This window comes from Panthera pardus, unplaced genomic scaffold (assembly GCF_024362965.1).
Source record: "Panthera pardus isolate Hobbes unplaced genomic scaffold, ASM2436296v1 HiC_scaffold_13, whole genome shotgun sequence".
Taxonomy (NCBI): domain Eukaryota; kingdom Metazoa; phylum Chordata; class Mammalia; order Carnivora; family Felidae; genus Panthera; species Panthera pardus.
Window position 1 is genome coordinate 149,295,683 of NW_026526688.1, and position 105,681 is coordinate 149,401,363.

At 35.4% G+C, this 105,681-nt stretch overlaps 1 protein-coding gene across 3 annotated transcripts; it reads left to right on the forward strand.

Moving 5' to 3' along the window:
- Positions 1 to 15,733: 15,733 nt before the first annotated feature.
- Positions 15,734 to 104,381, forward strand: LOC109278256 (transmembrane protease serine 11F). 3 transcript variants are annotated; one of them, XM_019468447.2, is made up of 11 exons: positions 15,734 to 15,890; positions 33,190 to 33,270; positions 64,291 to 64,442; positions 71,827 to 71,945; positions 85,462 to 85,529; positions 87,084 to 87,247; positions 89,451 to 89,489; positions 94,280 to 94,481; positions 96,395 to 96,654; positions 98,796 to 98,938; positions 102,804 to 104,381. In XM_019468447.2, exons 2-11 carry the CDS (start codon positions 33,260 to 33,262, stop codon positions 102,960 to 102,962), a joined length of 1,317 nt encoding a protein of 438 aa, XP_019323992.1. In that variant the 5' UTR covers positions 15,734 to 15,890; positions 33,190 to 33,259; the 3' UTR covers positions 102,963 to 104,381. The 3 variants fall into 3 exon arrangements, with proteins under 3 accessions (XP_019323992.1, XP_019323999.1, XP_053757479.1); XM_019468454.2 differs by lacking the exon at positions 102,804 to 104,381 and adding an exon at positions 99,241 to 100,203; XM_053901504.1 differs by lacking the exon at positions 15,734 to 15,890 and having other exon boundaries at positions 33,030 to 33,270.
- The last annotated feature ends 1,300 nt before the right edge of the window (positions 104,382 to 105,681 follow it).

Genomic DNA, 105,681 nt, shown 5'->3' on the forward strand with positions numbered 1-105,681 from the left:
CATGTGGTCCTCTTTCTCTGTCCATTCATTATTTAATGTCATTACTGATCTTGTATATTACACCATATTCACCAAATTTAAAGTCAAACAGTACATTAAGCATGGTGTAATTAACATACTGAATCAAATGGAACACTGGTAGTACAAGTTAGGGTATCTTGGGGCGCCTGGGTGGCTCAGTCGGTTAAGCGGCCGACCTCGGCTCAGGTCATGATCTCGCGGTCCATGAGTTCAAGCCCCGCGTCGGGCTCTGTGCTGACAGGTCAGAGCCTGGAGCCTGTTTCAGATTCTGTGTCTCCCTCTCTCTGACCCTCCCCCGTTCATGCTCTGTCTCTCTCTGTCTCAAAAATAAATAAACGTTAAAAAAAAAAATTAAAAAAAAAAGTTAGGGTATCTGTATACTTTTGTCCTTGTTCATTTGTGCTATCCATTGCTTATATTCACTTCCTTATGGGAGCTGCACCAGAAGAGTATAAATTTATATTTAAAAATTTAAAGATCTGTATAAATCTTGTGATTGTCCAGTGAAGGGCTATAGAGAGGGTAGTGTTTTTAACAGTACTTTCAATCAAGGTTTGAACAGTAACACACCTGAAGGAGTAAATTTAGTAAACTGTAGTAAAAAGCACTTTTCAAAGTTTGCATGGTTTCTTTACAGAGGTTTTCTGGATTTTTCAAAATAGGGTTTTCAGATTAGCCCTTGTAAAAGAGCAAAATTAAAAGAAAAAAACAACCCTGCCTCTCCAAAAGTAGCTTTTTCTACTTGGTTCTGCTGTATTTTCTTTGACTAAATATTGGCTATGAACTAGCATAGTGTTTCTCTGAGTCACCTTCTATGAAAAGCTGCCAAGCATTGGCAGCTTTTCACAAAGGAGCAGGTGGGGGCCAACCAAAACTTCTGGTACATCAAAAAATCCTTCTGAGAGGAGATTACTTTAGCTGAATTCTTAAAGCTAAAGCTTTTCAGGGTGTCAAAAATATTTTCTGCACTAAATGGGTATAGGGCATACCAAGCAAAGGGAAAAATATTCACAAAGAATCAGAAGTATACCTGAGCATACAGCCTGTTTGCAGGTCTGCAGGTAGTTAGGCCTTTAAAAAAATGCTTATTCATTTTTGAGAGAGAGAGAGAGAGAGTCCTTATGAGTGCATGCATGCACAAGCAGGGGAGGGGCAGAGAAAGAAGAGGGATAGAGGATCCAAAGAAGCCGCCTCTGCTGATAGCAGAAAACCCCATGCAGAGTTTGAAGTCAGGAACCATGAGATTATGACCTGAGCTAAAGTTGTGCACTTGACCGACTGAGCCACCCAGGCGCCCCTAATTAGGCCTTTCTTAAGCAGAAACGTTGAAGAAGTGGTGGACAATGAGGCAGAAAAGCTAGATTGTTGAAGAAGTTGTGGACAATGAGGCAGAAAAGTTAGATGAGGCCTTTGTCAAACTTACTGAGAAAGAAAATCCTGAGCAGAGAAAAATATAATACAATTAGATGTGTATTTAGCAGTTAATCACCAAATATTTTTGAATTTACACATGTCTAGAACAGTAAACATTGTTATGGAGTCTGGTCAAGAAATACAAAATATTGTCCTTACCTACCAACTTGTGAGTTATAAGCTAAAATATGTGAAATACTAGGGGATGAAGCAAGGCAGGACCAAGATGGGAAGTGTACTTATATCAAGATGCAATAGTTGTCCTGGAATGGTCTGGGAAGGCACACTAGAGTAGTGGTTTAAAGCATGGACATTGGAATCATTAGACCTGTACTGGAATTCTGTCCCTGCCGTCGTCCAGTATGAACTTAGGCAAGTGTCTTAAATCTCCCAAGCCCCCGTGTCTTTGTCTACAAAGTATAAATGATAACAGTACCAAGGCTTGCACGTAATGTAAAAAACATAAAGCATTTAACACAGTGCCTAGTGCATAGTAAACCACTCTCCCCCCACAAAGAATGGTGACCTATCGTTACAGAAGCGAGGCCTTGACAGGAGGGGAGAATTTGGACACGTACAGAGTGTGGGAAAAGGCTGGCATTTCAGGTGAGGGGGATATTGAACCTGAGCAAAGCAATGAACATGGCACATTTGAGGACGCTAGGAAAGAAATGAACATTAAAGGGAAGAGGAATAAGTCTGGGCATATGGGATTGATATGGAGGGTTCCCATATTTAGAGCCCTAAGTGAAGGAGTAAGATGTGTAGTTATCATATGGAGTCCTCAAATCTGTTGGTGCTCCAAATAGTGTTCTTAAACTAACTTTGTATTGCTTACCACTTTTAAATATGTATGGATGCTGTCGAAATTTATAAAGCACAAATTAGTTTAAAGGGGCCCCTGAATTAATAAATATTTAAAAATTTATCCAAGCATACCATTCTTCAGGTCTCAACTTAAATCTTATATCCTCAGACAAACTTTTCCTTATTTAAATACTTAAAGTAGTGCCCATGCCTTCTTTCCTTTATAGTCTTTATTCTGCTTTAATTTGCTTCATAGCACCAAAAGCTAAGCTTGGAATTATATTATGCATTTATTTGACTATAAGCTTCCATAAAGGAGCTCACTCTTTGACTGTAAGCTCCCATGGAGGCAAGAACTGTTGTATTCACTGCAATCACTCCAGCATCTAGAACAGTGTCTCTACACGGTGGGCCTTAGGTATATATTTTCTGAATAAATAAACCTACAAAGCAGTAGTTTCAAGTGCATACTACAAGGCAAATTAATTGATTATGTTATACGTAGTCAGTCATTTTCAGTGAATAATTCCAATTAAAATTGCTTCAGAAGACTCTTTGCTTCCTCTTTATAGTTATCATTGGCTCTTTGCCTGAAAGAGAATTTATTAATATAAGAGGTGACACAGAAGAATTGTCCCAATTATGAAACACATAAGAGGGAAATAAATCTTTGTTCTACAGGGATGCAGCTTAAACATGTGAAAGAACACTGCTTCTGAGATTAGGTATATGGCATAGCCATTTATTTCAGTGCTCAAATGATAAAGACATTAATCAGAGCCTCCTATAACCCAAGACAGGTTAAACCTCTAACATGTTATTTAAAATTAGGTAATGTGTGTTGTCACTTGGATGACAAAGCATCCAGGTGATAATAAATTTTGAACTCCTGCAACCTCAGTCATCATAAGACAATGAACCTGTGTCATAAGATTGCTTAAAGTATAATAGAAACAAGATCCGTGTTTATGTATTAAGCAAGCATGTCATCAGAGGATATACTGACCATTTGATGAGAAATTTGGTATGACCCAAAGTACTTATGTCAGGAGACATCTAATATTCTAACATAAATGTTACATTATTTGATCCCTTGTCATGTTTTTTGGGTTCCCTGACCTTTATTCTGACATATGCAGACACATATCGTTTAGATTGCCACTAATTATAGGGCAAAAGTTAATACCTTCACTAAAAGTATTTTATGTGTCTGAACTTCCCTCTCCTAAGAGTTTGATAGGGTTCACTTCATTTTCTTCCTATAACAGGAATGGAAATAGTGGTCGTGTGATGCTCCTTTCTTCTCTCAAGACTGGCTGTTATTCTTTAAACTGTATATTAGCAAATTTGCTCTGGATATTTGACCGTGAATGAATAGTATGTTTTAATAGAAATCACAATAGTAAGCAAACAAACAATTACATGTGCGATAACCTGTTTATCCATATACTCACCTATTGCTACATCAGAATTATTTCTGACATGTCTGTCCCTAAAAAATCCTAAACTCCACCTCTTGCAAATCAAGTAAGATATTTTCAGTGATAATGACTTGGATATTTGCATGTGTAACTCCCTTCCACCCACCATACCTGTGAGGCACAGAGTTAGAATCGGGAAATTTGTCCTGGTTCTCCTAGTGGCAACCTCCTTTACTTTTTTGGAGCCCAGTAAATATGATTCTCTTTTCTGAACAGAAAAGTTCTGAACAGAACTATAAGCAAGTCCAAAAGACTCTGTTTTTACAGTTTAAAGTTGTTGATGATCTTTTTAAATAAGATGCTTAATTTAACTCCAGGAAAAGAGGCTAATGGTAGGGGATGTTAGGATCACCATTCAGTGAGAAAACCATTATTCCAATCCCAGTTCTGTTAGTCATATTGTGGCTTGAGAAATTTACTCAACCTTCCTGATCTTAGTTTGCTTTCCAGAATAATGGGAATAATAGTGTACACTTCACAGCATTGTTGGGATTAAGGAAACAAAGTACTGAAAATACTCAGTGCAGCGACAGGAAATCAAGAAATCTTGGTTAAATCAGAAAACTGCTCCAGAACTATATTTTGTCACCTCCTTTTGTCCTTAAATATTTGTTTCATATGCAAATGTGCATGCCACTATATTTTATTAGTTACATAACTCAAATTAACTGGATCTTTGTTTTTTAAATTTTTGTTTTAATTTCAGTTAGTTAATGGACAGTATTATATTAGTTTCAGATGTATAGTATAGTGATTCAACAATTCCATACATTACCTGGTGCTCATTACAACAAGTGTACTTCTTAATCCCCATCACTCCCAACTCCTCTCTGGTAACCATCAGTTCTGTATAATTAAGAGTTTGTTTCTTGATTTGTCTCTATCATATTTCCCCCTATCTCATTTGTTTCTTAAATTCCACATATGAGTGATATCATATGGTATTTGTCTTTTCCTGACTTATTTCACTTAGTATTATATTCTCCAGCTTCATCCATGTCATTGCAAATAGCAAGACTTCATTCTTTTCTGTGGCTGAATAATATTCCATTGTATATATAACACATGTTTTTTTTTAATTTAAATTTTAGTTAACATACAGTGCAATATTGGTTCCAGGAGTAGAATTTAGTGATTCATCACCTACATACAACACCCAATGTTCATCACAATAACTGCCCTCCCTAATACCAATCACCTATCTAGCCCGTTTCCCACCCACCTCCCTCCATCAGTCCTCAGTTTGTTCTCTATAGTTAAGAGTCGCTTCTGGCTTATTTCCCTCTCTCCTCTTCCTCCCTCCCTTATGTTCATATGTTTTGTTTCTTAAATTCCACATTTGAGTGAAATCATACGGTATTTGTCTCTGATTGACTTATTTTGCTTAGCATAATACATTCTAGCTCCACCCACATTATTACAAATGGCAAGATTTCATTCTTTTTGATGACTGAGTAATATTCCATCATGTATGTACATAACACATCTTCTTTATCTGTTCATCAGTCAATGGACATTTGGGCTTTCTCCATAGTTTGGCTATTGTTGATAATGCTGCTATATACCTTGGGGTGCATGTACCCCTTCAGATCTGTATTTTTGTATCCCTTGGGTAAATACCTAATAGTACAATTACTGGATTATAAGGTAGTTCCAGTTTTAACTTTTCAAAGAACCTCCATACTGCTTCAGAGTGGCCTCCAGAGCGGCTGCACCAGTTTGCATTCCCACCAACAGTGCAAGAGTGTTCCCCTTTCTACACATCCTCCCCAATACCTGTTGTTTCTTATATTGTTCATTTTAGCCATTCTGACAAATGTGAGGTGGTAACTTTTTTTTTTTTTTAAACATTTTTTATTTATTTTTGAGAGACAGAGACAGTGTGAGCAGGGGAGGGGCAGAGAGAGAAACACACAGAATCAGAAGCAGGCTCCAGGCTCCAAGATGCCAGCACAGAGCCCGACGTGGGGCTTGAACCCACCAACTGTGAGGTCATGACCTGAGCTGAAGTCGGATACCCAACCAACTGAGCCACCCAGGCACCCCGAGGTGGTATCTTATCATGGTTTTGATTTGTATTTCCATGTTGATGAGTGATGATGAAAATCTTTTCATGTGTCTGTTAGCCATCTAGATGTCTTCTTTGGAAGTGTCTATTATATCTTCTGCCCATTTCTTAACTGGGTTGTTTGTTTTCTGGGTGTTGAGTTTGATAAGTTCTTTATAGATTTTGGATACTAACCCTTTATCAGATATTCCATTTAATACAGAAGCTTGGCTTGCAGTAGGTACAATGGATCTTCAATAAGGATCAATGGGCCATGCACATAATGTTTGCTTTGTGAGTGCCAGCAGAAGGTGGTAAGCAAGAATTAAAATAACTTTTTAAAAAATAATGTTTCATTGTGTGAGTTTTTTGACAATTGCTTCATCTGTTTTTCATTCTTATTAAAAACAACTCTTTAAAAATAATTTGTTAATCAATTATCAATAAGAAAATTGTTAGATATTCAACATGAAAATTTCAACTTCTAGCAATTTCATTCTCTTATCTGCTGAATATTAGTTAGATTTAGTATAGCTTATTTAACCACTCCTATATTGATGGACACTTTAGTTCTTTCTGGTTTCCTATAATTAAGAGAATCCTGCAAAGAACATACTTGTATTTGTTAGGTAACACAAAACTGTTATAACATGCCAGAGCAAGAATGCATAATGGGGATTCTCTGTGCCTTTTGGTTCTGGATATGTGTTTCCTTACCTAGACTGGGGAAGTTTTCAGCTATTATCTCTTCAAATAAATTTTCTCCTCACTTTTCTCTCTCTTCCTCTTCTGGTACTCCTATAATAGGAATGTTATTACATTTGATGGAGTCACTGAGTTCCCTAAGTCTATTTTAATTTTGCATAATTCTTTTTCTCTGTTTTGTTCAGCTTGATTACTTTCCATTGCTCTGTCTTCTAGGTCATTAATTCATTACTCTGCTTCTTCCAGCCGGCTGTCATTCCATCAAGCATGTTTCTCATTTTGTTTATTGATCCATTTTTCTCTGCTATATTATTACTTTTTGCTGTGTTAAGGGTCTCACTCATGTCTTCTCTTTTATTAAATCTAGTGAGTATCCTTATAATCATTACTTTAAATTCTCAATTAGGTATGTTACTTATGTCTGTTTCACTTAGATTTCTCTCCATGGGCTTTTCCTGCTCTTTCATTTGGGATACATTTCTCTGGTTTCTCATTTTGTCTAAGTTTCTATACTTGTTTCTGTGTGTTAGGAAAGTCAGTTACATCTCCTGTTCTTGAGGGCAATGGTCTTATGAAGAAGCCCTATATTTCCCTGCCATGTAGTGTCCCCTGTTCCCTAGGGCCTGGCACTTCTAGGAGAGTCTCTAATGTGTGCTGCATCTGCTCTGCTATTTTGTTCTGGCTACTTTATCCTTTAGGTCAGTTGACTGTGGAAGCTCTCTTTGCCCATTGTGGGCAGAGGCTGGTCCCTGGCCTGAATGTGGTGCACTTTAACTAGGTGAGCGCTGGTGTGCTTGTGAAATGAGATCTGTCACCACTGCTGCCAGAACCAAGGCTCTGCAAAACTCCTGAGTTGAGAGACAAAGTGTGTGCAGGGATTTGGCTGGGGGAGGGGGTCTGCTGTGCTGGGACTGAGGCAAGCAAGACTGGGAATGGACCTGTGAGAGTGTGAGAGCATGGGGTTTGATGAAAACAAGTTAGGTAGCAAGTGTGGGCACTGTGTTGGTTCCCCCACGTGTCCCTGTGTTTATGTTAAGGGGCAGGGGAGGGGAATGGCACCTGCCAGTTCCTTTGTTCTTAGAGGGGTCTCTCCATGAAAGCTGCCTCTCTGGGACACATTCTGAGATGAGCAAATAGCGTCCCCCCTGTGTGTGCCAGACACTATTCAGATCACTGTTTGGGGGCTAATGTCCATGGACTGTTTGCCTGCCTTTGCTCCAAGAGCAGCACAATGCTCTCCAGGATCTATCTCAGCCAAACTCACTGACCTTTAAAGGTTTAGGCTTTAAGCTCCACTTGTTGCCCGAAGTCACAAAATTCAGCCACTCTTGCTTTCCAAGCTGATTGCTATGGGGAATTATCTCTTCCATGGGCTCCCCTGCATGCTAGTCTGTCCCTTGTCCTTCCCTAGGACCTTGGCTCCCTCTCCACCATGGTGGCCTTGATCTTTTTCTCTCCCAAACAGTGTGTGCCTGTACTTCCTACCTTCATGATGTGACCTCTTCTCTACCTTTAGTTGTGGGGTTTGTGTGCCAGTCTTTAGTTGATTTCTGGAATACTTAGGATGATTTGATAGTTATCTAGTTGTGTTCATGGGACGAAGCAAGCTGAGGGTGCTCCTACTCCTCCATCATCTTCCCTCTCCTCTCCTCTTAAATAGGATTTTTAAATATATTTAGAAAAGGCACACTTAATATCTGTTTTAGTCAAATTATCAAGCATTTTAGAATCTGTTCTACATGTCATAGAATGTAAATTACTAAACATACACAGTAAAACATTAATCTAAGAAGAGGTAAGCAATACTAAAATAAGATTTTCAGACTTGCAGCTACAAGTTCTAGAAATCTGATACAGTTACATGATTCAATTATAAAATAGGTATTTATCTGTAGGTTTTAGCATAATGAGTTATTCAAGAATATTAATTGAGCCAACTGCTATTGAGAGTTAATTTGAAAAGACACAATTTCTATAAACCCAGCCAAATGGATGGGTAAAACCACCAAAACCTGCAGGTTAGTATAAATGCATTATTACCTCCCAATGCAAAGACCCCAGTCAAGTTTCAGTAGTTATCCCCACCACATGCGTTACAGCAAGGGACTCAGAATCACTTGTTGCATTTGGTTGTTTAGACTCCTTCAATCTGGAAGAGTACTTCAGTCTTTCTTTGACTTTGATGACATGGACATTTTTAAAAAGTATAGGACATCTATTTTGCAGGCTTTTTTCCATTGGAATTTTTGTGTTTTTTTGCAGAAACTTCATAGGAATGGTGCTGCAGTGTGCTTGTTATATCCTATTAAGTAGAACACAATTTTGATTTGCCCCATTCCTGGTCATATTAATTTTGATACTTAATTAAGCAGTTGTCTGCCAGTTTTCTCTACTGTAATATGGTTTTAATTAGGAATTTTTAAAATATTTATTCATTTTTTCAGAGAGCAAGAGTCAGAGCAGGAACAGGGGAGGGACAGAGAGAGAGGGAGACACAGAATCCGAAGCGGGCTCCAGGTTCTGAACTGTCAGCACAACACAGGGCTTGAGCTCACGAACCAGGAGATCATGACCTGAGCCAAAGGTGGATGCTTAACTCACTGAGCCATCCAGCCACCCCTTCACTGTAGTATTTTTTGTAACTAATAAGCAATTTGTGGAAGATATATTGACTCTATGCAAATATTTTGTTCTTCATCAGCCTTTCCCTTACTAAATTTAACATCCACTGATTTTTTGGCTTAATCAATCATTGTTATGATATTTGCTAAGAGGTAATGTTCCCAATTCCATCATTCTACTTACATTCGTTGATGGACATTCCATTGTAAAGAAAGACTATTTCTTTTCTCTGCTTCTTTATTCATTTAATTATGTATAAAAATATTGCTTTGTAACCTCCTATTTTATTCAGATTATAATGCTACTATTATTATTTATTTTGATACTAAAATTGTCTTGGATTTGGTCTGTATGAACCCCTTCATGCTGGCTTCCATGCCTTTTTGGCAAGTTCCTATAATTCTTTGAATACTTCCATACGTTCTGGCTTTGTGTGAGTCAGCCTTGAAATCAATCATTTCTCTAAATCCCTGTTTAATAAAGAATGGTATTTAGAAACCAAGACCTGACTGCTAGGTGTGATCATTACTATTGGGGTATTGCTTCTCCCAAGCCCTCTTGGTGGACAGAACTAAAGAATATATGCATATGTATATCCACATCTATATACAGTTATTGAACTATAACCATATATATGTATGTACATATTTGCATCTATATTTCTTTATCAATGTATTGAAAACTATGGATTCATACCAATATGCCCAATGTCAAAGAAAAATCACAAGGTTCACTCAACCTTTATCCCTTTTAATATTTGTAATTTCCTTCTATTGTGAGAAGCTTGGCTCTTACTATCCTCAAAAAATTTACTTATTCACTCAAGTTACCACTGAGTAACTTGACTCCTTGACAGGCTGCTGCTTCTGCCTTCTACTTCCCAATCCTGGGCCCCCACGTGAACACACTCTGTGAGGTCCCACCCTGAATTAGTCTGCTCCCACTGCCACCTCCTTTTTAAAAATTTCATTCATTCATTCATTCATTCATTCATTCATTCATTTATTTTTTTTAAATTTAAACCTAAGTTAGTTAACATATGGTATAATAATTATTTCAGGAATAGAATTTAGTGACTCATCACTTACATATAACACCCAGTGCTCATCCCAACAAGTGTCCTCCTTAATGCCCCTTGCCCCATAAGCCCATTCCCCCACCCAACACCCCTTCAGTAACCCTCAGTTTGTTCTCTGTATTTAAGAATCTCTTATGGTTTGTCTCCCTCTCTGTTTTTATATTATTTTTGCTTCCCTTCCCTTTTGTTTATTTGTTTTCTATCTTAAATTCCACATATGAGTGAAATCATATGAGATTTGTCTTTCTCTGACTGACTTACTTCGCTTAGCATAATACACTCTAGTTCCACCCATGTTGTTGCAAATGGCAAGATTTCATTCTTTTGATTGCCAAATAATATTACATTGTGTATATATAATATATAGACGTACCACATCTTCTTTATCCATTCATCTGTCAATGGACATTTGGGCTCTTTTCATACTTTCCCACTGCCACTTCTTTGGATGGATACGTGTCATTCCACTTAGGCTCTCTTTAAGCTGCCACATTTGAACACCTATTTCACTCACCCTTGTTTAATGGATTTTCAAGTGAATTATGAAAGAAGGGAGGAAACAATTAAGGAAAGAAGGAGGAATACAGGGAAGCAAGTAAGGAAGAGAGGAGCATAGGATTAATTGATTTTTGTATCAAGATCATGTTAACATTTAGAAAGACTTTAGGAAAAGTTTATGCTTCCCTCAGCAGTATATGAGACTGCCTTTTTTTCCATGGCCTGTGTTAAGGTCTAGTATTACAAAATTTTTTAAATGCTTATTTAATGGGTGCAAATGATACATCTCTATTTAGAGTTCCTTGATTCCTACTGAGATTGCATATTTTCTCCCATGTTTATTTGGTCATTTGTTTCCTTTTTTGGTATTATTTATTTGATAGGAAGTAACAGTTGCTTAGAGAAATTTTGCTGTAAAGCAAAATAGAGAAATGACAATGGCTTAACCTATCAAGGATTTTCTTTCTTTCTTAAAAATGGGTGTATTCACCTTTTGGTATACTAAAAGGAACAATCCAGTACAAAGTAGAAAAATTATTGATGCAGGAGAGAAAGGCTATCAGTTGCTAGAATGACATCTTAATAGACTAGTGGAGGTCAGCATTAGGGCCCAAGAGGAAGAGTCTCAGATAAGAACAATTGATGCATGCATCCATGGGTCAGAGAAAGAAAATGTGTGGATTCAGATGAAGGCAGGCCACTAGATGAGTGTGGGACTTGACTCCTATTTCTTCAAGAAATAAGTAATAAGACCATCAGTTGGGTGAGAATGAGGAGGAATTATTTGAAAAGAACAGAAGGTCTGAAATAATTGTCTAGGAGAGTGTAAGAATTGAATAGAGATGTATGGTAGGATTATTAAATAGCATTTGGGGGCTACTTGAGGTTAGCATCATGAATGTAAAGACAGAAGAGAGTTGAAAGCTTATTCAGGAAATTGTTTATAGAGAAGGACCATGTAATCTAAACTGGGTAAGCAGGGGTGCCTGGGTAGCTCAGTTGGTTAAACATCTGACACTAGATTTCTGCTCAGGTCATGACCTCATGGTTCATGAGTTTAAGCCCTGCATCAGGCTCTGCACTGGCAGTGTGGAGCCTGCTTGGGATTCTCTCTTTCTCTCTCTTTCAAAGTAAATAAATAAACTTAAAAAAATAAATTAAACTGCATAAGCAAAAGAAATCAGATTTGATTTGGGTGAAAGATCATGTAAAGGGGTTCTGTGGACTGAAGGTCCGAGTGGGGTCCAAGAATTGTTGGAGTCAGGTTACTAGAGGAAGTGAACTGGAGAGATAGGCAGTGAATGCATGACAATATCTTAATTTTTTCCTCCCCTTAAATAATTATGTATCTGAAAAATGGAGTTCTAGCTTATACGTTATTTTCTTATATTTTTAAAAGTATTGCTCTTTTTTCTTCTTTTTGCATCCTGTGTTTGTAAAAGAGTAAGCTGTATTTTTATATGTTTGATTTGATATTTTTCCTGGTTACTGATATTCTTAAATTTTACTGAAATATTTTATAGATGAGAACTTTTAAAAGCACTTTATCCTACTTTCAAATTGTTAGGTTCTCTATTCTTAAGATTTATGCTTTTAGTTCTTAGAAATTCTTGGCTATTATTTCTTATAATGTTGTCTCACTGTATAATATCCTTATGAGATCCTATGGAATATGTTTTCATCTTATTTTTACCTTTATAGGTATTTTAGGTAATCCTCTTTGCCATTTTTAAATAAGAAATTCTTGGGCTCAGCATTTTAACTACCATTAACCTTATTTGTTCTAGATGTTTATCAACAGCAATACTTAGAGGTGTTCTTTATAGACTTTTAGAACATGATGCAAATATTAAATGAGACTATTTAAAAATGTTATTATAAAATATTTTAAAAATACGTAATGAATTATATGTAGCTTATTAAAAGTTACCTGGTTATAGGCTGAATATACAAATAGGCAATAGGCAGATTATATATAAAAATGTAAAACTCTGACCCATTACCTTCAGCAATCAGCCCAGAAAACCAACTCACTATCTGTGACAATCAATCCAAGAGGCTCAACAAGAAATTGGTCCCAGATGACTAGAATTTGATTAGTAATTTAATTAATAGCTCACAACTTCCTTAATATTTTCCTCTGCTTCCAACTTAGGACCAATCACAGGAAGCTAAATATGCACCTTTATCCAATCAAGTAGGATGCCTTACTTTTATTTAACCCTTCTAAAGTTTTCCTCTGCTCTGCCTATCTTTCAGTCTGCCAGACACAAATGACAATGGCTAACTCCCTTCCTACAGAAACTCTGAATAAATACACTTTACCTGTTCTCATTTGGTTAGTCTTTGTTTATTACTGTGTGTGTGTGTGTGTGTGTGTGTGTGTGTGTGGAGAGAGAGAGAGAAGAGAGAGAGAGAGGGAATTTATAATGTATTATGTAGTATGGTTCCAACATTAATTTCTAGCACTTTATTATTAAAGAATTGGCCATTAGGTATAGCTAGTGAAGATATCTCAAAAATTAGATATTATGGGGGCACCTGGGTGGCTTAGTTGGTTAAGCATCTGACTTTCAGCTTTGGCTCAGGTCATGATCTCACAGTTTGGTGACTTTGACCACTGCATTGGTCTCTGTGCTGACAGTGCAGAGCCTGCTTGGGGTTCTTTCATTCTCTCCCTCTCTCTCTGCCCCTTCCCTTCTCACAGTGTCTCTTTATCTCTCAAAATAAATTAATTAATTTAAAAAATTAAAAATAAAAAATAGGTATGTATACTGTTTATGTACAAAGTCCTTATGCATGTGTACTTGATTAATTTTTTACTTCAATAATATTTACAACTATGTGCCAAGAACTGTCGTAAGCACTAAAAAGGCAACAATCCCTGTTTTCAGTCTACTAATAAATTGATGAATTAATATACGCATATAGGTACATATATATATGTATATATGATATATATGTATACAGAGACAGAGACAACAAGCTGTAAATGCTAAGACAAACAAGTAAGCAAAGGTTAAGGATGGAGAGTGAAGGATTCACTATTTTAGAGAACATGGTCAGAGAACTACCTTTGATGAGGTGACATTTCAGCAGAGATGTGAAAGAAATAAAGGATCAAGACTTGTAAGTATCTCTAGGAAGAGTTTCAAAGGAGAGAGAGAACATAAATTACAAACCCGAGGGCGCCTGGGTGGCTCAATGGTTAAGCGTTCGACTTCCGCTCAGGTCATGATCTCACCAGTTGGGAGTTGGAGCCCCGCATCGGGGCTCTGTGCTGACAGCTCAGAGCCTGGAGCCTGCTTTGGATTCTGTGTCTCTCTCTCTGCGCCTCCCCTGCTCATGCTCTCTCTCTCTCTCTCTCTCTCTCTCTCTCTCTGTCTCTCAATAATAAATAAATGCTAATAAAATTAAAAAAAAAAAAAAGAAATTACAAACCCGGAGGACAACATGGCTGGAACTGAGTGAAAATGAAATTAGAAAGAACAGAGAATTAGTAGGGCAAGATTATATATGGCTTTGTATGCTAAGATAAAACAGTAGTATTCTAACTGTGCTGAAAAGGCATTTGAGCAATATAATCTAATATTTCAATGAGATCACTCTAATTGTTGTATACAGGATAGATTAGATGGAGCCAATTATGGAAGCAGTGATGCCAGTTAGGAGGTCATACAGTATTTCAGATGACTGATGATGAAGTTATTGATTAGGGTGGTATTGGTGAAGATGGTGACAAGCAGTCAGATCTGAATATATAGTTTGAAGGTTGAAACTCCAGGATTTTCTAACGGATTGGATGTGGAGGGCAGTCTAGGATCACTTCAAGGTTTTGTCACAACCAACTGGGTGAGTAATGGTGCAATTTACTGAGATTGAGATTGAGTGGGAAGAAGCAGTCAGGAGGTTTAGGGAGAACTAACTGTTAAGGTTGGGACATGTTACGTATAAGATGCCTGCATGAAATACAAGTGAGTATGTTGAGCAGAGATTTAGATATGCAAGTTTGGGGTTCAGAGAATGTATCAGAACTGGAAATATAAGTTTGGGAATCATGAACAAACAGAGAGTATATTTGAAACAAAAAAGACCATAAAAGTCAGAGAGTAAATGTGCTAGAGAAGATATTTGAAGGCTGAGCCCTGAGAACGTGCAAGATTTACCGGTTGAACAGAATGGAGGATTTTGCAAGAAGTTTCTCAGTCATTGCCCTGTAATTAGCCGTTGGTGAGAAGTCATCTAAATCTTAGCTGATTCATGTTTCAAGTATTAGATACAATCTACTACTGCCACAGGTGCACTAAGAGCATGGCGTGTGGTAGTTTGAACACATTTTCATTATTAATTAGCAATAATTTAAAGCCAAAAGGTAGCTACAAATTATTTTCTTGGGTAATTGTTCAATAACTTTTCGAATTAGATGTTTCAATCAAACACTAAAAGTACTGTAATTTAATTTATGTAATAATAATGTCTGCCAAACCACTCAAATCTTTTGTGCCTAAAAGCATGCCTTATAGTAGTAGGAGCCAAATAAATATTAGTTTCATACTGTAATGTTTTGTTGGCAGATATTTAATAGTCACAAAACCATTTTATATACTAGCAAAGAACACTCTAAAAATTATTACCGTAGAGGATATTTCTTATTCATTTGCTTTGGCAGCAAAAAGGGAATATGAATAAGAAATGTATTCCTTGAAATAAAGATCCCATATCCAAGTTAGTTCATCAATATTTTCTCTTCTGACTTACTGTGAGGCTTAGGTCAAACTGCATAACTCTTATATAGAGTGAGCATAATTTTTTCTTGCTACATGTTGGAAGCTATAAGTCTTGATAGGATGGTGTGCTGTCCTCAGAAGTCTCTGGTACAGAGTCAGCGTTAATGATAGTGGTGATTATATAGATGTGTTAGAATGATATCTCAATTAACCAGCTGTTGTTTTTAGCATGGCCCTATGATTGGCTGAAGAAAGATGGCATGTGACTAGCTTCAAATTGGCAAGAACCCTTTTGAAATTGGGCCCATGTCTGACTCAGATTTAAAGGGTTAAGTCCTGGGAGAAGGAGGTTAACTCTGCATTGTCTTTAATATATTTCGGATGTCAGAGAAAAGATTCCAGATTGTATCCTAGGACCATTTCCAACAGCTGCCAGCCAAAGAAGTAGAAATTCTCTAATGATGAAACCAGTTCAGACTATAAACTACAAGGTATGGAAGCAATGGTTAAAAGGATTAAACACATATGTAAAAATCCATTTGCTTTCTTCCTTATGCCCTATTATAGTTTCCTATGACATGCTTTTTTTTTAATTTACTCCTTATGCTTATATTTTAAATCTATCTTGTTCAAATTTTATTCTCTCTACTTGAACCTTGAATGATTAGGCATTTCAATTTATTGTGTAAAAATGTACTTATAGTCGTTTAAAAAAGTATCTTGGGAGGTTTAAAATGGCATTTATTTTGCTTGAAAACTTTAATTCAGTACGTACTGAAGACTCCTGGGAATTCCTGAAACTCTCATGGACTGCTAATATCAAACTTAAAGTACTACTAGTAGTTTTGCTGTGTTGACATTTGTACTGATTGAAGCAAAAGCAATGGCATTGAAAACTGCTGGCACCTTAGTGTGAATCAAGACAATGGCACCAAACTGCCATCATATTTTTGCTTTCAAGAATTCCAGAAAAAAAGAATTCCATTTTCACTTAAGAATGTTATTGATGAAGCAATAAAAAGTATTAATTTTATTAAATCTTGACCATTGGGTACAGAGCTTTATTAATATGCTGGGTGACAACATGAAAACCATGCATAAACACTTCTGGTGCAATGCTGAAGTGCAGTTATCTTGAGGAGAGTTCTTGGATATTTGAAAAAAACTGAAAAAGCTACTATTTAACATATTGTACCATTTTTACTTTAAAGAGCGACTGATGACAAATTAGGGTTACTTAGACTTAGTTTTTTGGCAGGTGAAATTAATAAAGTAAGCCTGCCACTTCAAAGAAAACACTAATTTGTTGTTTGTGATAAAATTCAGACTCACAAGTGTTAATTAGAATTTTAAAAAACTTGTATAATCCTCTAAATTTTACAGCTTTCCAATATACTTACTTTTTATAATGAGGTTAGCGTTATATTAAGAAATATGGCTTTTTTGATATTACATAATGAAATGTGTCAACACTTGAGAGATGTGCATGATTATGTGAATTAAGTGAATCAGAACTTTATAAATAGCAAGCTATTACAAAATCATACACATTAAGAGATCCACTCAAGTGTGACAGAGACTGATGGATTTTAACATAACAAAGTATAAAAATTTCATTGATGTGGTCTCAGATTCTACACAACTAATCTCTAGTTTAGGCAACAACTAATCTCTAAGAAGCGACCATTTTTCAAGTTTTATCATAAAATCAGAATATCCACAATTATTCAAAAGGCTATCAAAATGTTCCTTCTTTCTAATTACATCTCTGTGTGAGATAGAATTTTCCTAAAATACTTCAATCAGAACAACACATGGCAATACAGTGAGCTTACAAGCAAATAAACATAAAAAATTCACATTTTTTTGAAAATATAGTTTTTTTAAAAATAAAAATGTCATTTAAATGGCTTATTATTTTTATTTTAAACAATGTTTCAAGTTTCTTAGTTTTAATATATAATACATTAAATATTGATAGATAGTCCACATAAACCATAGTGCTTAAGGTCCTCAGTAATTTTTAAGGGTATGGGGTGGTCCTGAGACCAAAATGTCTGAGTACCACTGATTTAATTTTTTGCAAGGGAGAAGCCAGCCATAACAGATTTATGTAATGGTAGGGTGCTAATTCATTAGCCTTGAAGCTAGATTTTAAAAATATATAAGCCTACAAAAAATGTTATCTCTTCTTTTTTCATTCAGTGACTCAGTCCATGACATATTTAACATAGTGATTATACATATGCAGATCAGAAGCTGTGCAGATCAGAAGCTTTAAAATGTATAATTCTAGTGCTCTGGGTGATATATATATGTATTTTGCTTGTTTAATTAATACTTATCTCCTGGCTCCCAGCATTTAACATAATCATTTCCACAGTCACACTGAGGATCTTTAACAAGATATATTTTTGATGATCAGAGCTTTGTGTGACCCTACAATAAATAGTCTTAGGTTTGTTATAGGTCATGTGATTAAAATCATGGAGATATAATTATTTTAGAATAGAAAAAGACATGGGATGAGGTAGTCCAAACTTTCTTTTGGCAGAAACAGAAACAGAGGCCCAGACAAGGATAAATAACATACAAGGTCAGCATGTGACTAATTCTGGAACTGGAATCTGGTTTCCCAGTTGAATATTCTTTTCACTGTACTGCTATTTATTCCCTACTTTCTGATATGTGAAATATTTGATCTTGAGTGCAAAATATTGAATTATGATGTTACCATAATTCCATAAATTGCTGATCTTTGAAACTTTCACCCACTTCTTCAGTCCACTAAAAGGGCCCAATTTTATTAAGTTAATGTTTTGAGGTATTAAATTAGAGGTGGAAAAATCCAATGATGAAAATCAAATTTGGAACTTTAGCTTAACTTTCCAGGTAGTATTATTCTAGTTGTTACCATACCTGCTTTGTAAAAAACATGTATTTTTTACTATAATTATTTGGGTAACATAACTAAACTGAAGCCTCTGAGAAACTATAGATAAAAAGCATTTGAAGAGCCACAAGCTGAAAACATTCTGAAGTTTATACCTATAGGAATATTTGAGCATTAAAATCTACTAATTTTCTGTTTTTTTCTCTCATTTTCATTATTTTTTTATTATTTTCTGCCCATTCTCTTCTTTCTCTTCTCTACTTCTCCCCTTCCTCATCGTCAAATCTAATATGAATTTTCACATTTAAAAAATATTCCATTTATTCAATAATTGGGTGTTATCAGTTTTCACATATAAAATCATCCATTGAGAGGTGCCTGGGTGACTCAGTCAGTTAAGCGTCTGAATTCAGCTCAGGTCACCATCTCATGGTTTGTGAATTCAAGCTTCGCATTGGGTTCTGACAACTCAGAGCCTGGAGCCTGTCTCAGATTCTATGTCTCCCTTTCTCTTTGCCCCTCTCCCGCTCAGGCTGTCTCTCTCTCTCTCAAAAATAAATAATAAACATTAAAAAAATTTAAAAAAATCATCCATTTAGCTTTTCTTTTGTAATATTTTTCTGTATATCTTTGTAGTATTTTTTTTTTCTCTTTAAAATGTGTATAGCTTTCTTTATGTGGGTATTGCACATTTCTTAAGGCTATTACTAGTTACATTTAATTAGTTTTGCTTTTGTGAAAAGATTTTATTATTTACAACTGGCTAATACTGATAAAGTTATTGTTTGCTATATTTACTTTTCAAATCAAGTCACTTTGAAAGCTTTTATTAGATTAGCTAATTAATCCTTAACTAACTTCAATATTCTATCTAGAAAATCACATTGTATGCAAATATTAATTTACCCAACAACTTTTTAATAGTTAAATGTCATTCTATAATTGTGGTCATATCATATTATCATGAGCATTACAGAAAACTGTTAAATAGCATTTAAATCCCTCATTTTAACAATGGGAAAAACCATGGCTCAGAAGAAATGATAACCTATATTTATACTAGCTAGAAAAAAGTATGCATATTAATCTGTAATCAATCCCTACAATCCCTACTGAAACAGATTTAAAATCATTTTCTCACATGGTGTAAAATAACTGAATGGTTATTTATGTAGAACTCAGAATAAATCATCCCCTTTAAAATCTTTATCTAAATATATTTCATAAATTTTAGCTGTTTAGAATACATTTTTGGAAATTTTATACTAATGATTAAATCCCTGTTTATCATAAACCAAAGAGTATATAAGGGAGAATAATTTGTAGTATTTGAAATGTATCATTAAATATAAACTTCTCATCTTGCTGTTAATTAGGCATCTAACCATAGTTTTCATGAAGAAATCCTGGCCAGCCAACATTTCATCATGACTGGTTTCATTAATGAATTATGGGCATAGAATAACTCCTCCGGTGAGAAGTACTTGAATTATGCATAGATAATTATAGAGATACCTAAGGAATTAGTACACTCACTGGAGATGAATAAAACAGGACACATGGTATAAAGAGGGATGGAGATTAATGAACTTCAGTGTTATGTGAATTTGGAATGGAACTAGAAACTGGCCAGAGTTCAATGAGAATAAGTATGTTTTGAGATGGGGAATAGGGTTGAGGAAGAGATTGAGAGAAGGTACTCAGGTCAGGGCCAGATTTGGAAATGGAAACTCCAAAGAACAAGGGTGTGTGTGGGGGGTGGATTTTGGGGTGACACCCACCTCTCAGCCTGGACCGATGGTGGGGCTCGAACTCACAAACCGTGAGATCATGACCTGAGCCGATGTTGGATGCTTAACTGACTAAGCAACCCAGAAGCCCCAGGAATTGCACTTTAAACTGCTACCCTAAACTGTCAGAGATTTCATTAAGGAGGTGGTAATTGGGTTGAGCTTTTACAAAGTGTCATACTTAAGTGACAGAAAATAACAGGGAGAACACTCCAATGGGAAGGAGTCTATAGTAATAGAAATTACAAAGTCAGAATGAATATTACACATTTTAAGAATGACAAAGCTTAATTAGGCTTAAAATTCATGATGCAATGTAGCATGGGAATTAAAGGTGGGATGAATTTGATTCTTGGAGGATTAGAATTTCATTGAGCATATTTTTGATGAGGTAGAAAACAAGGAAGCTATTAAAAGGTTTTTTAATAGTGACATGATGAAAGTCATGTTTATAAACAATTAGTTTTTAATGAGCATGAAGGTGAAATGGAATAAGAAAAGAGTAAAAGTCATAAAATTCAGCTGGAAAGCTATTATAATAGTCATGAGAAAGGAATATATGGACCAAAGAAATAATTTGAGGGAATAATTACCAAAATCATTGGCTTGATACAGAGAATTAAAGTGACCACTGAGTCAAAGATACATTTCAAATTTTGAGTGTAGCTGATTGAGACATTTGGTGGTGCCATTGACAATGACAGAGAAATTTGGAGGCACAAAGATTTGAGTTTGAGATAACTGACTAGACTGTAAAATTCTCTGAGAGCAGGGTGGTATCATATTTACCATTTTAGCCTTAGCAAGTTGATAGGCTCAATGCCTGGCACATAGTAGTTGCTAAAGAAAATATTTCTTAAAATATATGATTGAATATAGTTACGGTAAGACAATGAAACAAAACATCAATAGGCATCTATAGGACTACAACTTTAATGAGGGAGTAATTGGGGATACAGATTAAGGAATGGTCTGAATAGAGGAGAGTCCTATAGAGTCATGAGAATTAATTAATTCATGAAAGAAATTGTTTTGAAAAAAAATCTAGAGGACCTGGTATAGAAACCTCCTACTTGAGGTCTTAAGGGACTTCTTTCAATTTAGAAATTATGAAGAAAAATAAATGCTTATTTAGTGCATGTGTCACTAAACAGTCTTTTCGCATGTAACCCTACTGGGGGTGTGTTGATTAGTTTGACGTATTTTTTCATTCAGTCAAAGACACTGACATGTAACTAATACACAAGAATGTAAAAAATACATTAGTCTGTCTTACTCAGATCCAGTATCATTTGATGACAATGGGAATATCTCAGTCTGCTTAATTACAAATGAGAAACATGTAATGATTTTTAATTTTTTAAAATTTTATTTAAATCCAAGCTAGTTAACATATAGTGTAGTAATGGTTGCAGGAGTGGAATTTAGTGATTCATCACTTACATATCACACCCAGTGCTCATCCTAATGAGTGCACTCCTTAGGGCCTGTCACCTTTTTAGCCCATCCCCCCCACCCAACACCCTGTCAGCTACCCTCAGTTTGTTCTCCGTATTTAAGAGTCTCTTATGGTTTGTCTCCCTCTCTGTTTTTCACTTTATCTTTGCTTCCTTTCCCCTATGTTTATCTGTTTTGTTGCTTAAATTCCCCATGTGACTGAAATCATATGGTATTTGTCTTTCTTTGACTGACATTTCACTTAGCATGGAACATTCTAGTTCCATGCACATTGTTGCAAATGGCAAGATTTCATTCTCTTTGATCACTGAGTAACACTCCATTCTGTATATACACCACTTTTTTATCCATTCATCAGTTGATGGACATTTGGGCTCTTTCCATACTTTGGCTACTGTCGATAGTGCTGCTATAAACATTGGAGTACTTGTGCCCCTTTGAATCAGCATTTTTGTATTCTTTGGATAAATACCTAGTAGTGAAATTGTTGGACTGTAGGGTAGTTCTATTTTTAATTTTCTGAGGAACCTCCATTCTGTTTTGCAGAGTGGCTGCACCAGTTTGCATTCCCACCAGCAGTGCAAAAGGGTTCCTCTTTCTTCACATCCTTGCCAACATCTGTTGTTGCCTGAGTTGTTAATTTTAGTGATTCTGACAAGTGTGAGGTGATATCTCATTGTGGTTTTGATTCGTATTTCCCTGATGATGAGTGATGTTGAGCCTTTTTTCATGTGTCTGTTAGCCATCTGGATGTCTTCTTTGGAAAAGTGTCTATTCATGTCTTTTGTCCATTTCTTCTCTGGATTATTTGTTTTTTGGGTGTTGAGTTTGGTAAGTTCTTTATAGCTTTTGGATACAAACCGTTTATCTGATATGTCATCTGTAAATATCTTCTCCCATTCTGTTGGTTGACTTTTATTTTTGCTGATTGTTTCCTTCACTGTACAGAAGTTTTTATATTGATGAGGTCCCAATAGTTGATTTTTTCTTTCGTTTTCCTTGCTGCTGGAGACATGGCCAGTAAGAAGCTACTGCGGCTAAGGTCAAAGAGATTGTTGCCTGCTTTCTCCTCTATAATTTGATGACTTCCTGTCTTAATGCTTAGGTCTTTCATCCATTTTGAGTTTACTTTTGTGTATGATGTAAGAAAGTGGTCCAGGTTCATTTTTCTGCATGTCGCTGTCCAGTTTTCCCAACACCATTTGCTGAAGAGACTGTCTTTTTTCCATTGGATATTCTATCCTGCTTTGTCAAAGATTAGTTGGCCATACATTTGTAGGTCCATTTCTGGGTTCTCTATTCTGTTCTATTGATCTATGTGTCTGTTTTGGTGTCAGTACTATACTGTCTTGATTACAGCTTTGTAATACAGATTGAAGTCTGGGATTGTGATGCCTTCAGCTTTGGTTTTCTTTTTCAACATTACTTTGGCTATTAGGGGGTCATTTCTGATTCCATACAAATTTTAGAATAGTTTGTTCTAGCTCTCTGAAGATTGCTGGTGTTATTTTGATAGGGATTGCATTGAATATGTAGATTGATTTGGGTAGTATCAACTTTTTAACAATATTTGTTCTTCCAATCCATGAGCATGGAATCTTTTTCCATTTTTTTGTGTCTTCTTCAGTTTCTTCCTTAAGTTTTATATAGTTTTCAGTGCATAGATTTTTCACCTCTTTGGTTATGTTTATTCCTGGTATTTTATGGTTTTTGGTGCAATTGTAAATGGGATCAATTCTTCGATTTCTCTTTCTGCTGCTTCATTGTTGGTATACAGAAATGCAACAGATTTTTGTACATTAATTTTATATCCTGTGACTTTGCTAAATTCATGTATCAGTTCCAGCAGTTTTCTGGTGAAGTCTTTCAGATTTCCCATGTATAGTATCATGTTGTCTGTGAAGGGTGAAAGTTTGACTTCCTCCTTGCCTATTTGGATGATTTTTATTTCTTTTTGCTGTGTTATTGCTTAGGGTAGGACTTCCAACACTACATTGAACAACAGTGGTGGGAGTGGACATCCCAGTCATGCTCCTGACCTTAGTGTTTTCCTCACTGAGGATGATATTAGCTGTGGGTCTTTTGTATATGGCCTTTATGATCTTGAGATATGTTCCTACTATTCCTACTTTCTTGATGGTTTTTATAAAAAAGGATGCTATATTTTATCAAATGCTTTTTCTGCATCTATGGAGAAGTTCATGTGGTTCTTATGCTCTTTTATTCATGTGATGTGTCACATTGATTGATTTGTGGATATTGAACCATCCCTGTGCACACCTTGCACTTCTGGTCTGACACTGTGCCATCAGGCACCTCATCCTCGTGACTGGGCTTTTTCTCCTACTGGTTCTCCTCCCCGGCCCTGTTCTGCTTGGACACCAGCTGCGGCTCCTTCAGCTTGTGCATGATGAAGAGGTGCTTGGACAGCGACGGGTGCGATGTGTAGCCGGCACTGGTAGGAGGAGTCATCTGACTTGTGCTGAGGGTGAATACTTGTTCATGGTGAATAATTCTCTTTTTTTCTACCTTGTCTCTTTCTTTCTTTCTTTCTTTCTTTCTTTCTTTCTTTCTTTCTTTCTTTCTCTTTCTTTTTCCTTCCTTCCTTCCTTCCTTCCTTCCTTCCTTCCTTCCTTCCTTCCTTCCTTTAAGACAGGCAGGGAGGGGAAGAGAGGGAGGGAGGGAGAGAGATAGAGATAGAGATAGAGATAGAGATAGAGATAGAGAGAGAGAGAGAGAGAGAGAGAGAGAGAATCCCAAGCAGGCTCCTCACTGGCAGTGCACAGCCTGATGGGGGCTCAAACCCATGAACCGTGAGATCATGACCTGAGCTGAAATCAAGAATTGGAAGCTTAACTGAATGATTCACTCAGGTACCCATGAATAGATCTTTTAATGTATTGTTGGATTCAATTTGTTAGAATCTTTTTGAGAATTTTTGCATCCATGTTAAATAGGGAAATTGGTCTGTAGTTCTCCTTTATAGTGGGGTCTTTGGTTTTGGAATCAAGGTAATGCTGGCCTCATAGAGTGAGTTTGGAAGTTTTCCTTCCATTTCTATTTTTTGGAAGAGCTTCAAAAGAATAGGTGTTAATTCTTAAATGTTTGGTAGAATTCCCTGAAAAGCCATCTGGCACTGGACTCTTGTTTTCTGGGAGACTTTTGGTTACTGAATCACTTTCTTTTTTGGTTATGGGTCTGTTCAAATTTACTGTTTCTTCCTATTTCAGTTTTGGTAGTGATATGTTTCTAGGAATTTTTTCATTTCTTTCAATTGCCCAATTTGTTGGCATATAATTTCTCATAAAATTCTCTTATTATTGTTTGTATTTCTGTGGTATTGGTTGTGATCTCTCCTCTTTCATTCTTGATTTTACTTATTTGGGTCCTTTCCTGTTTTGTTTTGTTTTGTTTTGTTTTATCAGTCTGGCTAGGGGTTTATCAATTTTGTTAATTCTTTCAAAGAATTCAGAGAACCAGCTCCTGGTTTCGTTGATCTGGTGTTTTGTTTTTTTGTTTTTTATTTTTTGTTTTTTTTATAGTATTGATTTCTGCTCTAATCTTTATCATTCCCTTCTGCTGGTTTTGGGCTTTATTTGCTGTTCTTTTTCCAGCTCCTTTAGGTGTAAGTTGAGGTTGCATATTTGGGACCTTTCTTCCTTCTTTAGGAAGGCCTGGATTGTTATATACTTCCCTCTTATGACTGCCTTTGCTGCATCTCAGAGGTTTTGGCTACCATGTTTTCATTTTCATTGGCTTCCATGTACTTTCTAATTTCCTCTTTAATTTCTTGGTTAACCCATTCATTCTTTAGTAGGATGTTCTTTAATCTCCTAGTATTCATGGTCTTTCCAAATTTTTTCTTGTGATTGATCTCAAATTTCATAGCATTGTGATCTGAAATATGCATGGTATGTTATTGATCTTTTTGTACTTGATGAGAGCTGATTTGTGACCCAGTATGTGATCTATTCTGGAGAATGGTCCACTGTATTCTGCTGCTTTAGGATGAAATATTCTGAATACATCTGTTAAGTCCATCCAGTCCAGTGTGTCATTCAAAGCGATTGTTTTCTTGCTGATTTTCTGTTTAGATGATCTGTCCATTTGTGTAAGGGGGGTGGGTATTAAAGTCCCCTGCTATTATGGTATTACTACCAATGAGTTTCTTTGTTTGTGATTAGTTGATTTATATATTTGGGTGCTTTCGAGTTGGGGGCATAAATATTTAAATTGTTAGCTCCTCTTGGTGGTTAGACCCCTTAATTATGATATAGTGCCCTTCTTTATCTCTTAGTACATTCTTTGTTTTAAAGTCTAGTTTGTCTGATATAAGTATGTCTACTGAGGCTTTCTTTTGACATCCATTAGTATGATAGATGGTTTTCCATCCTCTTACTTTCAATCTGCAAGTGTCTTTAGGTCCAAAATGAGTCTGTTGTAGGCAGAATATATATATGGGTCTTTTTTTTAAAAAATCCATTCTGTTACCCTATGTCTTTTGATTGGAGCATTTAGTCCATTGACTTTAGAGTGGTTATGGAAAGATATGAATTTAGTATCATTGTGTTGCCTGTAGAGTTAGTTGGTGTTTCTCATGATGTTCTCTGGTTCTTTCTAGTCTTTGTTTCTTTTGGTCTTTTTTGTTTTGTTTTGCTTTTTCAACATTCAAAGAGTCCCCCTTAAAATTTCAGGGCTGGTTTAGTGGTCACAATCTCCTTTAGTTTTTGTTTGTCTGGGAAACTCTATCTCTCTAATGAATTTTTGGAAGTGTATACTGAGGGATGCCTGGGTGGCTCAGTCAATTAAGCATCCAACTCTTGATTCAGCTCAGGTCATGATTTCATGGTTCATGAGACTGAACCCCAAGAAAGACTCTGTGCTGACAGTGTGGAGCCTGTTTGGGATTCTCTCTCTTCCTCTCTCTCTGCCCCTCCCTTCCTCTCTCTCTCAAAATAAATAAATAAACTTAAAAAAATGGCATATACTGTAAAATGTTAGATCATATTCTGAGCTCATGTTTTATCATCTGAGAATGGTATACATCAAAACAATGGCAGTGGTTAACTCTGAGTGGTATGGGGAGATAAAAGAGACTAGAAGAGTAGGTATTAATCCAAAGAGACTTTAGTCATATCTTTGATATTTAAGAGGCTGGATATATTATTTAAAAGTATTAGAAACAAGAGCATGACTTCCTCCCATGCTTCTCTGAAAGAGTTAACCTTCCCAATAGGTCAAACTTCATACTTCTTTATTATTTATACTCAACCTTTCCCATTTTTTGAGGAATGTTTATAAAACCAGGTATATTTACTCATAAAAAGTTCACCTAATCAAATACATGAAATTTCAATACATCAAAATATGATAAAAGCCAAACAACAAATACCAGTGTCACTGTTAACTGAACCCTTAGCCTAGGATGCCATCTAATGACCTGACATCCAAGGCTGAGTAAAGATGCCAATCTCAATCAAGGAATTAAACACGAGTAATGTGTTGCTTCTTTCTTAATATTCTGTAGATTTAAAAATACATGTAAAATAAGTTCTAGCAGTTTCTTTCCATACCTCTTCTAATGACCTTGTGCCTCACCCACCTTATAGAGTGTGAGCCCTTCTCTTTGAAGACTAAACTATATCAGACTAGGCTATATATACTCTACATGTCAATAACTCAATAACACAATGGGTGTAACTGCTTAAAAACAACTATGAGAATGCCAGAGAAGGCAAGGAGAACTATGAGAATGCAAAAAAGAAGAAAAAAAGACAAGAAATAAACAACAACTGCCCCCTACCACTCATCTGTCTATGTAATCTTTCCAGGATAAGGAATAGAAAAAAAAACTTGATCAGGAAGCTAAGTGTCCTGATGACAGAACTGACTGCCACCTCAGAGTTATGTGTCTGAACAATGCAGATAACATCTCTAGATCTCATTTTATACATACTTGATGGATAAATGGATAGGTAGGTAGGTAAATGATAGATGACAGATGATATAGATAGATGATAGATAGATAGATAGATAGATAGATAGATAATTTCAGTGTTTGGACTAGGTCCAAGGCCCATAGATGTATTTCTTTTTTTCAATGTTTTTTAATGTTGGGAAATCAGCATGGAAGAAATGCAATCTCACCCGTAGCCACAAGCTATACTCTTCATAGTATTGCATGATGACATCAAACATATCATCCAGAAAGCTTTTCAACATGGTTTTGTTGTTGTTGTTGCTGTTTGTTTTGTTTTGTTTTGTTTTCCTGTTTTCATGAGTTTGGTCATTCCTTGTTCTTTGGCCATTCCAATGACCCAGTGCACTAATTATCTGATCATTTGATAACAGAGAAGCATACACACTCCCTGTTGGGACACATGGAAATCCTTCCTTGTATAGCTTTGGCATCATATTATTGTCCATTTGGCTATTTGACTTTAATGCTATACCTATGCTCAAAGAATTTTTAAAGAAAGACTCTTTTGGTGGAAAGATCTTTGGCTTTAAGAAGTTCATATTTTTTCAATTTTTCTGTTATAGACTACCCTTTCATCTAGCATTCAAACTTCTTATCAGGTTGGAGATCAAGGTCAAGTTTTTTTTTTCTTTCTAAAGATGACAGGTTTTAATCAGTAGTTACAGACTATTACCACGCCACCCCAGGAACATAGATTTTTAGACTTCCTATCATGTGAAAAACTTCGTATAGATGTTATTAAGCCATTTATGTACATAGAAGACCTATTCATTTTAGAAAGCCCGAGTTAAAAGTATCATGAAAGAAGATATGTGTGAACTATAGATATACTGAAAGTGTAACAAAAGAATTTCCAAAATTTGAGTTGAAGTTGATGTAGTGTTCTATCTCAACAGAACCTACTAATTTTTTCCCAAGAGTTAAACAGCTTGTACATAAACTATTTTCCAGTAATGTCACCCAAAGAATGAAAATAAATTACTTTTTGATTATTAGAAACAATCGCAGTGCTATTGATATTAGACAATTCCCCTTCCATATAAACACTTAAATATCTTCTATTCCCCAACATTTATCTAAATAATAAATGGATCACAAAGCACAAAAAGTGAACTCTATATAAAAGAACTCTATATAAAATGCAGAAATATATCTTATAATTACTTGTAAAATAATTTGAGTAGCAGTATTTTTAAATATACTGATAAATTATTTTAGATTTATAGATTTAGACAAATACAAATATTTAAATAAATACAGCAAGGAAATCATTTAATACTTTATATTTGAATGAAGATAGAATATTCTACAACTTTGAAGATGGTTATAATGAAGTAATTAAGCTATTTGTATTGAAATAAAATAATTTCTCTTATATGTAAAATATATATTTTGCCTACAAATAAACGTTTTCTAGGGGCATCTGGGTAGCTTAGTCTGTTGAATGTCCAACTCTTGATTTCAGCTCAGGTCAGGATCCCAGGGTTGTGGGATCAAGTCCCAGATAGGGATCTGCACTGAGCATGGAGCCTCCATGAGATTCTCTCTCTCTTACTCTTTCTCTCTCTCTCGCTGTCTCTCTCTCACTCTCTCTCTGCCCCTTTCCCCAACTCACGTGCTCTCTCTCTCCAAAATAGAGAAGAAAAAAACTATTGACTTGAACATTGGCTCAAAAAACTCCAAGACCTATTCTTTGAGATGAAAAAAAAAAAGCTCATATATTATCCTTTGATCTCAGTTCCATGATTTAATGAACACATGGAAGTGATACATGGAAATGAGTTGATCTTAGAGTGAGTGTCTCCAATTTTTGTCACCCCAGTTGTCTGGGCAAATGATATCTGTTAGTTTTTATATATATTAAAGAGAGGCCATTCAATTTGGTGTTATTTTCCTTAGGTCAGTGATACATTCATTCTAGTCCAAAGAACTCATTGTTTCCTTTGAGGGTGGCCTCTTCCATGTTATCACCCTTTGGCAGTGCTCGTACATTAACTCCCTTACGTTCTTTCTGCAGTGGTAAAATTGAATTAAAATTGTCTTAATAAGTGTAAGATAAAACTTAAGGCCACTTCTCAAACCTTAAGCTGTTAGCAAGTATGAGGCTAATTTATTTGTATGTGATAATGCTATTACATTCATAAATTTAATTTATTACAAAATCTGCAACTACAGGGAAATGTATAAAAACCTTTTATAGATTCTACTCTAAAAGTTCTCTTTTTTCTATTCCTTTCTTTTATTTTGGACACTGAAGAAACATGATCAGTTTGGGAGTATCTTAACTTTCCCCTTGATGTCATGATGTAACGTCATCTTATTGTTGACTTTCCCCATTGACATTTTGCAACATACACTCATTGTGTTTTGACCAATAATAAATCAATCAACAATGCAGTAATAGAAACCAGTATTGTGCCTGCACACATGTAGCAAGGTGTGCTGAGGGTGCTGAGAACCAATTAAATAAAACTCACATGTAGTAATTTCACTTCTACAGTGCAAACTGTTAATGCCTGCCAATCTTCAGAATTAGCTGATAGTTATTCAGCCTTATAAGGAACATTTATTTAAAAAAAATGCATATGTGGGGTGCATGGATGGTTCATTCCATTAAGCATCTGACTTTGGCTCAGGTCATGATCTCATGTGAGTTCAAGCCCTGTCTTGGGCTCTCTGCTGTCAGCACAGAGCCCACTTCAGATCCTCTGTCTGTCTGTCTGTCTCTCTCTGCACCTCCTGAACTTACGCTGTCTCTCAAAAATAAATTTAAAAAATCTGCATATGCTACATTAATTAGAATCCAATATATCAATATCTTTAATTATGCATTACAATTAAAACTAATTTAGTTAAAATTAAAAAAAATTGTGTAGACACAATATATATTGCTGAAAAGAGAACCATATAAACAGAAGAGTTTGGAAATAGCACTTTTGAAGTCTGTTGAAAACAATTAGCAATATAGGACTAATCTTAGAAAAAAATGAGAGTTGGAGAGAAGAGTGTACCTAATATTTTTGTGAGCTTTATTATGAACCAGGCATTACTTTAAGTCCTTTACATTTATTATTTCATTTAAACTATGTACAAGTATTATCCTCACTTCACAGAGGGAGAAACTGGGATGTAGAAAGTTTAAGACTTTTCCTAAAGTTTATACAGTTAGTTGATGACAGCAGCAGGAAATGAACCCAGCCATCTTACTTGGAAGCTTAGGGTACTGCAACCACACCATGGCAAAGACATTACCTCAGAGAGTAAATGGAGTTATTTTACATATTCACTGAAAGTAGAAGGAGGGGGAAAAAAATGAAAACAATTAAAGAAATAGAACATTTAAAATAAGAAGATAATTTGAGAGAATGGAATAGGAAGAAAGATTCCTGAGCGTAACAATTGAACCTCTAGTTTTGCATATATATGAATGTAAGAAATACATGCTTACCACATGTCTCAGTCCAGAAACCTCAAAGTGGATTCTTGTACTTACAAGGTTCTTGTATAGAAAAATTTCCTCCATTTAAGCCAGACTTTGTGTTCTCTGTATTATCTACTAACATAAAGAACTGAGGGGCGCCTGGGTGACTCAGTCGGTTGAACATCTGACTTCAGCTCAGGTCATGATCTCACAGTCTGTGAGTTCGAGCTCCACATCAGGCTCTGTGCTGACAGCTCGGAGCCTGGAGCCTGCTTTAGATTCTGTCTCTCTCTCTCTGCCCCTTGCCTGCTCATTCTCTGTCTCTTTCTGCCTCAAAAATAAATAAAAACATTAAGAAAAAAATTTTTAAAAAGAACTGAGAATATTTTAATATTATAATATTAATTTATGCAAATATATTAATTTATTAATGAGAAATATTTTAATGTAAACATTAAAACAATTTTAAAAGCATATGTGTATGATGTTAATTTCAAGTTAGACATTTTTTAAAAATGTTTATTTATTCTTGAGAGAGAGAGACAGACAGACAGAGCATAAGCAGGAGAGGGGCAGAGAGAGAAGAAGACACAGAATCTGGAGCAGGCTCCAGGCTCTGAGCTGTCAGCACAGAGCCCAAAACGGGGCTCAAACTCATGATCCATGAGACCATAACCCAAACCAAAGTCAGGCACTTAACTGACCAAGCCACTCAGATGCCCCACTAATTTCAAGTTAGCATGGTACTATAATACAGAAACAATAATGGGTCTTTATTGTATATTAAAATTAGTATAATTTTTCTAGTACTTTTTCTGGTTATAATTTTATGATTTTTTTCACTCTTGAAAAAAATCAAATCTCCAAAGAACAAAATTACTTTCTGCCAAGTTAAGTTATAATTTTCAATATAGGTAAAGTGATTCAGTAACTTTTCTACAATTATTTATTCAGAAATTTTTATTCCTTTTCAAAATTCTATTGTCACATGTCTTTTTTTGCTGATAATTGATTACACAAACTGACAATTTGGCCAGTTTTTCCATTCATAATATGTCTTGAGAAATATATTTCATATTCATGACTATGTGGAATATTATAATAAAAATGTTGGAATTAGATTGATATTGTTTGTAGCATTTTAGATAAAGGTATTCTGTATGAACAACAAAAATGCATGTTTAATTTTTTTTCCTTTAATATTTCCTGGCTCTAAGCCTTTAAAAGCAGCTCTTAAAATTTTCATATCCATTCTGAAACTTTACTGATCTTCATTAGAAGTTCATATATTGAGACCAGAATCTCTGTGAACGAATGCAATTATCTAAAGTGACAATAGGGGTGCCTGGGTGGCTCAGCTGGTTACATGTCTGACTCTTGATTTCAGTTCAGGTCATGATCTCATGGTTTGTGAGTTCAAGCCCCGCATCAGGCTCTGTGTTGATAGCGTGGAGCTGGCCTGGGATTCTCTCTCTCCCTCTCTCTCTGCCCTTCCCCTGCTTGTACTCTCTCTCTTTCAAAATAAATAATTAAAAATTAAAAAAATTAAAAAAATAAAGTGAGTATAAACACTGAGGAATTCATACCCAGTTAAGATGAACTAAGCTGTTCTTAATGATGAGAAAGAAGAAAAAAGTTTTGTTTTGTTGGGTTTTTTTTTTTTTTTTAATGTTCCTCTTTTGCCTTTTGGGGGATAATTAAATTCTTTCGATAAAATATATAATCTTTAGAGCTAAAATGCACAAAAAAGCTAACACAAGTATTGCCATTTTACTTATGATCAAAATAGTTCCAATGAGTTAAGTACCATGCCTATGGTCATACTACCACGGTGGTGGAGATAAGCACCCTGGCCCATAGCCCAGGTCCTCACCACAGCACCATAAAGTTTCTCTTAAAGGGAAGAGACACAACAATTCTCATGAAGAAGGAAAAAGTACCATTGAGGTGCTCTAATGTTTTGTTGTTGTTGTTTTTTAAACAAATTGGAACCACACCTCAATCCTGATCATACCTCCCCAACCGGAAAAGTATGGTCTTCTGAATCATCAGCAGTTGCACGTTGTGCCGTCCACTGCTTGGAGCTTCTCTATGCTATGAAGTATTAATAATTACTTCAGTGTGTTGAACTGGCTGGCACAAAATTGATCATGTTCTTATCAGGCTACATCAGGACAGCAGATCTCAGTCAGTAAACCTGTAGGACTCGTTGCCTTTCTTGTTGCCAGTGACTCTTATTATTTTCCAGCCTCCCAGCCTTGACCTGGCTGATAGAGATCAGATGGTGACTGAATAGAAGCTGCCCCAGTCCTGGGTCCATGATGTACGCGTAAGTACGCAGCTTTTCTCAGTCAGAGTTATCAACAGGGACAGAGGTTCACAACTCCTGAGATGGGCAGGACAAACGGCTAGTGGATAGTGCTTTAAAACTAAGAGGTTTTTTTAAAAAAATGTGTTACTATATTTTCTGTTAAAGTTTTATTTTGTTGCTATGTTTAAATATAAGTTTTTTTTAAAACAAAAGGAGCCAATATGATCCTTTCTTTCTAAATAACAGAAATAGAAATGATATGCAGTAATATATTAACTATATTATATTTAAACATTTAGAAAAACCTATGCTTCAAAAAATAATCTATAATACAGTTTAGTTAATTTCTTTGGTATGATCAGTAGCTTGGAATAAATTTTTGTCTTATGCTGCTTTGTGAAGTATATTCTGGGAAAATTTGAAATATAAGAGGAGAGTTTATTGGAATTTCAATTTTTAATTCTAAATAATAGAAAGTATGGTAGCAGTAAGATTTATATATATATATATATATATATATATATATATATATGTAGGATGAAAATTAAAATTCATATATAAATATTATTGAATTAACAAAATCTAGACTATGTGACATTTGTCATGATAGACATATATATATATATGTATGTATGTACGTATATATATATACACATTTAGGTAATTTCAGGCTATTGTTTAACAGACTCAGAAATAAATAACTAATATTTTATGTGAGTGATTTCATTCAAACACCTGCTTAGTCTAACCTTGCTTCTCAAAGAGACTCTTGACCCCTCTACAGACACCAATTTCCCACAAGGTTTGCATTGACTGATGTTTCAGACTTAATCATGATTCTTTGATAATTATAATTGTGCAGTCATTTGATTTTGTCTTCAATGAAACATAGTACTTTAAGCCTGTAGCCTCTGGTGCTCTTAGATAATGAGTGTCCTTGCCCTTCCTAAATTACTCTAAAATAAAAGCATTAGCCTGAGGAAGACTGTCTATTTCATGCATAAAGCTTCTCCCCACAGGCCTTTTAAGGACAGCCTGATACAGCATATTATCTGTACTTTTTATTAAATATGAGAGGTGTACTTATTAAATATGAGAAAGTATTATTTCTAATTCACCACGATAAGGACAAAGACAAAATGTGCAGTAGGAAAAATTAGTTTTGTATTTAATAAACATTCACAAATACATGTTATGCTCACAATTTCAGTTGTAAACAATTAACAAAGAACTTGAAGTTCTCCCATTCTCATTTTGCTCAGAATTGTGTAGTATGGCTTTTCTGTCAGCCTGGTTCCTCTCTTCCCAACTTCTGGTATCATCTCTGTTCACTCCTTTTCCCACTCTAAAAGTATCATTACGGACACATCAAATTTCTATATTGAAACCTCATCAACTCTGACCCAGAGTTTATAATTCTGAGGATTTTAAGTATCTTTTCTAATTGGATTCTATATCAGTATTATTTTTAACATGGATATTCTTTCAAAAATGTGGGCTGTGCCACAAAAGTAAGAAGGGTAGGTAGCAGGCTTATTGACTTCCTTAGTACAGGTATTTTGCCCATGGGCAAAGAGTCTGTCTCAAAGAATGAATGACTTAGATGCTATAGCTTCTTCACAGCAGCTCCGTCTTTCTCACTGTGGTGTAGTGGAAAGAGCACTAGCCTGACATTTAGATGTGTCCTAGATCCAGCTTTGGACTCATTGTCTGGACAAGTCACTTATCTCTCAAGACTTCATTCCCTTTATGTGTAAAATGTGAGGAGAGTTTACACTAACAGAAATGGGGGAGTAGTTGTCACTATTAATGGGACTAGAAATCATTTTTTGGTGGGTAAGCACAAAGCTATTTTATTTATTATTTGGCTTATTTTGATATTATTTATCTTGGGTTTTTTTCTTGGTTAAATTAAATAATTGTGAAGTAATATCTAATATTGGGGTTTTTGTTATATTTTTACCATATCATACCTAGTAAGTCTAGATATTGAATTGTGGAACTGTTGTTTTAGATACATGATTATGTATGTGTTCCATGCTATGATGCAGAACATTTCTTACTGTGGGTCATGGCAAAAAATATTTTAAAAAACTGCATTAGCCTTAAAGTCTTTTGAATTCCATGATTTCAAAAGTGTTAATAGCTAGTTAATATGGAGGACATTAACTTTCTTAAGGCACTAGAGAACCACTTAAATTATCCCAGAGTAGAGCTTTTCTTTTCACTAGTCCCTATATCTGGTGCCTCCCACAGGTGAGACAGAGATGAGATATGGCTACCTGCAATATAGATACTTTAGTGGCAGGATGCCACACCCTGAGGGCACAATCTGACAAGTGTGGAAAAAAAAGTATAAACAGAATGCTATAGGGATACCCCCTCTATCTCATAAAGGCCTCTCTGAACATACAATGATTGAGTTTAGTCTAAAAAAAACCTTCAGAATCAGCTGGAGGAGAAGGAAGTCAGGATTCTGGACTGGTCAAACACAGCTCTTGCAAAGGTCATGAGACTTGACATACACTGGTGAATGGATGTTGGAAATTACCAGATGAAATGAGCAATTGGTCAGACGATGAAGGACATTTTGTGCCAGATGAAAATCACTGAGCTGTATTATGAGAGTTGAGTAAAACTTTAGGCATAAGGAAGGAATGACAAAATTTGCTATTGAGAACCATTCAGGTAGACAGAGCAGTCTAGGGGGGCTCTACTGGTGCAGTTGCAGAACTGCACATAGACACATATACACATGCACATGGACGCATATATACATGTGCATGAAGGGAACGGCAGGGAGACTGCCATGTACAGGTTGTTTCTTCTGTCTAAAATGAATGTTCCTTCCCACAGTTGATGAGATTCCATATCTTCCTTGAAGATTCTAATCAAAATCGCTGTGAATTTTTTCTTACTTTACATTTTATGTGTTAATTATTCCTGAAGCACAGCCATCCTATTAAAAACTCGCATAAACATTGTATATGCTACTGTTGTCACTTCTCTGTATGGTCAAGTATTTTACAATTATGGCCCCCAGTCAAACAGACAGCTCTCTATATTCCCAGTGCCAAACACATTGCCTGGCCCATTGGAGACCCTCAACATTAGTCTGGTGACCTATGATAACGTATGCCTAAAGCCAAAGAACAGAGACTGAGAAAGGAGGAACGGTTGGAGTCAATGAAAATTTCAAGTTTACTTTTCATTACATATCTATTCAAGAAGGCCTAGGAGATATTTGAGGTATAGTAATTCAGAAGGCAAACAAAAAGCCAAACAGTGGAGAGAAGAAAACTTGTGGTGCTGATGGGGATTTATTATAAAAGAGATGAAAGCATCACATAATGCCTATAGACTAGATTTTAAAGTTTCATTTATTCATTAATTCAACAAATGCCTATTATTCTAGCTTATAGTGTACCAGTAGCACATTATATACACACATAATATAGACACATATATACATGTACTATATATGCATTGTGAGTAATCATCATGTTTGCATATATACACGTATTATATGCACATAAACGTACACATAGACACATACAGGAATCTGTATTGTGTTTGCAGTGTGTACAGTTGTTTGCAGTAGTCTTTAAAAAGGGTATTGTAGGTATTTACCCAAAGGATACAAAAATACAGATTTGAAAGGGTATATGTACCCCAGTGACTATGGAGAGAGGCCAACTGTCCATCAACTGATGAATGGATAAAGAAAATGTGGTGTGTATGTCTGTGTGTGTGTGTGTGCGTGTGTGTGTGTGTGTGTGTGTGTGTGTGTGTGTGTGTGTGTTGGAATATTACTCAGTCATCAAAAAGAATGAAATTTTGCCATTTACAATGATGTGGGTGGAACTAGAATGCATTATGCTAAGTGAAATGAGTCAATCAGAGAAAGATAAACACCATATGATTTAACTCAAATGTGGAATTTAAGAAACAAAACATATGAACATATGGGGGGAAATAGAGAAAAGAGGAAAACAAACCACAAGAGACTCTTAGTGATAGAGAACAAACAATGAGTTGATGGAGGGAGGAGGGTGGGGGATAGACTAGATGGGTGATGGGTACTAAGGGGGGAATCTGTTATGATGAGTACTGGGTGTTGTATGTAAGTGATGAATCACTGACTTCTATTCTTGAAATCAACATTGCACTGTATGTTAACTGAAACTTAAATTTAAAAACAGGATGAAAGAAAAATAAATAAAATTAACAAAAGGATGGAGTTAAAAAAAAGGATATTGTGTCTTTGGAGTACTGTGGGGTTAGATGTAGTAGGGTAATGGATGGATTTTTGGGAAAAATAGCAAGATGGTTTTCATGCTATTGAATCATATATTCATTATATGGTTTCATTATTTATGAAGCATTCAAACCCTTAGAATTTCAGGAATATTCACATCAAAATCCAAGTTGAGATGTCAATTCAAAAAGATATGAGAGAAGTTTTCATCTGCTGTCTTAGACTCTGTACATTATATTTTCTTCCAATAATGTATACAACTAAACTTTGACTTTTAACTGATTCTTTGTAGTTGCCAGTATTAAAATGTATTTGTCTTTGAATTATTTTACAAAGTTTTTAAGATTTTATAATTAATTGTTTATTACTGCTCACTATTTGAAAACAGGCTACTTTGAGGCATTCAGTAATTTACGTAACATTATCATTGGGTAAAAAGAGCAGCCCACAACTTTGGTATTTTATATAAAATGAAAATGAATTAATCTAAAATATAACTGTAGAACCTATACAGTAGTGTGATCTTTTAGTGGGAACCATATGAAGTTGCCCTTTTATAGGTTAAAAATGACTGAGCCAGGAATTTCACATGGTTCAAACTACTCAAATCTCTTCCAAGTCTTATTTTGTTTATAAATACACACATATAAACACACATATAGAATGACTGACACAACTTTAAAATTCCATGATTTTAAAAAACTATGAAGACAACATTTGAAAAATCCTCCATACTATCTAAAAAACCACAGACTTGGATACTAGAATGTAAAACAAACTTGAACACACATCCCAAAAGGTGAGATAAGGTAGAGCGAGCTGACAAAAATTAACTCCTGGAAAAAAAAAATCCAGTGCAAAACAGAGTGTAGGGTGTATCTATACACTATTGTAAGCAAACAGTGGGGGAGAATCCAGTTATTTATTTAATCTACAAGGTGTCAACAACTCTTACATGTCCCCCTTTTACACCTGTTGACAGATTTTTGCATATGCTCTGCACTGCTTCTTTTCATAATCAACCAGATAAACCGAAATAAGTAAAAGGACCTGAAATGAATGAGGCGTTTAGTACAACCTGGCAGTGTCAAGTCATAAGAGAAGCTATATAAAGCAAGAATCTACAGCTTTATCTTGATAAAAGTTTTTAAAGATAGATTAAAAATCAGGTCAGTTATGTTGCTCCCATCTTACACACTCAACTCCTGATTTTGGTCATACGTGCAGACATGAACAAGTTGTCTGTTAAAGATAGTGTTGGGCATATTAGCCCAGACACCGCCTCGAAACTACGTCAGTGTTTTCATTTTATCTCTCCTCTCTACTATGTCAATGAGGCATTTGCTGCCCAATTATGTTCCTAACTTCTCCTCCCTCTTATCATTCATCCTTCCATAATCATTTTTCTCCTTGACGGTTACTTGCCTCTGATTATACCTTTACTTTCAATCTCAAACTTCAGTTGCTTTGGTGGTACTGGCCACCATTTCTGCTACTGGCAAGAGAGAGGAAAGATCAATGTATTATTCCATTCCGTATATATTATGTCACTTTTAAGAACATATTAACTCATGGGATATTGTGATTGGGTACTTGGGTTATCATCAGATAAAATGGTTCAGACAAGTACCATCACCTGTTCACATTTTTGATAAGGTTAACTGAAGAAATATGTCCTCTTTAGAGGAAAACATAAACTTAGAATCCTCGCTTTTCATGATTCAGCTTTTTTGGAGCAACTACTTCTTGTTTAGGACCGCTCCTGTGTCCTTCACCCTTTGGTCCAACAAGAGCAGGAAAAATTTAGTCAGTATTTACTACTTCTTTAAAATTGGTAAAACCATTCATTTTCCTTTGTTGCTATTTATTTAACTGGCCAGCTGCCATCTTTCTCTTGCTGACAACAGCTTTTAAAAGAATATTAAACATTGCTTGTAACAACCCTGTGGCAACAGGGAAGGATATAGCTTATTAGCTGAGAAAGACTTCATTCACAAACTTCTGGATTTTGAATCAAATTTTTAGTAGTTTTGTGTACATCTATTTGTATTGTGTGATTTGTCCTGACTCTTTCAAGGCTCTCTATTAGTTGGAAATTTGCGTGGCTGAGGTAGAGTTGCAGTTTATTATCAAGGAACATAGCAAAGGCAACTGACTGTATTCTTACTACACAATTCTAATAAGCTAAGCTACGTACCCCTTTTATCAGTAAACTGGAATTCAGGTTCAAGGATCAACCTACATTCCCTCAGAAAAAAGTTTTTTAAGTGGATCAGGCACTCAGGGAGCACACTGCATATCTCTAAACTAATGAGGATAAAGGGTGCTAGATTCATGATTTCTTTCTGGAAATGATTTAATGCATTTTAAATAAAATGTAGTTTGATTCAAGACTGATGTATTAGTTGTTCTAGGTGCCTGAAATGGGATTTTCTGCTTCAATTATGTGTTACATATTCATTAGAGTAAATGAAATAAGCATTATTTAGAGTGGAATCTACCTACCAGAATTGCATTTTCTTTGATTCATAAATTAATGTTGTATTTATAATACTTAATTGTTTAATAGCATAGGAGAAGATATATAGAAGCTGAATTCCAAATTCTGCAATATTTATAATGAAATATGGCTATTATTATTCACATAGCTATGAAATAAGCTTTTTTTTTGACTCTAATTCCTTTTCAGAGTTTTATCTGTGGTCAGATGTAATACCATGATAAGTCAATTAATGGACTTTCATGGAAATATAGAAGTAAATTCCTGTTGATTCATTTATAAAAATAGAAGTAGAATCTATCAGAATATGAAATTCAATAATGGAGTCCTACAAAAATGGAATCCAAACAAAATTTAATATTTACACTGTTTAAACTTTATACATAGTTTGTAGGATCTCTCTAAAAGTTCAGAAGTTCAAATCTAATTATTTTATGTGATTCCATAGCTACATAGTGTTTCTTTAAACCACTGGGACTTAGATTATTTTACTATAGCAATTAGTTCATTATCAGTGGAGGCACCTGGGTGGCTCAGTTGGTTAGGCCTCCTCTGACTCTTGATTTCGGCTCAGATCATGATCTCATGGTTTGTGAGTTCAAGCCCTGCTTGAGATTCTCTGTCTCCCTCTCTCTCTGTCTCCCCCTCTCAAAATAAATAAATATTTTAAAAATTTATCAATGAGCCATTTAATGTATACTCAGACCTTCAAAAAATAAAAAATAGCTGTTTGAAAAAAATACAAATCTAATGAAATAGCATTTGGGTTGCATGGTATTTTAGTAAATTCATCAATGATAAGGCAATTGAGCATTTGAGGGGAAAATTCTAAGAATGAGAAGCTCTTAAACTCTGTATCCAGTCAAACACTCTTACCTACTCATTACCTCTTTCACACATGACACCTCAGAAATGTGACAGAAAGATTCTGGGACATGTTAATTTTGTTTATTTAATATGCAGATTATATTAATTGCAAATGAGAACACTGTTGATGTGCTTTATCTAGGACATTTATATCTTAATCATACATCCTCCCACTGAACTGGATTGCAAAATACCATTGAAATACAAACCTTCATATCAATCATACAGGAAGCTAAGCAAAGAACATTGGCTGCTTACTGAAAGTAACTGCATTTTAAAAGTACATATACATGCATATATGCATTTATTTATTTTGCCAAAAACTGCAAATCAATAGCACATTCTGTTTGGTATCTGTGATATATATATATATATATATATATATATATATATATATATATATATATATATATATATATATAAAACATTGCAAGTTCAAATTTATTGTAACTAACAGCATTCTGTAACTATTTAGTCTTTGAATGGTAGACAACATACTGAAGGCTTTTTAAGATTGGCATCCAAAAATGTTTCACATCAACAAATACACAAAATATTTGTCAGGAGAGTGTATGCTTAGCAGTTTATGAAATTATTCAGTCACTATGACCATTTTAATTCTGTCCTCTAAGATATTCTCCCAAATTCAGTCACAAGTAGCAGAATGTGATTTCAATGGAAGCATATTATGCTGTGTTAAGTGAAGATGAGTAAAATTATTTTCGTTGAAACAAATGGAATTGAGTTAAAAAGAAAATTTGTTGAGAGTTCATTGGGCTATTTCGCAAAACTTAAAAAGGAATTGACACAGGAGGTATGGCTCCAGTATGGATCCAGTCAGCTGGATGTGCTATATAGAAGGGGAGGTGAGGCTGATATGCACTTTCTTATAATTTTTTTCACTTCCTTGTAATTTAGGAATTTTCTTTTCAATTTCTCGTATGTCATATTTTAAAAGAGAATTCCAGGATCATACCTGAGGAAAAAAGTAAACACCTTGCCTATTACCTGACCTGAAGTTCAAAACCTTAATGGAAAACCTTGTTGTTCTTACTATTAGATAACATGTGTTATTATTTTTCTGAAGCTTCAGGGGATCCCTCAGACCAGGGATTCTTGATTTGATTCTGGGAAGTTATTATGGTTGTTCTCAATTGTTTTGTGTCAAATATTGATTTATGTCTTCCTTGTCTTCAGGAAATACTGGCAAGTTTGTGGATTGGGTTCCTTGTGACTTATTCATATTTGAAATTTTTCAAGTCAACCAGACTTCCTAAATAATTGCCATGCAGGAGCCTTTTGGAAATATGAAAGCAGAAGACAAACCTTGATTCTTTAGGAGTTTATAATCTTAGAGAAGTAAACTTTATACACATAAGCAAAAAATAAATCGGCATGTAACCGGTGGCTGAATAGAGCAGTACACTGTAAAATATAGGTAGAAAAAAACAGAAGAATGTTAATATACTAGGATGTTTACATTAATGATCACAGGTAGTATTTCTGTAATTCGTTTACCTTTTGCCTATAAGGTATCCATGTTAATACTGGTTTTCTAACATTTTTACATGACTAAATTTTACAAATATTCAGAGTACTATGATGAGCTCTGTATATTTTTATTTTTATTCATTAATGAACTTTTTATGATAAAAATATTGTCCAGATTTGTGGAACTAATTTTGTTCACTCATACACAAAAACATCTGTGGAATTATTTTGTTTATCTTTTGCAGTGACTTTAGGCTGTTCTCTTTCACACTCACTGTGTTTCATCCACACTGGTCTTATTTTAGTATTTGAATTTGCCAAACTTCAACTCACCCACATGCGTTGCTTCCTCTGCCTGTGCTGCTCTTCCTTCTAAGCTTCACTTAATTAGATAAAGCTTCAGGTTTTAGTTTAAATGTTCTTGGGGGGAATCTTCCCTGATCCCCTACACTAGATCAAATTTTTGTATTATACACATAGATGAGCACCTTGCATTTCTCTTAGCATTTTCATTATGGTAATTATATACATATTCTTATAATATTTTTTAAGTCTGCATTTCCCCCTGGGCTATAAACTCTATGAATATGTCTGCTTAACCATTCTACCCCAAACAGTAAAAATTTTCAAGAACTATTTTTTCAATGAATATATAAATATCAGAACTCCTTACCAAGGAAAATCCTGAAGACCCTATTTCAAAGCATTGCTAGAAATATTTATAATTAGTATACCAAGGATTCGTAATTGGGTGCTTCCAAATTGCATAAAATACAGACAAAGCAGTGGGTTAAAAAGAATTTTCTTTTTAAATATTTCTGTAGGCATGTAATACGAGAGCCCGTGTCTGAACTATCCAAAATACAGTTACAATAGAGCCTGAATCAAATCTTTAAGCTTGGGAAAAAACAAAACAAAAAACAAAAAAACATCCTTTCCATATTCTTGGAAGATACTGAGGCTGAAGAATTAACATTTAAATATGTGTATTAGTTTCGATGTTTTCAATTGCAATCAATTAAAAACCCAGCCTCTGGGGATATCTGGGTGTCTCAGTAGGTTAAGCATCCAACTTAGGCTCAGGTCACTGTTCGTGAGTTCAAGTCCTGCCTTGGGCTCTATGTTGACAGAGCAGAGCCTGCTTCAGATCCTCTGTTTCCTTCTCTCTCTCTGCCCCTCTCCGGCTTGTACTCTCTCTCTCTCTCTCAAAAAGTAAAAAAACATTAATAAAATAAAATAAAATAAAATAAAATAAAATAAAATAAAATAAAACAAAATAAATAGAAATCAGCCTCAAACTGGCTTACATAATAAGAAAAATTACTTAACATAACAGGATTTCTAAAAGCAGAGCTGGTCTTAGTCCCGTTTGATATAGCAGCTCAAATGTGTTAGGTAAGATCCAGATTCCTTCTGTCTCCCCTAGGCTGTTTTTAGTGACTCAGCTTTGCCCTCAGGTTGGCTTCTCTCAGAGTTGCAAGATGGCTATAGCAGTCCCATGTGTCAGATTGATACAGGATGTGCAGAGGAAAAGAAAAGAAATGATCTCTTAGTTTGACTTATTTATTTATTTTTAAAATTTTGTTAGCATTTATCTATTTTTGAGACAGAGAGAGACAGAGCACTAGTGGGGGAGGGACAGAGAGAGAGGGAGACACAGAATCCAAAGCAGGCTTCAGGCTCTGAGCTGTTAGCACAGAGCCTGACATGGGGCTCGAATTCAAAGACTGTGAGATCATGACCTGAGCCAAAGTCGGACGCCCAACTGACTGAGCCACTCAGGCACCCCTAGTTTGACTTATCTTAAAAGAAAGGAAGCCTTTGCTAGCAGTCCTCCAGCCAACTTCCCCTCCCATATACTTGGCCAGAACTGAATTGGCATGTCCACTCTTGAAGAACCATTGGTCAGGGGGGTGGAACCATCTAGTTTAGCTAACACTAATTACATGGGAGTGAAATAAATGTAGGGATGTTCTTTAAGAGAACTTTTGCCCAAGGATCAATGGTAATTAGTAGTTATTTTTATAGTTCAGTGAATTGAAGATTGAGAATTCTAAGAGGCAAAAACATGAACTAGAAAGGTTTTTCAGTGAGGATGCCCAACTTTCTACTCAAGATAACATTAAATAATCATTGGATATTACTTGTATTAGTACTCAGATTCCTTTTTTGGTGAGACATTTATCCTTTATTATGACAAATATTTGTTCAAAATTTCAAGAAGTCACCTTTCTTTACCAACATGTTAACAGAATAATACGAAGATTCTACTGTTCAGTCTGTGAACATTATGTGAATACTGTTTCTTTCCTCTTGAGAGTAATGTCAAAGGATCTTCAAGGACACCCTTTGATACTCAAGATAATTGAAAAATAAAAATTCCTAAGTACAAAATTCCATTCTCCATTTGGGAAAGTGATAGGTTTCCTCTACTCTCTAAAATAGACATTTCAAAGTAATAAACACTGAAAAGTTCTTAGGTCATAGTGTAAGATTTAAGTGAAGTGATTTTTTTTTATGATTTCTCTCTCTCCCCTTGTTATAGTTTAGCATGTGGATGTGGAATGGCCTAAGCCTTGCTGAACCTTTCACCCAGTGATAATCTTACTAAGAAGGGGGGTCCTAGTTGAAGAGAGTCTTAACAGGAACAAACAGCAAGCAAAATATTCCAAGAATACATGACACAGTAACACGGACCCCACCAAGATATTTGTTACAGAAAAAAATTAACTCTTATTCTTTTCTTACATTTAAATAAATAATTTTTGTGGAAGGTTTGTCTGGCCATGAAATTCACTCATAGGAGCCTATCCAGCCTAGTAATATGTTGCCAATCCAACCTCAGGAAGTGTAACATGTAATAATCTGCACTGCCTTTCTGTTATCAACACTAGAGATTAAATATACCGCAACATTTTTTAGTTGCCATTTATCATTTCAGTATTTATAAACATGTACAAATTCTCTTTTTCTCCACCATGTTTCCTATCAGCACAACCTCTTGGAATAAGTTTCATAAATTTATTATCTATTTTCAGACATCCCAGTTTCCATTTGGCTTAATTCTAGTTTAAAAGGATGCTCACTCTTTTTAACACTTTGGGATTTGTTAAACGAGTTTTTGATAATGACACTGCTCACTCTTACTCTTTCCAGATTAGAGTTTAATATTTCTACTCTAGGATCATATGGGAACTCTAGGAGCCCCTTGGTCATTTAATTTCCTTTCTTTGGGCCTGTTTCTGTGTCCATTAGCATTTTCCTTCAGTGCAGTCATTGTAATTATGATACATGGTGTTACAGAAGATTGATTGGCCTTTTATATTCATGAGATTTTCCTTCCTAACTTTACAGCAAATTTACTCTTTTAGTTTTGCAGTTCTATGAGTTTTGAGAAATGTATACAATCAAGACTATATCTATTGCCTTAAAAAGTTACCTGTGCTCATTGATAGTCAATCTTCTATTCCTGCTCCAGTCTGTGATGGTCACTGGGCTGGTTTTTGTTCCTATAATTTTACCTTTTTCAAATGTCATATAAATGGAATCAAATAGTACTTAGTCTTTTGTACCCAGCTTCTTTCTTAGTTGTGTGTGTGTGTGTGTGTGTGTGTGTGTGTGTGTGTGTGTGTGTCTATCATAAAATCATTGGGAGATTTATCTATGTTATTGCATATATAAGTGTGTTCATTTTTATTGCTGAGAAAGAATACATTGCATGGCTATATCACGATTTCTTTATCCATTTAGTAGCTGATGGATATTTGGAATGTTCGAAGTTTTTGGTGATTTATTTTTTTTCTACTGGTTTTCTATTTTGCTCTTTGCTATTCCTTTCTTTGACTTTTTCTTGGTTTACTTTGCTCTTCTTGTTTCTAGTGTCTTAAGGTAGAGGCTAAATTATTGTCTTATTTTCTAATAAAAGAACTTAAAGCTATAAAATTTTCTCTTAAGCACTGTGTTAAGAGTATCCCACAAATTTTTATATGGTAGATATTTTTTCTTTCGATGCAAAGTATTTCTAATTGTGAATTCTTTTTAATCTATAAGTCATTAGAAGGTGGTTATTTAATTTTTCAATACTTGGTGGATTTTCCAGACATCTTCCTGTTATCAATTTGTAGGTTAATTCTCCTGTTAAGATTTATTTTTAATTTGTTGAGGTGTAACCAGATTGTGGTTTTTCTTGGTAAATGTTCCATATGCAGTGGAAAAGAATATATATTGTGCTGTTGTTGGGTGGAGTGTTCTAGAAACGTCAACTAAGGCAAGGTGGTTGATAATGTTCCCAAGGTATTTTCCTTCCTTACTGATTTTCAGTCTACCTATTCTATAAATAGGATATACTACTAAGGAGAATATATAATATACTACTAAGGAATGTTGATGTTTCAAACTATAAGTGTGGATTTCTCCTCTGATTTTAATAGTATCTGCTTCAGGTATTTTGAAGCTCTGTTATTAGTTGCAATGATTGTTATATCATAATTATGTTGGTGAAATGACCTCTTTATTATTATTCATTGCCTTCTTTACTTCTTGATAAATTCCTTAAATTTGTAGTCTAATTTTGTCAAATGTTAATAGAGTCACTACAGCTTTCTTTTGATTGGTGTTTGTATAATAGAAAGTTTTTCTATCCTTTTACTTGTAGCTTATGGCTTTATATGTATAATAGGTTTTTTATAGACAGAATATAGTTGGATTTTGTTTCTATAACCAATCTGATAATCTCTGCCTTTTAATTTGGGTTTTTAAAATAATTTACATTTAATGTCGTTTTGATATAGTTGTATGTATGTATGCATGCATGCATGTATGTATTTTCAAGTTTTTATTTGAATTCTAGTTAGTTAACATATGGGGTAATACTAGTTTAGAAGTAGAATTTAGTGACTCATCATCTACACACAACATGCAATGTTCATCACAATGTATTCAAATCTAACCATTTTGCTAATTGTTCTACATTTGTTTCATCTGTGCTTTTTCCCCTTTTACTCTTTCCTGCCTTCTTTTGGATTAATCAATTATTTATTTTTTTCCCACTTTATCTCTACTATTGGATTTTATTTTAACCCTTTCTTAAAAGTTTTAAGTATCTTTCTATGATTTACATCTTTAAATTATTACAATTTACTTTCAAATAATATTATACCACTTCATATAGTATAAGACGTTAATGCTGCATTCTTCCAGTTTCTTTCTCCCATCCTTTGAGCTATTCCTGGAAAACATTTTACTTTTTGTATGTTATAAGTCCCATAATGTAAAAAATCCCACAATATGTGATTACTAATTTTGCTTTATACAATTATCTTTCGAAGCAATTAAAAATAATGAAGTTGTCTTATATCTACCACTCACTACTTCTTAAACACATGGGGCATTTTCCTAATTTAGACTCATTGCACAAGATGTTGCCTCTACCTAAGGTTATCTTTCCCTGCCATGTGTATGTATCATTTTTTTTTACTTATTATGGTCTTGCTTCATAGTGAGAGTTTCCTTGGCTACTCTATTAAATGTTTTACTCCTGCAACCTAGTTCACTGTTATGCTTAAACTGCTTTATTTTCCTCCTATAAGAATTAGTACCATTCAATATGCTATATATTTTTTACTCATGTTTCTGTCTGACTCTTCTAGAACATTCATTGTAAGCTTCATGAGGATAGGGTTATCTGTTTTGATGACTGACATATTCTTAGGCCTATAGCACACAGTAGGTGACTACTCAATAAAAAAGATGGTGAATGATACTAATGGAACATTATTTGCATGACTCTGTTTTTAATAATGAAATGGAGGCATATCTAAAAAGACCAAAATGACATTACTTTAATTGTTATTACAAGTCTATGGGATAGATTTTGAAAGAATGAGTTTTCAATGTTAATATTACCATGACTAACCTATTTCCATCTGTAGTTCCATCAAGTGAAACTGAAACTATTAATTTATAACAAAAATTTTACTAAAATGCTCATTGATGGAATGAATAGTTTTATTACTAATCTTTTCTACCCTTTATGCTAGATTTTAAGATATTTATACAAATTTATACAAATTAATGGTGATAAAACTATGTTGGGAAATTCTCTCTGTGAAGAAAAGTCTTTTGTGTGTCATGACTGTCTCTCCTTGGGATTGTTCTAATACCAACTAAAGGCTGTGATGCAGATAATCCATAAGCTGCTTCCAGGTAAATTTTTAAAATTAGAAACTATCTCTCTGGGTGAATTTATAAGGGCTTTTATTTCCCTAGATGCTGATTCACTGCAGTGAATAAGAAAAAAATGGAATGTTATGTTAAATCGAGACCTGATTTCTTCCCTTGAGAAATGTACACTATGTAGGTGTGTCTCTTGTTTAGCTATGTGCATATTTGAAAAATAATGAAAATAGCTGAATACACCTTTGACACAAGCTTATAGTTCAACTTGATAGAGGTTTCTGTTATTAAATACTAAAAGAGCAATAACAGTAATGATCATTTATGGGAAGATGACTGTTAAGTTAAATGTTAAGCTCATTTATTTATCAGGTGGTTAATTGATAGCTACCATGTGTCAGGAATTAAGTTAAAATATTCTACCAGAAGAGGTAGAAAATAAATAAATATATAACATAATTTGGATAGTTATAAGTACTAAAAAAATAACAAAACAAAGCAGAATAAAAGGGTTGCTTGGAAAGTGATATGGGCTATTTTAAGTTAATCAGAGAAGTCCTCTCTGAAATGGTTTTTGAGCAGTCACCTGAATGAAATAAAGGCATGAGACATACAGATGTCTGGTGGAGTAATATTTTAAGCAAAAGGACTTTTCAATGCAAAGATGCAGACTTAATTTTTTTAATGACTCAGAGTAAAATATTACTCTAAATAACTGACCAGAATAACTGGGAGATAAGACAGATTGAATTATAAAATATTTGAAAATGTAATTATACACATATAATTTTCTATCCCTTTGTTCTTGATTCAGTAGACAGTAGGCATCTGGAGATGTTTAAGCAGAAGAAACACCATCAGAAAAGTACTTAATAAATATCTCTATTCACAGGGTGTTAGATAGATTATCAGGAAGAAAAAGTGAAAACAAAGAGAACAGCTTAGACTCTATTATGATTGTTCATTAAGGACACAGGGACGCAGAACTTAACCTAAATCTTTGGGTTTAATTGTTTGTGGGTTCAGTTATCAAAAGTAGGTGTGTAAAATACAGAAACAATTTGAGATTTGGAATCATAGTCCTGAATTCAAATCCTAATCCCAAATTTTGCCAATTTTACTTTGCCCAAATTAATCTAAATTTTAGCTAATTCATCATTAAATGAGGCTATTAGTAACTACATGGTAAATTGCTGGAAAATTTGAGATAAGATGTATCAACTGCCCAACACCATGACTGACAGAGAGGAGATGTCGCAAAGTAGAAAATACACAAATCTGCCTCCCTCAAGATGACATCTGGGGGATACCATCCTTTCATTGACTACTCATTATATGTCAGACACTGTGCCTCAGCATTTAACTTATGTTATCTTTTAATATAGTCCATAAAATTAAAGCCATTATCCCCATTTTATCAAAGAGTTATCTGCCAGCTGGAAGTATTAGGCAACCTGTTTCATGTTCTCTTAATATAGAAGGCAAGAATGTCTCAGCTGTCATAAGAATATTCCTAAAATTTTTGGAAGGAGAATGTATTTGTTAGAGATTCAAAGTGACAGAATAATTTCAGAAATATTAAAATTGTGATAGACGTGTAAACTTCAACTGTAAAATGTGGACTTAGGCAATGAAGGTAAAGAAAGGGAAAATAGCTGTGTTCTGGAATTACAGTGCTGAGGTTTAGTTATATTATAGTATCACACCTAATATAACACAGAATTCATATAGAAACCTCCTCTACTTGTTGAGCTTTAACCTAAATGAGGCATAAAAGAAACATGGCATGGGATCAAAATGTATGATGGTCTTAGTTTTTTTTTGAGGTGACTTAATAGTCTCTTTGAAAAATGATTGAAGAATTATTACTCTTCATTCCTGTCCTTGGACCCCTACTAGAGCTATTTTTCTTTTTTGAGGCAAGAAAGTCTGACAAGAATACAGAAAAATATTCTACTGGAGTTAGAACCAAAATTAAATTAACATACTGTAAGGGAGGAAAGACATTGGATTCAATTATACCTGACAAAACACTGTGTTCTTTTTTAAATAAAAATTAGCAAGCTAATGGCAGTTTAATAATAGCAAGCTCATTTATAGCATTCACGGCACTTTACATATAGAATTTCATTTTATTTCCATAAAACTTATGAAGTAGATACTCTCACATCCATTTTGCTAATAAAAACAAAACAAAACAAAACCGAAGCACAAAAAAGTTAAGTATCTTCTGTAACGTCACACAGCTGATCAGCATTAATGTGGGATATAAAGCAAATAGCTGGACTCCAGAGGGTGCTTCTGAACACTATACCATATCTCAACTCAAATCACTCAAAACAAACTTTATGCCTTTTAAGTAACCATAGAGCAGACCATAATGAAAGGCCATTGTTGGGGATTTAATTTCACTGTACCTTATATCCATGGCTAAACACTAGAGAGAAATGGTCTAAGTCTATGGATATTTGTTTCACAGGTATCTTTGTGCATTCAAAACTGCATTTATTTATTTATTTATTTATTTTTGTGTGTGTAAAGTAATTCTGTCTATCTATTTATTTAGATTGTATTTTTTTAAGTATTGTATTTTTTTATTATTTTTTGTCATCTCCTTAACATAACCACTTCCGTTATTGCTTTTAGTGTTTTTCTTTTTAATATAATTTATTGTCAAGTTGGCAAACATACAGTGTATAAAGTGTGCTCTTGGTTTTGGGGGTAGATTCCTGTGGTTCATCACTTACGTACCACACCCATTGCTCATCCCAACAAGTTCCTTCCTCAATGCCCATCACCTATTTCCCATCTCCCCCGTGCTCCCATCAACCCTAAGTTTGTTCTCTGTATTTAAGAGTTTCTTATGGTTTGCCTCCCTCTCTCTTTTTTTGTAACTATTTTTTCCCCTTCCCTTCCCCCAATGGTCTTCTGTTAAGTTTCTCAACTTCCACATATGAGTGAAAACATATGATATCTGTCTTTCTCTGACTGATTGATTTCACTCAGCATAATACCTTCCAGTTCTATCCACGTTGCTGCAAATGGCAGGATTTCATTCTTTCTCATTGCCAAGTAGTATTCCATTGTATATATAAACCACATCTTCTTTATCCATTCATCAGTTGATGGACATTTAGGCTCTTTCCATAATTTGGCTATCGTTGAAAGCGCTGCTATAAATATTGGCGTCCATGTACTCCTATGATTCACTCCTGTATCCCTTGGATAAATTCCTAGCACTGCTATTGCTGGGTCATAAGGTAATTCTATTTTTAAGTTTTTGAAGAACCTCCACACTGTTTTCCAGAGTGGCTGCACCAGTTTGCATTTCCACCAACAGTGCAAGAGTGTTCCCGTTTCTCCACATCCTCGCCAGCATCTGTTGTTTCCTGAGCTGTTAATTTTAGCAACTCTGACTGGTGTGAGGTGGTACCTCACTGTGGTTTTGATTTGTATTTCCCTGATGATGAGTGATGTTGAGTATCTTTTCATGTGTCTGTTGGCCATCTGGATGTGGATGGAATGCAGACTTGAAACTGCATTTAAAATGAATATCGTGTCAAGTAAAAATTGCTGCGGCTGAGGTAAGAGAGAGGTTTTTTCTTGCTTTCTCCTCTAGGGTTTTGATGGTTTCCTGTCCAAAGGCAAGGGAATTAAAAGCAAAAATGAACTATTGGGACCTCACGAAGATAAAAAGCTTCTGCACTGCAAAGGAAACAACCAACAAAACTAAAAGGCAACCAACGGAATGGGAAAAGATATTTGCAAATGACATATCAGACAAAGGGCTAGTATCCAAAATCTATAAATAACTCACCAAACTCCACACCAAAAAACAAATAATCCAGTGAAGAAATGGGCAGAAGACATGAATAGACACTTTCCCAAAGAAGACATCCAGATGGCCAATAGGCACATGAAAAGATGCTCAATGTCACTCCTCATCAGGGAAATACAGATCAAAATCACACTCAGATACCACCTCACGCCAGTGAGAGTGGCTAAAATGAACAAATCAGGAGACTATAGATGGTGGAGAGGATGTGGAGAAATGGGAACCCTCTTGCACTGTTGGTGGGAATGCAAACTGGTGCAGCCGCTCTGGAAAACAGTGTGGAGGTTCCTCAAAAGATTAAAAATATATCTACCCTATGACCCAGCAATAGCACTGCTAGGAATTTACCCAAGGGATACCGGAGTGCTGATGCATAGGGGCACTTGTACCCCAATGTTTATAGCAGTGCTTTCAATGATAGCCAAATTATGGAAAGAGCCTAAATGTCCATCAACTGATGAATGGATAAAGAACTTGTGGTCTATATACACAATAGAATACTACTTGGCAATGAGAATGACATCTGGCCTTTTGTAGCAACGTGGATGGAACTGGAGAGTGTTATGTTAAGTGAAATAAGTCATACAAAGAAAGACAGATGCCATATATTTTCACTCTTATGTGGATCCCGAGAAACTTAACAGAAGACCATGGGGGAGGGGAAGGAAAAAAAAATAGAGAGGGAGGGAGCCAAATCATAAGAGACTTAAAAACTGAGAATAAACTGAAGGTTGATGGGAGATGGGAGGGAGTGGAAAGTGGGTGATGGGCATTGAGGAGGGCACCTGTTGGGATGAGCACTGGGTGTTGTATGGGAACCAATTTGACAATAAATTGATGGGAGATGGGAGGGAGGGGAAAGTGGGTGATGGGCATTGAGGAGGGTACCTGTTGGGATGAGCACTGGGTGTTGTATGGAAACCAATTTGACAATAAATTTCATAAAAAAAACTTGACCCCCCCCAAAAAAATGAATATTGTATTTGTTTTCTGTTGCTGTTTCTCTCCATTAACATGTGTGCATCACTACGTGTGTGTTTTAGGGGAGGTTGTTAACCTCAGTTAACCCATGTTATTAAAGAGGTATTACTAATCACAGGCATTACCAGAAATGAAGGCTTTTTGGCAAGAAGTAGAGAGAATTGTTTCCAAACAGAATATCTAATGTGTATCTGTGCTTCAGGTTGAATACAAATACGTTAAGACATGTGTAAGACATAAAAAGAATTTTCCCTTGGGGCTGCTGCTGTGAGAACACCTGATTAGCAAATAAATTATGCTGCACATTGAGGAGTGTACATCATTTATCTTAAGCTGGTTTATTCACATTTCTTTAGTACCAAGGATAATCAGATATTTAAATTCTCATTCTGATGGCACCAGCTATCTGATGGATTCACTTCATCCACTTCAAATTAATTGTACAGAGTCTCTTTATGACATTTTAATGGCATTAAGAACAAACACAGAAATATGCCCAATGAGGAAGTTATGTGAGAATGATCAAAAAGTTTTGAATAATATTGGTCATACTCTGTTAAAGGATGTTTATATAATCATTACAAAGTAACTTCTCTTTTGTGCATAAACCCTTAGCCAACTCTTTCTCATTCCCTTGTGTTACTAAGTCAAACTAACCTTATTCAACATAAACTCTTGGCTCTGTTTCTAATTTTGAAAGGCATCATTTAGTTGGTTGATTTGAAATCAAAGGCAAAGCCTTAAATTCTTAGTGAAAAAAAAAAAGCATACTTACAAAGTTCTCTGGGACCTGTGCTTTCATCATTTATATTCACCTAATATATAGTTCCTGTTGATATTTTTATAATTCTTTTTTTTAATGTTTATTTATTTTTGAGAGAGAGACAGAGACAGAGTGCAGGCAAGGGAGAGACAGAGAGAAATGGAGACACAGATTCTGAAGCAGGCTCCAGGCTCTGAGCTGTCAGCACACAGCCTGATGCGGGGCTTGAACCCATGAGCTGTGAGATCAGGACCTGAGCTGAAGTGGGCAGACGCTTAACTGACTGAGCCACCCAGGCACCCCAATATTTTCTTTAATTCTTGAAAGTTGTTTGGGAAATGTTTTCTCAACATGTCTTTCCCAGGCAGTAAAGAGCTTTAACCCTTTGGTTTGGCCCACAGGTGGAAGAAATTGACATGCTTACCTGATTTTAATTTATGTGACACTATGGGGATAGGTTTGTTAGTCAGCAAATACCCAGTGCTTATAATGGTGCTGGACAAACAGTAGGTGCTCAATAAGAAACTGTTGAATAAATTACATGTGGCAGAAGGATTAGATCCATTTTATATGAACCTAAGGAAAGATAACTAGTGTAATAGATGTAAACTTTAGGAATGCATTCCTTAAAACCATTGTAAGGTTATTTAAAGGTAAAAGGAGCTTCCTCAAAGAATTAGGAAGGAAGGGTTTTAAGAACGGGTTGGAAAACATTATAGTGGTGACATAATAAAAGAGAGTTTAGCATTGGTGATTGAAGTGGATTAATAATGTTACATTTAACCATGAATTTTGAGAAACTATATGTGTTCTTTGATAAAATCAAGAAAGGGGTCTTCATATCCCTACCCCCATACTTGCAGATACATTTGTATCTGCAACCAGTTTCATAGGAAGCAGGTCCCTTTATCAAGACTCTCTCTCGAGATCCCAGCTTTTCCTACCTCTTCTGAGGCCCTACGACAGAGAGGGAATAAAGGACTCACGTCTGTGTCTACCACCTGCCTGCTGATTGCTTAAAGGTCAAAGCCGGCTCCAGTTCAGGAGTTTCCTATGATGAAAAGACTTTATAGAGGTACCCCTTGAAAAGGTTCTCCTTGGGTGTACGACAGGCAAAGGCTTCGAATTGAATGTGAGGAAAGTGATTAGGGGCTGTGTGACAGATCAGGCTACAGTGGGTTCCATCTTGGGGCATCTTCAGGATTATGCTAAAGAGTTTGTACATCAGTGTGAAAGTCAGCAGTTCATTCTTGTGAATGTGTCTCAGTGAGGAGATTACATACTAGTAGAGTTCTATATATCCTCTCTGTTCCAGAACAGCTCTGTTTTAAATCAGTGTTCTACGGTAGAGTTCCATGTAAGCATTAATTTGAGAAAAGCTTTCTCACCCCCTTGGACATGTTTCTTTTCCCTGCTTAGGGTAAATACCTTGGAATCCTCCTTAACTCTCTCACATTCTGCATCAATTCATCAACAAAGTCTGTCAGCAAGGCCTGCAAAATATATTCTGAATCCAACAATATATTCTGATCTTCTCACTGCTCACATTCTAGTCCAAGCCACCATCGTCTCCAGCCTGAACTTCTGCAGTGGTCCCCTAACCAGTTTTCCTGCTTTTACCCTTCACGCTACCCCCTCCCTCCACCACAATGTGTTCTCTACAGAGTGATCCTTTTGAAAAGACCCTTACATTCCACCAATCAAAACTCCATAATGCTTTCCTTTCTCACTCAGAATAACATATAGGAGTCCTTATGGTGGCTTGCTAGGTTATGATCTGCTGTGTGACTCTCTCTGACCTCGTCTTCTCTTCTGCTTGCTCACTGCACACTGGCCACATTGACCTTCTCACTCTTCGGCCAACACATCACATCTGCCCCCACTTCAGGACACTCATACTTCTCTGTTCCCTTTGCTTGTAGTACTTTCCCCTCAGACAGCTGCACAACTCCATCCTTCACTTTGTTCATGTCTGCTTGGATGTCATCTTTGCAGAGAAGTCTCCTCTGATCGCCTTAATCCCACCCACCTCCATTCATTCTCTATTCTGTTACCTGACATTTTACATTTATATATAGATTATGTGTTGTTCACTGCCTTTCTTCCTCACCAGGAGACATGAGAGCAAAGAATATACCTTCAGTGCTACTATATCCCTACTACTAAAATAGTGCCTGAAACAAATAGACAATGAACATATGCTGACAGGATGAAGTCAAAGCATATTAATGGTATGCTTGGCAATCATAATAACTGTAAGATCTTTTCCATGCAGGAATTGTGATCATTCTAATGCAAATTTTGTAGTTATCCAGAAAATAAAAGATTTTGAAGAGCCTGATATATTTTTGAGGGACACATGAAAACTATAGCTATGTTACCCATATGTGTAAGAATTAAATTAAATTACTAAATATTGTTGTTCTTGTAGCTGCTTTCATAGAGATGGAGCTGACCTCGATAATATTATATCATGGGAGAAGGTGGCCTTTGAGTGCTTAGAAGATGGCAATCATGATTTTGAAAATAAGCTAGCTATAAGGGGGACAGATCTCATGTTGGATCTAAAAATCACAGGTCTAAAAGAATTTTTTTAAAAGCATTTTTGGAAAGCACATGAAATTCTTATCAGCAATATCCTAGGATGTCCTATATGCTTTTATGTTAACATTGCATTATGTAAATAGGATTTAATAGGATTAACATACCGGTATCCCTGCAATGTACAGAACTATTCCACACTACAATAAAGGAACAGGTTGCTATCCATTTTCTGCCCAGTCTGCAACTTTGCCCTTTTCCATTACCTGCCAAACCAGTCAATTTTATGACTAACTCATACTTGAAATCCCCCCAGGTTCTCATCACTTTGCTAGCTCTTTATGCTACTATAGTCACTTATTATCATCACATTTTTAGAGTATGCTTTCATGTGCCTTTTGAAAAAAACCAGGGGCATTTCTTGCTAGAGTCCCTTGATTTGTGTTCCTAGTCTTTAAAATTCTTATCAAGTCTGAAGCAAATTTTGCCTCATCATGAATATATCAGTGTCGTTACTACTTAGATGACTGAATTTATTTATCTATTTATTTATTTATTGTAATTTTTTTACTCAAGTATAGTTGACATACGATGTTACAGTAATTTAAGGTGTGTAATACAGTGATTCAACTTCTCTATACATCATGCTATGCTCACCACAAGTGTAGCTACCATCTGTCACATACAGCACTATTACAACAGTATCATTGACTATATTCCCTATATTCCTTTTATTCCCATGACTTTTTAATTCCATAACTGGAAGACTGTATTTCCCACTCCCCTCACCCATTTTGCCCCCACCCTTCTCCCCTGTGGTAACCATCAGCTTATTCTCTGTATTTATAGGCCTGATTCTGCTTGTAGTTTCTTTGTTTATTCATTTGTTTTGTTCTTTAGATTCTACATATGAGTGAAATAATATGGTATTTGTCTTCCTCAGTCTGATGTATTTCATTCAGCATAATACGCATTAGTTCCATTCATGCTGTCACAAATGGCACGACCTCATTCTTTTTTATGGCTGCATAATATTCTATTTTACACACATACACACACACACACACACCCCATATCTTCCTTATCTACTAATTATATACCTTATAAGAGTTTAATATCCAAGATAGACAAAGAATTTCTACAACTCAACACCACAAAACCCGAAATTTGATTAAAAAATGGGCAGAGAACCTGAATAGACATTCTTCCAAAGACATACAGATTGCCAAAGACACACGAAAGATGCTCAACATCACTAATTATCGGGGAAATGCAAATCAAAACTACAATGGTATATCACCTTATGTCTGTTTTCTTTTGTTGATTTTATCAATTTTCATTTGAGTGATATCATTTATTGGTGAGTTTTCTTTGACTTCCAAATAAAGTCTGTGGTCATATTCCTGTTTAAAAAGGTGCTTTTATAATAATGAGAAGTTGTTCTGCTTGCAAGCAAGGAGTAAACAGGAGCAGGATGTATTTAACCCATATCACATGCTGGAGAGCTCCTTTGATCCATCAAGGTCCTGCTCAACTGTCATGTCTGAGATGTCTTTCCTGTATGCCTCTCTATCCCTTTCCCAAACACCTTTATTATTCAATATTCCATGTTTACTTATCACTGTACTTGGTAAATCTATTATTTTTCCTATGACACTATATTCATTTTATTATTTTATATCTTTCTACTCTACCATAAGCCTCTTGAATATATGCTGGAATATATTAGGCACATAATAAGTTTCTTAAATAGAATTGAATTAAGTATAACAAAAGGACATATAGCGGTTCCACTGGCCAGATCATGAATCATGTATCTGGGTTCCAAATTCAGTAGTAGCAGAACTTTGTCTAGAGATAAACACTTGACATATTTCACATCAATAAACTAATTGTCATATTATTATGGTAATGTGATAATATAGTGTTGGGATCTTTTACCATGAACTCAATAATCGCATAGTAAGACTATAGGAGAAAAAAAAAGTATTGAAGAAACTTCTAGTCTGTGTGGAGTTCAGAGAAAGTAGATAATACCCACATTTACAAAGCACAAACCAAGCTTTGCCTCAGCATCTACAAATAAAATACTATAGTATAAATAATACAGATATTTTAATTATATCTCTATTAGTTATTATTAAATGCCTATTATATATATATGACCTGAAAAGAGTATAATTAGTAATTAGCTCAGAGAAGCTGAGAATTAGTCTATCAATGCTAACACTAATACCAACACCAATGCTAAACCAAGAAATAATTATTCAACAATAGCATAAATGTTTTCCAGTGATATAAACTTAGAAAATCAAACAAACACACACACACACACACATGCACATACACGCACACACACGCACACACACACAACTATAATAGGAAGTTTAGAAATGGGAAAAGCAATGCCAGTATATTTCAGTAATGAAATATGGTGAATTAACTAAAATGCCAATTTTATAACTGAATTAACTAAAACAGATTAAAGTTTAAAAAGAGGCAGGGTACTGTACCAAAACACATGCTATTGAGGGTCTCAAATTAGTGGTTTAAGTCCTATCAAGCAAAATGACAGGCAGAAGATAAATCCTAAATATGAATTTAAAAATTAACCTTTTTGCCACCTGACTCTTTATTCCATCTAGATAATATCTAGTAGTTATGTTTGCTGAGTAAGAAAGTTTTACTCTAGCTTGGGAATGTCTATCATGTGAGTATCCTCTGTGACTGGTATAATCCCCCTGAACCATATAGGCTTACATATATTTCAATTAACTCTTTATTTTTCTTATTTATTTATTTATTTATTTATTTATTTATTTATTTAATTTTTTTGAGATAGAGAGTGTGTGTGTGAGTGGGGGGAGGCAGAGGAAGAAAGAGAGAGAGAGAGAGAGAGAGAATGAGAGAGACAGAGAGAGAGAGAGACAGAGAGAGAGAGAGAGAGAGAGAATGAGAGAGACAGAGAGAGAGAGAGAGACAGAGAGAGAGAGAGAGAGAGAGAGAGAGACAGAGAGAGAGAGAATCTTAAGTAGGTTCCATGCCAGTGTGGAGCCTTATACGGGACCCAATCTCATGACTGTGAGATCATGACCTGAGCCGAAATCAAGAATCAGACCAACTCTGAACCGACTGAGCCACCCAGCTAGCTGCCCCTAACTCTTTAAAAGGATACAAATGGATTAATTTTGAGAATTCTGGAATAAGAGTAATTTAGGCACGAATAGGCTATTTTCATTTTCATGACTTATTTCTAATTCATTATTCCTGAATCTGGTAAAAAATACTATAATTTTTCCATATTTCATGGATTTTGAACAGCTTTGTTCCAATGATTCTCATATTAAGATCTATAACCTAAAGATATATGGGACTGAGATCTGAAGGACTGAGAGATATCTTAATCATACAATAATCTCCCCCATTGTACCTAACATAGAAGAAAAATACACATGCTATTTAATGCACAAAGATATGCTTCTTTCTGCATACTTCTACTTACACTACACTAGTTAGAATCTGAATAATTTTGTTATAAATGCCTCCATTTTAAGAAAAGTTCTGGAAAAGAAACTGGGGAAAAGCAACTCAATTTCAATTGCTTAAATAAATTTTCTAAAAGTGCATGACTGAACTCTGGTAAGCATCATATGTCCAACAGTCAGCCATCTTTGCTACAGTAATCATAGAGCTTATTACAACTAGTTTTTGAGAGAGGCAAGCTTTCTCACTTATTTATTTAGGTATGATTACAGCACTTGTCACCAAAGAATCTGCCTCTAAAAGAGGACATAACTCTGAACTTAATTGCTAATCTAAACAAATGGCATTTTGGAGGAGAGGTTATGTTTGCTCTTTTCATCAGAGCATTTGTGAGGCTGTCTGCAGAGAAAGACATAGACTGAACTTTTTTACAGACATCTTTTTGGTCTGGGATACTGTAGTTAGTCAGCTATATCTACCTGAGTTAAATCATAAGAATGAAATAGCTAGGCGCTGGGGCAGGTGAGTTCCTGGGAACCTTTAAGAGCTATTCGCAGTTTGCTACAAATCTGTGAGTCTGGTGGAGACAAACCTTGCTGGTTTTCAAAGCTTGATCTTTTTGTACTGTTTTCAATCCTAGCAAAGCCATAAAATGCTTCCTCATTTTACAGGTGAGAAGACTGAGCTTCAGAATTTAACTAACTTGCTATTATGAGCAAAACCAGGATTAAATCCAGTTTATCTGGGTTTATGTCCATCATAAAAAAAGTAGTTACCCCTTTGGAGCATGTACCAACATTTTCCATTTAACTTTTAAAAATTTGCTTCAATGGAGGAATATATTTGAGTTGTATTTTCCTTCTCCACTTAGATATTTCCCAATTTTAATTTTAATTTCATTTTAACATGAAGAAAATAAAACAAGGCAAAACAAACAACCCTCCTTCTCAAAAATGAAGGGAACAAAGGCTTAATTCTCTTTGAAATAAATACAATACAAAGTCCCATAAAAAGGTTAAAAGGTTCCATTTAGCATCAGACTCATATTCTGATTTAAAGAAATAATTGTCATGTACAAATCAGAATAAACATACAGGAAAATACAAAGGGATTTGAAATGTCATCAAAATAAAACAATCTTTTTCAAAGTTTGAACCTGTTACGTATTTTAAAATATCTTTCTAACTTTTCATAGCCAAATTCTAGTTATTGCATACTTAAGACTTGGATGCATTTTGTTTTGCTTATTATGCCCAGCACAAACATTTTACAACAGACTAGCCAACAAATTTACAAATTTTTTTGAATGCTTTGTTGGGTTTTATAACCTTATTTTCCCAATTAGGCTAAAGACCACTTCCTTTGTACGTAGCTGGTATCTGCATAATGTTTCTGCCAGCTCTACCTCAAAACATGGAAATGAGTATTTGGTAAAACTTACTTCAACTTCTGTGAGACAAAAGTCAACATCTCAGTTACATCAGACTGAGAATAACTGATCACCAGACTAAATTCGTTTTAAAATTAAATACGGCCATGATTCAAAAAATCTTCTTCACCATGATGCAATGTTATCATGGCTTAATATATGGCTATAATCCCCACAAATTTGACAGAATTTGTTTTTGGCCATTTCTTGCATCTTGAAGGGGTCAGGTACAACAAAGCAAATTGATAAAACTTAGGAAAAAAGAAAGTGAGAAAAACCTCAGCAACCAAAATATCCACAAAATAAATAATCAAGAATTTTTAATGTCAAAGATCTTGTATATGGAAACTTCAATTATGGGTGAGGAAGAAGGTACTGCACATGGGGATATTAATCATTTTTTTTTATTCTGGGTCTGTGGTGCCAACTTTAACATTGGCTTTTATTAGAGGCATGCAAACAGGTATCGGTGACACAACTAAAATAAAATGAGTCAACGAGAAAAGGGCATAAAATAAGGACTTTCCATTTGGCTCAGAACCAAGTGTAAGGACAGCACATTGTTCATTACTAACAACATTGATGTCTCAATTGAAATCACTGTCTCTTCCTTTAATCTTTCTCATCTTGCCAGGAGACACAATCATTTACCTAAACATTAAAACAAGGGAGCCATTAATTAATGGCTTATCCCACAGCTAAGCATTCAGCCAGCAAAAGTCAAGAATTGACTAAATCCATCTCCTCTCCATCCCACTGCTCCAGCCTTGGCTCAGGTCCTCACCATCTTTCTCCGGGACCTTCAAAATAACCTTTAAACTAGTCTTTCTCTCTGCACTCTTGCTCTAATCCCCATCCTGTTATTATCTTAAATTCTCAGTCTGATTAAAACTTTTATTGGCTCCCCATCTTCAGCAGAGTCAATTTCAAACTGTTTACTTTGGGTTACGGGACTCCTCATGAGCTGATCCGCCCACCAGCCTTAGCATATCCTCTTTCTAGTACAGCAGTGCTGAGAAAACATGAAACCATGAACATACTTTGGAGACCATAATAAGTTCTTTGAGGACAAAAGCACGTATATATTTTCAATCCCAGTACTAATTACATCAGTACCATCACCCCCACCCCTTGCTTATTTGAGACTTCACTTTCTGTGATTTCAGTTACCTGTGGTCAACCTAAAGCAGATAATCCTCCTTCTGACTTGTTAGAAAGTCAGTAGCCTAACGCTAGTCCCAATGCTTATGTCATTCATCTCACATCATCACAAGAAGGGTGAGCACAGTACAGTAAGATATTTTGAAAGAGACCACATTTGCATAACTTTTATTACAATAGCTTGTTACAATCACTCTATTTTATTATCAGAGATTGCTGTCAATCTCCTACTATGCCTTATTTATAAATTATACTTTATCATACTTATGTATGTATAGGGAAAAACATAGGGTTTGATACTATTCACAATTCCAGTCATCCACTGGGGGTTTCAGAACATATCCCTATTCACACTCAAAATTTAATCGTGTCACCTTCTTGATGAAATCTCCTGACACAGTCCTCCAAAAAGTTAATTGTTTTCTCTTCTTGCACAAAGTTTTATTCTGGTACATTTCATGCTATATATTAATTACTTGTTTCCACATTGGTATCCTCTTTTAAAGAGTGAACGTCCTAAAGGCAAAGAGCGTATCTTAAAATCTTCATATCTCTAGGGATCTAGAACTGTTTCTGAAACATTTTTGTCATATGGTAGGTACTATTCTAAGAACTTTCTATATCTCATTCAATGAATAAAGTTTGTAATAAATATTGTTAGATAAAGTTAAAAATATAAAAACTTGGGGCATCTGGGTGCCTCAGCTGGTTAAGTGTCTGACTTCAGCTCAGGTCATCATATCAGGGTCTGTAGTTTTGAGCCCCATATCAGGCTCTGTGCTGACAGCACTCTCAAAAATAAATAAACATTAAAAATTTTTAAAAATATATAAAAACATAAAAATATCTCACTTGCAAGATATTAAACTTTGAATGCTATTCAGGGATTTGGAAAATAAATAAATGCCAACTTTCAAGTTAGAGAAAGATAATTTCAATGGCTTAAGATATTTTGAGTGGGGAAATAGTGCATGAGTAGAGACAGGTAAAAGTCAAGTGGAAATAAACATTCTTCCTGGGAACTGGAGTCTTATCAAGAAGAACTCACAATTGGTGATTTCATTGGGAGGTGCTAATGATATTCAAAGAACCATGATCAGGTCTTTTAAAGCAGTGTTGCCACTTTTAAAACAAATCATTAAAAAGTATTAATATTATTTTTTTATTTTTAATCAAGCAGAACTGATGAGATTATTATATAACTGTTGCTAGAAACTTCTTATTAAAATGTTGAAATGTTATTTATAAATTATCTTTTTATTAAGTGAGTCTTTGCACTTCCCCAAATTTCAAATTGCCAATATGTCAGACAAAATGCAGTGAGAAAATATTCTCACTTGAATGACAACATTGGTAGAACTTTAACCAAAATTTATGCTGTGATTGGGGTATTGGGAGAGGGTATGCAAATTAAAGCCTTGTCTTCTTTTCAAGATCCAAGTATCCTACTTTTTAGCAGTATAAAGGATTTTCTTAGAGGAACATAACAAATGGACATAAAGTAGAACCATAGTGACTTTTTAAATTGTTTTACTGTTTCTTTCTGTTTTCACAGACCAGTTGAGTTTTCAGAAGTTGATTACCCACAAGTTGAATATCAAAGAAGACAACAATTTTGGGATCCTATACGTCTAGCTCTTTTCACATTGGCAATTGTAGCAATCATAGGAATTGCAATTGGTATCGTTACTCATTTTGTTGTTGAGGGTAAGTATCCAGGTCACATTTTTATTGCCTAAGTGCTCTATGACTTAATATCTTGAAATTCTCTGTTGTATAAAAAAATGCTATTTGCATGATATTAAAATTTTAATTACTAATTTCTTATTGACGTTAAGTTATTGTTTGTTCCATTATTGAGTTCAGGGTTACATATTTCCAGCCAGTGAAGCTTGCAATATACCTTATCACATGGATAGACATCTAAAAGCAATAGTTTTAAAATGAGAAAGAAGAATGAAAGCTTAATCTTTAGAATAGATACAAATCACATCGTGTGCTGAGTTTAATATGTTTTCGTTTTTCAAAAACAATATATTAATGAGTTCCCCAAGCAAAGATGATAGGAGAAAAGTTACCTAAAAAAGAATCTTTAATGGGCTAAAAATCAAACATTATCTTTGAAGGAAAAAGAGATTGTTTCATGACTGGAGGAAGAAAGGAAAACTCAATTTTGCATGATGTGCAAAAATGGATAATACTAATTAAACCAATGACAGTCAACCAATATTCATTTACCTTTACTTTGGCATGTGTATTTATAAACACATGTGACTGAGTCACTGACTAAAATTCTCCAGAATCATATGACTCACAACAATAAAGTCACACTTGAAAGATCAGGAAGTGATGAAATATTGTCAAACATGCTAAGTTTACCTTCCTACCCACTTTATTGGGGGACTGAAGATATCAATTTTTTTGACTTTCATGAAATAAAAAGGATAAACAAAATTGTCCTCTGTAATTATGTCTTTCTTGTTAATATATCCCCAGGTCAAAAAGGAGTAAAGTAGTTCTGTGTGTAAAATGTCCTCCATCCCCAATACTGCAGGTGTTCAAAAAAGAAAAAAAAAATGAAGGGATAATAAAAATAATGGCATTATAGTGTTTTTAAAATGTCATAGAGGTTGTCCTAGGCGGAATGATGCCTCCCTTCCCACTTTGGTTACCCATGTCTTAATCTTTGGACCCTGGGATGTTATCTTATATGGCAAAAAATACTTTACAGATGTGATTAAGTTAAGGTTTCTGAGAAAGGAAAGTTACTCTGGATTTTCTAGATGGGTCCTAAATGTAACTCCAAGGTTTTTATAAAAGGGAGGCAAGCAAGTTAAAGAAGGAAGAAGGCTATGTGATGACAGAAGCAGGGGCAAAAAGGAATAATGTGATATGGAACCACAAGCCAAGGAATGAGGATAGCCTCTGGAAGCTGAAAAGGCAAGGAAAAAGATTCTCCCCTTACAGCCTCCGGAAGGAACCAGCTCTGAAAACAGGACTTGACTGTAGTCCTATAAAACTCACTTCAGACTTTTAACCTCCAGAACAGTAAAATAATAAATTTGTGTTGTTTTAAGCCTCCGAATTTGTGGTTATTTGTGACAGCAGCAACAGGAAACTAATACAGAGGTTAATACTCAAGAATTTCAGAAATCTATTACATGGAACTTCCCTGCAGTTAATTGAAAGCTGCATCATTATAGATGGAAATTTAGTAAAACAAAAGAGAAGATAGTCTGTGACAAAGGATTAATGAATCCAAGGAATAAGATAGAGGTAATAACATATACATTTCAAAAGATAAGATGATAGACACATTTCAAAAAAGTAATATACATATTTTTATAGCATAAAGAAATAAAAATGAAATGAAATCACAGTATAGTGACCAGGATAACACCAAGAAGAAAAAGTATCTAAAAAATAATAATTTTAAAGAGTGAAAACAAATGGATCTAAAAGGCAGGAAAATAAAAATGAAATATATGAAATAATCAAAACAGAAGTAAGGATTTTAGCATACTTGATAAAATTTACATCACTAGGATTGAAGTATATTTGAGGAAGCTATTTTTATCCTAGGGATCTCAATAATTATGAATGATTAGCTTTCACTGTATTATCATTCTGATGAATTATCTACTCCCTAACATATGGGAAATTTTCAAATAAGGATTATAAAATAATCCAGTGACTTGTAGAATTTGAATGGTTTGTCAGTGCCCTCCAATTAAATATCGCCAAAATTACAGTTGCATTTGAACAAGGTGGGTTTATTCTTGTAGCAGAGGAGAACATACACCATGGGGGACCATGAGGCGGTCAGAGACTGTTGGAAACGGTGTATTAAATGATTTAGGGAGGGTTCAAGGAAGTAGGATGCATCCTTCATTGGATGCTGTCAGAGAGCTGGAATAATGCTGTAATTTGGTATCTTAATAAATCTTACCTGAACGACAACAGCAATGAAGTGGGGCTAACGCTGTTAACTGTTGGAGAAAGAGCACTCATTTATAATAGCCAGAATAAGGGAATGTTTTGCCTTGTTTGATTATTTGTTTGAACAGTGTTTTTGTCTGAGCTCAGATATATCTATAGATGATCTCATTTTTGTCATCACCTATATTGTCACAGAGTGGCCTTGTCTAATGTTGATGTTCTACAAAATTGTAACAGAATACCAAGGCCTAGGCGATAGTATCAGGCCAGTTCCTAGATGTCAGGAGCCACTTTTCCTCTTTCTCAGGTTTTATATTTACAACTCCATAAATTCTTGGGTATCCCTTTAAAAGAAAATTTCTGTGTTATTAATTAAATATTAAGTGCCTAACAGAATTAATGTAGCTACCTTTTTGTTACTCATCATGATAAAAAGACTGATGAAATGTTGGATTCTTATTTTTCCTTGAGATTTCCATTTAGATCCTCCCTTTTTATTTAAATGAAGGTAAATTAAATATTTAAAAATGAAGTCATAATTGAATAGTAAATTATACATACTTTTGAGCCTTGTTGCTACTCAATATTGTTATAAGTGTCATCCACTTTGTAGTTAGCTTTAGTCTATTTATTTTCAATATTGACTAATATTCTGTTGTCTTACACATGCCATACTCATCTATTCTAATGTTCATGGACATTTGGGTAGTTCCAGGTTTTAGACATTAAAGCAATACAGCTATGAACCTTCTTATGCATATGTATTGGTACACATATGCGAAGTTTATCAAAAGAACATAAACAGATGTAGAGTTGCTGCATCACTGGGCATATGCTTTTTGAACTTTATGGATAAAACCAAGCTGTTTTCTATCAGTACTGTATGGGAGTTCCCACTGCATTCCATATTTTCACCAGCATTTGCTATTGCCATACTTTATATATTTGCTAATTTGGTATAGATTGTAGTGTTATTGTAATTTAAATTTTCTTTTAATTTTATACATTTATTTATTTTTGATCAAGAGAGACAGAGCACAAGTGGGGGAGGGGCAGAGAGAGAAGGAGACAGAATCGGAAGCAGGCTCCAGGCTCTGAGCTGTCAGCACAGAGCCCGACTCAGGGCTCAAACTCACAAACCTCGAGATCATGACCTGAGCCGAAGTCGGATGCTTAACTGACTGAGCCACCCAGGTGCCCCTGTAATTTTAATTTGTATCTGACTTATTACATACTATAATTTTAATTTGTATCTGCCCAATGACTGCCAATAACACCGGGCACTTATCCATGTATTAACTTATAATTTAGATTTCTGTTTTTGTAAAATGCCTGTTCAAATCTTTTTCCCATTTTTTATTGAAGTCCTTAATTGATTTGTGTAGTTCTTTCTATATTCTGGATATATATATCCATGATCTATTGAATATGTTGCAAATATCTTCAACCAATGAAAAATATCAAATATCAATGAAAAATACCAAAAACATAATGATAGCTTCATAATTGTGTGAGGATAATTTAATATTAATGAAATCATTACCACCACCATTCACATGAAATATTAACAAGAAAAATTCAAACACTGAGTTTTCAAGTTGTCTTTTTTTTAGGTACCTAGAATTATATAGTAAATTATATTTTTCAACAAATAGTTTCATTATCCAGATTAATTTTTTCAGAATTATTTAGAATTACTTATATCTTTTCTTATAGGATAAAAACATATCTTTTATAAAGAATTCCATGAAATTTTTTGAAGAATTGCCTTTAGAATTATATTTTCACAAAATCCAGAAACTCAATTTTCTAAAGTTTTTTTTTGTTTGTTTTTTAGAGAGAGGGGGAAAAGAGAGACTGCTTGCATGTGCACATGCACAAGCAGGGGAGGGGCAGAGAGAAAGGGAGTTTCCCCATCCAGTGAGGAGCCTGATATAGGGCTCAATCTTACAACCGTGAGATCATGACCTGAACCCAAATCAAGAGTCAGATATTTAATGGACTGAACTACCCAGGCACTCCTCTAAAGCTATTTTTAATATTTTGACTTCTTGAAAACCTAAGTGTTCTTAGTTAAGTCTGGATTGAAACAGCATCATTTGTCTTCCCATTCTACAAGACTGGCTCCAGTTCCAGGAATGTGGGGAATATATACTCCCATAGGATTTAGAGTCAAATTAAAACCTTGGTTTTAATCTCAGGCCCATCATATAATAGCTGGGTCATTTTGGCAGGGTACTTTCCTAATTCACTAAGTTGCAGTCAATGGAAACAATATTTTTAGAAAAAGAAACATAAGTCAAAATAATAATATTAGTTCCTTCTAGATGTTAGGGTTATAGATTACTTTTACTTTTTTTTATATACTTCTGTTCATTTCAGAGTTTCTAATATAGCACTTATAGTCTGAAAATTTAAAAAAATAAATTAAATTAAAAGTTAGAATGCTTAGCACAGAGTCTGATCTATTATATACTTAAGAAATATTGACTATTGAAATAATTATTTTTCCTTGACTTGTAAAAAGCTTAAGGTATTGTTCTTTTTACTCATATTACCTAAAATGTTACTTCCTCTTCAAATGCAAAAATGGTACAATACTTTGCTCAAAGACTTGACATTACAGTGGACTAAAATCTATAGGTTATTATGATATTGTGGCAAGTACCAAATAGAGCTCTTCACAGGATGGTTATAGTGGCACAATTGTGAAGTCCTTATCTAACTAAGGCTGAATGTTCCAGACATTTTCCCCATTTGGAAGTAATGTCATGAGTAGAATTTATGCATGGAAATGCCTTTGGAATGGCATTTCAAGCAAAGGGTTTACAGAAGCAAAATCTTAGGGGGAAACAAATACCCAGCATGGTAAATGTAGACAAATGAGAACAGTTTGCTGTAGTTTTAACATAAATCCTAAGGGGAATGTTGCAAAGAATATGCTCAAAGGCACAGGTAGGATCTAGGTCAAGGAAAACTTTTGGAGATCATAGTTAAGACACCTTTCCATAAGAAACGGAGAAAAGTGGAAACATTTTAATTGGGGAAGTCATCTTGTCAAATTTTCAATTTTAAGATTACTATGTGGGGAATAGATTTTAGAAAAACAGAACTTGAGGCAGGGTATTAGTTAGTATGCTATTACATTTTATTTATTTCTCTTTTTTTTTTACATTTTTATTCATTTTTTGAGAGACAGAGGGAAACAGCATGAGCAGGGGAGGGGCAGAGAGAGGGGGAGTCACAGAATCCAAAGCAGGCTCCAGGTTCTGAGCTGTCAGCACAGAGCGTGACATGGGGCTCAAACCCACAAACCAGGAGATCATGATCTGAACCGAAGTCAGAAGCTTAACTGACCAAGCCACCCAGGTGCCCCAGCTGTTACATTTTCTAGACAATAAATAATAAGGGAATAAACTACAGCACTAGTAGGAGTACAACATGTGAATAGAAGATAGATTTTTAAAATTTAGATAACATTGTCAGAACTTGCTGATTAATTAGAAAGAAATCAAGATTTCTAATGTCTAAGATTTCTAGTCTGGTTGTAATGATATCATTGTGATGATAGCATTTAAGATAGACAATCTAGATGGGCAACTTCTTTTTGAATAAAAAAGTCATTTTGTTTTGGATAGATATTAGCTAGGTGGTTGATGAGGACCTGAATTAAGGATGTAGCTTCTCTGGGTGGGAGAAAGGACTTGAGATATATTAATAGATTCAATACATAAAACTTAGAGATGGAAAGACTGGATGTTGGAAATGAGGATGAAGCTAAGTTTGGGGTGATTGTGGATGATGGAGCTGTTAATGAAGATAGAAAATGTAGGAGGTGGGGCAGGCTTGGGTACAGGAAGAAGTAAATGATTATTTCCATTTGGAAATATTATTTTTAAGGTGCCTATTTGATGTCCAACAAATAGTCTCCTTATTTGATAGAGAATTGAAATTCATGACAAAGATCTTGCTTGAAGGTAAAAATTTAGGGGTCATCAATTGTTAAAATAATTAAACAGGGAAGTCATTGGACTAAGGTGGCTCTAATGCCTTGGTAGCCTACGTAAGGAAACCTAAACCTAAACCAGAGTCAGTGCACTCAAATCTCAGAAAATGAAACTTAAGAAAAACTATCACAAACAGCTCAGTAGGCTTTCCTTTATAAGGCAACTGCTTAAGCTACAGGCAATCAAATGATTTCCTTGCTTTTCTTTTACATCCTGTCTATACAAATTTCCCTTCACTTCTGTCAGTGGAGGGATCTTAATCACTTGGTTTGATGCTGCCCAACTGGAATCGCCCTTTGCTCAAATAAACCCTTGCAAATGTAAATGTGCCCCAGTTGATCTTTCAACATCAACAAATACTTGATGTTTGAGGCCATCACCATTAGGATCACCCAGAAGGAGTTAACTAACATTAACATGACCAGGACAAGGATAAAATGCTAAGTGGCTAAGGATAGAAGTAAAAATAAAGAGCTCTCCAAGGTAACTGAGAAGGAGTGGCCAGGTAGAAAGAAAGTTAGAAGATGTCTCCATAAAGTCTAGGATGGGGTTTCAAGGAATATGATTTAGCCGGCAAAGAAATCAAGATTAAAAAGAAGAAAGACCCCCAAAAAGGTGGCTTTTAGATATTATGACTGTTGTCCTAGACAATGGCAGTTACACTGGTGTGTCAAGGGTAGATTACAGAGAATTGAGAGTTAAATGGGCAAAAAGAAAGTGAAAACAATAAATACTAGTACCTATTAATAGCATGGAAAAAACTGATAGCCTGTTCAATGTATCTTCATAATACAGCTCAGCTAAGATATACTTATGCTACAATTCTTTGAGGAAATTGATAATTTTTATATGACTTTCAGCAGTCACTTTCAATATTTACTTTCCATGTTACATGTCCAATTGTATGAAAATTTTGATATGCGTAAACACTGTAAATGAGGTATTCTGAAAGTATACTTGGAGGCCTGAATTTTCTATTTTAGATGGGTACAATGATAAAATTATAAAATATTTGAAAAATGTCCACAATAATTTTTGCACCAAGAAGAAATAAACTGCACTATGGTAAATCTATTTCCTGGGGTTGGGGGACACAAAACTGATTATATTTAAGCATGGACCTTTTATTTATTTTTACCTTTCAGATGATAAGTCATTCTATTACCTTGCCTCTTTTAAAGTAACAAATATAAAATACAAAGAAAGTTATGGAATGAAAAGCTCAAGAGAGTTTATAGAAAGGAGTCATCAGATTGAGAGAATGGTAAGTTCAATAGAAATTCTAAAAGTTTATGAGTGTGTTTTCTGTTTCACTTTCAGTATGGTTGCTATAAGAACTTAGCTTCTTCCTGCCTTAACTTCTTCTTCTGTGAACTGTAGATAATATATAGATCATATGGTTATGAGGATTAAATCACTTAATATATGTAAAATATTTAGAATAATGTTATGTACCATTAAACGTATGTAGATTACAGTAGGCCACCAATTAGCAACAACAACAAAAAAACCTGATGAGTCAAATAGATGTTCTTCCTATTTTTAACTCTTGATTTTCTTTCCTGGTTCATTTTCCATAATCTTTTTCAACATAAGAATGTAGGATTGCCATTTTGCCTTATCATGTTGTTTATTTTGCTTTTAAAATTATGTAAAACATCACATACGAGGATGTATGTTGGCAATTTTTGATGCCAATCTCAAATCTAGTTCTGCCCCTCAAATATTTTGGTTTACCTTGAAAATTTACACATTTATCAAGGCATGTCTAATTTTTAAAGTATATAAGACAAGCTAGATCTTCACCTATCCTAGTAGAAAGTCAAATAGGATAGTCTTCTATTTTTCGTCCCATGAAAAGCATGTCCACGGAGACCACAGATTTGTTTAGCAAAACCCAGTATATTAGCTTAAAGTGTACTCCTTAATGCTTAGGAGAGTTATTCTGGAACAACAGAGCAATAGCTCTGTAGAAAGGAGATTGAATTCGTATGATAATATATGATTAGCTGTAAATACTAGCTCAATTAAAAGATGACCTTAGCACTCCAACCCTTCACTCATTTTACTTTCCTTTCTCTGAATTATTAACAATGTAGGAAAGTATTTGCATTTTATTTAGTTATTTATCTATATGTAGGTTGATTCTAACTATTGAAAACCAATGAAAGTATTTTTCATTTCCATAGTTGTTTAAATAGTGTTTGTCATTTAACAAGTGTTTTTTATAACCATGTTGCAGCAATTTTTATGCTATTCAAAGAAGAATGCTCCCAGAAGCAATTTTAAATACAACTCACTTATTTTTTTAAAGTTCTCCACCATTTTGCTATATCTTCAGATATGTCCAAAGTCTCAATATTTCTTTATTTCTTTCATTCTTCTCAAAACTTTGTGCTTTCTGCTTCAATTTGAACGGGTTGCTTTCTAGGTCCACTTCAGAGAGGTAACCTGGGTCAAAACAGGACTGCTCTAGCATGTGAGATCCATTGCTTCTTGAATCCCATATTTTCCTTGATATGGTGGGTTATGTCCTCAAGCACCTTCCTTAAGAAAAAAGTGCATGGGAGGTAACATTTATGAATTACTTTATGTTGGAAAAAAGTCCTATGTTCCACTCAAGCAACAGTTTGAATATAAAACTTTAAATTGAAAATCACTTCTCTTCAGACCATCTGAAACCTTGCTTCATTTTTTTTATTCTATCACATGCAGCTGATGAGAGATGGTGTTTCTTTTAAGGAAATGTCTTCTTTCTCTAGAAGATTTTGTACTCTATTTTTTGTTTTCTAAAATTTCATAATGATGTGTCTTGGTATTTGAAATTTGATATTTCATTCATTTTTGTTGGGATATCATCATACTTTAAAAAGTGTGTAAAACATTTCAAAGAATATCCAAGAACCCACCACCAGTTTTCAGAACTTTACCAGTACTTCTGAAACCTCTATATGTTCTTCTCTCTCTCTCTCTTCTTCATAGTTAAACATTTCTATTTTGAATTTGGATTTAATCATTCTGTGGTTTTATCACCTATTTATGCATACTCAAATAGCATAGTATGCAATTTTACCTCTTTTGAACTTTATGTAAATGTAATCATATTATATCCTTCTGTGATTTCATTCTTTCACTCAACATTATATTTTTGAGATTTTTCCCATTTTGATGCATGTAGCTATAGCTCATTTATTTTCACTTCAGTGTAGAATGCCCTAAAAAGAATATACTACTAATTATTAATTCATTCTGCAATTGACAAACATTTGAGCTACTTTGTAATTCTGAATAATGCAGCTAATTAACATCCTTTCAGTTTAGCGCATGTACTCCTAGTGCATGTGCAAGAGCCTCCCGTAGGTCATGAACCAAGCAGATGGTTTGCTGGGTTATAGGTAATGCTAATACTTAGCTTTAGCAGATTTTTATCAATGGTTTTCCAGGGGGTTTGTAGACATTTACACCACCACCAGCAGGGCATGAGAGTTCATCTTGCCCTTCCTACTCACCAAAATTTTCTACAAAATTGACTTTTGCCAAACTGGTATCTGTATAAAACGGTAACTCATTGTGGATTTAATTTGCATTTTCCTGATTATTAATAAGGTCCACCAGTGGTTAGCAACCATTTGTATTTTGTCCTTTATAAATATCTACTCATGATTTTTTTCCCATTACTTTTCTTTTTTCTTTCTTTTTTCTTTAGTTAACATACAGTGTAATATGACCATGTCTTCTTGTATTTTTGGTTTTTAATTTTTTCTTAGAAACATTTTTGGGAAATGAATACTTTGTTCATTATATTATTGAAAAATTCTTTCAATTCAATCCTTTTTTCCATTTTGTGGCTTGCCTTTTCATTTTCTTTATAACATATTTTAATGAACAGTATTCTCAGTTTTAATATAGTTACGTACATCATTCTTTTGTTATTAGTGCCCTTTGTGTTTGTAAAAGAAATCCTTTCTGATACTGATGTCACTGTCAAAAAAATCCTTTTTCCTTTTTGCATTTAAGCATTCATTCTATATGGAGTTGATATTTGCATATGTGTTTGATTTAGAGATTTAATTTCATTTCAACCCCCCCCCCCCCCCCCCCATATGAGTAAGCAGTTCTCTTAGCACCACTGATTGAGCAGTCTTTTTTTTTTTTGGCTGATATGCCATGCCATTTCTGCCACAAATCAAGTTTCCATATGTGAATCTGGATGTTGCTGGGCTCTCTAATCTGTTTCATCAATCAGCTTGTTTTGCATTGTGTCAGTACCACAATGTTTTAACCTCTGCAGTTTGACAGTAAGTGTTGATACTGGTTATATTAGTTTCTTAGTGTTGCTGTACCAAATTACCAAAAACTAGTGGATTAAAATAACAGAAATTTATTCTCTCACAGTTATGGGGGCTAGAAATCTGAAATCAAGGTATTAACAGGGCTGGGTTCCTTGAAATGTTCTAGGGAAGAATCTTTATTTGCCTCTTTCAGCTTCTGGTAGGTTCAGGCATTCCCTGACATAGCTACATAACTGCGATCTGTGTTTCCATCTTCACCTGACCTTTTGCTCTGTGCTTCTCCACTCCAATAAAGGCATTGGATTATTAAATTAAAATCATTAGATTCAGGATTTTCCTGGATAAAACCACATTGGTTTTATCTTGAAATCCTTAACATAGGATCTGCAAAGATTCTACCAAATAAGATCACATTCATATGTTCCCAGACTTAGACATATCTTTTTAGGGGGCCATCATTCAACCCAGTACACCTGAATTTATCACCATCTTCTTCAGGTATGTCTTAGTTATTCTTAACCCTTTTCTTTTCATATCAAATAATACACACATACATTTATATTGGGATTTTTATTCAGATTGCTTCAAATCGAGAGATTTAGAGAAATAATTGATATCTTCATTTATTTACCCATATTTACTATATTTCAATAAAGCTTTAAAGTGTTTTTCTTAAAGGTCTTATTCATCTTTGGTTAGATTTAATAGTAAAAGCTCTTTTTTTTGTCATTGCTTATATTTTGGATATTAACCCTTTATCGACTATATGATTTGCAAATATTTTCTCTCATCCCATAGGTTGCTTTTTCATTTTGTTGATGGTTTCCTTTGCCATGCAGAAGCTATTAATTTAATGTAATCCCACTTGTTTATTTTTGGCTTATTTATTTATTTATTTATTTACCTGATTTTGGTGTCATATACAAAAAATCATTGCCAGGACCAGTGTCAAGGGCCTTTTTCTCCATGTTTTTTTTTCTAGGAGTTTCATGGCTTCAGGTCTTAAATGTAAGACTTTAATCCATTTTGTATATGGAGTAGGATAAGAATCTAATTTCATTCTTCTGCATGTGAAAAACCAGTTTTCCTAAGACCATTTATTGAAGAGATTATACTTTCCCCATTTTGTATTCTAGGTGACCTTGCCAAGGATTAGTTGACCATATATGCATGGTTTTATTTTTGGGTAGTCTATTCTTTTCTATTGGTCTACATATTGGGTTTTGTGCCAGTATCATACTGTTTTGATTACTATAATTTTGTAATATAATTTGAATTCAAGAAGTGTGATGCCCTCAGCTTTGTTCTTATTCAAGATTGCTTTGGCTATTCAGGGTCTTTTGTGGTTCAATATGAATTTTATGATTGTTTTTCTATCTGTGGAAAATTGCCGTTGTAATTTTGATAGGTATTATATTGAATCTGTAGATTGCTTTGGGTAGAATGGACATTTTAACAATACTAATTTTTCTAATCCATGAACACAAGATATCTTTCCATTTGTTTGTGTCTTCTTCAATTTCTTTTATCAATGTTTTATCATTTTCAGTGTACAAATCTTTCACCTTCTTGGTTAAGTTTACTAGTTTACTAGTCCATATTTTATTGTTTTTGATGCTATTGAAAATTATATTATTTTCTTAATTTCTTTTTTAGATAGTTCATTATTAGTGTATAGAAATGTGACTGACTTTTGTATTTTGATTGTGTATCTTCCAACTTCAATGAATTCATTGATTAGTTCTAACAGGTTTGTGAGGTGTGTGGGGAGGAAACATGTGTAATCTTTAGGGTTTTCTACTGTAAGATCATGTCATTTGTTAAGAGAATTTTACTTCTTCAATTCTGATTTGGATGCCTTTTATTTGTTTCTCTTATCTGGGATTTTTGTTTTCTTCAATAGCTGGGATTTTCAGCACTGGGTTGAACAGCAGTGGTGAGAATGGACATCCTTGTCTTGTTTCTGATTAAAGGAAAAGCTTTCAGCTTTTCACCACTGAATATGATGTTAGCCGTGGGCTTGTCATATATGACCTTTACTATGTTAAGGTACATGCCTAATTTGTTAAGAGTTTTTACTCATGAAAGGATGTTGAATTTTGTCAAATGCTTCTTCTGTCTCCATTAAGATGATCATATGATTTTTATTTTTCATTCCGTTAATGTGGTGTGTTACATTTATCAATGTACTTATGTTGAACCATTCTTGTATTTCAGGGATAAATCCTACTTGATCATGGTGTATGATCCTTTTATGTGTTGTTGAATTTGGTTTGCTAGCATTTTGTTTAGGGTTTTTGTATCTATGTTTCATCAGGAATATTAGCCTGTACTTTTCCTATAGTCTTCTCTGGTTCTGGTATCAGGTAATGCTGGCCTCATAGAATTAGTTTAGAAGTATTTCTTCCTGTTCAATTTTTTGGAAGAGTTTGAGGTGATTGGTATTACTTCTTTAAATGTTTGGTAGAGTTCACCAGTAAAGCCATCCAGTCCTGTACTTTTCTTTGTCGCAAGATTATTGTTTACTGATTCAGTCTCCTTTATGTTATTGGTCTTTAAAGATTTCCTGTATCTTCATGACTTAGTTTTGATAGGTTGCATGTTTCCAGGAATATACCTATTTCTTCCATGTTATCCAATTTTTGGCTTGTTCATAGCAGTCTCCTACGATCCTTTTTATTTCTGTGTATCAGTTGTAATGTCTCCTCTTCCATTCTTGATTTTATTTATTTGAGTCTTCTCTCTTTTTTTCTTAGTTTAACTAAAGGTTTGTCAATTTTGTTTAACTTCTCCAAAAGCCTATTCTTGGTTTCATTGATCTTCTCTATTATTTTTATGGTCTCTATTTCATTTATTTCTGCTCTGATCTATTTCCTTCCTTCTGCTAACTTTGGGCTTAGTTTTTATTTGTTTATTTTTTCTAGTTCCTTGAGGTATAAAGTTAGGTTTTTTATTGTAGATTCTTCTTTCTTGATGTAGTGTTTATCACTATAAACTTCCCTCTTATAATTGCTTTTTATGTATCACTTAAGTTTTGGTATGTTGTGTATCAATATTCAATTTGTCTCAAGATTTTTTTTTTTTTTGCTTTTTTAAAGATGTTTTTGCTTTTGATTTCTTCTTTGATTTATTGCTTACTCAGGAATGTGTTGTTTTATCTCCACATATTTGTGAATTTTCTTATTTTCCTATTGTTATTGATTTCTAGTTTTATACCATTGTGATCAGAAAAGATAACTGATATTTCAATCTTCTTAAATTTATTGAAATTTGATTATAGCCTAACATATGATCTATCCTAGAGAATGTTCCATGCATACTTGAGAAAAATGTGTATTCTGCTGTTATTGTAGGGCATGTTCTGTATATGTCTTTTAGGTCATTTAATTTATTGTGTTCAGCTCTGTTTCTGCATTGATTTTCTGACTGAATGATCTAGTCAGTGTGTCAAGTGGGTTATTGAAATTCTCTATTATTGTATTGCTGCTAATTTCTCCCTACATTTCTGTTAATATTTATTTTATATATTTAGGTGCTCCGATATTAGGTTCAGCAAAAAAAAAAAAAAAAAAAAAAAAGATAGTTATTTTCTCTAGTGTCATTCTCTGCCCCAAGGCCCATCTGAAATGCCAGAGCAAGATGTGTGGTAGGGTTTGCCACAAAACTGTTTTGTTTAGAAAACAGATTTATATTTTGACGTGTGCTCCATTGTTTTTGGCAGAGTTTAAAAAATAACTAATATAGTAATTAAAACAAGATAATTGTTTTCATTCTAAGAATTGCTAGTTTAATTATGTTAAAAAGTCACTGAAGAGTGACTATTGAATTCAATGCAATGCAGCAAGGAATTACTCTGTACCTTTTCTAAGACTAGCACTCAGCTAGATATTCTAACACAGACTGATCTTCACTTTCCCCTTGGAGATGTTAGATAATTAATCAGTGCACTCTTGGAAAGATTCCACACCTTAGGGCCAGTGCTCTGAAAACTTGTTTTTTTTTAATTGAAAAATAAATATAAATAGAAGTTCTAATATTTTCCACATCCTCTATGAATCATTAGCTTCACTTTGAAAATCAATGCTCAGAATAATCCAAAAGATTATTACTAAATTACTTCACAGGTGATTGCACCCAGAGGTAAGAGGGTTGGGCTATTTATGTTATACCAATTAGAGCTGTCCAGGTAAGGTGGAGCATAAGCTCCCAGACATCAATAAGTGAGGTGCTCAGGCTAGACAAGGCAGGCCTCCGGAGAAGTACAGGTGTAAGCTGTTCCCAATCAATATTTCTAGAAGCTGGATTATGAGTACACCTTCCCAGTAAATGCAGTTTAGATAGGGAACAAGTATGCTACATTTCATCTTTTACCACAATTCATCATCTGTAAGTGATTTCAGCTTCTTAAGAAACTCCTTAAGAAAGAGGAAAAAAAAAATATTTGCGTGTAAGTGATTACAGACATATAATTCCCATTGGCTAGGCCTCCAGATCATCTGAGACATGATCCTGACTTTGCTTCTTCTTCTTCTGTTGCTCTGTTGCTCTGTAAATTCCTATTCCCATAATAAATGGAACACTTTGGGTAGAAAGTACCAGAAACCCAATTAACAAGTCAAACAGAAGGAAGGAAGGAAGGAAGGAAGGAAGGAAGGAAGGAAGGAAGGAAGGAAGGAAAGGAGGAAGGGAGGGAGAGAAGACTGTGGGAGAACCTAGAGATTCATTTGACTTCAGATATGGTGGGATTCAGAGGCTCAAACAGTGTCTTCAAGCTATTATTATTATTCTCCATGTGGCAGACAAAATAGCTTACATTTATTCTATATTCACATGTTACCAGGTTATTAACTGAAGCAAGAAAAGAAATTTTTCCGTAATAGTCCTTGAAGGAAATTTTGAAGAATCAACATAGTTGGCTAAAGTTGGAATACCTCCTCAACCCTTCACTAATCACTGTGACCAAGAGAGTAAACCTGTGCCACCTGGTGTTAGGTGGGAGAAGGGGCAAGTTTAATTTCAACTGGATCATATGGAATAAGTTCTCTGTAGGCAAGCAGGGATCTCTTAGCAGAAAAAAAAGGGGAAGTACCAATGGGTATACAATAACTCTAATTCTAAAAATTTTTATCTCTAACCCAGATATCTCTGAACCCTAGACTTGTACATTCAATGGCCTACTTGACATTTCCACATGGATTTCTCACAGGCATCTTGAAGTTATAACTAAATCCAGTTTTTGAAAGTTGTTGCCTTCTCACTCTCTCTTTCCTACATTTTTCCACTCAACAAATGGCATCACTGTCCATCTAGTTGCTAGAATACTATTTTTCCTTATCCTCATGTCTAATCCATTCACATTTGATGTTTCTACTTCTAATTCACTATCTCTATCCTGGACCTAGATAATCATTCATATAGCCAGCTCACCATAATCATTGCTTCCACTCAGGCTCCCTCTAATATCTGTCTACATAGCAACCAGATGTTAAAAAACACATTATAGGAGCACCTGGGTGGCTCAGTTGGTTAAGTGTCCGACTCTTGGTTTAGGCTCAGGTCATGATCTCATGGTTTCATGAGTTTGAGCCCCCCATCAGGCTCTGTGCTGACAGTGCGGAGCCTGCAGAGGATTCTCTGTCTCCCTCTCCCTCTGCCACTCCCCCCACTCACACTGTCTCTGTCTCTCTCAAAATAAAATAAAAAAACTAAAAACCCATACGATGGTTTTATTTTGGTTAAAATTTCATAAGTGGCTTAGAATAAGTCATTTTATGTACTTATAATAAAATCCAAACTTTTTACAAAGTTGTCTAAGGAGCTTAATGCTCTGCCTCTGACTATTCCTCCAATTTCTACACTCCTCCTTTCTCACTGTTCTCTATCATATTGACTTTTTTTTTTTGAGGGGTGGGGGATAATCTGCACATTCAATTTCTTCTACCTGGAAGATTGTCCCATGATCTTGCTCTTGCTTACTCTTTCTGATTTTTTAGATTTCACTTAAATATCCCTCCTTGGAAAACCCTTACATATTATAGACCCTCCAACCATAAAACTATCTTACTTAACTATATGAGTTGCCTCTTGTAATTAATTTATTTTTGCTTATTGCTGTCCCTCTATTCTATGAGTTCAGGGACCACAACTTTTTATTTACTAATTTTTAATGTTTATTTATTGTGAGAGAGAGAGAGAGAGAGAGCGAGCACAAGGGGGAGGTGCAGAGAGAGAGGGAGAGAAACAATCTCAAGCAGGCTCCGCATTGTCAGCACAGAGCCTGATGTGAGGCTTGAACTCATGAACTGTGAGATCATGACCTGAGCCAAAATCAAGAGTTGAACCCCAGCCAACTGAACTACCCAGGTACCTCATTTACTAATTTTTATCCAGTGTTGTCACAGTGCCTTACACATAGAAAACTCTTGATCCATTGTGTTGAATGAATAAGTAAATGAGAAAAAAAAGGAAGGGGACAGAATATAGTGAAAAAGACATGAAGATATGCAAAAGCCAGCATTTTTTTTTTTCTTCACACTGTTGTTTATGATTAACCACAGCTGGAGAATCAGTTAATGAAAATGTTATTGTGTACCTATTTTGTGTAAGACTATGAAGAATGCCAAGATTTGAATAGCACAGTCTCTTGCTTATTGTAGTTTATAATATAGTTTATGTATAAAATTCTGTGCGTGTAAAAGAATACAAACTGAAAAATTAGACAAGAAGATGATTTGGTAATATGAAAGCTTCCACAGTACAGAATGTAATTGTCAAATATATATGATGTGAATGAAAGGTATTCTAGGAGTTCAGAGGAAGGAAAAATTCTTTTAAGCTAAGAGGAAGTTTTCTTGGAGAGGAAAGGGACAAAGGATTTGTTTTATTGGTGTATTCACCCTCTGTTCTTATATATTTCCCTGACAGTAGCAGAAAATATTTAAACTTGCCTGGCTTATTTTCATGGGTGGACCTGGAAAGGGATTCCCTAGGTGGCATCCAGTAACTACTGATCTTTATGAGGACTTAATCTGAATGCAGTTCCCAGCCAGAGGGAAGGTGCAAGCTCAAGCTTGTGAAAGATAGTAACTGGATGTCCTATTAGTCAGAGTCACACGTATTGTTTCAAACACGTCATTTTGTTTTTTGATGCTGGAGTTCAAGCCAAGGACTACAAGTGGGATCTGATTTTAAGGTGAACTTTCCCCCCATTTTAGCTTAAACTCTATCTTGTTTTAAATAGAACAATCTCTAAAAAACAACGACAACAACAACAACTATTCTTTGATTTGGACATGAAAAGGGAAGGATACAATTTGTTTTTGGAATTTGGACTAAATGTAGTATTACTGAGTTCTCAGAAAAATATAAACATAAGTTGTTAATTTTCTCTAGAATTTGCTTACAATAATGATTAGGTGTCTGAAAAGGAACAGTTTTTCAGAAGCAGAAAAAAAAAAGCAACCTCCCAAGAGATGATCTTTTATAAGGTTTAGATTCAGGACATAAAAGATGTATTTGAGGTCTTCTTTAAAAGTTGCTTGCCCCAGGACCTCTCTACCTCCACCAACCTGAACATCTGTCATCAGCTATATAAATCGCTCAGAGTTGTCAGTGTTACTTAATATACTTGAGAACACCAGATCTAGGGCCAGATTCCCTGAGTTCAAATGCCAGAATCAGCATTTCCTATGCCACCTCAGACCAGTGTATTTAAGTGTCCTCATCCAGTTTTTTTTTTATCTTCAAAATGAGGGTGATGAGAATTTTAAAAATACTTTACTCCTAAGATGGTGTGAGGTTTAAACAAAGGAATTGGGTCAATGTATACTGTGTAGTATGGACTTTAGTACATGTAAACTATTATTTGTGGTCACATCAATCCTGTACTGTATCCATTTTTAAACAGAGGTCAACTCCTCAGGAGATGATAGGCTTGTTAACAATAACATTCTAGTTTGAACAGATTCTTAGTACTTTCTTATATCTGTCTGATATGACAGAATCCTGATCCTTTCCCCTACTGCCATTATGTGTACAGTTCAAAATTTCAGGGGACATTTATGTAAATTGTTGCAGACCTTAAAATCATATTTTTCTCCAGGATACTTGATACAGGAAAATAAAATGAATTCAGAGAAGCTTAGTGAAATCGTAAGTGACATAACTCAAAACTGATCCAAACCCTTGGAATGACAATACAAAAGGGGGGTCACCACTAGAGTCTTCTGCCTCCCACCTTGCTTTATATTCCCATAGATTTCTACTTTTTGGAAAAATTTTTAATTTTTTTAATGTTCATTTATTCTTGAGAGCGATAGACAGAGTTGAGTGGTGGAGGAGCAGAGAGCTAGAGACACAGACTCCAAAGCAGGCTCCAGGCTCTGAGCTGTCAGCACAGAGCCCAACATGGGGTTCCAACTCACGGGGCACAAGATCATGACCTGAGCCAAAGTCGGACACTTAACCAACTGAGCCACCCAGGTGCCTCAAAGGATTTCTACTTCTACTTTGCAATAAGATTTGCAGATAAAACAAAACAATGTGCTATTCTCTTCTTCCCTTTACCATATTGCTCATTTTTAATTCATTTATTCATTCATGGATTTTCACCATAATTCATCAAACATGCATTGAGTGTTTACTGTGGGCCAGGCAGTGTTCCAAACACTGGAAATACAAAGATGAATCAGACACACTCCCTACCATCATATAGCTCACAGTCTACAGTGAGAAAGCCACAATTGTAAACGGGTGTGATAATTGCTATAACAGCCTCATGTGCAAGTTGCTGGGGTGGCCCAAATAAAGGGGTATTGAACTTTGAGGAGGGCAAGTCAAAGATAACTTATTTGTCACTGGAGAGTCTGAATAGTATCAGAACTGTAATTAAAGGAATTGCAGAGGGAAAAAGTGCATTGTAGAAAGAGGGAAGTGAAATGTGCAAAGCCATAGAGGTGTGAATCAGTCTAGTGGGATTAGGACAGAGCAAGTAACTCAGTAGATGAAAAAATAGGCTTTGAAGGTAGGGATGGCTCAAGGGCCAGTGAAGGGATAAGATTGCAGAGCTCATGCTGAGGGAGACAGAGGGCTTGAAGTGGGAGGATCACATCCTCAAATTTGCACTTTGGGAATATCACTCCAGTTGGTACTATTGTGGGGGAACAACTGAGGGGAGAAAAGACAGAGTAGAACCACATAAACGTGCCAGTGAGGGGATGCTGCAGAGACCCAGGCACAAGTTTCAAAGGAGCTGATTTTAGACTACAGCTGTGGAGTTGGAGGAAAGGAGAGAGATTCAATATTGAGTAGGTAAAATCTATTGAGCATTGTTATTAGTTTAAAGGCATCGAGGAGAGGGAGAAATCTTGTGGAGAGGGAGGCAATATCCCCTCTTCCCAGTGGATGTAGTATTTGAGGGGAAAGATTTACCATGGTGGTGGGCCTTCTGTAAACTTATGTGGACCTGGAATTTCTGATTTCTGACACTCAGTCCAGTGCTTTTTACTGTGAGGCAGTGCCTCAACAGTCTTTTGGGAATTAGGGCCCAGGAAATCAGCTCACTGAACATCCAAATCCTTCAATGGCTCAGGCTGGAGAAGCTGAGTAATAAAATGCTGATGGTATGGAGTGTGGTGAAACTTATTTCCGAACCTGGTACCAGCTGGAAGCCTGCCTGCCATGGAAAGATGACTAACAAGTGAGGGTGTCAGAGTCAAATGACACGTCCTTACTTATTATGTCAAATGCTCTAGTAATGGGATAATTATTTAAGAAAGCAAGAGTTGAGGGGTGCCTGGGTGGCTCAGTCGGTTGGGCATCCAACTTCGGCTCAGGTCATGATCTCATGGTCCATGGGTTAGAGCCCCGCGTCGATCCCTGTACTGTCATAACAGCTTGGAATCTAGATTCTGCTTTGGATTCTGTGTCTCCCTCTCTCTCTGCCCCTCCCAAGCTCAGGCTCTGTCTCTCTCTCTCTCTCTCTCTCTCTCTCTCTCTCTCAAAAAATAAACATTAAAAAAAATTTTAAGAGAAAGCAAAGAGTTGAAACAAACAATGGACTGGATGCCATATTTGGAAATACCACAAACTTAGGATGGGCTTTCTTAAAAGTGAGGATGCTTCCTTTAAAAATAGCACGGATACTTAAATTCATTTGACAATGATCAAATGAACATTATCAATAGTATGCTATATGACGGGCAAGGTGTGAAATGTGTGAAACATTATTTCATTTAATCTTCAAAACAACTCTGAGGTAGATATTGTTGTTATCCTGTTTTACAGAAGCTGACACAAAAGTATACAGTTTTGTTAAAGTTATTCAGTTCTCCAAAAATTAGAACCTCTTTTAGTCTTACCACTGTGATAAACCAGTTCCTGTCTGGGAAAAAAACAAAATTCTTATTTTTGCCTCAACTCTCTAGGAAAGACAAAGGAGTAACATTTTTCTTATGACTAATACTTCTCTTGTTTAATTATTCTAATCAGATGTCTAGGATATTTCGACGTTCTTCTGGAGGAGGTCGGTTTATCAAATCTCATGTTATCAGACTGAGGTATGTATACTTAGTTTGCAACTTCAAGCCAGTATCCTTAAGAAGTACTTGATCAACATGACTGCCCAGCTCCCTTGGGAAAATCTTTACAGGAACACAAAGATTTCATAAACCTGAGTAGTCAGCTTATGGTGCACAGACATTTCCCAGTCATGACAGGAATATGTCTGGAGGCAATGCCAGTCATTAGATGCTGGAAGGGGAAGAATGGCACTGGTACTGGGCTAAGTAGAATTTAGATGAGCTCTTTTTGGTTATCCTCTTTGTAGGCCTATCCAATAATCAGACTATGACTCTCTCTGCAGTAAGATTTTTCTTTAATGCCATTGCATTTTTATTATTATCTCTAATAGCTTTTCATTTTTATTTTTGGATGAGAGGCAGTATGCATAAATTAAACATACATATGTTATGAGTCTCAAATAAATTATTAGAATCCATCTAATAATTAGTATATACTTTTTATATGATGTCCAAAAGGCTTAGCATTTACTGAAATAATGTATCTTGTTTTCTACCCATTTTGGTGAAAAATTTTAAAATTTTTCGGTGGCTATCAATCAATATACAAATATAAATATATGTAATACTTAGTAGTCTGCTTCATTTCTTGACGATAAAAATACCTGTGGTTAAGAAGAACCTGCCTTTTCTTCTCCTCTCTTCCACTTTTTTTCCTTTCTTACTTTACTTTCTCTCTCCTTCCTTCCTACTTTGATTCTTTATATGTTTCAAGGTGAAATTCATTCTCAAGAGGTAACTAGAGGCTTTCTAGACCTATACATGGTATAAATGCATATCTTTGAACCTCTTATCAAAACATTTATTTTAATAAGTGCTTTCTCTAATTATCCACTTACCAAACATACGTAAACTATCAAATTCCAAAACATAAATAACTTAACACAATAAAGGTTTACTTCATTTCCATGACATAGTCCAAAGAGTCAGAAGTGGCCACAGGGGACATGGGTACTGGGAGGGACTGCAGAATGGAATTGCCCACTAGATCTTTGGTATCTGGTTGGCAAATCCAGGAAGAGTGAAAGCAGGGAGGGTGGTATGGGAAGTTTTCAGGGGCCAGGCTGGAAGTGGGATACATCATTTCTGCCCACAGAATTCACTAGAGTTACAATAAACTGCAAAGGAGGCTAGGGAATGAAATTTAGCCCTGTGGTCAGGAGGCAAAGGTAACTGGGTTTCGTGGGCACAAAGCATTGTCTCTGCCACACCACTACTGAAAAATGGTGTTGGTTACCGTGGCTTATAATGTCTTCAAAAGCAAATTGTTTAAGTGCATATAAAGCATGATTTCATGAACATGTCTTCCTTTCACTACCGCCTGCAGACTGTGACCTAATTAAGGAGAGAGAACAGTTTTTTTCAGCTCTGTATCCTACTCAGCGTTTCTGGAAATAATTTAGAAATCTGATATACACATATTTCATCCATTTTTAAAAATTTAGTGGGAATCTTAATAGGTAAAAATAGTTAATAATTAGAGAGGTGGCTTTGTTGTTATTATCTCTATTTATCTGCTTTTTTGCTCTTTAGTCCAGATGAACAAGGTATGAACATCCTTATGGTGCTTATGTTTCGATACCCATCTACTGATAGTGCTGAGCAAATCAAGAAAAAAATTGAGAGGATTTTATATCAAAGTCTGAAGACAAAACAGTTGCCTCTGACTATAAACAAATCATCATTCACGCTCACATGTAAGTCCTTTTATCATCTTTGTGGTTCCTTGGCAATCCTCTTTATTTTTCATAAGAATTTAGATCAATGTCTTCTCCCATTTTAAGACTTCACCACGGATATAGCAATGTAAATCTAAAATATAAATTCACTATAAGGCAAATTTTAATTTTGGAATTTATTTTCATATTTGATTAGGGGTTTTGCTAAGGTTTCTAAATTTTTTCCCATGTATCATGTTGGACCTTTGCAAAAGCATGAGAGGGAAAGTATTATTTTCACCACTGTAAGGAATCTGAGCCTCAAGGAAGATATAAGACAGGGTATTAGCAAGCCTTGGGGGCCAAAATTAAAGCACAGGTGTTCTGACTCCCAGAGATCTTTACAGGTCAGTTCTGGGGATGAGCGCCTATAGTATCAAGAAAACCAACATCTTTAGAAAGGTTTACCACTGTAGGAAGAACCATTGCCATGATCTATGAAGAAGTTCTCTGGATCATTTCCAACTTAAAACAATGTTTTGTTTATTTCCTCCTTTATTCCTCACAAAATAAAATCAAAAAAGTTATTTTGTTTCCCCCCAAAAGTAGACAAAAATAAAGATGTTAAGAAATTAAAACTACCTTTAGCTAGTTGGAATCTAAACTGAGATGCATAACCATGGGGTTCCAATGATAAGTTTCATGGTCGAGTACTGTGGCTTTTTAGTTCCTTACCCCCTCCCCAAAAACACTAGCAGATGTCTCACGTGCGGTAGGTGCTCTGGTTCTGTTCATTGTTCTGATTAAGTACACCAAGGGCAGAGATTCCTGATTTGCCCTTTGGACCAGAAAGTCTGTTCCCGTCAAAGTATCCATGAATTTAAGAAAAAGATTATTTAAAGTTAATTTCTCTGTTTTTAGAAATCAGGAAACCCCCTTAAAATCCATTTTGAGATAGAATCCTCACACACAGTAATGACAACTTTCATGAATTAGAAATAATGAAGAGTGTACTATCTACCTTAAGTGTTAATCAATTATATGCCAAAGTAAAAGATGATATTTTTCAGCATTCCATAAAGGGCAATCTCAAATTAAATTTCAATTCCTGATAATATAATTTCTCCTAATGCATGATCATATATGCTAAAATAAAATATCCATCATAAAAGACATGTCAAAGGGATTTTTTTTACAATTAAAAAATAATTTTTCCAATATTTTTAAAAATAATTTTTCAGACTTCTTGGTCATGCACACTGACTTTTTACCCTACGGGTTATTGTTTTAATATCAAATAATTATATTCTATAACCATACTCCATAACCAAAATTCTGCTACAAACATTTTCTTCTGCCACATATATATCTCCCGTTACATAAAGAGAAATGAAATGCCCAGGAAACCTCTAGTACAGTTTGGGGTTCATATCCCTTCTTGTGGAGAAGTCAGTGTTCCTGAGGAAATCGTTATATACCTCTCAATTTTCTCTGACAAATAAACAAAACAAAACAAACATCAAACCAAAAAAAAAAAATGCAATGAAATTGAACTCAAAAGAACGTGAAGAAAAGTGTGAAGGGAAAAAGATGTCACAGAAGGGAGGCATAAAGTGGTATGGGGAGAGTGTCCCTGGACAGGCTGTATATCAGAGCTTCTTCATGCCTCTAGTTCCTGCTGCCTGAGCAGCAACCTTCTACAATATTCACCAGGAGGAAGAATCCCCAGTGAGAGAAGACCATCAACTTGTATTAACTGAATTCCTATTGTTTATAGACCAGGGCCGGAAATGGGGCTGTGAAGAGTCTGTGATGCCCTTGGCTCCCTGGAACTGCCCCTTTGCACTGGCCACCAGGCATGTGCCTGACACGCATGGTCTGGTGCACCTAATACAGAGAGCACCAGCTGCATGGGAATCAGAGGTTGCCTCTTCCAGTTATGCTCGGGCTCCCAAAGAAGGCAATCAGGGATATTTATTCTTACCATTCTTTCCCAATGTCCTTTGCAGATTTCATAGCAAAAATCAGAAAATAACAAAACGCTCTCTTTTCATTTCTATGTAAAATTATACATTTTAGACCAAATCAAATCTGAGTTATTGTATATATTACTTGACTGAAAAATCTCATGCCCTCTTGAAAGATGGATAATAAGCATTTCTTCTAGTGATAATTTGAACAAAATCACATATAAACAGGAACATATTCTTTGACCAACTAATTCAATTTTTGTTTATTGCAGCTATCGACAGCAAAAAGATGAGGAATCTTCTCAACAGCCGTAAGTTCCAAAACCCACCACTGTCTATTTCATAACAAAGATAATGAATCAAAGTCACAGAAAAGTTAGAAGAAGAATTCATCAAGTCTTTTTTGCTCATCTTACGTTTTTGTAAACCACCTAGTGTTTTATTAATGGTTATTATTTTTTAATGCTTATTTATTTTTGAGAGAGAAAGAGAAAGAGCGTGAGTGTGGGAGGGACAGAGAGAGAGGGAGACACAGAATCCAAAGCAGGCTCTAGACACTGAGCTGTCAGCACAGAGCCTGATGTGGGGCTTAAACTCATGGACTGCAAGATCATGACCTGAGCTGAAGTTGGAGGTTTAACTGACTGAGCAGCCCAAGCACCCCTATTGCTGGTTAATTTTAATATTTAAAACATTTAAATTTATGAATTTACACCAAATACAATTTTAAGTTTTATGACTTGCAGAATGTAGTAAAAGAAAATTCATAGCTTCTTGATATTATGCTTTTTGTGACTATATTTCTAACATTGTATTTTGAACATTTTAAGGTGTATTTATTTATTTTGAGAGAAAGTGTGCATGCAAGCAGGGGAGGGGCGGAGAGAGAAAGAGGAAAGAGAATCCCAAGTGGAATCCACGCCATCAGTGCAGAGCCCCACATGGGCATCTAACCCACAAACTGTGAGATCAGGACCTGAGCTGAGACCTAGTTGGACACGTAACCAACTGAGCCACCCAGATGTCACCTAACATTGTATTTTAATATTCTCTTTAAATATTTCTATTTTAATATTCTCTCAAATTAAAGAGAATGTTTTAAAGTAGTAACTAGTTAGGATTTTTCCTGTTAAATTTCTGTTTTCTTTCATTTTTGTTAAAATATCTGCTGTGTACATTTTCTGCCTTCTCTCGATTTCCTTTATCTCAATTTCTTATAGGATTCTTGGGTCATACACTTTCCCCTATAAATTCTATACACATTATTCCGTTTTCTTCTAGTGTTTTGTTGTAGAGGAAAAGTCTAAGGCTGCTGCATTTTTTATTTTTACATAGGTTAATTTTTTTGTTCTTGGATGAATGTAGGAAATCTTTATCCTAAATTTTTTGTCAAGAAATCTGGACAATTATATTTTGCACTGAATTTTGACTAGGACATTATGAATGTTTTCAATCTGTACAGTTTTTTTTTGTCTTATTCTGGAAAAACGTTCCATTGTACATTTGATGATTGATTTCCATTCCAATTTTTCTTTTTCTTCTCCCTCAGGAACACCAATGATTTATTTGAATTCCATTTTCTGCTCCCCATATCCATCATTAGTTCTAGTTCCAGTTCAGGTCACTTTCCTCCACATTCTGAAAGATCTTATCAATTCTGTACTCCCCCAAACCACTTATCTCAGTTGTCTGGTATTACTTTTCCTCTTCCATGTGGATTTCATATCTGCTATGATATGCCTGTGATATCTAGAATTTTATTTGATTACCGACAGCTCTTTTGTTATGTGTACTCTTCTCGCAGCATATTTTCCCTCTTATGTTTGGCTGCTTTTGTTACATTAATATCATGTTTACTTGCACAACTTGGCTGGTAACACACATGTTTCCTAAAATTTTTTGTGGAAGATAACTTTCAGAAATATGTCTGTCTTCTGAGTTTTTATATCATCTGATTTGGGGGTCCCTAACCATACTATACAGTAAGATGCAGGCTTAAGGTTTGATCTTACAAGCAGAGTTTATGAAAACTACATCAGTCTCCCCCTTTGCACCACCAAATGTAGCATTCACTGATGCCAGAGCTCTTCCTTTCACTGCTTAAATACTTTTTATGAGGCATCTCAGCCTGTTCTTCGTGCTGTAACTAAATATCATAGACTGGGTAGTTTATAAACAGCAGAAATTTGTTGCTCACAATTCTGGAGGCTAGAAGTGTGAGACCAGGGTACCAGCGTGGTCCAGTGGGGACCCTCTTCCAACTCACAGATTTAAAGAATCATCATGCCATGAGCAGAGGGGCTAGAGATCTCTCTGGAAACTCTTCCAAAGCACTAATCCCATTCATGAGGGCTCTGCCTTCCTGACTTAGCACCTTCCAAAGGCCCTACCTAGTAATACCATCACCTGTAAGAGTTAGGATTTTGACATAAATTTGACAGGTTCACATTCAGACCACTGCATGAAGTTAACTACATTTTCATAGAATTTCTCATCTTTCCTATATCTCTCTATAGGATGGTGTGCCAGAAATGTGGCTTCTGCATACATACATACATAGGAAGAAAAGAGTTTATGAGTCATAGTGGGATGGCTTAACCTATAGTATCTGCTTGGCTGGGAACAAGTGCAGTGTAGCTTAATTTCCTGGACTGGGGAATCCCCATAGCAGTAAGACAATGGCTTTGCCATCTTACCAGGATTCTCCACACAGTTCTGGTTCACAAGCTAGAGCTTATATAGTCCAAGAAGTTGCTCTCAAACCCCACTGGCTATTGGAGTTTCTACCAGAATTTATATATTTTTTTTCTTATTTTTCCTTATGTTGTGGTGATTTTGCTCTGTTGCCTTTGAAAAAATACCAGACTCAGATTTTTCATCTGCAATATGAGGATGACACCTAGCATAGGAATTGAGAAAATTAGAGAAAATATATGTAACAGTACATAAAAGGCCTGGCTCACAACTAGTAGATAGTATTTATATTAGCATTACTTTCATGCATATTTTAAGAGGAATTTGGGAGAGGAAGTATCTATTAGGTACTACCAATATATTAGCCTAGAAATCCCATCTGTTTGATTTCATGGTCACCTTAAACTGGAGCTATTTAACTCAGAGGGAATTATGATGAATCTATAAACATGATTACAGGCGTCTATTTTTAACCTGTTTCTGAAAAAATATTCCTTTATGAAAATAACCTAGTATTTTTAATAAAAATATAAATAATTGAAAAGTACATTCATTAATAGTGGTACCTGGCTGCCTCAGCTGGTAAAGCATGTGACTCTTGGAGCCATGAGTTTGTGCCCCAACTTGGGTGAAAGCTTATTAAAATTAAAAAAGAATGACACATTAATAAAATATATCAATATGCTTTCTAGTCTTATTTAAGGTTGATTTGAACTCTAACAAATTGAGGATTTCTTGTCAGGGAATCTGATTTAAATTTTTTTTTAAATGTTTATTTATTTTTGAGAGACAGAGAGAGAGTGAGACGGCACAAGTGAGGGAGGGGCAGAGAGAGAGAGGGAGACACAGAGTCAGAAGCAGGCTCCAGGCTCTGAGCTATCAGCACAGAGCTCAGCATGGGGCTCAAACTCACAAACCGTGAGATCATGACCTGAGCCAAAGTTGGATGCTCAACCGACTGAGCCACCTAGGCATTCCTGTATTTTTTTTAAAACTAGTCTTTCAAATTTTAGAAAACCAAAAAAGGTCATTATTGTTTAAGACTGTTTAAATTCAGGACTTGCAAAGACTGTGTATAAATTCATGTCAAGGGAGAATCATGACCTGCATTTGGTACTAGGCTATCTCTCAGGAGCAAGAACACAAGTTTTGATGTAGATCCTCCTAATTTTACGTCCAACTCGTTCACTTACCAGCTGGATGACCTCTAGCACTTTATGATCAGTTTCCAAGGCTCAGTTTCCTCATCTGAAAAGTGGCTTGCTATAAATAAATCTAAAACACTTAGCAGAGGATCTATATATATATATTTTTTTCATGGTGTAAAATCCTTTTTATTTTTTATCTTTTTTAAATATATGAAATTTATTGTCAAATTGGTTTCTATATAACACCCAGTGCTCAACCCAAAAGATGCCCTCTTCAATACCCATCACCCACCCTCCCCTCCCTCCCACCCCCCATCAGCCCTCAGTTTGTTCTGTTTTTAAGAGTCTCTTATGCTTTGGCTCTCTCCCACTCTAACCTCTTTTTTTTTTTTTTTTTTGATGCTCAATAAAATTTTTATCTACCTCTCTATGTATCCATCCATATATGCTTAATATAGAGAGACAGAAGTTAATTCCTAGACTGGATGCCTTGACATGTTAGTAAATATTTCTTCTGAACCTCAACAGGATCAGGAAGACCCCTATAGATTAACCTCAGACACTGAGTACTGGGAAAGGATTAAAGAACAGCAGGCACATGCACCCAATGTTTATAGCAGCACTATTGACAATAGCCAACCAAAGTATGGAAAGAGCCCAAATGTCCATCAACTGATGAATGGATAAAGAAGATGTAGTATATGGAATATGGAATATGGAATACGGAATATGGAATATTACTTGGTGATCAAAAAGAATGAAATCTTGCCATTTGCAACAACGTGGATGGAACTAGAGTGTATTACGCTAAGTGAAATAAGTCAGTCAGAGAAAGAAATACCATGTGACTTCACTCATATGTGGAATTTAAGATACAAAACAGATGAAGATAAGAGAAGGGAAGTAAAACTAATATAGACACAAACCATAAGAGACTCTTAAATACAGAGAACGAACTGAGGGTTACTGAAGGGGTGTTGGGTGGGGGGATGGGCTATATGGGCAAAGGGCATTATTAAGTAGGGCACTTGTTGGGATGAGCACTGGCTGTTATATGTAAGTGATGAATCACTAAATTCTGTTTCTGAAATCATTATTATACCATATGTTAACTAACTAACTTGGATTTAAATTAAAAAAAAAAAAAAAGAAGAGCAGGCACAATGGACTACCAAAGCATCTGCACCCTATGCAAATCAGGATATGCTTCTTTTCTCTCCCTTTTCATGAAAACAAGCTAACATACATTTCTGTGACAGGCTGCGGAATAAGGATGACATCTTCAAACATGCCTTTACCAGCATCCTCCTCTACTGAGAGGATTGTCCAAGGGAGGGAAACAGCCATGGAAGGCGAGTGGCCGTGGCAGGCCAGCCTCCAGCTCATAGGTTCCGGCCATCAGTGCGGAGCCACCCTCATCAGTAACACGTGGCTGCTCACAGCAGCTCACTGCTTCCGCAAGTAAGTTCTTGAGGCTGCTGGGAGTCTTACCCCAGTGCAATTTCATGTAATTGCACAATGCCTTATATTGTTGTGAAGAAAAAATACAGTGTACTTTGAAGACAATATTACAATTATCCAAATAGCTTTTAAAATTTTATAAGTGTATTTTTTCTACAGAAATAGTGTAATCTTAAAAATTGTGTTTAAGACAAATCTTTGTACCTTGGTGTTCATGAAAAACTATCCCAACCTTTGTGAACCAGTGTGGATGTCCTTGACATCATGAAAATGTTCTTGACAGCATGTCAGGAGCCCCAGGCCATCTCTCTCTGACACTAACCAGCTGGATCTATCACATACCTGGGCAAGCCATTTAACTTCTGATTTTCAGTGTCCTTATCCATAAAGCATGGATTGAGCTGGGCCTTTTAAATGAGGTCTCCTTTCTGGCACATAATGCACGGAGTGATAGGGTATTTCTATAATTTATTTTTTTAATGTTCATTAATTTATTTTGAGAGAAGGAGATAGAGATATCAGGTGGGAAAGGGACAGAGAGAGAAAGAGAGAGAGAATCCCAAGCAGGCTCTGTGCTGGCAGCATGGAGCCCAATGTGGGGTTCGAACTCACAAACCGTGGGATGATGATCTGAGCTGCAATCAAGAATCAGTAACTTAACCAACTGAGCCACTCAGGCCTCCCGGGATAGGGTATCTCTATTTGATCTACTCAATTGGTTTATGAGTTCCTTAAGGACTGAAATCACATATGTCTTCTTATCTACCAGAATTCTAGTTTTCAAAAGAAATCTTCAGCCCTAAGATTTCTGCATCAAATAAAACATTCCTTTAAAGTATAAATAAGTAAAACAGCCTTCCCTATCTCCAGCTCCCCACCATGTCCCTTTCCTCCCCCTCCCTACTCCCACACCCACCAGTCCTGCTCATCCTGAAGCAGTGCAGAGTACTTTGAAAATCACTGATCTTTCTGGTTTTTCACTAAGAAGTTTATGATTCACCAGCATTGTAATCCTGTATGAATGAGGAAATCCCCTTTATGAGTTCTCCTCTGTGTGATTTCCTTCTACATAAGTTTCCTTTACATAGAGAATTTCAAGTTTATATATACAGTATTTCTAGTCATTCCTCACAGGAATAATTAGAAAAAGAGGGAACTGGACTTTGAGGACAAATAGGGAGGTAAAGAGATAATAGGACTAGACAGAATTTCCTTGTAATACAACCTCGTGAGAGAGAAAAACTTCTGTGTGAAGGGAGAGCCTGAAAAATACTAAGAGGGACTGAGAAAGCCAGATCAAAGGGATTGGGGAGTAGGAAAGAACCTCTAATGGCCTGACATGGAGTTAAATCTGCTTAGCCCTTGAATATTGGGGTTGTGTATGGGCAGAGGGCAAAAAAACAAACCTGTATACACATGAGGGTTTGTGAAGCAGGCCAGATTATACTTTGTCCCAAAGATCATGGTAAGACCCAGAAACAAGAGCCAACAAGTGAGTCATAAAGTTAGAATGGATGAAGTATCTGATACGCAGGGAAAATGCCTCCTACTATCCATATTACCCAAAACAAAATGAATTTCTACACATTTCATTGAAATTATAGAAGAAAGAGAATCTGAAGAGTTTTTAATGAACAAGGAATTAGAAGATTGACAATTAATTATAAAATACCCATTACTACTATTAATCTAAACAAAGCATGGAAATTCCAAAATATCTTTAAGAGCTTTTGTACTCGCATTTGTCTCATTAATATTTTAAACTCTCTGCCTTAAGGCCAACAACTGCAAATTCTCTCACCAGAGAGATTTTTCAGGAGCATAATCCCAATAGTTGCGAGAAATACAGTCTCAATCTTTTTTAGATGACACAGGTAAGCATCACAAATCTTACCCTGTGATTTTTTTTGCAGAAATAAAGACCCAAGTCAATGGATTGCTACTTTTGGTACAACTATTACACCACCTGCAGTGCAACGAAGCCTGGGGAAAATTATCCTTCATGAAAATTACCATAGGGAAACAAATGAAAATGACATTGCCTTGGCTCAGCTTACCAACCGAGTTGAGTTTTCAAATATAGTCCAGAGAGTTTGCCTCCCAGATTCATCTATAAAGTTGCCACCTAAAACAAGTGTATTTGTCACAGGTTTTGGATCCATTGTAGATGATGGTGAGTGGTTCAACCTAATATACTTAGTACACAATTGTCTTGAGCTCTAACAAGCTGTCCTAGAGAATCTCTCTTTAGACTTTTCATAAAAATAACGATGGTTCCAATGTGTACAGCCCAGAGCAGAACAGGAATTTGTAGGTTAAAAAGGAATCAGGTCCCATTCCTTGAATTCACAATTAATTGGAGCAATGATGAAAAAGGGGTGAGGCTAACTGAGAACAGCATATCAGACTACTTTAGGTGCTACAAGAAGGGACAAAATACTATGGGACTATAAGGGAGTAAATGATTCTGAATTGTATATTTCCCAATGTAGAAGCTCCTAGTTAGCATATACTTCAGATCACAGTCTTACTGATAACTTTTTCTTTCTCTTTTCTTTCTTTCTTTCTTTCTTCCTCATTTAATGGGGATTTATGATGACCATAAACATAAAAGTGTTTTGTGAATGTTTTGAGAATTTTCATTTTGATTATTTAATTTAACATACATTTCTTTTCACCTGTGTCACCTCCTGGTTGGTTCAAAGACATCAGTTCTAAAATTTTATAAATTGAAGACCAGAATTTAATATTTCTAGGTACCAGTTCATTTCACTCTAAATAGAGAGATTAATTGAATATTTTAAAATGGGAAAAAAGGGGTGCCTGGGTGGCTCAGTCAGTTGAGTGTCCAACTCCTGATTTTAGCTCAGGTCATGATGTCCTGGTTACTGGGTTTGAGCCCTGTGTTGAGCTCTGTGCCGACAACATGGAGCCTGCTCAGGATTCTCTCTCCCTCTCTCTTTCACTACTCACATACTCTCTCTCTCAAAATAAACTTAAAAAAAAACAGATAAAATAAAATGGGAAATAAATGTTTAAGGTTCTGTCAAAGATATCCTGAAAAAATTAAGAGACAAATGTTAATATACATTTACATTTTTTATAATGTTTATTTATTTTGAGAGAGAGAGACAGAGCATGAGCAGGAAGGGGCAGAGAAAGAGGGAGACAGAATCTGAAGCAGGCTCCAGGCTCTGAGCTGTCAGCACAGAGCCCGATGCAGGGTTCGAACACATGAACTGTGAAATCATGACCTGAGCCGAAGTCGGACACTCAACCGACTAAGCCACCCAGGCACCCTTGCTAATAAGTATTTAAATCTGGATTTTTTTTTCTTGACAGAACTCTATTATATGTGAAATTTCCCAAATGCTCCATGCATCTCTAGCGTGACTTTGTGAGATGTTGTTATAAGTCTCTTTTTGTGTTCTCTTCTCTTATCACTAGTGTAAGACTATTCACCAGCAGCTTCAATCTGGAACCATATGCTATTTACCTTCTTCTAAAATCCAGTCTTGCTTTGTACTGGCATCACATTTATGGCATATTGTGGGCATCGGTTCTTTTTCCCATGCTTCAAGTCACCTCTAAATAATTCGCTACAGCACAGAGTAGGGAACATAGCTCTGTGCAGCTCATGTACTGGTTTTTACTTGAATATCTTTCAGAAAATCAGTGTACTTCCCTGAGCCTTGATTTCCTTATACATAAAAGGCTACTGGTTAGTCAAGATCAGTGTGATGAACCCTCTCCTCATGAAAAAAAAAAAGTGTAGACACACACACACACAAACACACACACTATTACATGTAGTTGTAAGGATTTCTCCTTTTTTTTATGTTTATTTATTTCTGAGACAGAGACAGACAGAGTATGAGTGGGGGAGGGGCAGAGAGAGATGGAGGGACACAGAATCCGAAGCAGGCTCCTGGCTCTGAGCTGTCAGCACAGAGCCCGATGAGGGCTCAAACTCACAGACCACGAGATCATGACCTGAACTGAAGCCGGACGCTCAACCGACTGAGCCACCCAGGCGCCCCAGTTTTAAGGATTTCTAATGGCTTGAAGATTCACAGATATGATATAATATTGGGGTATGCATATGCATGGTTCCTTGAATTTAGACATTTATGATACAGAACATAAATAAGGCAATAATTATAATTAATGTTAATAAAATAATCTTTTGATTTTGTGCTTTTGTTCCTAGAAATATACAACACATACTTATTCCATGTCTTAGATACAGTTATATTCAAAGAACATATTTTTTGCTTGTGTGTGTGTGTTTGTATGTGTGTGTTTATATAATAGGACCCACGCAAAACAAACTTCGGCAAGCCAGGGTGGAAACCATAAGCACGGATGTGTGTAACAGAAAGGATGTGTATGATGGCCTGATAACTTCAGGAATGTTATGTGCTGGATTCATGGAAGGAAAAGTAGATGCGTGTAAGGTAAGTCCAAAGTCAAGTTCAAAACTTTGAAAATTCCCATTAGCTATTTATAAATTTGGCATACATTTCCCCTAGCAGAAAAAAAGTCATCTATTTCACCAAGAATTCATCTTCTTTAATAATCATAATTTAAAAAGTTCTTGTATTAAGTATTTACTGTATGTCAAGCCAAGTGCTTATTTCATTTAAAATAGTGAAATCAAAGAGGTACGATTTTTACAAATTGGGAGATTAAAGTCTATTGCTCCCTATTTTTGGTTCAAACAATTACTCTTCTGTTCTATTGTTATTTTCTTAAACAGAATTCGAAACAAAAGACAGAGAAACCTCTCCTCTGAAGATCACCTTATTCAGCTCTGGCATCATATCTCATGTATCTTACTTCATCTCCTGGCCTCCAAGTCTCTGTGTCCCTCCCACTATTAATGATGTTAACACTTGAAACAGGTTTCCTGTCCATCCCAAGCCTGCATTATTAACACTGGCTCATTTAAATGCTGGATTCTTAGTTCCTAGACCTCCTACTCCCATTGATCTCCACTTCTGAGCCACATTTCTAGGGCCACATTTTGAGCCTTTCATCTCCAAGAACACTGATTCCCCAATCTTCCTATTTAACTTCCTGCCTGCATGTCAAGCTATTCCTGCTTCCTTGGCCATACCCTTTATATTATACCCCTGTCTACCCATCCTCACTTCCCAACTTACACAGCCTACACAAATGTACATTATGTCCCTTCTTTGTTTTATCTTTACCTTTACCTTCTATTGCCATCCAACAGACAATTTATTTAGATGGTTTATTGTCTGTCTCTCCCACTAAACTAGAATATAAACTTCAAGAAGGCACAGATTTGGGGGGGTCTATTTAATTCACTATTGTATTAACAACACCTAAATCAGTGCCTGGCACAGATATTTGTTGGCCAAATAAAATACCACTTTTCTTCAACTTCATAAAGACCTATAGACCATCGCTTCTCTGCTTTATCACATTCCATTAATCCTTTCTTCCATTGTCCACTTGTCCAATTTAGATTTCACTATTAATCATTTTCTGAACACTTTTGCTAATATCCTAAGTTCTCTTGTTGATCTGTCTTTTCAGTGTTTCTGTCTGACAAAGTCCCAAAACTGGCAGAACTTCACAATCTACTCTCTCTCTCTGCCTGCACCAAGGATATCAAATGCTCCTGGAAAAAATACAACACAACACATTGGTTCCACTTTAGGTTTCAGATAACAAAAGTGACAATCCTACTATTTTTCTTTCTTTTTTTTTTTTTTCCAAATCTACCTTTCTCTGAACTTACTCAACATTTTCCACTTTCCTTAACTTCTGGTTTTTTTCAACCTCTTTATTTTCAACTGATAATTTTGCTTCCCAGTTTTCAAAGAAAAGTAGAAATCGTTAAGTGGAGCATTGCCTCATCTTCCAACACCATGAATGCAGACCTGACTTCATCTGAACCCATAGTTAACATAGTTAACATTTCTCTTATACCTAGCTCCTTCTCTACTCATATCTCTCAAGTTAGGGGGAAAAAACCTCTAACTTTTTCTTGACTTATAATGCCTCCAGCTAGCACTGCATCTTATCTGTTTACCGTGAAATATTTGGGAAAATGTCTATATCCATTGTCTCAATTTTCTCACCTCTCACTAACTCTTCAAACCATTTCAATATGATTTCTGCGCTTTCACTTCAAAATAGCTCTTCCTGAGGTTTTCACTAACCCACCAATGCCCTCCAGTAAATGTATTTTTGTCCTATTCCTTTTTTTCCCCTCTTAGCACCATTTAATAATGCCTACCACTCCCTCTTTCTTGTCTTCCTTGGCTTATAATGATTTTCAACTTACACCTCTGTCTACTTCTTCTCTGTTTCCTTTTCAGGTTCACTCTCTTAATCTCAGCCATTAAATTTTGATCTATTCTATGTCTGCTCCTCTTTTTACTCTATACTTTCTCCCTAGAGGATTTGCTTTTCCTCTTTAGCTTCAAATGCCATCCTTTGACAGATGATTCATGAATTTATACGTTTAGCCCCAACCTCCCCTTTTATCTCCAGATTTATATATTCAACTCCTACTTGACAACTCCCCTTGGATATTTCAAAGATATCTCAAATTCAAAATGTTGCACCTGATTCTGTTCTTTTTCCCTCCCCACCTGACCCTCTTCCTTTATTTTGTCTCTGTGAATGGCATCCCTTTTCACTCTGTTAAAGCAGAAAACTAGAAGACATTCTAGCTTTCTTTCCCTCCCCCATACCCAACAGATTATTTAATCCCATGGATTTTACCTCCTTTTCCCTACTTTTTCCTCACACTCCCTGATCTAAAGGAATTATTCATCTAGCTCATTTCCTTATATTCACACTTATGCTCCTGTAGTCCATTAGTCAAATGAAAGCCAGGATGATTTACAAGATGTTAATCTGATTTTGTAAGCCTCCTTCTTAAAACACTCCAGTGGTTTACCTTCAGTCTTAAGATAGAAAATATAACTTCTAAGCAAGACCCTCAGGGTTTCTCCAGGACTAGTTTTCTTGACCTTTACAGACTCATCACAGTCACTTGCCCCCTTGTTATCTTCTCTTCAGTACTCCTTTTTATCCACGCTGCCCCAGGCTTTTGCATATGCCAGGTTTCTTCATGTCACAGAGCATTTGCAGTACTGTTCCCTTTGCCTAGAACATGTTATATAGCCACCTCCCTTTTCATAAAGATTAAATTCTTTAGATATCAGCTCAATTACATCTCATCAAGGAAAACTTTCCTGACCTCCCTGACCAGTCCTATTCCCCTATGTATGTTTCCATAGTATTTACCATAGTAGTCACCTTGCATTTATTTGTGGGCTTGTTTAATTTAATTTGAGAGACAGAGACAGAACATGAGTGGGGAGGGGCAGAGAGCAAGAGAGACACAGAATCTGAAGCAGGTTCCAGGCCTGAGACTGGGACACATAGCTGGAACTTATTAAGTACTTCACAAAAGAATAAATGAATGAGGTAGAACAGGCACAGAGAGCTTACATATTTTACCCTAAGTCACATAGACAGTAATTGATAGAGCTAATCCTAAAACATAAGCGGTTCAAATACCAAGACCACACTTTTTACCTCTACATGTATATCTATTTATGTACTTAACTGTCCTTATTCCAAAACAGATTTAGGAGTGTTTATATAAAATTCATCAAGCAAGCATAATTATAATTAGGTGCATGAAAGCCAAGGAGACCAAGAATCAGTCTATAACATTGAGTCTAGCTAAGAATATTCGGAGATTATCAAAACTTTCCACCTATTCCCATATATACTAACTTCATATTTAATATTTTGTATATATACTTACTAACCCATGCAAAAAGCGTCTAATGAAACTAGCAAGGGGGCACCTGGGTGGCTTAGTTGGTTAAGCGTACAACTCTTGATTTCAGCTCAGGTCATGATCTCATGGTTCCTGAATTTGAGCCCTGCATCAGACTCCATGCTGACGGTGTGGAGCCTGCTTGGGATTGTCTCTCTCTCTCTCTGCCCCTCCCCAACTTGTGCTAATGCTCTCTCTCTTTCTCTTTCTCCCTCTCTTTCTCTCAAAATAAATAAACTTAAAAAAAAAACTAGGACTTAAAAAAAAAAAAACAAGGATGCTGAACCAGAAATAATGTAACCATTGCACTTTAAAGTTTAGAATAAAATTTTAACTCAATTCAGAGAAACATTATATAATCTATCTCTAGTCTGGCTGCATGTTCTGCGTGCCAATTTCCTTTTTGTCTGTGGAAGGGAGATGATTGCAGTGACCTACCTCCTGAGTAAGAGTTTATAATTCTAAATATATTTTTGTTTTTTCTCAAGGGCGATTCTGGTGGTCCTCTGGTTTATGATAATCATGACATCTGGTACTTAGTTGGTATAGTAAGTTGGGGACAATCATGTGCTCTTCCCAAGAAACCTGGGGTCTATACAAGAGTGACTCAGTATCGAGGATGGATTGCCTCAAAGACTGGTATCTAGAGTGAATTGTCTATGAATTATATGCATGGCATATGAAGCTGAAATTCCTGCATATTGTATATTATTTATATTCATGCGGTTTGGATCAGTGCTTTTTCTGGATGTCAAGAAATCCTCTGACTCAGACCTATGTAATATCATGAAGTGGTCTTTGCACACAAGTGACCGAACTCTTTCTCTACCCTGTGGAAGGAAGACAGAGAAAATGGCAATAGCACCAACTCCTCACAAGGGAAACTGTGGTACTTATAATAAGAGGACTATTTATAATGGTTTCCCCCAGTGGAAGACAAGGAACATCATTTTTCACAGGATACGACGAGCTGCCAGGGCTGCCAAAAACTTACTCAGAGTATATCCTGGAGCACCTGTGACTCTTGTATCAAACAGCTGTCTTCCCTGAGAATTCAGAGCTTCAACATTCAAAGACTGATGGCTGGACGTTCACTGGCTAGAATGGAGAAGCATGGAATTACAATATAACTTGAACTCTAACCTGTGTTTCTAAATAATAATACAAAGCATTGTCATTAATAAGACTTGTGATTTAGAAGATGTTTGGGTGTACCTGAACTTGCTGTTAACACTTACATACACAAAGACTAGCTTCAGGATAAAAGCTGTATTGTGAAGGAGTGTTTCTGATTTATTCTTTAACAGCATCTTGCCATCCATATATCAATTGAAGTCAGGCCAGAAAGAAGAAAAAGAAGAATCTTGGGAGCATTTTTCCATGTGTACAAGGAGGATAAAAAGAACTGATGGGACCTAGGCTAGTTGAGTTGCTTTCAAATGATTAAAAGCAAGAAAAACACACCTTAGATTTTTGGTGGAATGAGCCATCCAATTATTTATTTAGAAATATGTACAGCAGCATACAGTAACTGGTGTCTTTGTAAGCATAGAATTGTAAAGTCTTCAGCTCTCTGCCAGGTCAGATATCTATCAGGTTGGGAGAATTGATTTGCATAAGCACTTCGGACAGTGCCTCACATATATTAAGCACTATGTGGATATTTCCTGTATGTGGAAGAAAGGAAAGCCTCCATGAGTTTTAAGATAAATTAACTTTGTCAAATGAGTGAATGGCTTTGGGACTTAAATACAGCTCAGAGTCTAATGTTAGAGAGCACAGGCTTTGGAAGCAGACTGCCCAGGCTAAACGTTGGCTTTGCCACGTATGAACTGTGCATCCTGATGCAGGTTTCTTGACATCTCTGTGCATTAGCACTTTTATCTCTACAATTAGAATAAAAATAATACCTACCTCATATGGTTGTTATGAGGATTAAATGCATTAGTAAAAGTAAAGCACTTGGAACAGTGTCTGCACACAGTAGTCTCTCAATATGAACTAGCTACTGTCAATTATTATTAATGTGCTTTGGACTCAATAAAACAGTATATTTTTTAAAAGCAGTCCCTTCTTTAAAATCATGTAATTGATTTAAGAATGCTTAAATTACACTGTAAAAAAAACCCTAAGTGATCTGCTGGATTTTCAAAATCATGTTTTGATATCTCAATATGTTTAGGACTGTGTCTGGTTATAGACATAGTTGTAGGGTGTGTGGTCATCAGTCACCAGGGTTGTGACTACAGAGATGCAGCGGTATTCATCTTCAGGGTTCACATGTATGACCAAAGTGCTTGATTTCTTGTTCTGATCTATCAGAGAAAAATCTAGCCTTTCTATTTCTTTAATGACAAGGTTTTGTTAATTTACATGTATGTATGTTTATCTGTAACATATGTAGACAAGATAAATATAACTTAAAAACTTACCTAGTTATCATTTACATCTTAATATTGAGATACTATAAACACAAAAGGGTCATCCACTCACACTCCCCTTTAAAAGGAAAATGTCACCAAATTTCTGAGGTGATGACTGCTAATAACTAAATATCAATAGAAGAAGCAGAGTAAAAACTTGAATGTTTATACTTCCTTCTATGCAGAGAAACAAAAGCTTCCTAGAGAGTATTTAGCATATTTAAGATGTATTTGATTCATAATAGACCTTTTTATATTAAAGCTAAACATAGTCTTTTGTAGAAAGAGGAAAACAAATCTGTCTACAAAATCAATAAATTTCTACTGTGTAAGTTCTCTAACAATGAATATATGCTTTTGTGTAACTATATTTACATTTCAGAAGACTGATACCTTTTTCGCATAGAAGTGCCTGTGAAACTGCACACTGATTTAAATGATTCAATGCTCAGTTCAAATTCAATTCAGTGACATTTTAACACAAATGAGAGCAATAAATACAAAAGGCCATAAGTAAATCCGAGAAATGGAAAAGTGGATTTTTAAAACAGGATTCATATGTTCTATTTTTAGTTTGATACCTGATCTGTTGAGTGGTGTTATAGGAGTCATGCAATGTATTTTACCTCATGTTTTCCATCTACCAAATGGGACATTAACTATCTACCTCATGGGATTGTTGTGAGGCTTTCCTGTTGAATAATAAATTGAAAAGTCAAAGAATGTTTAAAGCCTGCTAAACAAATGTGAAGTGTGTTATTGTAAACTGATATCAGTACAGATGATGTTGCAAATACATTAAGATTTTAAAAAAAGGTTGTATTTTTTAAAATAGTGTTCACATTTTTACTGATAAATAGTATTGCCTTGTGAATTTTGCAAAAATATTGTGGTTAAAAAAAAAAAACAAATAACAAACAAACCTGGGTTTTGCCTCCTGTGT

Excerpts from the sequence above, each read along its gene's own strand:
- LOC109278256 (XM_019468447.2), top strand. Across the intron at positions 71,946-85,461 it reads GTCATCAGATTGAGAGAATG|ATGTCTAGGATATTTCGACG; the intron begins GTAAGTTCAATA and ends TATTCTAATCAG. Across the intron at positions 94,482-96,394 it reads GCAGCTCACTGCTTCCGCAA|AAATAAAGACCCAAGTCAAT; the intron begins GTAAGTTCTTGA and ends TTTTTTTTGCAG.